This window comes from Anabrus simplex, chromosome 1, assembly GCF_040414725.1.
Source record: "Anabrus simplex isolate iqAnaSimp1 chromosome 1, ASM4041472v1, whole genome shotgun sequence".
NCBI lineage: Eukaryota > Metazoa > Arthropoda > Insecta > Orthoptera > Tettigoniidae > Anabrus > Anabrus simplex.
The window spans coordinates 1,222,832,326-1,222,976,504 of record NC_090265.1 but is presented as its reverse complement, the minus strand read 5'-3'; the positions used below and the strand labels follow the sequence as shown (position 1 = coordinate 1,222,976,504).

Here is a 144,179-nt window from a genome sequence, read left to right as displayed (position 1 = left end):
TTGTTTAAAATTCATTATGTGTAAAATAATAAAATACAGTGATCCCATTCTTCCAATGCATCTTTTACAAGATCTTGCTGAAATGCAGAGCACAGCGACTTCGTGTGATGTGACTTTAGGCGTAATTATGTATACACAGCCGTCGTTAACACACAAACGATGGGTCAACAAGCCGACGGTCACCAATCGAAGATATTCGGTCCAAGCAACAGCTTTCACCTACTATTATCGGTAAAGAAATAGTACAGAATAGCGCTCGCCGAACATAGTCGGAAGGCCGAGTAACCGATATCGAACAATGCCGGTTGGCATGTACGGAATAGCACCCCTGGACTCGAAAGAGTCGAGTACCGCGATTCCAGGCATCATTCGCGCCGTTGCTTACGCTATTATACAAGGCTGGGAAATACAAGGCCTCGCAGGTCGTGAAACTGGTTCCCGATCGCGCTCTTGAAACGCGTCGTTTTGCCGCTAGGTGCGCTCTTCTTAGTCATAAAATTGTGCGGGCGAAGTACTCATTCAAACATTCACGAAGGTGTCAAGATACATTTTTGTGCTTTATGAGCTTTTTTGTGCTTGTGCGGGTGATTATAATTTAGTGACTGAAATTAATGACGTATTTACGTAATGCGAATATCGGATAATTCTTTTAAAAAGCATGGTGTACTGTAGTACTCCTTATTGAAAATCAAACACCTCAAAAATTTTGGCATTTAATTTCACAGATTTCCGAAAGACGAGGAACTTAAAACTAAATGATGATTGGCAAATTTTTGTCAAGGAAATAAACTGGGGTCCCTGAAGAAAGCTAGTGTAAATTCCACTATTTCCAATAGGCATTTTAAAGACTCAGATTATAGTGTAAGCACAGCACTAAAAATCGTACTTCCGAACGTCTTTCCATCCGTATTTCAAGATTTTCCCTGATACAGATAATCACATACATGAAGACCACATAAGAGGAAGGCTACTGAAGTGGGAAATGAAGCTACACTGTGGTTGGTTCCAAATGAAGTTCAATTTTTCTATAGGGTATTTTAAAAAATACTACTTTCCTAGTTATTTTCGCACAGGTTTCACTACCAATCGTTTTTTGCGGGTGGCATGTGTTCGGGGCGTCGACCTATGTGGATCTTTTGCTCCTATGGCACCATATTGTATGAACCTGCGTGCAAATTGAATGGCGGTAGTGTGGAATGTTGTGTGTGAGGAAAGGAAGATTAAGGACGTCACAAACACCCAGTCCCCAGGTCAGGGATATTAATCATTACAATTCAAAACTCTGACCCAGCCGGGAATCGAAGACAGGGCCGCCGGGTGACAGGCGGACGCGTTGCCCCCAACACCGCGGGGCCGGACAGTAAAGTAGTATACCCAACAAATTTGGAAAAGATGAATGTTGCAAGGACTAAAAGAGTATTATCGACATGCACTATTGCTGATGTAAGAAGTTTGGAGAAAGTACGCCCAGAAGAAATTGGTGACAGTAACAGCTTCAATGAAACCATAAATGTTCTTGAAAAGTTTCAAACATCGCATGGGATGCATGATTGTTGGCACTACAACAAAAATGGATCATAACCAATATTCATAACAATTGGTTTCTCCGAAAGCATCATAATTAGCTATAAATCAGCGAATTTGCAAAAAGCACTTGTCACAAGATCCATGCTGAACATAAGAAGACATTCAAAACTTATGTCTAAGAAAGGCGATCCTAGCGGGAGAACTGAAAACTAAATTCGGTGACCCTACTTCTCATTGCCCATTTCCCAGCCTTGTACAATTAGTGTTGGCAAAACTTTTCAGAATATCGATATATCGGATTTTCGATACATCGGTATTAAAATATCGATGCCATTTATATATCGGTCTTCAAAATATCGATATATCGCCAATATATCGGTTTTAAAATATTGGTGCCATTATCCATTATTGTAAGACTGAAGACTCTTCAATGAAATAAACGGGTAATGGAAAACCGACGGCTCTTTAAAAAATAGGTCCACTTTCTGATTAATATGTCTGAAATACGTTAATTATTTATAAAACACAGTAATCTCGTAAATGGTTAAACATGAAATCCAAGTTGCCTAGCTACAATAAAGGGCCACAGTGTTCAGTAAAATAATCTGAAAATTTCTTAATGTCTCCTAACGATTGCCGGATAGATGGCTGGATAGCTGTAGACGTAGTCGGTGACGTGACGTGAACTCAGCGTTGGTTACCGATATCGTGGATGCAGTGAACACCCCAGTAGCAGTTCCTAGTGATGATACAGACGCAGACGCTGCTAAGGATGTTGTAGGAGGGGCTCCAGCCCCACCAGATTTTAAAGAACGATTTACTGCTCCCTACCACTGACTTAGGCATTTAGTTCATGCTTGATAGTATTTCGTGTTTTAATGTATGTATCTTCAAACACTGGCGTAGCCAAGGGGGGGCCCAGTGGGGCCGCCCCCCCCCCCAAATGCTTCCTGAAACTAGAGCGAGGATCAGCCGTTGTTTTACGTACGATACGAACAACTTAAAACTTACACCGAAATGACGAATTAACGTAGCGACAAAGAATCTACTAGCAGGGCTCAATACGGCCATTCATAATTCTCCATATTTGTACTGCTTGAATGAAAGGATATTTCACTGTAGAGGCCTCAGTATTGGGAATGTGTTGACAAATGCCAAAAGATGAGGAAAGGGGCAATTAGCCAGGGATTACTCAGTAGGGGGCCGGAACGTGACCACCGAGATAACGGGGTCCACAGCCAGAGACAGTTGAACAACATCGTGTCACCTTTTGCAGATTCAGTTCCAGGAAACTGGGATTGTACCGTGGTTGAAAGATGTGCTGTGTTTAAGTTCCAGCGTTCGGAAGACTGTGACAGGTTTGTGAGCTCCACGTTAGTTTCTCATTTTGTGCCATATAATAACTTTATTTGTCACTAAGGGCAAAATAATGTGCATCCTCGGTAAGTTATGATTTTTTTTTAAATTCTAATAGGAAGACAGATCGCAGATGCGTACCTTAGTTCTATAGGTAGGTCTATATATTTTGTCAAATGCCCGGGGACTGATTGGAACTTCAAATGGCACCATCAAAAGTGCATGTAACTACCTTGTAATTAGCGGACGTGATAACTCAGTTCCAATGGTTCTATCTTCTCATCAAGACGGCCGAGGCTTGAGTCGCAGTCGATGCATGAAACATTTTTAAAATTGGAAGTCACGTTTTCTTGATACAGATACTACTTAAAACACTAGGTCGCGTGCCTTACCTTTCTTTAGTACTTTTGAGTAATAATAATAATGGTGTATTTTGAGTATCAACCATTCTTCGGGCTTACCTTGTACCTTAAATGGTGAGTGGATGCAGTGGCGTACCCACGAAATAATTTCAGTGGCCAAGTCTAGGCCAGTAGCGTGGATACAACTTTTCCATGGAAGGGGTTGTGAAAATATGTTTTATTTTGTATTTAGAATTTGTTTACGTCGCACCGTAGGTCTTATGGCAACGATGGGAAAGTAAAGGGAGTTGGAAGGAAGCGGCCGTAGTCTTAATTGTATGTTGTATGTTCAGTCTTCAGTCCTAAGGCTGGTTGGATCCTCAACATCTCCGCCATCAGCTGTCATTAAGGTGTGAAAATGGGAAACCGCGGAAAACCACCTTTAGGACTACCGACAGTGGGGTTCGAAGCGGATGCAAGCACACAGCTGTGCGCCCTTAACCGCACGGCCAACTCGCCCGGTGGATATGAAAAGAAAGCCGGTCCTACCGAGTGCGGTGACGGATCTTCTGTAGATATTGATGGTTTTGATTGATACCATGTAATTATATCCAACAATCGAAATCATAGCTTCTGTACTCTAAACCGGCTGCATTATTGAAACTGTTCGTAAAATTGATAATATCGTTCTTCGTTTGTGAGGAAGTAGAATCTTCATTTAATTTTTTTTCTAAAAAAAGAACTACTTTGGTACTACGCCCCGTGAAGGTGACTACCTGCCAGGTCGTAGATATTTCGATCACGGGAGACTCATGGCCAACTCTATTGCACCCACAAACAAGGTTGTATCTTCCCGATCCCATACCTTTCTTAACTCTGTCAGTGGCGGGCATCGAATGCAGGATGCCTTAAGTCTAATTCTAAATAAGGTGACCTAAAAGTTACAAGCCGGCCCCGCGGTATAGGGGTAGCTTGCCTGCCTCTTACCGGAGGCCTCGGGTTCGATTCCCGGCCAGGTCAGGGTTTTTACCTGGATCTAAGGATTGGTTCGAGGTACACTCAGCCCACGAGCTTATAATTGAGAAGCTATCTGACGGTGAGATAACGGCCCCGGTCTAGAAAGCCTAGAATAACGGCGGAGAGGATTCGTCATGCTGACCACAGGACACCTCGTAATTTGCAGGACTTCGGGCTGAACAGCGGTCGCTTGGTAGGCGATGGCCCTTCGGGGCTGTTACGCCATGGAGTTTGGTTTGGAAAAGTGTACACAGAAGGAAGCGACACCACTGCAAGGCTCTTTAGTTTCCAGCTAGTTCTTCCGACCGGTCTCGTGCATTTAGGACAGTTGGAAAACGTACGCCTTAATAAATGCTCTTCATAAAACATACTAACATACTAACTGAATCTATTTATAACAATAATCACAAACGCCTCCTTTTCATGTGGTTCAGTTGGTTGAGTCGCTGGCGCTGTCCTTATGAGTTCGAATTCGCAGGTTCAAATCCCGACTTTGGTCGGTGGCCCTCAAAACGGTGTTGAAATGGCAACAACTCCATGTCGTTGGTTTCTGGCACGTTAATAAAAATTATACATACGAATATTAGCGTCATAAAACTGTAACTTAATGCTACTATATTCTGCACCCCAGGCTTGCGAGGGAAACGAATTAACAATTTGCTTTACGTCGCAACGACACTGTTAGGCCTTATGGTGACGGTGGGATAGGAAAGGCGTAAGAGTGGGAAGGAAGCGACCGTGGCCTTAATTAAGGTACACACCGAGCTCGATAGCTGCAGTCACTTAAGTGCGGTCAGTATCCAGTATTCGGGAGATAGTAGGTTCGAACCCCACTGTCGGCAGCCCTGAAGATGGTTTTCCGTGGTTTCCCATTTTCACACCAGGCAAATGCTGGGGCTGTACCTTAATTAAGGCCACGGCCGCTTCCTTCCCACTCCTAGCCCTTCCCTGTCCCATCGTCGCCATAAGACCTATCTGTGTCGGCGCGACGTAAAGCAACTAGCAAAAAAAAAGAAGGTACAGCCCCAGCATTTGCTGGTGTGAAAATGGGAAACCACGGGCAACCATTTTCAGGACTGCGGACAGAAGTGTTCGAATCCACTGACTCCCGGATGCAAGCTCACAACTGCGCTGCCCTAACCGCTAGGTAAACTAATAGGATAAGGTAAACACTCTCTAGCATATGTTGTGAAATATATTTTTCTTTATCAACTAACAAAATATCTATACCCATACCCCCTTACATTCTATATTTATTTATTTATTAGTGCCTTTTTTTACAGTGGCGAAGTTAGGGTTCGAGGCCCTCTCGTATACTTAACCACATACTAATCAAAATCTTCAATAAAATACTGAGATACGTAAAACAGTTAAAACTGCATAAATTGATAGTTTTAAAAGTAAATTTAAATACATTACTAACTAAATAAATATTAAAACTAATTAATATTGAAAAGTGCGGCTGCATGGCTAAATGCTTAGCGAGTTGGCCTTTGGTCACAGAGGTCCTGGATTCGATTCCCAGCAGGGTCGGGAATTTTAACCATCATTGGTTAATTTCGCTGGCACGGGGCTGGGTGTATGTGTCGTCTTCATCATCATTACATTCTCATCCCAACGCGCAGGTCGCCTACAGGTGTCAAATAAAAATACCTGCACCTGGCGAGCCTAACATGTCCTCGGACACTCTTGGCACTAAAAGCCATACGCCATTTCATTTCAATATTAAAAACTTTTAAAAATGACTAATCCTCAGGCACGCACACATTCACACTTCAACCATTTAGTCAGCTGTCCTCAGCAGAAAGTCTCGGCAGGTTTAATTTAATTTCGTGTGGCTATTTCTAGCTGAGTGCAGCCCTTGTAAGGCAGACCCTCCGATGAGGGTGGGTGGCATCTGCCATGTGTAGGCAACTGTGTGTTATTGTGGTGGAGGATAGTGTTATGTGTGGTGTGTGAGTTGCAGGGATGTTGGGGACAGCACAAACACCCAGCCCCCGGGTCATTGGAATTAACCAATGAAGGTTAAAATCCCCGACCCGGCCGGGAATCGAACCCGGGACCCTCTGAACCGAAGGCCAGTACGCTGACCATTCAGCCAACGAGTCGGACGTCTGGGCAGGTGACCTTAAATCTTAATAAAGAGCTAGTTTCTCTGACCTGAGCTGACAGGGAATTCCATAATCTGGACGCCGATCACCACAAATAATCTATTAATTGTATTTGTGCGGTGCAGTGGAATAGAAAGATAGGATCTAGAACGTGTATTTAAGTTGTAAAATGATGATAAAAAGGTGAATTTAGAAGAAATATACAGTGGCTGTCTTTCAGCTAACACTCTTAAACACCATCGTTAAAGTGTGTAGCTGCCGACGTTTATCAGGCTTCAGCCATGAGGCAGTCTGATAGTATGGGGTGGTATGAACATCGTACCCGATGTTGTAAATAAATCTCAGGCAGGAATTCAGTGCTCGTTGAAGTTTAAGTGTTTCTTCTCTCGTCATATCAACTAATACAACGTAACAGTAATCAAGAATAGGGAGAACGAGTGTCTGTATTAGTTTTGACTTTAGCTCAATCCCTCTGCCGTTTAAGAGGGTGAAGCACTCCAAAAGTCTTTTTTACGTATTTCTTTCGTGTAACCAGAACAATCAAGTGTTTCATTCATAATTAAGCCAAGATTTTTAACCGGCTTACTGTGGGGAATAATGTTCCCATTCAGTAGGATAGGCGGGATTGCGGCATTGTTTGAGCTGCTCAGTAATTTTCGTGGTCCAATTATGATTGCCTGAGATTTTGTGGAGTTTAGTATAAGAGAATTTCGTTGTGCATATATACTGAGTCATCAGAGGTCATTGTTAATATCTTGTCTTGCAGTGTCGATATGTTATTTCCTGTCACGGATGGTATGTCATTGATATAAATACAGAAAAGTAAGGGCCCTAGAATACTGCCCTGCGGAGCACCACTAAGTATCATTTTTCATTTAGAGGCCTTCTCGTTTACTGTTACACGCTGTTGATGGTTACTCAAATAATAACTAAGAAACTTAAGCACAGCCAGGTCGAAATTTAGCAGTTCCATTTACTTTATCATAGTCGGAATTTCTATAGTGTCAAAGGTGCTACTGAAGTCAAGAATGATAAGTTTAGTGAGCAGTCGTTTGTCTACAGCGTTTCTTCTTACCTTCAAAAGTGCTGTCGCGGTACTGTGACCCTTCTTAAATCCAGATTGCAAAGTGTCCAAAGGAGCATTTTTATTTAGGTATTCCAGAACCTGCTCATATACTAAACGTTCAAAGGCTTTAGAAAGCGCAGGAAGTATGAACACAGGACGAATGTCGGAGAGAGATTGTGGGTCTAAACTCTTAGGTACCAGTATAATATTCAATATTGTCTGTTTTCCAGACAGTAGGGAACATTCCGTTTAGTAAACAGTAGTTCAGTATGTGCGTCAGTATAGGCAGGACAGCACCAATAATGTTATGTATAAAAGTAATAGGATTGTCATCTACACGCATGGCCTTTTTTTAATCGAGTACAAAGCCTTTTTTAACCTGATTTTCTGTGACACTGTGAAATGTGAATGGTGGATTGGTTGGAGGGGAGGGCGGTGATTCGGTGCAGTTAATTGGGGTAGGCTGAATATTTATTCTACTAGAGTAATCGTTCAGTTCGTCAAGTAGAATGTCAGGAGTTGTCTGGCTCTGTTGATTTTTTCCTATTCCCAGAGCTCTAAATTGGTCCCATGCGCGATTGGAATTAAAGTTGTTAGCTAAATTCCGGAAATATGCACATTTTTTATTTCTGATTAACTGCTTTGTGCGATTTCTTAAGATGCGGTAAGATTCGAAGTCTGTGTCATCTAAGGTTTGTTTATAATGTCGAAATAACGAGTCACGGTGGGCCATCACTCTCTTGGTTTCAACATCTAGCCATGGAGAAGGGCGAAAAACCTTTATTCGACATGTATGTGTGTGTTTCTTTGCCGCATTAATCGTATAAAATGTCACTTCTTTATAGCTTATCACATGACCATTATTATAATAAAATTACCGTATTTATATTCTGGCTTGGGGACTTGGTGTTTGTCCCAACATTTTCCTCTTCATATTCAGACAACATACTACACTACCAAGCACCAAAGAAACACACAACAGTGATTACCTTCCTCCATATAGGGTTGGCGTCGGGAAGAGCATCCGGCTGTAAAACAGGGCGAAATTCACATGTGCGACACAGTTCGCACCCGAGACCCCACAGATGTAGGAAAAACGGAAGAAGAAGAAGATTATGATGATGATGATGATGATGATGATGATGATGATTACTATTAGCTTCCGGAATCCGCACGAATCCACCACTCTTACTTGGATCCAAGGACACTCATTTCCTTTTTAGGTATTCTATACCACCTAAACTCTGGAAGTTTGGTCACCTATCAAAATAAATGCCCCCCCCCCAAACTGAAATCCTGGCTACGCTACTGTCTTCAAATGAAGCTTCATATTTGTGGTATTGCCGGAACGTCTCAAAATGTTGGCACACGTACTACACTTCACTTCAGTTTTATTGATTTTTGTGAAATATCTCCAGACATCACTTTTATTCGGAGCCATTTATGAAACTATTTGTTGAAAACTATATACAGTACCACTAAAATGTGTAAACGTATGAATCAGTTAAAGCAACACTGTGAAGTACGAACAGCACTAACCACCAACAATACTCCACAACTTTCCTGTACCTCATCGACAACAATGGCTGGGCATGCTGCGGCTGGCGGCTTAACTGACTTACAACATGCACGATGGATGAGTTGTGATATTATCACTGTATTTACCGAAGTGAATTGAGAAATAAAAATTCAAATTTCGTAACTGTAGCATATAAATATCGGCAAATATTGAAATATTTGAATATTTGAAATATTGAAGCCAAAACAAATACAGTAGATACAATACGCGACACTTACGGATTTCGCCTTGCTAAAATGGGAGACAATTCGACGGTGGCGCTCCTAGTGACTTGACCTGAACAAATCGCGCTAAATTCAAATATCAGTGGTAATGTATATACGGAAATGGATAAGCAAATTACGTCTAGAAAGAAAGTGGTTTTGAGATATTAACCCCGAAGTTGCTAAAGCAATTCTGGATAAATGAATGAAGAATTATTTAATAGGTTATTATTCAAAGACTGAAATTAGACACATAAACAAGATATGAAATGGGCTGCTGTTAAATGGCTTGATCTTTCATTTATGCATTGCTTTTTTAGCTTTAGCATTCCTGCCTGAACTTTTACGGTTGGATTTGTCTTTTTTTCTCATTTAAAAAACATTGTATGATCACATTAAGACACTTGTCAATAAAAATATCGGCACATTCCTTACACACATGATGCAATGAATTAACATTTAAAAGCTGGACAATTTTCCTCTTAACATGAAGCCTACTAACAGAAAGAAAATCTATAAAATTCCGGCTTTAATCTGAGAAGAGGGAATAAAGAAAGAAAAGTATGAAAATGTTATCGATAGTGATGCTTTGAGGAATATTTACGTACAATTAGAGTAAAAATGTAACATACCCTTGGCTGTATAGTCGAGGACTTTTAAAGTCGCTGGCCTGGAAATGATCTGAACAGATCTTATAATTCTTATATAAGCGTAACGTCCCTTCTTTCTTGTACACCTTATCCAAACCACTTCTGTGACATTTCAAAACTAACAGATCACACCTACAACAACACATCGGTATTGAGGTTTAACTGCTGCACTATACAATAAAATGTGCGTATTACATTTTATGCCAGTTAAAATATAGGTCCAGCAGGTCAGAAGATTATGAAGTACTTTAAAAATATCTGTCACTGGAAGAATATATATGCAAACACAATATTACTTACATGTTCTTGTCACGAGGGAACCTGAAGAACGACCGCGCATTTTTCTCTACTTCGTAATGGGCGTGTATCTGTCAAAAGTTGTCACCAGAGTGCAGTATAACCACAACAGGTCCCATACGTAATGCGGCTAATGGCGAATGTTAAGTAAATTTTATAGTTTCTGACATTTACAAGCGTGAATAATGCCAAGTACGTGCTGCTGTGTACCACTGTGTAGAAACAGAGGAGGGCATAGGTTTCCAAAGGATCCCACTTTGAGAAAACAATGGATAAAACAAATTCGGCGGATTAAATGGAATCCAAGTGACAGCAGTGTTGTTTGTTTCGAACATTTCGCACCTAAGGATTATATAAGCTCTACTTGCCGAGGTAGGACATGTAATTCAATCATCAGTAACCAGGGGCGAAGCGTCAGGGGAGACAGGGTAGACAGCGTCTACCCTTAACGTTTAGTGATCGAGAAATTGTCTAGTAAATTAAATTATCTATATAGAACATTAATTATTTCCAAATAAAAGACATTATTGTATTCCCCGCTTTATTTATTTTGGACTCACTTCGCCAATGCTCGAGCTCGCATCAGTTACGTGAAGCACGTAGACAAAACTAGACGCTGTCCATTCTGTGTATTTTCCCTTTGATTTTCAAGGCTTTCAGATAGAGCAACACTAACGCTATCTGTAGGTGCTGACTGTGGAACTATTAGATTCCTATAGCGAGATAGCTCCGCCCAGTAGACAGATTTACCAGCGTCTCTTCTTGCTCTCATTGGCTAGTATTTTGGAACTCAGTTATAAAGGTGCTCTTATTGGCTACCATCTCAGGCATGCTTTAAATGTAATTAATTTGAATTTACTTTATTATAAGACACGTCTAAAAATAAAATAATGATATAATAATATTCATATACGAAATATAGCAAACCTACACCTAATACATGAATGATAGCACTAAAACCCTTCAAGCACATGCATTTTCTTGCCCGCCAATATTAGTTACGGTACGGCATTATAACGGGAAGGAACAGTAGACAGTTTCAAAGTTACGAATGTGGTGTGAGACGTGAGAGCAAGGTGGCTAATAGTGTATGCGTGTGCTAGTGTCTTACAATAAAGTGATGGGCCTAAGTGTTAATTTTTCATTTATAAAGGAATAGTGAATAGTTACTGGTGATAACGTATAAAGTGCAATTGTTGTTTTCTCGTGTGGCAGTTTGTGTTTATTGATGATAGGCCTATCATGGCTTCTGAATTTACCAGTCCTGACTTCGATTCAGTTGTGTACTTACTTAACAATGGTATTTCCTCCTTGTCGTTAGAACAAAAGGTAACGATAAAAACTTTACAAAAACGGCCTGACCTAACATTATCACAACAGGACGGAAAATTTGTTCGAAAATTTCAGAAAAGCTGGTATAATAAATATCAGTGGTTGTGTGGAACGGGTAAAGGTCGTGAACAAAAGTTATTGTGTTTTTATTGCTTGATGTTTGGCGTTGACGGGGAAGATTCTTGGCGCAGAACGGGTGTAAATACCATAAAAAATTTCGAGAAAAAAGCTAAAAAGCACGCGGCATCTGAGAATCATATAAAGTGCGCCGAGAAATTTCACATGCTGGGGCGGTGCCGTATCGATCACGCCGTTTCAGAGGGACAGAGACTACAGGCCATTAAACACAATGAATTGGTTTCAAAAAATAGGAAAATTGTCAGCAGATTAGTAGACGTTGTTTGCCACTTAAGTATTCAGGAATTGCCGTTCAGGGGTCATCGAGAAAGTCAATGTTCTTCTTTATGTTCATTTAATAAAGGGAATTACTTGGCTACTCTTGACTTACTGGCTTCGGAGGAATCTTTCATGAAAGACCATTTAGAATCAGAAAATGTCTTCAAAGGTACTTCTAGTGACATACAAAATGACTTGATTAAAGCTGTTACTGTTGCCGTTCAGGAACGTATTCGAAAAGAGATAGAATTAGCTGAATTTGTTTCTGTCCAAGCTGACGAAACTACAGATGTTTCCATTAAATCACAATTAAGTATTATTGTGAGGTATTGTGTTAATGGTAAACTCGAAGAGCGGTTTCTAGGCTTTTATGACGTGTCTGCTGATAAAGCTGCTCGGGGTTTAGCTGATGTCATAATCTCAGTTCTGAAAGAATGGAACATTGATGATACCAGACTCGTATGTCAGACGTATGACGGAGCTACAGTAATGTCTGGTCATAAAGGAGGTGTCCAGGCAATTGTCAGACAGTCTTATCCTCATGCCATCTTCGTACATTGTTACGCCCATCAGCTCAATTTGGTTCTTCTTCATTCTGCGAAAACTATAAAAGAGGTGAAATTGTTCATATGCAATTTATCTATCTTCCACACATTCTTTTCTCGTTCTTCACGTCGTGCAGAATTGCTGAGAGAGCAAGGTTTTCAGCTTCCTCATCCTTCCCCCACCCGATGGAATTACCATTCTCGGGCTGTTATGACCGTGAAAAAATATTATCCCGAGTTGAAAAGAGCAGTGGATCATATCATAAATTCTGACAACTGGGATCCAGAATCAATCCAGACAGCAATAGGAATAGACAATATATTGAACAATCACAAATTTTTGTTCCTCCTGTGTCTCTTTTCTCGAATTTTTGTCTACACCGACTTCTTGTTTAGCATTCTGCAGTCGAAAACGTCTTTTGATGTAAATTTTTGTATTAAAGAGGTGAAGGTTGCTACTACTAACATCAGATCGCTCAGAAGTGATAAAGTAATTAAAGAAATTGAAGAAGAATGTTCTGCTTTGTGTTCAACTGTCGTGAATACTAACCAGGGTCAAAGAAGAGTTGCCTACGAGGTTCTTGATTCAGTGTTGCTTCAGTTAGAAACACGCTTCGGTAATTACGAAAGCCTTCGTTTCGTAGAACTACTTGATGAAACTAAATTTAATATTTATCATTCACAATTTCCCCAACAGCATTTAAACGAACTCGTGGCCATGTACCCTAAGGTTTTCCATGTGGATCAACTTAAGAGCGAACTTATCAACATTTACTCTGATCCTGATAAATATATTCGACCCCAGCAACTATTGGCCTACATTCTTAATAATGAACTCCAGAGTGTGTATACGGAAACAACAAAATTCCTTAACTTGATGCTATGTATTCCGTTAACGTCAGTTTCTAGCGAACGCGCTATGAGTGCCTTGAAACGAATTAAAACCTATTTAAGGAATTCGATGACCAACCAGAGACTGTCCAACTTGGGAACTCTAGCTATAGAGAAGGAACTGCTGTGGCATCTTAGCAAGACGCCTGACTTCAAGACGAGAGTAATAGACATATTTGCTGAAATGAAGGACCGGCGGATTGAACTCATTTACAAGAATATTGTTTAAGGCGAGTTGTACGAAAATCTATTATTAACCTCTAATTAAATTTACACAACAATGACTTATATTGCTATTTTTAATTCTAAAAGTACGTTGTTATTTGACAGTTCGCCGCAGCCAATTTATTTATTTATTTATTTATTTATTTATTTATTTATTTATTTATTATCGTCTTGTTCTCTATGGCGTATCTCAGGTTATAGATCCAGCTATTATGCCCAACCATAATACACTATTTAATTTATGTTAAATTCTACAACATACTAGAACTGTGCAACTTATAGACTAACTGGTAAAGCTCATGGCATAGCCCATAGATCCTACGGTTAGTATTTACAGGAAGAAAGTACATTATCTTAGATATGTTCTATAAATTATGTTCTGATATATAAGTAATGTTTGCAACAACATTCTTTTGAACAGCTGAGTACTAGGAATGTTTCTAATTTCAGCCGGCAGGGAATTCCACAGGTGGATAGTAGCGGGGAAGAATGAATCACTGTAGTGTGGTGAGTAGGAAAACTTATCAAGGAGTTAGCTAATGACCTTGTTTGGCGATTATTTCTGGATGATAGGTACTGAAGGTCATCCCTCAAGTAAACCGGTATATTGCTCCGTAGAACGCTATGAATAACTGTCACAGAAATAAAAGGAGTGCACGTAGGGTTATACAGTAGGTTGTTATAGGACTTGTCTTAGTTTCAGAGTCATTAATATAATATTGATAATATGATTAAATAGCTTTAAAAATATCTGTCTACCCAGTTATTTAGCTCACGCTTCGCCATTGTCAGTAACATAGTTTAGAAACTAAAGGTCTCTTAAATGCCTGATTGGTACTTAATTAATCGCCTCAGGAATTTCCTATTTAATTCTAACCTTTAATCCCGTACATATAACAGGCATGTGTAGTAGGCAGAAAGAGCTGCAGAAGTCATAGCTACTTTTATTTAACATTAAATCTTAATCCCAAAATTCGATCTGCAATTCCATAACATACCACCATGTGTTCATTTTCAGGAGGCAATATACCTCTTAAGAAGACCTTGCAAAAGACAGCTCTGCCTTCGGTATTTGCATGGACAAAAGTAAAGGAGGGCAGTGAAACAGCAAAGAAACGAAAACAGAGACATGACAAGAGACAGTTACTGTTAATCCCAGGAGGCAAAGATAGCAGTGTCTGTGTACCTCCTGCATGTAGCCAGAATGCTTTTGAGGTTATTGATGACAATTGCCCCTTTCCATTTGGTGAAGAATTAGAGGTTTCTACTACTGATCATCCCCATAACCAAAATACAGCAAGGCTACAATCTACAAGTACTGCAACACAGACTGAAGAAATAGGCCTACAGTTAAAAAGTGAAATTTCTAGAGAATCTCACTTCACCCAAACTAAAAGCAAATTTGTCCCATACACTATAAATAATTTTCAAGGAAATGACAACGTGCTGCACTATTACACTGGTTTAGAAAATTATGTGAAATTTATGTTTGTTTTTTATTACCTAGGATCTGCATCATATCATCTTAGCTATATAAATAGCCCACCACCTACACATTTAGAAGTTTTAGATTTATTCTTTTTGACTATGATCATTCTAAGAAGGAATTTACCCTACAAAGAGGTGAGTTTCATGTTTTCTACTTCTGTCTCTCAAGTCTCAAACATTTTTATCACTTGGATAAGATTCTTGTATCTCCAGTGGCAAGAGGTAGATATATGGCCTTCAAAACAGCTGGTGAAGTTTCATATGCCAACTGATTTTAAAATTAAGTATCCAACCACACGCTTGATCATAGACTCAACTGAATGCCCCATCAAAAAACCATCTCTTCCAACAGCTCAACAAGCAACATTCTCCTCTTACAAAAATAGAAACACAATAAAAGTTTTAGTTGGTTCAACACCAGGTGGATTGATTTCATATATTTCACAATGCTATGGAGGTGCAACTAGTGACACAGTTGATGGAAAGAAGTGACATTCTGGAAAAATTTCACTTTGGTGATTCCATTATGGCTGATAAGGGATTTGATATACAAGATATGCTTGTTCCTCATGATGTCACTGTTAACATCCCAAGATTTTTTAAGAAAATGAATAGGCTTCCAAGTGAAACTTTAAGAAGAGACAGGAAAATAGCCAGGAAAAGGGTACATATTGAGAGACTAATAGGCTTGGGTAAAACATATAAAATACTGCAATCTCCACGGAGTCCGTCACATATTTCCTTGTCATCAGAAATCATATTTATTTGTTATATGCTCTGCAATTTTAGAAGAAATATTGTTGGGAAGGATGCTTGATTAGTAACAGTGAAGTCAGTTTTAAGTAACTTTTAAAATACAATACCTATAAAAACAGAACTTCTGGTGATGTGTAGCAATTTCCATTATACTTGTTGATCATTTGTAGTCTTACAGCCTTTTAGGATATGAGCACAGGTGCTTATTATTTTAGGAATTATGTTTTAAGAACAAAAATTATGTAACAAAATAAATTAAATGTATTAAATTGTAATTTCATTTAAGGTAAATGATGTTGCAGCATTAAGATTACACAGTACAAGGATTACATTGTGTTATACAATGTTTATGAACTCATCTCTTATTCACTGCCTAAGTAGAGGAACTTATTTATTATATATGACTTGTGATAGTTATTGTGAAAGAGTTTTAGTGAAGAAATCATATGTTTAATAAATTCTTCATTCCTATGAATAAGGATAACTTTCATGTCCCTGAAGGTGTATATTACAAGTCTACAAAGACTCCTGTCAGCACAGTACAGCTGCCCTTGTATCTGATAGTAGTATGAGTGATCAGTTTTCAAAGCTAGGTTTCCTGATACAACACAAAGATACAAGTATTCCACAGTTTCACAGGAAACCATTTCATCTTTGCATGAGTATGGGCACTTGATTTCAAGAACTTCATTCTCATCCAGAACTCGGTCAGGTGAAGCACATAAGTATGGATGTTCTGTGCTTATGAATAAACCACACTCATGTGCCTTCATACAGTAACGTTTCTCAAAAGCCTTTACTGCCACAGCTTCATACTTTCTTCCATGAACAATAGCAGGTGTAGACAATTCATGACTTGATGTTAGTTGAGCTAAGAATTGTTTTGTGTCAGTCCTCTCGGTAAGGTGACAAACACGTTTAAACAATGAGCTAGGTATTCTGATGGAGCGTTCTGTGAACCAAAGTGGATTTGCACTCTGTCCCCTAGTTTTAAGTTCCACATCAGTACAATCCCCTGGAGAAACATCTTTCAACATTCTAGAAGTTAAAAATTTCTCCTCACCAGATCCAAAATAATCATGATCATTATAAACAACTTTAAGATGTGCAGAGGTATACAACTGTAAGATTGGCATGGGATTTGGAGATGGGTAATTTGCAGTGAAGTTTATGGATAGATTTCTGAAGTACTCATTGTATGAAGAAGTACCGGTATTTCGGAACTGGTGTGGCCTGGGATCATGACTTCTTATATCTTGAACAGATGACTTGACCTGGACTGTCTTTAAAACTAGTGCATTTGCCTTAACTGGGGAGGTTTTAAATTTGTTTGCACATGTGGAAAGATTGTAGCTGGCTGGTACAGGTTTCCTGACAGATGAAGGTCTTGCTGGTATTGAAATCTAACAAAGCATGTAATGTAGTACATACATGTTTGCAGTGAGCAAATGGCCCCATACCAGCACTACATTCACACTGGCACTCCTCAATTAAGAAGTCTGCTATTTTCAAGTCTACATGGTATACCACACTTTTCCTATACTCTGATGCAACTCTGCCTTTTAAAAATGTAAATTCACCTTCCTGTGCCCAACGCAAGCACAACAAATACCTCTCTTTGTACATTTTACTACCCACACCTGAATCACGTTGCTCACAGTTCTTTAAATATCTTGAAAAACACTGGGCAGTCACAGTTGGAAGGTCTGTACTTTCATTTACGTCCTTGTACACTACTACACTTGGTACTTTCATCATGAAAATATCCTCCTCCTCATCCTCCTGCCGATTTTCCACATTAAATGTGGCATCATAATCTTCGAGACTACAAAGGATAAAATACGAAATGTTACGCGGATATTGACGATTAAAGCATCCATAAAATTGACATTGTACTAGGCCTAGGCCTATGTCAGGTTATGAAAATATACAGCAGCTTTAATCCAAACAACAATACCTCTTTATAAGTTCACTCTTCCTTCCATGAACTTTCGCATTTCTTCTTCTGAGTTCCGCCTTCAATTGAAATAAATTCCAGTTACCATAATTCTTTATTTCACTCATTTCGATGCCTGACAGAACAGCTGATTGCATTAGAAAGAATGAAGCATGTCCGCGCATTCGTATGCGCCAGGACCCCTTCGGTCCTTGCTGCGCTCTTGTGGCGGCAACACGAAGTTCGCCTAGAACACTCCCATTACTACAGCCAAATACAGCACATACCTTTCCCCTCATGTTGAGAGGAGATATCAAGGAATGACACACGCTACTATTTAATTATGTCAACTCACTGAAAACGCATAAATAACACCAAAAACTTCACACAAAAATATACGTGCTCTTGTGAGAGAATCAGTACTGTTCAGGTCTATCCGCTAGAGCGAGCTCCAATAGCTGTCCCTCGATATCTCGCTCAGTGTCCCGTATTGTCTCTACTGTATTTGGCCAAAAGTATTAAATTAGACAGAAATATCGATATATTGGGCACAAAATATCGATATCGACAATATATCGAACCTCAAAATATCGATGTCGAAATATCGATATTTTCCAACCGAAATATTGATATTTTCGATAGATCGATATTCGTTTGCCATCTCCATGTATAAACTTGTGTCTAGCGCCTGACAATGTGCAGCCACTCGGCTACGCTCGGATGAGATCTGTCGAATATATTCGGCTGTGCTCGGGTGAAGTCTTTCGGCTGTTCTGCTAGCGCGCCTTCCGATAGTAATGGAATTTGAGTGCCTAAATATTAGCCAGTATTCAAATATTACGTTGTTTTAATGTAATTTAAAATTCAATACCGAATGGGAAGGCAGTATCGAGACTATAGTTAATAAGCAGTAGCCTACAATTTTATGGCTTTTGTAATGTAGAGCTGACCTACTTTGCTCCCTCAAGACATCTCCTAGTAAACATTAAACTTAAACTGCACTTCAACCTATTAAAATAATAAAATAAACTGATCGTGCCTCAGTGCGAATGGCAAGGCAATAGCGTAACTAAAATTGCAATACCGTAACTACAAAAGTATTAACTAGTACACATTTTTATTGCTTTCGTAATATAGAGCTTACCTAATAGCCCTTTTTCGTCCTCCAGACATCTCCACGAATACTTCAGCAGCATTTCAGACATGAAAATAACAGAATAAAGTGATCATGCTCCAGTGCGATAGTTACACACGAGTCTCATGCTCGTCTTCACCTATCACGTACACATGAATATTCTTACTTAAATGATATTTATGTCACCCACTCAGGCATGCAGGCACACACGTACAGTGCGATAACACACACTACGTACACTCACGTATTTACACTAACATACACTATGTACACGCACATATTTACACTAAAATACACTATGTACACTCACGTATTTACACTTTAAACAAATCAGCGTAGCAATAAATTGTCAGCAATAGCTTCTTGCTCGCTATCGGCAGGCCTTGATAAACTCAACGGTGTCTTTTTATGGACCTTCTTCGTGGAGAACAGTCTTCTTTGAAGTTGATACTTGATTGCGCCAGGTGGTGAAGTCGATGAAGTCAGTATTGTCCCTTTATTTTGGGCATGGATAATTGAAATTATAGGCTCAAGCTGATTTTCAACAATGTCTGCATGCTCAGGTGACTGGATTTCGGCGAGTATTGTTTCAAAATGTTCTCGAAGTTGTAACTTTCTCTTTTCCAAGTCACCGTCAAGTTTTCTCTTGAGAGGATTCCGCAGTTCCTTGTAAACAGCTGTACTTTCGTCACAAGAGGGCGATTCTTGAATAGTCAGTTCATCTCCTGGGCTGGCACTTTCATTCCTACCACTTCCGTCTCTGATGCTGATTAATCTGTTTCCAATCAGATGAATGTGTTTGCACATATTAAATCTGATGGACGAGTCAGTGCACGTACAAATGTAAGCATGGAGGCAGAACTTGCATTCGATACACCTTAAACTGCAGTCACAGTTTTCGCCATCCACCTTCCTTACTTCATAAAATTCAGTCTGCTTTTCAGAAGGAATTTTCCTTAAGCCGTCCTCGTAGTTTACTCCCTCGGAAGAGTGTGACAGTGATTTCACGTGCCTTTTTCTCAGCGCCGACAATTTATGCGTAAGCTTTCCTTTAATAAGAAAAATGAGGCGATCGAACAGTTTGTCTCGGACAAATCTCATAAGAGTATGGATAGCTAGGTCAAGTCTCTTGGGATTCTTGCTTTTCAAATAAATGTGCTTAATTACTCCAAGCATACGCTCTAGGTGCATATTAGTGTTGAGCCCTGCATGGAGGCGATGACAATAAGCCCAGCTGGTCACTGTCCGATCGTAGTTAGCCTCGAAGTACTCGCCTATTCCTTGGTGTCGGGATCACCTTTAAGGTCAGCTGTTAAGTTACCAAACATCCTAGAAAATACAACTTCGTCTCTTTCCTCCAGTAGTACTCTAAGCTCTTTGTAGGTCTCAACTTTTTTCTCGCGCCCTTTGATTTTGCAGAGGTTTTTCCTCCATGCACAATCTACATTCCACGAACAAAATAAACGAAACTTGGGGGGGGGGGGGCATCATGACTGCAAGCCATGCATTATAAAATGTTTCAGCCATGTCCGACATGAACACTTTAGGGTTCAACGCGTCTGGAAGAGCATTTCTTATCGCAGTAAATAAAATTTCAAATACTGCTGTGTCGGACCTATTTGGCAGCATGAAAGCGCAAGGGAAACCCTGACATTTATCATCTATCACTAAGAGGGTAGTCAGTTCGAAAGCCTACTTACTTAGACCGAGGGTACCATCAATACAAACAATGTTCCTTCCAAAACGTTCAAGTATTTCTTTCTGCGTTTCATACATAATAATGAGGACAAAATCTTCCTCTTTTAGCTCAGGATTTGCTTCAGAAGGTATTCCCTGACCTTTGTAGAAACGAACTACGCCACCGATTTCCTGCATCTCTTGGATCCACGATTCAACACACGTACAATCGTTACCATGGCCTACAGCTTCGGACTTTAAATTGTACTGCTGCTCAATGTTTAAAAGATCCTTTCTAGTAAGCGCAGGCACTCTACGTCAGTACCACCGACAGAATCCTTAATTTCATCCAATATGTTATCGAATGGAATTTTCATGGCATTTTTTGTTGCCAGCTCCTTTCTGTCTGATTCAGAAAGTCTCAACCGGCCCAACTCGCCCTGGTGACCGACATGAGATTTACAGTACGACACTGATACTTTTCCTGATACTGAAATGTAACATCAATTGACGCTGGGCAGTGCCCACTTATTTTATTGCTACCAAGCATTTTTGATGGCGCAGTTCATTTCCTTTACATTTCAAATTACCTACCGTCTCTGTGGCATCGATAGAAACATTTCGCTGAGCCATCAATCTTTCGAATGTATTTTTACCGCCATGTAACAAATTCACACAAATCATCCTTTTCTATTTTGATTTTCCAGTCTTTAAACTCTTGTTCGTTTGAAGATTCTAAAAGTTTAGTCTTAACGGGAATGTCATGATCACTGATAAAATGTTGAACAATTTCGTCTCTTGTTCCACGATCTTTTACACCAAGGGAGCCTTTCACTTTCGATTGAGTTTCAGAAATCTGGTTCGTATGCTTTAAATTTTTATGGTGAATGAAACTGAATTTATTATTCGTACTAAAGGAGCACAAATCACACTTAAACTCGGGAGAGGAATTTGAATGTTTCGATCTAACGTGACTGTTTAAGTTTTCCCTATAATTAAAGTTCTTATTACACACATCGCACCTGCATTTCTCCATTCTAAGAATGCCGCGGAATTGGTTTGTCACTTCCAGTTACTAATTATAAGACACTAGATCGTTCTCTCTATCTACCGTACCTCACTCACCAATAATTCTTAACACTACACAACAACGCCTCAGCGGGAATCTGTGCCTATAAAACCAGCTGTAGGCGCCAGTTCATGTAAAAAAGACGTGCCAGATAGAATGCCAAAGTTCTCTCTATACACGATCACTCACAAATTCTCAACACTACAGTGACTCTATCCGTCTTACTAATAAACGGTGTATAACTTTTATACAAGGTTTATACACCGATTATGTGAAATTCGTTACTAATAAACCGTGTATAAGCCTCCTGTGTATACATCTGTTATAGTTATTCATTGTATTGCTTATACAGACCAGGACCCTTGTATAAACGTTGTATAGCAGCGAGTAGCGGAAAAAGAAACGAGTGAGCAATTTATTTTCGTGGTATTTATTGTCTACAGTAATATAATCGAGGTGAAATATTGGACTTATCCATTTAACATTGAAAGAATGGACGATAATGATCTTCACGATATTTTAAACATAGAAGACATACACCGTTCAGAGGTTATGGACGCTAGACATCTTCGTAAAGTAAAACACTTTAAAGAGACGAAATGGCAATGAATAACTATAAAATAAATTATGGTTGGGCGTATTTTTGTGTAATAATGTGTTACTGCTTAATAGACTTTTGATATTGCGAGTTTATTATACATTATCTGCCCCTACAAAGATCTTTCTCAAAATTGAGTACCTATAAAATGGGACATATTCCTCGAGATAAAAAATGGCATAACTTGAAAACCATACGTAATATGATTTCCATACTTTGTAGTTGAATACCCAGAAATATGACGTATAAATGCCTAATAGAAACTTTTTTGATCAAACCTTTCTTTTAAGCTACAAAACAGTTTTTCCTTTCTCCTGAAAAGTAAGGATTTTGGAATGTGTACCCTGTTCAACTCGCCGATTCAATTACAATTGCTTACGTTTTCCGTACTACCCCAGTTAGGAACTTTTCCATTTCTTTTTTTGGCGTTCATTACACAAGCAAGCTGAAGAAATTTTGATATCAATATAAGTCAATTTCCAGCTATCTCATGGAATGACAATGAATAACTAAGTTATAAAAGAAATGATGGTTGAGCGTATGTTTGTGTAATAATGTATTACTGCTTAATAGACTTTTGAAATTGCGAGTTTATTATACATTATCTGCCCCTACAAAGATCTTTCTCAAACTTGAGTACCTACCTATAAAATGGGACATATTCCTCGAGATAAAAAATGGCATAACTTGAAAACCATACGTAATATGATTTCCATACTTTGTAGTTGAATACGCAGAAATATGATGTATAAATGCCTAATAGAAACTTTTTTGATCAAACCTTTCGTTTAGCTACAAAACAGGTTTTCCTTTCTCCTGAAAAGTAAGGATTTTGGAATGTGTACGGTACACTTTTCAACTCGCCGATTCAATTGCTTGCGTTTTCCGTACTATCCCAGTTAGGAGCTATTGATCTTTTCTTAAGCCTTTCCATTTCTTTTTTTGGCGTTCATTACACAAGCAAGCTGAAGAAATGTTGATATCAGTATAAGCCAATTTCCTGCTGTCTCAGTGTTGCAACTGCCTTTTCGATATGCCGTGCTACTGTGCGACTCTCCGGTAAGTTTTGCTCGTAGATAACCAGCAGAAGCGATCATAAAGGCGGTGAACGTGCGAAATACGCCAGTGATCTACAGGAAGAGATTCCTACGCCTTGGAACGAGTGTATACGTGCTGTATAGTAATACAATGCGAATACCTCGTTTATTAGTAAGAAAAATGTAAAACGCTTATGGCCAAGTGCACCAACCTCGTTCAAGATTCAGCTAACCAGTGTGTACGTAAACATGGTTTAAATTTAAGGCCTGGTTAGAGGGAAGTGTGGAGCACCATTCTTAATCAATGTTTAGTTAAGCATGTTTAGCTGGCAGTAGAATTAAACACTACCCTGATGTTTAACTTGGTAGCGAAGAATAGTGAACGCGCTTCAACGATTTCGTGTTTCTTTTGTTAGAACCACACCTCTCAGGAAGGAGAAGAAGAAGAAGGAGGAATATTAATTTATTCTTTGCTGGAAGCTGGAAGTACTTATTAGAAACATGGATGAACAAAAGAGGAAAAGGTCGTCCAATTTTTCGGATTTACAGTAAAGCAGAAACATGAAACATGGGAGAAAATCGCAGAAGAATTCAATTCTATTGCAGGTAAGCATTATATTTCTCTGTACTATTGTGAATTAATACAGTATTTCGAGTTAGGTTATGAAAATCTGTCAACAGAATATATGGTATGGCAGATTATTCCCTGTACAATACGAGTACCGGTACTACAAAACTACAACTAAAAGTACTTGGGTTTATTTATTCCCGTAAAATTGTACGAAAAAACAATATTAATACACCCGAATTTTATAATTCTATTTATCTGTGCTAATGCGATTTAAAGCCTTCTAAATTCAGATTATTTTCAAAAGCAATACTTCAAAACTATAATTAAAAGTAGATGCTCCTTAATTTCATAAATAGTGAAAGCAAAATAGTGTTGTCACTCTAGCATGTTATAGTTCTGTTTTTTTTTCAGGTGTCTCTTGCAGGAGTGCAAGTAATTTGAAGACCTGTTATGAGAACTTGAAAAGGAAAACAAGAAAAACATGTGCAGACAATAAAGTGATGATGAACGCAACTGGTTGTGGTAACTTTAAGCCCACATTGTCTAAAACTACTGAAAAGGTTATGGCTCTAATACAACCGACTATCACACCACTTATGAACGCTCATGATTCAGATGCGTTATACCAAGCACATGTGAATGAAGGTAAGTGTATGGACACAGACTACACTAATGCAATTTGTATCAGGCATTTAACAGTTAACCTCCAACTGAACATATTAATTACACGTTTTCTTCTTTTTTCAGTTTTAGTCCTTCCGTTTGATGACGTGGAACTGGAAGAAAGATGTAACGAAACTGAAGCACACGAAACAGGAACACTGCCAGCTGTAGTAGCACCATCTGCTGACGCGGCAGAAAATTGTACTCAAAGTCAAGGTCAAGCGGAAGCACTGAATCCCTTAATCAAACCTCCTATAAATTCATTGACTCAACCACCATGCCTACCGTCTTCACATACAGCAGTACAACCTTCAACGTCAGCTGATACTGTATTATCAAATAGAGCTAAATCTCGTCGGCGTAGACTGTCAACGCCCAGAGACAAAATTACAGATGCCTGTGAAAGAAGAATTTCAGTGTTGGATTATCAGTTAGAAGTAATGAGAAAGGAACATGAGAAAGAAATGGAAATAAAAAGAGTTAAAACTAAACATTATGAAAGAAAAACTGAAATACTGGCAAAATATGAACAAGAACGAAGATAGGCCAAACTAAGTGGGTTTTGTAAAGCAGCAAGTGTTAAGATTAGCATACTTTTATTTTCATTTTCTATAAAAGTCAAGTTCATTTGTGCTAGTAGGTTAGGACGATGAGGAGTGTGACCGGTCGATAGAATACTAATTTGCTAAAGTGTGTGGTTTTTCTAAAAGTTAATAAATTTCACTCCCCTGAAATGACCATTTATTAAAGCCTGGCGCACTGCTGTGCCAGCATTGTCATCATTTCTGTACATTTGGTGTACTGGATTTAATTGTTCGCCATCTTCGATATCAGGACCTCAAGCTTGCTGCAGCTCTTCGATAATGTGCTGAACCATTAAATCATCCGGAGGGTTTTCTTCTCTTGTTGAAATTGCAATATTGTTCAATACTGCTGTAGGAACAATTATACACTGACTGACAGAGCAAATGCAACACCAAAAAGTAGTGGTCAGAACTTTATGCCAATTGCAGGGTAGACTGACGTCACTGAGGTATGCTCATGTTGTGAAATGCGCCGCTGTGCTGCGCACGTAGCGAACGATAAATGGGACACGGCGTTGGCGAATGGCCCACTTCGTACCGTGGTTTCTCAGCCGACAGTCATTGTAGAACGTGTTGTCGTGTGCCACAGGACACGTGTATAGCTAAGAATGCCAGGCCGCCGTCAACGGAGGCATTTCCAGCACACAGACGACTTTACGAGGGGTATGGTGATCGGGCTGAGAAGGGCAGGTTGGTCGCTTCGTCAAATCGCAGCCGATACCCATAGGGATGTGTCCACGGTGCAGCGCCTGTGGCGAAGATGGTTGGCGCAGGGACATGTGGCACGTGCGAGGGGTCCAGGCGCAGCCCGAGTGACGTCAGCACGCGAGGATCGGCGCATCCGCCGCCAAGCGGTGGCAGCCCCGCACGCCACGTCAACCGCCATTCTTCAGCATGTGCAAGAATAAATATAACGTGTATAATTTCCCGTCGATTGGTTGAAGGAGGCCTGCACTCCCGGCGTCCTCTCAGAAGACTACCATTGACTCCACAGCATAGACGTGCACGCCTGGCATGGTGCCGGGCTAGAGCGACTTGGATGAGGGAATGGCGGAACGTCGTGTTCTCCGATGAGTCACGCTTCTGTTCTGTCAGTGATAGTCACCGCAGACGAGTGTGGCGTCGGCGTGGAGAAAGGTCAAATCCGGCAGTAACTGTGGAGCGCCGTACCGCTAGACAACGCGGCATCATGGTTTGGGGCGCTATTGCGTATGATTCCACGTCACCTCTAGTGCGTATTCAAGGCACGTTAAATGCCCACCGCTACGTGCAGCATGTGCTGCGGCCGGTGGCACTCCCGTACCTTCAGGGGCTGCCCAATGCTCTGTTTCAGCAGGATAATGCCCGCCCACACACTGCTCGCATCTCCCAACAGGCTCTACGAGGTGTACAGATGCTTCCGTGGCCAGCGTACTCTCCGGATCTCTCACCAATCGAACACGTGTGGGATCTCATTGGACGCCATTTGCAAACTCTGCCCCAGCCTCGTACGGACGACCATCTGTGGCAAATGGTTGACAGAGAATGGAGAACCATCCCTCAGGACACCATCCGCACTCTTATTGACTCTGTACCTCGACGTGTTTCTGCGTGCATCGCCGCTCGCGGTGGTCCTACATCCTACTGAGTCGATGCCGTGCGCATTGTGTAACCTGCATATCGGTTTGAAATAAACATCAGTTATTCGTCCGTGCCGTCTCTGTTTTTTCCCCAACTTTCATCCCTTTCGAACCACTCCTCCTTGGTGTTGCATTGTCACTGTCAGTCAGTGTATTTAGAGCTTTATGGACTTCACACCTCAAACCAACAGAAAGAGCAGGAAACCTCCGCTTCCATACACCATACTGTCTTTCTACGGTATTTCTTGTCTTAATATGTGCCCTATTGTACATATGCTCTTCTCTGGTTTGCGGGTTCAGCAGAGGTATTAAGAGAAATGGCTTGCACGGATATCCACTATCTCCCAATAAGTAACCATGTTGTATTTCACCTCTCTCGAATTGTGCCCTCTTAGTGCAGTTCTGAAATATTGTACTGTCGTGGACAGAACCAGGCCATCTAGCTACAATATCTCTCATGAGTAAATTACTGTCACTTATTGTCTGACAATTTATGGAAAAATAACCTTTTCTATTCCGAAATATCTCGGCATTTTCTCCACCTGGAGATCTGATGCGAACGTGGGTGCAGTCGATGGTTCCAATTACACCAGGGAATCTAGCAATATTAAAAAAGCTTCCCATTACCTCCCTCTTTTCTGCTTGCGATGTTGGGAAATAAATATAACGTTGACTGAAGGAAGCTATAATATTACTCACGTCGTGTATAATCCGAGCTGCTGTTGTTCTGTGTATATTAGTACATTATTATATTAGTATATTAGTATATTATATCACCTACAATTATGTTAAAGGGTTTATTCACTGTTTAACTAAACAAGAGTTAAACAACTGTATAAGGACTTTTTATTAGTAAGACGGTATATGTACAGTGTGGCCAACGAGTGCTTCATTCTGATTGGTTCCGCCATGTTTTAGCCAAATGACCCGTCAGCACATTTGAACGTACGTATTCCGCACCGGGTAAGCAGTTAGATCGAAGAACAGGCTACTTATTTTAACTTTAATACTACCTAAAATATGTTTTTATTAAACACGGGGGATTATTTAGTGTTGTTAGTTTCGAAATGTGTGTGCATTTACGTATTTCTGAGGTCTGATATTGCAAGAAATTTACGCCGGGCTGTTGTGCATATAGGTGCAAAAACAGATACGGAAAGGGTTTTAAAATGAAGTTGGGCTATTGCTTGTTTACAGCTTTGAAAGTAGTACATTATAAGACGCTCCCAGCAACGATTAGAGATGTCTCATGCATTATAATGGTAAAAATAATAACAAAATGCGTTCGTAATTTTATGGAGGCCAAGGCAGTAAACGTCAGATTTCTCCGTTAATACTCGCCGTATTGAAAACCTGTACACAACGAAAGATGTTTAGAATATAATTTGTTTAGATTATAATAAAATATAATTTCCGATCTTTTACGTTTTTGCGATTTTACCGTGTACGAAATAATAAGATTTTCACGATTATATTATTTTTTCACAAATTTCCAAATATTCCTGAAAATCTCAAACTTGTTCATAAGAAAAGTTACCGATCATTTATGTCTCATTCATTTCCATCGCATGAGCTATCATCGTATTTCTTTCTTAATCTGCTTACCCTCCAGGGTTTTCCCTCGTACTCAGAGAGGGATTTCACCTCTACCGCCTCAAGGGCAGTGTCCTGGGGCGTGAGACTTGGGGCCTTGTGGTGGGATGGGAAGATTGGAAGGGACAGGCAAGGAAGAGGGAAGGAAGGCCGTGGCCTTAAGTTATGTACCAACCCGCCATTTACCTAGAGGAAAGTGGGAGACCACGGAAAACCACTTCGAGGATGAATGAGGTAGGAATCGGACCCACCTCTACTCAGCAGACCTCCCGAGGCTTAGTGGACCCGGTTCCAGCCCTCGTACCACTTTTCAAATTTTGTGGCACAGCGGGAAATCGAATCCGGTCCTCCGGGGGTGGCAGCTAATCACGCTAACCACTACATGAGCTATCATGATGGATATATTCTCGAATTCAAGTTTTTAACGGCTATTCATCACTAAAGGACGTGGTTATAAATGTCACCTAGCATCAACTTGAATTTTCCCTACATTGTAATGATAATAATAGTCCGACTCCGTGGATGGATTGTCAGCGTACTGCCCTTGGGTTCAGAGGGTCCCGGGTTCGATTCCCGGCTGGCGGGGTATTTTAAAACACGGGCTTGGGGACTGGATGCTTGTGTTTGTCCCAACACTCTCCTTTTCATATTCAGACAGCACACCACACTGCAAACCACCACAGAAACTCGCAGTCGTGATTTAATCCCTCCATATAGGATTAACGTCAAGAAGGGCATCCGGCCGTTCGATAGGGCCAAATCCACATGCGTGACGCAGTTCGCTCCCACAACCCCACAGTTATGGGAAGAGCGGTAGAAAAAAACATTAACAGTAATAAAAATATATTAGCAAAACCGATAGTAGAAAATAGAATGTTTAAAATACAGCGGATGTCTACCAGTACTAACCGAACAGGGGCATAGAATTAGTCGCACATCACGGGAATCGAACCGCATGTGATCGGTAACAGAGTCCTGAATATACAAGTACTCCGGGACCAGGATAACTGCTTGATTTCACCGAGCAACAAGTAGTATTTTCTCAAACTATATTGTATAGCGATACCAATATTTAATTGCTCATTGCGGGGATCAAACCGTAGCCGTCATTAACAGAGCTTTGTACGCAACTACCCGGGGACCATGACAGTTACTTGGTTTCACCACTAAAGAGTAGCAGGTTTTCGTCATTATTTATATTAGTACCAGGAGTAGAATGGTGAAATATGGTGTTATATTATGTTAATATAAAACCTGGAATACGGAAATGTTATTTTTTAAATTTAAATGTAGGTTAACTTTACAGTCATTACAAACATTATTCAAAACAATGGCTATACTATTTTATGCCACGTGTACTATAGCATAAATGTTATCATAGGCCTAGCTGCCAACACAGAATTTCGAACAAATAATTGTGACATTTATACGACGTGTAAATCTAAATTCTGAACTCTTACACCAGGTAGTCATATAACAAATACTGATAGGCCTATATACACACAGTATAAGCAAAATAAATAACATCTTAAAATATTGAACTAGTCTATTCGTTATTGAAACAATAATATCACTCTCCTTCATCTATCAGCTGATTGAGTACTTGGCTAAAACATGGCGGCTGGAGTGGCCTTGGCCACACTGTACACACTGTACACTGTACTCAACGCCCAACAAGAACGCTTCAGCGGGAAACTGTACCAATAAAACCAGCTGTAGGCACCAGTTCATGTGAAAATATGCGCCAGACAGAATGCTAAACCTTAGCCTACAAGGAATGCAAAGCCTGCCCAATAGCCACTCATAGCTGTCCGCCCTATGGATACTGTATTTGCCGCTAGAGGCGCTGCAATTCAACCTCACATGAACACCTCGATTGGCGGTATTTCTACACGTTGTATGCTTACTGGTGGCGTCTACTACGAAAGTTGAATGTTAATACTGGTAGAAATAATGAAACTCAATAATGATTTTATTTTGTCCGAATCCTTGGCTGAATCGTCAGTGTTGAGGCCTTCGATTCAGAAGTCCCCGGATTCGATTGCCGACCGAATTGGTGATTATAATCACGTCTACTTAATTCTTCTGGCTCGGGGACTGGTGTTTGTGCTTGTTCCAACACTTTTCCTTTCATATTCAGACAACACACTACACTTCCAACCACCACAGGAACTTGATATAGTGATTACTAGACCTCGGATTTTTAGGTGATAAAATGTTATTTTAGCTGCCTAAAACACTCTCTCAAATAGGCTCTACAATATTTTTAAGAAGCTACAGTTTTACTTATCTTAATATGCATTATTGAAAATACCATACTGATTTTGCTAAATTCATTATAATTCGTTAGGGGGAATATAAAACAAGTTTCACTCACCTCTTTGCTGCAAACGTCACAGAATATAATTTTACCATCACATGTGAAATGGGTAAACTCTTGTAAATTGAGGATGATTTGGAACCTGACACTTTCGGCTTAACTCACACACAGACAAAACGGGAAAACGGTATTGTTAAAATACGTCAATTATATTACACTGGTGTACTGCTGCGTACCGTTTTGTAAACAAGGCTTTAGAAATAAAGTTCCTGGAAGTAGTTTCCATGAATTTCCTTGCCAAGAGTCAACTAGGGAGTTATGGATTAAAGCAATAAGCAGACAAGGTATGGTACAGTAAATACGCAGACCATGTGACGGCAAAAATTAAATTACTTATTATTATTGCTCCTGTTCTGATGATAATACTTTCCTTATTCTGTTGTGTAGGTAGTACCAAATATAAGTTATGGAACCCTAGTGACCGGTCCGTCGAGTGCTGCAATGACATGTATTGGAGGGTATTTGGTAAGAGTTGTCGAAGACCACATGCCATGCCAAGAGTGTGTTGATAAAATTGGTACAGTAGTATCCAGAGTCCATCTCAAATAACGTCATTAATAAAAATCAAAGACAGAGGTGGTCTCACGTCTCAGGTATCCAAAGACAAGTTTTGTTTCACTGCTGATGAAACTGGGGCAAGTAAGGGACGAAATGTTATCGTAATACTGTGCAGTCCAAAAATAGCACAAACATTAACCGAAATACTGTTGCCACGTGTTGCTAAAAATCCTGTTCTACAGTGTGGGAAAAGTGATTATCCTGAGAAACTAAGCGGAATAATAGGCCTACTCCAGAAGTTTCTGCGCCCCTCTGTCACCAACTACGCTAATGGCATGACAGATGAGAATCGCCGAGAATAATTCTCGAGAAGAAAAACAATTTATGAGAAGAAAATATCAAGAAAAATGGTTAAAGTCGTTCCTTTTTACTGAAAATCTACGGTGCGGTAGTAAAAATATCTAGTGCAGACCTTATATCCTTTTAAATGCCAGACTTAAATTTCGACAGTTATGCGTGTTATCTGAAATGAAAATCCACAGCTGAATTGAACTCCTAGGGGTAAAAAGGTGAACATTTATTATTTTCTACTTCATTCTGCTCAGCAACGTATATAATATACAGGAAGTATAGTGTAGAGGTAAATTTGTGTAGGTTTTAACTCCCGTTAGCAATGCTATTGAGTGCTGATGTGAGGTGGTAAACTAGCGCTGCAGTGGTCAAGACGCGCACTGCCAGGCGGACACTGTTTCTGAAGAGAACAATGCGAGTGAACAGGCTTTGTATTCCTTGTAGGCTAAGGCTAAACGAAGCAGGACCGAACGTAGCCGAGCTACTCCGAGTGGCTGCACACTGCAAGCAGGACCGAACTTAGCCGAGTTGTTCCGAGTGGCTGCACATTGTCAGGCGCTAGATACAAGTCTTACAATATGATCCTTGTTATGTATAATACAATAGTGTACACATCACTACGTATTGGTATTCGCTAGTCTCAGACTGTTTTATTACAACGTGTTAATTCCTACCGCCTGTAATGCTGTCTTAATATTTCACATCAGCTGGTATGGTGGAGATGATGTTATCAAATGAAGTTGTGAAGAATCAGCTCAAGTGAAATGAGGACCAGTTTTAAAGTAAGCAGACTAGAAGTTTATTGCTTAAGTTAGACTTCGTTTTAGGGGGTAAGTTAAGCGTTCCTTTGTGTTACTCTTGATCAGTACCTACTGATTTTCTTGTATTTTGAAATAAACGTGAAGTTGGAACGTGTAGTCTTCGCCGGTACTCTTAACCTTTATCTGCAGGGAAGTTGGAAGAACTTTTTTCCGCCCCCTATTTGTAATTGCTTTCTTTTTCCTTTTTCTTTCTTTTTTTTTTTCGTTAGCGCCAACGAGCTGTATGCGGAAGCAAGTTGATGAGGGGCAGCCATGTTAACGGTTGTCAAAACAAAGCTAATTGACGCGAGAACATTATGCTGAGGTGACAGGGAAATTATGCATGCCAATTTAATTTCCTAAGTTTTCGTAAGTTTTAAGAAGTGAAAAGATAGATTCTCGCTTTCAAGAATGCCAGCCGTATGCTCAACGTACGGTTATACTAATCGGAGTAATAAAGCCAAGGATATATTTAAAATATTACTGAATTATAGCCGAGATTCCTTTTTGTAATTTTTGTTTGTAATTAAACGTATTTTATTGTTTACAGCGGAAGTACGGGAAGCTACGGTAATTATTTGTCGGATTATGTTTCAGATGTCCCTTAAAGAACAATGAATTAACGGAACAATGCGTTGTGAGGACAAAAAGAGACAAATGGTATCTCACTCAATACAGTCGCTTATGCTCTGTACATTTCGGAGAAAAGTGCATGTATGAAACAAATGACCAACGGTAATTACTGGCAAATAGAGATGGGCACTATCGACTGATAACTATCGAACTAGTCGATAGTTTAAACTATCGTAACAGTCGACTACTTTAAAAAACAAGTCGACTGAATTCAGTCGCAGTCCGCGTCACGGATCTCTCCACGCTTTGCTCTCCAGTCAGCACAAAATAAGTCGACTGAATTCAGTCGTACTCCCGTCACAGCGACGCGGAAGCGAATGGAACTATCGGTTTATGGTCATTTCGGATATGAAATATATAATATGTTAATTTTATACGTACATATAGTACGCGAACTTTTTCTTGAGCCCTAGTTCCCATTATGCACTATGGAGTTCAGGGCTCAAGAAAAGGTTCGCGTACTATACTTAATGTGGCGATTTTCTCTTGTCGTTTATGTGCTCTTTATTTCGTTGCATATTCGTTTATATACGTTATTCATAAATAAGGCATAACTATAAAATAATCTGCATAAGTATAATAATAATCTAGAAAATACAGTAGTAGTGTGTTTGGCTATTCTCATATATATATCTTGACTAGCTGATGTACCCGTGCTTCGCTACGGAATTCTAAATTTTATACAGAATTCTAGGTTAGGTAGTGAACACGTTATGAGCAAGATTATATTAAGTTGCATGGCTCTTAATGTTGCCCTAGATACACGACGGGGAAGTCACCAACGTCTTTTCTCATATGAAGACCGGGTTAGGGAATTTTCATTGCAATGGTAGGCCAGCTTGCCTACCGTCAGTCACAATCAGGTTGGGGAGTTTTCATTATAATGGCAGACACTCTCAGCCTGCCTTTATAGATTCTCAGAAAGACTCTAATGCACATGGGTCATTACAATGACGTTAGTAGGAATGGCGCGATTAAAAGCAATGCTTTCATATGAAATACTCGATCAAATGAGAAACCACACATTTTCTCACTTTTAACGAACAGTACTATGCTTCAAACTAACAGTCCAAAGCTACTGAGCTGGAATGACCAAGACGCAGACATCCGTGATCCGTGAACAACCTTCATCCTTTTTTCGGCGGGGGGTTCAAATAGTGGACAGTCCCAAGGCAAAAACTATGCCCGTTTACTTATCTGTTTCCTGGGAGTACCCGATGAGTCGGAAAATCTCAATTCACTACACTGGCGGGGGAAAGAACTATCTGACGTGGAGGCAATTTTTCCTCCAAGCCAGAGAAGAAACCACATCTTCGCTGCTAATTTGGAATAAAATTAATGTAGATTTAATAAAAGTGAAGAGAAAGAAGCATTTCTTAAGAAACGGCCCTTTTCAGGGTTGAATTTTCAGTTATTTAGTGAACTGTGGTACTATAATTTGGAATAGGCCTAAATTGTAATTCTAGACCAGTTCATACTACTACTAACTGAGCCTCTGACGTAAGTGCGCACACTGCTCATTCAAAACAGCGCGTCAGGGTAGGTATCGAATAACTGGCATACTATGATGAACCAGTGTGTTACGTACCAGCAGTATCAGAAAATGTATGAACCAGAGGAATGGCATGCTAAAGAAGAAAGTTATCTTAACTCCTCAGCTATTCCCACCAATATTCAGTTAGGCTGTTATACTCGGTACGCAGCAGTAATCCCATCTATCGGAGTTGAATGTCCGCATAAGAGATAAAGAACATTACAACAAACAACGGTCAGTGTAATGTTATTGTTGATCAATGTTACACGCTTTCAATATTGTAGGCCTTCACATTATTAATTGTCTTCCGGTTCTGAAATACCACTCTTATCATAGTCGGTACGGTAAAACTGAATAAAACATAAATGATCGGAAATTGTATTCTCTATAACTTTTGTTATGTAAAACTTTTCCATAGGACCAAGAACATAGGTATTTAAAAATTAAATTTTAGGTGCCTTCCCCTAAACTACCATTTCACCCAGGGTGAATAACATTGTTTATAGCTTAAACTGTAGTTTCTTATTCCCCGACTCTATATACCGATTTTCATTCAATTCTGTTTACCCATTTTGTCGGGGCTCGGCGTTGATATGGACTTAGCAACAAAAATCCAAATTCATGAATATCTGTGTTATCATAGCCGGTACAGTAAAAATGTATAAAACGTAAATGACCAGAAATTTAATTCTATATAACTTTAGTTATGTAGTGTTTATCGATATGACCACTAATAATATAAATATTTGAGAACTGAATTTCAGGCCTTCCCCTAAACTACCATTTCACTCAGTGTGAATAAAATGATTTATAGCATAGATTGTAGCGGCTCACCCCCCGACTTTACATACCGATTTTTATTAAATTCTCTTCAGCCGTTTTCTCGTGATGCGTGTACATACATACATACAGACAGACAGACAGACAGAAATGACGGAAAAGTAAAAACTGCATTTTCTTGTTACTGTGGACATGATCGATACAGAAATACCATTCTTTTCAAATTTTGAGCAATGTACAGACAAAACTCTTATTTTATATATATAGATTGTGTACTACAGCAACAAATTTTACATATTATTATTGCTAGCATTGTTCGGGAATAGAGCCTCATTGTCGTCTTTCTATGTTTAACTGTCCATTTAGCACCAAGAAAGGACATTCCTATGATGCTGATTCGTATTAAGGGCGTCTCCCTATTTATTAGGCCCGTGTACGGACGAGTACGTAAATCGGATTTTAACCTGCGCAACTGTGAATTCCTCGATAGTGTGATTATATAAGTTTGGGATTTGGGTATGCGCCCAAGGTACAGTAATGCTGTGGCAATTGCCAGGAATGAATGTAGAAAACCCCATGGAAAACTGCATTAAGGATATGGTATCCGCTGTCAGTGAATGGAATACGGTCCTGGGATATCCAGCTGGTGCATCTTGTTATTCCTAATGTGGAGTGATGTAATTTGTAAGTCACTCAATATAACATTAATTTTGTTCTAATGGGTGTCTATACAAGTGATTTCTAATTATTGGTAAATTGCATTAAAATCAGCCGAATTCGTAAAAGTACGACTCTCCACTTTTGATACGGAGAGTTTCGACTGGAAACATTCGAATGTTTTTCATGGACTGACTGCTTGCGTTATATGAATACTTTCTTTCGACTGAAATCATTCGACTGTTCAGTCTTCTCAACAGGAAGTAATGAATACTTTTGTTCGACTGAAAACATTCGAATTCAGTCGATAGTTTGAAGGGACTCTCGCCCGACTAGTCGATAGTGGTTTTCAGTCGATAGTGCCCATCTCTACTGGCAAATGTCATTCCAACCCTATTTTATTTTCATTTACAAACAAAGAAAATGGAGCGCCCGCCACTAAGGAAACTTAACTACGAAAAGTCACCTATTTCGCTCAAACGTACACCAAGTATGGTAAATACAGTATTTTACTGCCATTTGTGACATTTATGCGGCCTGTATTGTAGATGTCAGTAGCATTGGTATTTAAAACTAGGCTAGGCCTACACTTCATAATGGACAACTTTCAAGGTTACCTTTCAGCTAGTAATCCCAGTATGATATGGTAATGGGAAAAACAAGATATGCCCCCTATATTATAATAAATAATTACATTAAACAATTATAGTGGTACAGTACTCATGTACTGGGCGAGTTGGCCGTGCGGTTAAGAACGCGAGCTGTGAGCTTGCATCCGGGAGATAGTGGGTTCGAACCCCACTGTCGGCGGCCCTGAAGATGGTTTTCCGTGGTTTTCCATTTTTACACCAGGCAAATACTAGGACTCTACCTTAATGAAGGCCACGGCCGCTTCCTTTCCATTCCCAGGCCCTTCCTATCCCATCGTCACCGTAAGATCTATCTGTGTCGGTGCGACGCAAAAAAAAAAACCAGTACTCATGGGCAACCTCTGTGGTGTAGTGGTTAGCGTGAGTAGCTGCAACCCCCGGAAGCCCGGGTTCGATTCCCGGCTATGTCACGAAATTTGAAAAAGGGTACGAGGGCTGGAGCAGGGTCCACTCAGCCTCGTGAAGTCAGCTGAGTAGAGGTGTGTTCGATTCCCACCTCAGCCATCCTAGAAGTGGTTTTCCGTGGTTTCCCACTTCTCTTCCAAGCAAATGCCGTTATGGTACCTCACTTAAGGCCACGGCCGCTCCTTCCCTCTTCCTTGTCTCTCCCTCCCAATCTTCCCATCCCCCCCACAAGGCCCCTGTTCAGCATAGCAGGTGCAGGCGCCTGGGCGAGGTACTGGCCCTCCTTCCTAGTTGTATCCCCCGACCAAAGGTCTCACGCTCCAGAGCACTGCCCTTGAGGTGTAAGAGGTCGAATCCCTCGCTGAGTCCGTGGGAAAAACCAACTCTGGAGAGTAAATAGATTAAGAAAGACAGTACTCATGGAAATGCAATACTTTTAGGAATACGATCAGAATAAGGTTGTAACCTATTGCAGGTCTGTATTATTTTAAGGCTTTCTGTCATAAATATTTATGTCCACGGTTTTTATTGTAATTTACGCTTAACCACCACAGACAAGCAAGGTAACGCTCTTGTTCCGATTTCGAGGCCTATTCGTATGTCACTGTGCGATGATTTCGAAATACCTTACAATCAACTGATCGTTATGTTGGCCCTCGTGCCGCAATATGATGAAGTGGCGGTATTCGCAGTCTATGATTTTTAATGCTTTCGGCAACGGTCTTTAATTCTTCCCCGGTGACTATAAAATGTGTATTTTCTACACTTTTCTTCATTTAAGGGCCATGCCCCCTTGCTTGTGTGACCACAGGAAACATGGCGGACGTTCGTTCTATTAGCTTCACCCAGGCAGTGCTTCCGCCTCTCTATGTTATTCTAGCTCGTTGGTTAGCGCCCTTGATTGGTCGTGGTTTTTGTCATATTCATTAGCCTCAGCTAATCGTATATTCGTCTTACTGATTGCTTACCTTTAACTAAAGTCTGACATTTCATTCACTTCAGTTTCTTAAATAACTTGTTTATTAGAGTGGACTTAACCTATACCTGCCGTGAAACCCGTATTATTCGTCAAGACGTACGCATTACTGTTGTTTTGCAATATCCGTAATACAATATCGTTATGAAACCACACCCTAATAAAAATTAACCTACTCCTTTAATACTGGTATTCTGACTACAAATGAAGTACCGGTACTTGAAATTTACTGGTATGACTAACCTGACCCCAAACAAGACTTTAGAAGAAAAGTTACCTCACTTCTGTTGCTGAAATTTTCCTGATCAATTCTGAATAAAGGAGTATTTTCTGCCGCTTAAATTATGTGCGGAGGAAGCAAAGTCCTTTTTGGAAACTTCGTTACGTACGAAGTGATAGGCCTATTAAATAAACTACCCTGCTGATGCGGTCTATAAGTGGCCATTTCGTGATAAACCTTCTTGGGTTTTTAACATTCAGGAGAAGTGCTTTTATCTCCTTTATTAGTCTTAGTACTCCTTAATGTAACTAAATTTGACTTCAGTGGGGGTGTAGGGGCCTTGGTAGGTCATGGCCGTTTGGGGCTCTTGCGCCATGCGTGGGGGGGGGGGGAGTTAAGTGCGCATTGCATTCTATATGTTCCAGAAAGTGCAAGCGCCGAACGAGTGAGCCGTGCGGTTAGGAGTGCGCAGCTGAGAGCTTGCATTCGTATTATAGTGGGTTTGAACCCCACTGTTGGCAGCCCTGAAGATTTTCCGTGGTTACCCAGTTTTTCATCAGGCAAATGCTAGGGTTGTACCTTTTTAAGGCCACGGCCGCTTTCTTCCCACTCCTATCCCTTTCCTATCCCATCGTCGTAAAGCAAGTTTAAAAAAAAGGGAAGTGCAACCAAAAAGGAATTTGACAGTTGTAACAGATCGAATCTATCTAAATGTTGCATTGACATAACCTCAGACCAAAGACATTAGGTCTGTTCTTTTGATCCTCAGAATTCTTTCATTGACTTAAGTAGTTATGTTGCAGCAAGAGAAGCGGTTGACATATCGGCAGGGAGAAGAGACCCTCCACATCCCTGCACCTGTAACAGGAGTTTGGGTAGTATTAATTTATGCCAGTTAGGTAGCATTGAGTGAAGGGTAGTTTGATGAAAGGAAACTTTTTTTTATGGAGTGAGTTTTAAGTGGCATGTTCATGTATTGCAGTGCTATGAGAATGTTTGATTTTCTGAGGATTTTGTTTAAACATCTGCTTGTGCATTCATGAAATACTCGTTTATGTAGTGTTGTCATTGTGTTCACTAGTCGGTTATACATAGGGCACTAGGAAAGTTTTGCAATACGCAAAAACAGTTGGCTGGACACCCCTGTTATGGTGAGGGATGAAAAGATGGGTAAAAAGCAGTCTAGAAGGCAGCAAGGTGCGACCTTCACACCAGTTGTTGCCAAGTAGTGGGATTGAAAACAAGTTAAGATGTCAGTGTGGTCTAAAGGTAAATATCGTGCAATTAACTGCTACACTTTTGCTCGTGGATTAACTGTTGACCAGTGCCTGGAGGGAATGACTCCTGTGCTGGGGAAAGACTGTCCACATTGGACAACAATTTTCCGCTGATACAAAGAGTTCCAGAGGGGAAATTTTGGGGTTGAAGACGATCCTCGTTCTGGGCGACCGTCTGAATCAATGACTGAGGAAAACATTGAAGCTGTGAGGAACATGTTACAGCAAGAGAAGCGGTTGACATATCGGCAGGTAGAAGAGACCGCCCACATCCCTGCACCAGCTACTCATTCAGTTCTACACCACCATCTCCATGTTAGAAAGGTTTGTTCCCTTTGGGTACCCGATTCACTTTCAGAGGAATAAAGGGCACATCGAGTGAAACGGTGCCAAAAAATGCTAAAACCGTTTGAAAATGGGACTTCGCGTAACGTCAATAGCATCGTTACAGGTGATGAAACTTGGCTTTATTATTACGATGTCCCAACAAAATCCCAGAACAAGATGTGGCTGTTTGAATGTGAGGGAACTCCTGTGAGTGTGCGAAAGTCAAGGTCAGTGAAGAAAAGGATGATTCCAGTATTCTTCACTAAACAGGCTATCCTGACTCGGGTTATGCTAGAAACACAAAGGACAGTTACTACGAAGTGGCACAGCGAGACTTGTCTGCCTCAGGTCATCCATGCTCTCAAGCAGCTCCGCCCAAGGTCACGGCTCAACACTTGGCTCTTGCATCACGAGAATGCTCCAGCACATCGTGCTAATGTAACACTGGATTTTCTTGCCAGATGAGGGTTGACTGTGCTTGATCACCCTCCATACAGCCCTGATCTTGCCCCATATGACTTCGCACTCTTCCCAGAAGTGACGATGAAGCTGAAAGGGCGGCGTTTTGCATCCAATGAGGAGCTTCTGCCAGCATGGGATCAAGAGTGTGAAAATGTAACTGAAGAAAAGTGGCAAAGTTGGTTCAGTGACTGGTTTCCACGTATGAAGAAGTGTATTGAGTGTGGTGGAAATTATTTTGAAAAAGTCTAAAGCGTTCACTCACATTGCAAAACTTCTCTAGTGCCCTTTGGATTTGGTTTTCTTATCCCTCTATCATTTTCTGTAACAACCGTACATATGTTCGAATTTTGGGGATTTTCATCGTCATATATTTTTGCTTTTGAATGTCCACCCGTTGCTGTAATAATGCTGTACACATGGGCGCCCGCAAGGGGGGGCGCTTGCCCCCCCTGGAATTCTAAAAAGTTGATATTCAATTGTTTAATATCATACCAGATTATTTCATAAACTGAACTTACTGACAGTCATCTAGCATCTGTTATATTCGCAAATTTCTGTAAAAAATTTAATGTTGCTGACGTTATATTGGTATTTATATTCAAGAAAATTGTTAATGTGCCCCCCCCTTGGAAAAGATCCTGCGGGCGCCCATGGCTGTACATATTACTTTCACTTTACTGGAGATGGTTTAAGAGATGCTGACTTGATAGAAGTGTATTCTGAAATAGGTTTTTTAAATATACTTGTTCATCCATTGACTTGGGCCTCATATATTTAAGGAGGTTCAGTATGGAACTGTTCGCTATGCTACTATTGAAGCATACAGTCGTGAACATAGGAGAAAGTTGCTAACTGAATGTGCCAAACTATCGACCTTTATGTTTTGTGTACTGGATCAGAAAATTTGTTGATCCATCCTACGTGTCTTTCCATGTCAATACATCTAAATTTTACGTTTCAATTGGTGCTCCATGGATCAGATAATATATTATCTTGATGAGCAAGTTCATCTACTTCCTTGCCAGCTTGTTTGTTCAAAATGCTGCATCTAGGACTAGATTCTCTTTGTGGTATCCAAAATAATGAAAGTATTTTAGCTTGTTGCTGTATCTTGATGGATGCAGTACTTTTGCATCCGTCCCTTGGCACAGGGCAGAGTTACATATAGTTTCCACCAAAGTCTCTGTTTCATATATGGCTACAACTGTATTGAATCTGCTGAAGTACAAGTGGTGCTGTGTAATGACATTTGGAGCAGTTAAAAGTGTCTGGGTATTATGAAAGGTGCTACTTACTGGGCAGGTTGTGCTGCAATAGCACTTTCTGGCCCATTGAGGAAAGCAGTGGCAAACTACTTTATTACTCATTATGCCTTGTATACCTCGCCATGGCACTGCCATGGGTTTTTGCGGTTTCGCAATAATTGCATTAAAACCTTTGATGGTGCTATTGATCTAACCATCTTCTGGGCTGAAGACTTAGCTGACAACGTGCTCTTCTAGATTGGCTATAATGTATTGTGATGTGTTACCGAACACAGACAGTGGAGGACTGAAGAATTAAAAATGTCACAATACATGCTGATCTAATAGTCTGTTTCAGTTTGCAAAATAAGTAACAAATTAAAAGCTTGTTGCATGAAACAAAAAATAATTTTAAAATGTTTGGCTAATTCTAACCTGGTGCAGCCCTTGTAAGGCAGACCCTCCTATGAGGTTGGGCGGCATCTGCCGTGTATAGGATGCTGTGTGTTATTGTGTTGTGTGTGGTGTGTCAGTTGAAGGGATGTTGAGGATAACACAAACACCCAGTCTCCAAGCCAAGGGAATTAATCATTTAGGTTAAAATCTCTGACCTGGCCAGGAATCAAACCCGAGGCCCTCTGAACCGAAGAGCACTACGCTGACCATTCAGCCAAGGAGACTGACAAAAAATAACGTATTCCATGCATGGTCTTAAAAAGTGAGACACAAAAAGTTCTAATTAACTTTGTGGGGAAAGAATTATAATACCGTAGTACAGCTAATACACTATATTTGTTACAAATATTCTGCAGATTTATTACTTCTGCAAAATATTTCCAGGGGCCAGTGACTTAGATATTAGGCCACCGAGCTCGATAACTGCAGTCGCTTAAGTGGGTCCAGTATTCGGAAGATAGAGGCAGACGTGCCAAATCTCCCGATTTGAGCGGGAGACTCCCGATTTTTCATCGTTCCTTCCGATCTCCCGATTTTTGGAGCAGTATCAGTAATTTTCGTATTATTTTAAACTCCCGCGGAATTCCTCGTTCTATCAATATATGGATGACTATGACCAAATACAGTAGAGACAATACACGACACTTACGGATTTCGCCTTGCTAAAATGGGAGACAATTCGACGGTGGCGCTCCTAGTGACTTGACCTGAACAAATCGCGCTAAATTCAAATATCAATGGAAATGTATATACGGAAATGGATAAATAAATTACGTCTAGAAAGAAAGTGGTATTGAGATATTAACTTCGAAGTTGCTAAAGCAATTCTGGATAAATGAATGAAGAATTATATAAAAGGTTATTATTCAAAGACTGAAATTAGACATATAAACAAGGTGTGAAATGGACTGCTGTGAAATAGCTTGATATTTCATTTATGCATTACTTTTTTAGCTTTAGCATACCTGCCTGAAATCTTATGGTTGGATTTGTCTCTTTTCCTCATTTAAAAACAATGTATCATCACATTAAGACATTTGTCAATAAAAATATCGGCACATTCCTTACACATACGATGCAATGAATTAACATTTAATAGCTGGACAATTTTCCTCTTAACATGAAGCCTATTAACAGAAAGAAAATCTATAAAATCCCGGCTTTAATTTGAGAAGAGGGATAAAAGAAAGAAAAGTTTGGAAATGTTGTCGATAGTGATGCTTTGAGGAATATTTACGTACAATTAGAGTAAAAATGTAACATACCCTTGGCTGTATAGTCGAGGATTTTTAAAGTCGCTGGCCTGGAAATGATCTGAACAGATCTTATAATTCTTATACAAGCGTAACGTCCCTTCTTTCTTGTACACTTTATCCAAATCGCTTCTGTGACATTTCAAAACCCACAGATCACACCTACAACAACACATCGGTATTGAAGGTTAACTGCTGCACTATACAATAAAATATGCGTATTATATTTTAAGCCCGTTAAAACATGGGTCGAGCAGGTCAGAAGATTATGAAGTACTATAAAAATCTCTGTCACTGGAAGAATATATATGCAAACACAATATTACTTCCATGTTCTTGTCACGAGGGAACCTGAAGAACGAGCGCGCATTTTTTTCTACTTCGTAATTACTGCAGCCAAACACAGCACATACCTTTCCCCTCATGTTGAGAGGAGATATCAAGGAATGACACACGCTACTATTTAATTATGTCAACTCACTGAAAACGCATAAATAACACCAAAAACTTCACACAAAAATACACGTGCTCTTATGACAGAATCAGTACCGTTCAGGTCTATCCGCTAGGGTGTGCTCCAATAGCTGTCCCTCGATATCTCGCTCAGTGTCGTGTATTGTCTCTACTGTATTTGCTATGACTGGTCGACAGTAGTTCTAATAATGATACCACATGGCAGTACAGGGCACGGTTGTCAGTCATGTGCTCTTCTTTGGTCAAGCGAGTAACCTAACCTCAGAAGTAGCACGCCATAGTCTACGCGGGCCGGGACCTGCAGAAGTGCTCGTGTTATGTCTTAATATTTGTTTTGGCCAAAATGTTAAAAAAGAAATATGATGCAGTGTTTAAAATTGCTGTTGCTTATATTGTAGAGTTTGAGTGAATCCAGGAAGGAACCAACGTTCACATTCTGTACTATATGTATAGGTGTGATTTTTAATTTGAGCGCGGCGGACAGTGCGATATACTCAAGCATATGCAAACGAAAAAACATGAGAAGAGTGTCCAGTGTGTGGAAAGAAAACAGAAACTGAACTTTTCATGTAAAAACCAAGATGTAAATCCTGTGACGAATGCCGAGGCGTAATTTAAGTCATTTATTGTAGAACATACCGGTAACCTGCCTGTAAAGTGGGTCGATCAGGCGGGACCTTTGTTTCACAAAATGTTTCCAGATTTGGAAAGAGCTAAACGATATGGGTGTGCTAGAACGAAAACAGGGGCCATCATTACAGAAATGTGCATGGAAGAAACGGCAAAATTGCATCACATTTGCAGGTGAATGCATTTTCGGTTGCTGCTGATGGTAGCAATAAAAGCGACTTGAAAATATATCCCATTCTAGTAATATTTTTTAGGCCTGAACTCAATGAAATTCAGAGTTGTCTACTCCCTGTGCCTAATTCAGAAGGGGATGCTACTAGAGCTAACACTGCCAATCTTTTGCTCTCAACTTTTCGGGAATTCCGCATTCCATTAAAAAACTGCCTAGCTCTTGGTGCTGTTAATGCTCCAGTAATGGTAGGATTAAAGAATGGTGTGGCAGGATGTTTGAAGCGGGAAAATAGTAACATTATTATTGCAGGCTGCTCTTGTCACTTGATTAATCATGCTGCAGAGAAGGGTGCGGCGCGCTTGCCCGTAAATGTAGATGAATGTATAATTGATATATTTTATTATCAGAAAAGGAGCGCAATGAGGAAAGAAAAGTTCAGAGAATTTCAGACTTTACACAACACAGAGATCAGGAAAATTCTGGAGCATGTGCCTACTTGATTATTATCACTAAGAAGGTGTTTAGATAGGATTATGCTGCAGTGGAACCCTTTGGTTATACTTTATTCAGGAGCATTTTTTTTTTCAATTTGCTTTACGTCGCACCGACACAGATAAGTCTTATGACGACGATAGGATAGGAAGGGGCTAGGAGTGTGAAGGAAGCGTCCGTGGCCTTCATTAAGGTACAGCCCCAGCATTTGCCTGGTGTGAAAATGGGAAACCACGGAAAACCATCTTCAGGGGTGCGACAGCGGGATTCGAACCAACTATCTGCCGATTACTGGATACTGGTGGCACTTAAGCGACTGCAGCTATCGAGCTCGGTAGGAACGAAATTGTGAGTAAGGATTCTCAGATGGGAAATTTGAAAACTTAACAAAATTCCTAAGCACAGTTTAAGTGCAGGTGTGTCTTGTTCATTGTGAAAAGGTGAAAGATTGTCATAACATTTCACCACACTCCTCAGTTAAAAGGAAAACCCAGTCATCAGTTTCAGTAAAAAATGAAACTACTGATGACACTAAGAGCCATGCATTGTCACGTGAAGAACGACGGTTCATGTTCCTTTCATCAAATTTACATAAATCTTTGTGCCTTTTTCTCTCAACTTTTATAGATATCTGTGTTAATCCAAACGTAGCTCTTCAGTCAAGTAAGCCGCACATCCACTTAATGAGGTCAGTTTTGGAGGAACTATTGAAGAATGTGATGGCAATATTTGTGAAACCACACGTTATTAAAAGCTCCTCCTCTCTCCTTAATGTAGATTATCATACTCCAGCAAATCGAAAGGATGATTGTGATCTGATGATAGGGAACTAGTGAAACGGAACATTTAGATAAAGAAACTGATATTCTACACTCCCAATTCTGTAACTTTTAGCTCGAAGAAACAGACCTGACAAAAGGAAGAATTGATATTCAATGGGCATTGGTAGGTCAGATGAAATCAGCTGATGGCGTACTTAAATATGACAGACTCTCTAAGGCGATGGTTGCTATTTTATCAATTTCACATAGCAATGCAGAATGTAAGAGAAATTTTAGCAGAGTCACAAAAACAAAAACACAGTTCAGATCCTTTCTGTCTGAACAAACTTTGGAGAAACTTTTAACCTTGAAATCTGTCAGCAAGACAAGTGCTTTCAGCAAAAATGTAGTTCCGAGTTTCTGAAGAGGGGCAAGTCAGCTACGGGTGTGTTGAACAACAATTATACGTGACGTGATCTCCATGTTGAAGGATGAGAAGTCACATGTTCCTACAGTTCAGTATTTAGTATTCACATATAAATGATGAAAAATATATATGTAGGCCAAATAGAATTGTTAATGTATTGAATTATTATGAATTAGTACATGTTCTGCCATCAGTGATGTGTCGTAATATGTCGCGATTCGCTGTCAAATTTCTCCTGATTTTTTAGTTTTGAAAGTTGGCATGTCTGTAGAGAGTTCGAACCCTACTGTCGGCAGCCCTGAAGATGGTTTTCCATGGTTTCTCACTTTCACACCAGGCAAATGCTACGGCTGAACCTTAATTAAGAGCATGGCCACCGCCTTCCCATTCCTAGCCCTTTTTCCTGTCCCATCGTCGCTATCTATCTGTGTCGGTGCGACGTAAAGCCGTGTTTGTTAGGTCATTAGCCCAGAGGCTGGTTGGATCCTCAGATAGCACCACCAAAGGTTATGCAGTTATACGGAAACCGCAAAAACCAATGGCAACACCTAAATGAGGCGTACTAGGCAAGACGAGGAGTGAGGTAGTTTGCCATTGCTTTCTTCACTGGGTCAGAAAGTGCTATTGCAGCACGACTGACCCTATGAGCAACACCTTTCATAACACTCAGATGCACTAGTCGTGCTCTGAATGCCATTACTCAGCACCACCCATACCCCAGCAGCTTCCATATTGTCACAGCCATGGATGAGACTGGGCCTTCGGTGAAAGCCACACTTTACTCTAGCCTGTGCCAAGAGATGGATACAAAAGTACTGTATCCATCAAGAAATGGCAGCAGGCAAGACGTAAAGCCACTTGTAAAAAATATGTTAGGCCCCTTTAAACAACAAAACATCATCACAAAATAATTCTTAAGTTTACTAGTGCATAGTCCTTGATGCAACATACTGTAGACGTGATAGCAGGTAGCCAGAATATCAAAGCTATTACACCAAGTTAGTCAGCCAATACAACAGCTTCTTCAGTAACTGTATGTAACTCTTGAATGGTTCCACCTAATCTTAGCTATGTGCAGTGACAGCTGGTGCAGAAAATTAGTTATGTGCTGTAACCCATCCCCCCTCCAAACAATGTAAATATTTAGAAACAAATGCAGTTTTCAAGAGGCTCTCCACTGAGTTTTCAATACTGAACAAATACGCAAACAACCCCAACACATATGCACATTCCTCATACAAAACTAAATAAACACACAATAACACCTGCAATGACAAAACATTCATGAACTCAGAAACACTTGGTGTGAGCACGCAAAAACAGAACTTCTCAATGTTGCCAAAATAATTGAAATAAAACCAGCAACGTTGTAATGCAAAGTTACATGTCATGTTGTTATAGTAAAATTTATATGCTAGACATTTTGTAATTAAAGAAAATCACAATATCTTGTCCTTATTTTGACAACTTAATAGTACAATTTTAGTTTGTCGATTTACAAATGTGACTATGGAATAGGCAAGTTGATAGTATAAAAGGAACTAGCGGGACCAGCTGATGGCTTCCTCTACAGTATTTTGTTTTCCCGTTTGCTTTGAGTGATCCGCTCGTAAATACTACCGCTGAGTAAAGAGGGTGCCACCTGGCACATTCTCATTTTGGTCGAAATGCAAGTGTGACCAGTGCTGCCTCTCTGTGGTTGAACGAAAACTCGCTGTGAAGTGGTATCCTTGGCTGTTGCTTCCACAGCACATCGGAAAAGTTGGGCACGCATGTGAAAAAGGCAGAGCCCCTGCTTTCTGTCAAAAGGCTTAGAAATTCTCGCTGAGCTATGATATGCACAGCACCCGGTGTGGAACGGATGACTAGTTACCTGGTTGTGAGGGGAGTTGAATGACTTCCTATTTTTTGGTTGACGTCTTTTTCAATGCACTGTATATGATGGTCGATAATATTATTAACGTAATTTATTTTTCAAATAGACAATATGCTGCAGCACTTCAGCACAAAATATATGGCCGCCCCTGGCTATGTGATGGATTGTTTGAGGTGTATCACTGCAATCACAATAATGACTTGACTTTTGCCCATTTATGCTGTCAGAACTAGCACCTCGCATGGTGGTTGGTGACTTTTGTTTAACAAGCAGGATTCAGGCAGAGGTGAAGTTGTGATCAGGCAATGGAATAATCCATCCATTCTGAGACAGGATTTCAAGACAGAAATAAGACTGTTGTAGTATTTGTGGATCTAACATCAGCATACGCCCAATCTGGCAACTGAAATTATATGTAGTAGTAGCAGCAGCAGCAACAACAAAAATGTCTAATAAATATTTGTCTTCTCTGTAAGGCCTTTGGAATCCACAGAATAAAGTAAGTGGAACTGTTATCAATGCAAGCCATGAAGTTTAGGGAGGAATCTACACAAGTTTTAAAACCATGTGATCAACCCTCTGTAGTTGGTGGCAACATTGCACATTGTTGTGGAGATGCATACATTCATATCTAGACATCTGTCCTTACTTTTTCTTCCTGATTAAGTATTCACTCCAGCAAGAGTTCTGTTTCTCCCATGTGTAAACTGTCCAAGGTTTGAAGGTAATGGGATTATCAGAAAGATATTGGGGGTATACCAAGTAGCCTCACAGTCAACACAGACTGAAGTGTTTACACATATTTAAATAAAAAAGTGAAGGGTGAAAGACTGGTTCTCAAAGTACAACCTGAAATGTCTGAAATTTACTGTGGCTCTTGAACTTTTTATTCATATCAGAAATTCTCTCGTAACATTTGGACTCCCTTCTTTGCAAGTTGATAGAAGATACCTGTAAAATGAGAAAGATTTGGATGGAAAGGAAAGAGATATCTCTTGTTGCTAGATGGTATCAAAACATCAGAAGAGGAGCAGAAAGCGGTACAGTACTTCATAGAATACATTGCATTAAGATAACGGCATTTTCTCTTTAACAAATATTACAGTACAGGAAGAAAGAGCAAATATATATGAAAGAAATAACTGTTGTTGTTCTTTGCCGGACTGACTAGCCCTACTTGGCAGGTACGATTCTGGCTCAGTCTGGTGGTATTTTAAGGTGCTCAAATAGACCAGCCTTATGTTGCTGGATTTCTGGCACTTGAAAGATTTCCTGCGGAACAAAATTCCGGCACCTGTGCGTCTCTGAAAGCTGCAAAAGTAATTAGTTGGACATAAATCCAAGAACATTATTATTATTATTTGCTAAGAAAAGAACAATGAAAAGAATATATAAACTCTTAACTGATTTTTTACGTGTAAACATTAAACTGCAACAGATATTTGCATATCGGGAGTTTATTTTGAAATTTGATTAAAACTGGAATTGGAATATCAAACCTTGTGATGATAATTATATTTATGGAAAGGTATTTAAACTGAGTATGTACATAAATACTTTACAATATTTCTCTTATTTATACTGGAATAGACAGTACTTGTGAATTACATTATGTTGCTATTGATGACCAGATACTGGCTTAACTGGAGCTACTATGGTGTCAGTATCACATAGATCTGCCCGTCACTGCTATCACATTCTCAATCCTTCTTGGAAGACTTCCCAGAAAATTTCAGTGGACATCTGCTTATATTTTCTCCCATTCCCTTTGCAATATGGCAAACAGTTCTGTAGGAATTTTGGGGTGGTCTGGTCTGGCTGTCTACTGGTGCTGTAACTCATCCCAGAGATGCCCAGTTGGATTTAGATCAGGGCTTTGGGCTGGCTATTTGATTTCATTCACTCCCATTTCAACAAACTACTTTATGAACGGGTGCACTGTCTTGTTGCAAATGAAAAGGGCCAGTTTCAAATTGTTGCTACAGGGCGAGTAGCATAGAATTGTCCAATATTGCCCTACGTGTTTTGGCATTCGTGGTTTGATAAACTAAAACCACTAGTCCAAGACCAAAACACGAAAAATAGGCCCACACCATAATATCTCCTCATGGTGGGAACAGTGCACTCCGATAAATAACACTCGCTCGACATTCACCCGAATACCACAACGTGTAACATAAGTCACTTCACATGAAGCTCTTCCATTCTTCTAGAGTCCAAAGGTCATGTGTTTTACACCACTCTAATCTGCAGCAAGCTTTCACTTTAGTGATCCTTGGTTTCTGTTGCAGCTCGCCCATGGAATCCAAGTGAAAACCCCTCTCGACGAATGGTACGAGTACTGGCATCACTTCAAGATGCCCATCACATGTCTGTAGTCAATATTTCAAATGAAACTTGCCAGTTTGACTTCTCCACACATCAAAGTCAACGATGACCCCTACTTGTTAAATGTTTTGGCTGCCTCGGTTGAGATGGGCGTTTTAAAACTCCTTGGTGTTTCCATTTCACCATTAAGTCACTCACTGTTGAACTTACTAGAAATCTCTCGGATGAATGACCGAATCGGTGGGGACCGATAATCATAGTCATTTCAGCCTCGCTGAGCTCTCACTATATTTCTTTCAACAGCTGTAGCTATTAAACATTTATACTGCGCACTCGCAACTGTATATAGTCTCATGACATACTTGAGCGAGGTATGAAATCAGTCTATTTTCATTTCACTGGATGTCCGGTCCTTAATGGAAATGTAGTGTATCTCCAGCTATGTTATTTGACTTGCCAATGCTTGAACTTTTCAACACCATAGCTTCCTCCTCTTCTGTACCTTTCAGAGTCTTTTTCATTCGACTCTCCCTCAAGCGCTGTTGGGATACAAGTTCAATTCTGTTTTCTCTTCCGATACATTTGGTATTCTCAAATACCAGTATGTTGGCTGGAGATACACTACCTTGCCATTAATGACTGGACACCCACTGAAAGGAAAGTAGAATGATCTCGCACATCGCTCAAGCATGTCGTGAGCCTATATACGGCAAGGTTGTGAGCGCTTCAGTAGCTAGGAGCTTTGTTTAAAAGGATTATAGGGAGGTAGATTTGGGGAAACAAGGTTGGCTATGGAGTGGTAATAATCAGTACTGGAAGTCAAGTAAGGATGACATAAAATTGTTAGTGTTAAACTGTGGAAGTGCCATATAATCCTGAATACCACCAGCCACCGAATAAGACCCGCACCCTAAATTTGAGACGGCAAAATAAGGAAAAAAATAACTTGCATACCTATTTAATTTTCTTCAAATATACCACAAATATAAATTCAAACAGCTTACGATTAATAAAATTATCACAAAAATCTTAAATAAAATCGGTCCCATACTCGGATCATTCACAATACACTGTCGTCACCTGAAGTTTCACCATAGGAACTTTCGTCGCTGGCACCTTTCCACAAATAGTCGTCCTCACTACCGTCCACTGAATTTGAAATTCCACATTTCTTAAAGATTTTGGACACTATATCGTTGGGAATGCGCGCCCATGCGGTCTACTTCCAACAGCATATTAGTTCCACTTCAGGCCTCTTCACTCGTCCGGTTGGTGTTAACGCATGATCACAATCAGACATCCATTCGGTGTATAACTGTTTCATTGCAGTTTTGAAAGGCCAGTTCACGCACACATCCAACGGCTGTAGAATAGAAGTGAGTCCTCCGGGAATTATCACAAGATCAGTTTTTCCTTTCCTCATCATATCTTTTACGGCTTCAGTTGTATGTCCTCGGTAACTGTCCAACACAAACATGTTTCGTTTTTGTAACAAAGCTCCCAGGCGACGTTGCCAAACGTACTTCACCTAGTCCTCAACTAACACACTGTTCATCCAGCCGGACTCGTGTTCTAACAACAACACCGGATGGCAAGTTTCCTTTCGGAAGTGTTTTCCTTTTCAGAACCACATATGGAGGGAGTTTGGTTCCATCCGCTAATACGCACAACATTACCGTGCATTGTATCTTTTCGTTACCACCTGTTCTGATGGTTACACTTTTAGAACCCTTCGTATCCTCTGTATTTTTCAACGTCATTTCAAAATAGACAGGTGTCTGGTCAGCATTCCCAATTTGCGACAGCAAATAAGAATTTTGCTTCCTCAAATGAATAATATGATGCTGAAAGGCCGTTAATTTTTCTTCATACGCCCCAGGGAGACGTTGTGAAATAGACGCACGTCTACGAATGCACAATCTCTTTCTCCGATAAAAGTTTAGGATCCATCCGCTGCTTGCAGTAAAACCCTGTGTTTTGAGTTCTTTTGAGATCTCTAGTGCTTTCAGTTGACACATTTCACTAGAAACACCATATTCTAACTCACATTAAAATATCACAAATTTGTGGAGTCGTTCTTCAATTACTGGAAACATTGCACTCCGCCCACGGAACGCTCTGCGATCGCCATTACTTTTTAGTTTTTCCTTCTTCCGCCAATCACGAATACACGATTCATCAATATCATACTTTCTGCCAATGACACGATTTCCGTATATTTGAGCTTCGCTTACAATTTTAAGTTTCTCACGCACAGTAAATGACCGCAAACGCTGTTTTGAATCCATCTCTTACTATCAAGACAGCACTTTCACGGGACAGATATGGAACTCAAATGTGAGCGAGGTGGACTTCCGTAACCAACAGTCTTGACTCTCGCAAAGTAAGATATCCCGTGAGATCAGCCATTCGTGCACCCAGCATGCCAGCAACACTTGTGAAGCAAATTACTATCGAGCATCCGCAGCAGCAGCTTTCATATTTACCGCATATTTACCCATATTCTTTGATTTACCGTATTTAATTACCTTACATTTCGTATTTACATGCCACTGTAACTGTACTGAGAAAAATATCAATCTTGTTTTCTAGAAAGTAATTAAAACACAATAAGACCTGAATGCTCGTTTACATGTGGTCTATTGAGTATAGTAACTGTATTCAAATCTATTTCAATATTCCATGTAAACGTAGTTAAATATTTACGAGAATGAACAGCTTGAATACAAACCGCACCCAAGATTTAGAACCAATATTTTGGGGAAAAAAGTGCGGGCGGTATTCGGGATTATATGGTATTGTAAGGAAAGGAATAGAATTAATTTAATATATGGCCCATGTCCTGGTATCGTACCCGTATAGTGACATACTGAGAAATCATTGGCACCATCGAGAAAGACTTTTTATTGCAGATGAACTTCGGAAGAAAGTTTATACCGTTTATGAATAAGTTCATGGCATATCATCAGATGGTAGCACTAGACGCGTAGGCATGATTGCTCTTGAAAATAGCAAGAAAAAGGGCTATATAATAGACCCAACCATCAGGCCAACCAGAGGAAGTGGATCCTGAGAAAAAGAATATTTACATTTCAACAGTCCCCTTCTACAAAAATAAATACCATCTACCAGATATTGAAGTGATTGGGCTGATGCTTGGAGCACGTGATACGGTACCATCATTCTTCATGCAGTTCTGGAAGAAGTTTGGCATGCCAAAAACTGGAATACAAGACATTGTGCTTAATGTCATCCGTAGTACATTGGAATCATAGAAATATAAATAACCAGTGCTATACAATGTATTTACACAGACTATGAACTTACAGCAATGTAGGCCTATATTGTATTAGTTCACTTCATCCACAGTGACAACCTGTAAATTCAGAAAGTTGACGGTTCCACAATAAATCATCTTTCTGTCTCTGATAGGAACTGAATCATGGCTGAGAAGTGATGGTATGGATGTGAAAATCTTCTCATGGAACTGGAGTGTTTATTGTAGAGACAGGATAGGAACAGAAGAGGAGGGAGTATTCATACCGGTGAAAGAAGAATTTGTAAGCTACGAAACAGTTAAGGGTGAGAAACATGAAATTCTAGGTGTAAGACTTGTTTCTAAAGATAATCACCTATATGGAGAACGACACAGAAAGTAACATTATTTTAGCAGGTGATGTCAATTAGAAAGGTAGTGTGAATGACAGGAAGTAAATGGTAAATTAGGGAAGGAGAGCTGAATCAGAAGTGGCAGAACCAACTAGAGGGGAAAATATTCTAGATGTGGTGCTGATACAACCAGAAGAGAAACTGAAGTGTTAGATGGTATAAGTGATCACGAAGCTGTTCTTACCGTAGTTAAAAATAAATGCAGTACAAAGAAAGGTTGTAAAAGTAGGATTATTAGGCAGTAGCATATGGTTGATAAGATAGGCATAAGGGAGTTCTTGAAAACTAATTACGAGTAGTGGAAAATGGTAGATCAAAATGTAAACCATCTATGGGATGGGTTTGAAGCAATAGTTATGGAATGTGAAAATATGTATGTACCTTTAAAGGTGGTAAGGAATGCAGACGTGCCAAGTCTCCCGATTTGAGCGGGAGACTCCCGATTTTTCATCGTTCCTCCCGATCTTCCGATTTTCAGAGAAATATCCGTAATTTTCGTATTATTTTAAACTCCCGCGGATTTCCTCGTTCTTTCGATATATGGCTGAGTATGGCTGGTCGATAGTAGTTCTAATAATGATACCAGATGGCAGTATGGGGCACGGTGGCCAGTCATGTGCTGCTCTTTGGTCTATAATACAGTCATTCTCTTTGCAAGAGAGTCAAGCAAGTAACATTCTCTTTGGAGTAACCTAACCTCAGAAACATAGTCGTTCTACCCGGGGCAAGACCTGCAGAAGTGCTCGTGTTGTGCCTTAATATTTGTTTTGGCCAAAATGTCAAAAAAAAAAAAAAAAATATGAAGCAGTGTTTAAAAGTGCTTATAGGGAAGAGTTTCCGTGTTTGAGTGAATCCAGAAAGGGACCAATGTTCACATTCTGTACTATATGTAGGTTTGATTTTGCAGTTGTACATGGCGAGAAATGCGATATACTCGAGCACATGCAAACGAAAAAACATAAGGAGAGTGTTCAGTGTGAAGAAAGAAACCAGAAACTGAACTTTTCATGTAAAAACCAAGATGTAAATCCTGTGACGAATGCCGAGGCTTTATTTACATCATTTATACCAGAAAATAACCTGCCTGTAAATTGTGCCGATCTCGCACGACCTTTGTTTCGCAAAATGTTTCCTGATTCGGAAATTGCTAAACGATATGGCTGTGCTAGAACGAAAACAGCTATCATTACAGAAATGTGCATGGAAGAAAGGGCGAAAATTGTATCACATTTGCAAGTGAATGCATTTTCTGTTGCTACTAATGGTAGCAATAAAAGCGACTTAAAGATATAGGCCTATCCCATTCTAGTAATATTTTTTAGGCCTGAACTCAATGAAATTCAGAGTTGTCTACTCCCTGTGCCTAATTCAGAAGGGGATGCTACTGGAGCTAACACTGCTAATCTTTTGCTCTCAATTTTTCGGGAATTCTGCATTCCATTTAAAAACTGCCTAGCTCTTGGTGCTGATAATGCTCCAGTAATGGTAGGATTAAAGAATGGTGTGGCAAGATGTTTGAAGCGGGAAAATAGTAACATAATCATCGTAGGCTGCTCTTGTCACCTAATTAATCTTGCTGCCGAGAAGGGTGCGGCATGCTTGCCCGTAAATGTAGATGAAAGTATAATTTATATATTTTATTATCTGGAAAGGTGTGCAAAGAGGAAAGAAAAGTTCAGAGAATTTCAGACTTTAAACAACACAGAAATCAGGAAAATTCTGAAGTATTTGCCTACTCGATTGTTATCACTAAGAAGGTGTTTAGATAGGATTTTGCTTCAGTCGGACCCTTTGGTTACATTATTCAAGAGCGAAATTGTGAGTAAGGATTCTCAGATGGGAACTTTGAAGACTTACAAAATTCCTAAGCACAGTTTAAGTGCAGATGTGTCTTGTTTGTCTGAAAACGTTAAGGATTATCATAACATTTCACCTCACTCCTCAGTTAATAGGAAAAGACAGTCATCATTTTCACTAAAAAAAATGAAACTACTTATGACACGTGAAGAACGACTTTTCATGTTCCTTTCATCAAATTTACATAAATCTTTTTGCCTTATTCTCTCAAGTTATATCGATATCTTTGAGAATCCAAACGTAGCTCTTCAGTCAAGTATGCTGCACATCCACTTATTGGGTCAGTTTTGGAGGAACTATTGAAGAATGTGATGGCAAGTTTTGTGAAACCAGACGTTATTAAAATATCCTCCTCTCTCCTTGATATAGATTATCAGACTCCAGCAAATTAAAAGGATGATTGTGATCTGATGATAGGGAACTCTGCGTTTGTTTTAGTGAACACCTTGAAGTCTGAGGAAAAGTGCATATTCTTTAAGTCCGTTAGAAAGTGTTTCTCTTCATCGTGTGACTACATGGTACACTAATTTCCATTCAAAGATGAAGTTTTAATTAATGCAGAAGTTGCAAATATTTCTGCTATATGTAAGGCATCATTTTCTAGCCTTAGATTTTTCATAAACAATTGTCCGAACATTTTGACTAGTGAAACGGAACATTTGGATAAAGAAACTGATATTCTGCACTCCCAGTTCTGTAACTTTCAGCTCGAAGAAACAGACCTGGCAAAAGGAAGAATTGATGTTCAATGGGCATTGGTAGGTCAGATGAAATCAGCTGATGGTGTACTTAAATATGACAGACTCTCTAAGGTGATGCTTGCTATTTTATCAATTCCACATGGCAATGCAGAATGTGAAAGGAATTTTAGCAGAGCCACAAAGACAAAAACACAGTTCAGATCCTTGCTGTCTGAACAAACTTTGGAGAAACTTTTAACCTTGAAATCAGTTCAGCAAGGCAAGTGCTTTGAGCAAAAATTTAGTTCCGAGTTTCTGAAGAAGGCTAATACTGGACATACCTGAACTGTAGGAATATGTGACTTCTCATCCTTCAACATGGTGATCACATTACGACTAACTGTTGTTCAACGCACCAGTAGCTGACTTAGTATTCACATGTAAATGATGGAAAATATATATATGAGCAAACAGAATTGTTAATGTATTGAATTATTATGAATTAGTACATGTTCTGCCATCAGTGATGTGTCGTAATACGTCGCTATTCGCTGCGAAATTTCTCCTGATTTTTCACTTTTGAAAGTTGGCATGTCTGGGAATGGTAACGAATTGCTATATTATAACTAGACCTGGGATTTTAGGCTCTAAAAAAATTAGTTTTAGGTGCCTAAAATAGGCTTTTAAAAGAAGTAAATAGGGTTCTAAAAGAGACAATAGGCACTTAAAATATGTTTTAAAAATGTGTGGATAGGCAGGAAATAGTCTTCAAAATATTACAATATACACTTAAACTGTAACGTGATAATTTTTTCTTTAACAAATGTGGTATCCCTATTGTTAACCGAAATAACTGCAAAATTAAAACAGAATAAAAAAGACATTTATCAAAAACAATATTTAAAAAGTCATGTGTCAAAAAAGTTATGGTTTATATATCAGTATCAGTACTGATCTAAAACCTTAATACTAAAATCACTGTACACAATTACAGCACTGTAGGCATCCAGTAATGGTGTAAACGCAAATGGAGTATGTGTTTATTATTTGTGAGGAACATTCCTACAGTACTTTCATTCGTAGTTTGCTTTACAGTACATAATAATCTTCTCCAAATTTTCCACAGTCAGGCTGTGTCTTTTGTCTGTTGAAATCATTTTGAAAGCAGAAAAAGGAACGCTCCACACTCACAGATGTTAGTGGGGCATAGGAAAATTTACCTACATTTTTCAATTCAATTTCACTTGATAATGAATAATGATAATGAATTTCACTTGGTAAGTCTAACTTTTTCCCATCCATTACCTGATGTACCCTTTTCAGTACTGAATAACCTGGGTTCTTCTGCAGTACACTAGACCACCTGTCTCTTATTTTATCCCCTACCTTACCCCTAGCACTTTTTATGTTATCCTCAGCTTCCTCAATTACAGAAAATTGCTGTTTCCTGTTTCCTCCATTTTTTGTAATGGTGACTGGAAGAAATGAAAAATTTGCCTGAATATACACAATGTCCCTCTGAACACTGGAACAATCATTTAACAGCTTTTTGACAGACGACACACATGCAAAGTTGTCCGTTAAAGGCAAATTGTCTATCACAGTCATGATTTCCTCAAGATGTTCTGCATAATACAGGGCAGCTTCCATCCAGGAATCCCAGCGGGTGATGATTGGCTGGTTCTCTCGAAAGATGGCTATTTTGATGGAGCCTTACAGAACACTTTCTTCATTGTTGAAATGAGAGTATTTACTGCAGGAAACTCGACCCTAACTGTTTCTGCGAGTCTATGCAAGGCATGGGCCATGCAAGTAACATGAATTAAAGAAGGATAGAAAGTTTTGAGGAGATGCATAGGAAGCAGCATCGGAGACAAGAAGGACATTAGAATCATCAACACTCCCAGGATACAACAATTGCAACCCCTTGTTGATGAAGTATGCAATGCTTTGAGTATTGACTTTCTCAAGCTGTTTAGAGCAAAGAAGGTAAGTGGTAGATGCATGATTGGGTTCCAGCTTTCCTACCATACGGTTGGCAATGTACCTGCCCACAGAGTCAGTGGTTTCGTCCACACACAACCATATGCAAGACTCTCCAATATCCTCCCTGATTGACAAAATGACCTCATTGTAACAAATATCTAAGTAGTTTTTCTTTAATGTAGATGCTGATGGGATGTGCTGCTTGGTGTATTTCTGTAAAAAATCTCTGAAAACCGGATTATGCACAGCATTCCAGGGGATATTTACTGCAACTAGGGCTCTACACATATCAGCATAGAAACCATTATGGGTTGTAGGAGATATAGTTTGTGTGAGCAGAGTCTGTCTAATGTTACTTTTCATGGCTGCTTTTGCTTTGTGACTGGCAGTATCTGCATGCTGCTGAAGGTGGCATTTTTTCTCATGTGAAATCTAAAACACAATAAAGTGATGTCAATTAGAGACTAAGATGAGGAATAGAAAAGGTGAGCTATTGAATAAAATTTGTAATTTTGAACTATTTAAATTAAGCCATTATTACTCTAAAGTTAATTAAGAACAAGAACACTAGTCTCCGAAGGGCCTTGGCTTTCAATAACGGATGCGGCCCAGCTCATGACCTGCAGATATTGGGTGGCGTGTGGTCAGCATGATACATCCCTCAGCCGTATTGCCTTGCCTTCGTCACGTCTGCCCACTGTAGCTTCTCAATTTTCCTCACAGTGCTGGGTCAACACCGTTCCAGACCGCATAGATTTCTAAATTACTGCCGGTACTGGAAATCGAACCCAGGTCGCCTGGACTGGGTCTCTACAATTAATTAGAGTAGCCAATATCAAAACCTTAGTTTTAGATTAATATGAAATTTAAGATATATGTACATACCTGTTTATTGCAGTACTGGCAGAAAATAATCTTGCCATCAAAAGTCATCCCTGGAAATTGTACAAGCCATTGCTGTATAAGAGCACTCTTAGATGATTTCGTTTTAGGCATGATGAACTATATTCACTTAAACAGATGCTCCTTCACTGGCGACTTGACACAGTATGTCCCTTCTTACTACCTGCTCCTTGTTCTTCCTAGATAATCCTCCCCGTCACTCGACACAGCACGTCCTTTACTACCCGCTCGTTGTTCTTCTGAGCTATCCTCCACCTCTACCCTTCACTCAGCATTCCTTTGGTGACAGCTGTCTGGGAAGAGCACATTTCTGTGAAAAACCCATCCTCTGCTGTTCTGCTCGTTCCAGGGATGTCCATTGTGTGATTGTAAAAATTACAGTTGAATTTTATTTTAAATGTAGAAAATAGGCATTTTAGGCAATAAAATAGTAAAATAGGCTCTAAAGGTCCAAATAGGCATTTTAGGGCACTATAAAACTCTATTAATGTAAGGGATTTATCATGAAAAGTCAACATATTTAAAAAAAAATCATTTTATTCCGTAAGGAACGAAATAGGCATTTGCCTTAAAATCCCAGGTCTAATTATAACAGAGAAATTAGAGATTAAGGAGGTGGTGTCGGTTGGAAAGAAATAGTCAGGAATGGTTTTGGCAGTAAGAAGAAATTGAAGGAACCTACTAGGAAATTGAATCTAGCGAAAAAGGATAACATCATGGCAAGCATAATTAGCAGTCATATGAATTTTTTAAAAAAGAAATAAAAATGGAAGGGTATATATGGGTACTCTGTATATAAAGCATTGCGTAACCCCACCTCCTCACTTAACGCATTGCTGCAGACCGCTACGAGACTTTGCTGTGATTGGAATGGGCACAGTGACGGATATACAGCAATACACACACTGTACCTTCAGCACTACCCCTTCACTCCCTTCCCCTATTTTTGGCACTGGTTAGGCCTTCAACACTACCCCTTCACTCCCTCCCCTCCTTTACAGAACTGGAGTGGGGTAGTGTTGATTGTTTATATCGGGACACCATTTCTGTGCATATATTGTACCAGGAAGGCCTAGGTCCTGGGACATATCAATTGAACAACTTTATTTCAGCATACAATTTCCGTCCGACATACGAACAGCCGAGCGAAGGAACATTCCAGTACGTACCAGACTCCACGACCGACCAGGCGAGGCCAAGTGACGTCACCTACCGCTTGAAACTTGCCTCCCCTAGAGATATTTCTCGAAATAATTTTTCTTTCGTGAACTTTTTAACGCCTCAAACAATTTGAACAGGACCAACGCCAATTTGTAGCAGACATCGTAAAAGTAAAATCCTGTAAATTTCAAAGCAATCTGTCCAGTAGTTTTTAAGTTATAACAATATGAAAAGTTTAAGAAGATTGAGCACTCTTGGTCACATGACTCAGAACACCACCCCTCCTGGCGCAGATATATATGCCACTAGGTCAAGGCTAACAAGCAGTTCAGTTCAGCAGTAGTACAGTGTGGAGTACCGTACAGTCTGGCAGTGCAGCAGTACAGAGCAGTGCAGTATGTGTGTGTGAGTGAGACAGAGAGGAGACTGACCCTCGTACAGTATGTCAGTGCAGTCTCGAAGATAGTACTTCCCGTCGCGTTTCTCGGAGACGAAATTATGGGATAATCAATCGCCGTCGCACTTGTAAAAGACGTCGCACCGTAATTAGTTTATCGTGCCGCAACTTCGATATAATTCACAGACATTTCGAAGTATAACACGTGTGAAATCATTGAAGTACGAAGTTAAATATTTGACATTCACAAACTAGAACATGACGCGTGGACTTAATTAATTTCACATAATATTAAATTAATACAATAAACAGAAACTGTCGTGTACAATAACTCTAACTACTCTAGAACTCATTTCTTCTAATACAGTACATCCTTGAACTGTGTCTCTTTATTTACGTAATGTTCATGCCATATTAGGACACGACTTACTACAGTGATAAAGGTGAATATTAAGAACTTTTTCTGAAGTGAAATGAAATGTCGTATGGCTTTTAGTGCCGGGATATCCCAGGACGGGTTCGGCTCGCCAGGTGCAGGTCTTTCTAGTTGACTCCCGTAGGCGACCTGCGCGTCATGATGATGAAGACAACACATACACCCAGCCCCCGTGCCATTGGAATTAACCAATTAAGGTTAAAATCCCCGACCCGGCCGGGAGTCGAACCCGGGACCCTCTGAACCGAAGGCCAGTACGCTGACCGTTCAGCCAACGAGTCGGACTTTTCTGAAGTAATATAATAGTATCACCACCAGAAAGTCAGTGATATCTGCTAGGATAACGTTTCAAAGACTGTGATCAGAGACTGTAATGAGAAATATTACACGTAACTTTTTCAAGTGTTTGAACTGTGTATTTATGGACGTTCTCAGTGACGATTTTAAATAGTGTTTTATGCAGCAAGGGCTGTAATCACTCATTTAACGTCATAAAATGAACATACGAACTGAACTGTGTTTAACAGTGAATGATAGCATCTTTAAATACTATTTGCGCCAAATGAACTTTCTATGTGCTAAAATCACTTCCACGAGCACCGGAAATCTTGGTGAAATTCTACAAGATCCAGCAACCTTCAACATCATCTCATCTATGGTACCCATCGAGGGACGTCAACGTGGTTTCTTCGTGGAACATCGAGTTCGAGTCTTCGTCCGCACCCCGCGGAATGTTCCAGACTCCCATTCTCCACATCAACATTTGTAAGCCAAATTTCCTTTATTAAGTGAGTAGTCACAAACTGACTGATTTTTTCTTATCAATCTTGAACAGTAATTTACTCAGTGCTGCGTGTGACGATATTTCGTAGTTTTCATCATTTCTCAAAAATTCATCTTTAATGATAAATTTATTGTTCAAAATTTAATATTCATATTACATAGAAGAACTCTAGGATTTTCAAGTGTTCTATATTTCAAGGCTAACAAACTGAGAAACTTTCAACAGAAATTTAAATTCTTATTTCAATTTTCAATTATAAGTGTGTGTTCATTTCATGAATTAATACTTAGAAAGACTTTAAGTGAAGAACTGACACTTCGTGTTTTCACAAAAGACTATAGGATCTGTTATATTTATTTTCACGAACTGAATTCAAGAAGATTTACGTTAACATTTTTGATTTCAACAAAATATCTGAGTCCTATATTGATATTGCAGGGTGATAAATCATTTAACATTATTAATAAATTGTTTGGAAAAAGTATAACCATCTATTATTCGCCCTGCGATTCTATCCTGCTCTGTATCGGCTCCAAAATCAACTTCCACTACCTGAGATCCTTCTCATGCCCTAAACCCACGAAATTTTCCTGGTACAATATGTATTTTAAGGCAGAAACAGATTCCAAGGAGAACATTCCAGGAATCATTAATGAACAAGGGGAGTGTATTTTTGAGGATTTACATAAGGCAGAAGTATTCATTTAGTAGGATGTAAAGATTATTGTTCACAAGGATAATGTCCAGGTAGAGGAGGTGACTAATATTAACAAAGTATTGATATTTACCTAGTGATAACAAGGACATTTACAATAAGATACAAAAGTTGAGCTACAAGACCTATCTGTGTCAGTGCAGCATAAAGCAGATTGTAAAACAAAAACAAAAGTTGAAAACTAGGAAAGCAGTTGATACTGATAAGATTTTTGGGGAGATACTAAAGGCAAATGTGTTGGGCTATAGTATGATATATGAAGTACTTATTTGATCACTGTTTGCATGAAGTAGCTATAACAAATGAATGGATAGTTGCTCGTGTGTACAAAGGAAACTGTGATAAACATTAACACCTAGCGAGTTGGCCGTGCAGTTATGGTCGCACAGTTGTGAGCGTTCATTCGGGAGATAATGGGCTCGAACCCCACTGTCGGCAGCTCTGAAGATGGTTTTGTGTAGTTTCCCATTTTTATATCAGGCAAATGCCGGGGCTACATCTTAATAGGCCACGGCCACTTCCTTCCCATTCCCAGCCCTTTCCTATCCCCCTATCCCATCGTCGCCGTAAGACCTATATGTGCCGGTACATCATAAAGCAGATTAAAAAGAAAAGATAAACATAAAGCTGATAATTACACGCCAGTCAACCTATGTGTTGCATGTAAGCTTTGGGAAAATATTATTTCAGATTAGGCCTATATTAGACATGTTACACTAAAGGTGAATGGCTATTAGATCATGTATTTATGGATAAACTGGCAAGATACCCGTGCTTCGATACGGTATTATAATGAAATTTATAATTGAATGCTTAACGTTTTATATAATAATCTGCCAAAATTTACGATCTAACTCGTTTTCTGAGAGAATCCGCCAAAATTCGTGATCTGAATAGTTTTCTGAGAGATTACGGCAAAGTTCTCCCATTTTTCAATCTTTCTTTCCAGCAATCAGTTTCGTACTTTCTGGGCTAGGTCCAGGTATTCCACCCGGTCAGTTGGGACCCTAAATCTTTGCCATCTTTTCTCATAAGCATTTTTAATATGGATCAAATCCTTGAGGAGATCCGGCGTGGTGTCGTCTTGAGTGCCTTGGCAGTACTGAACGCGCGGCCAGACTGCAATCATAGTCATTACCCGGCCAGGACCCGTTTCCAGCGCGGTCCGCGCATTTTGACGATGACGGTCCAGAACGTTATTATTATTATTATTATTATATATTAGTTTACGGCCATTAGAGACCTCGTTAGATAACAATTACATGTTTCTGGAAGCCTTCCTCACAGCCCAGAACTTTAGCATCCTCTCTCTGGCAGCCTGTCTTCTTTCTTCCGTCCACCCACGGTTAAGTTTTGGTTCGTCATGGAATCCCTGAAATTTGTCGATCACTGACCTAAACTTTGTTCGGTTTGAGATGTCTTCTGAACTTAGTCCCACCTGTCTGAGATACTTTCTCACCTCCCTGAACCATTTGTCCGACACTTTAGGTCTGCTGTCTAGTATTGTGAAAATCCTTTTCGTTAGTATATTATTATTATTATTATTATTATTATAATTGATGGTCTGGAACCCACAGCAAAATGCAAGACTGCTACTTGGTGGTAAATTACATCTGCTGCCATTGTAATTGCTGATAATGTGACCAGCACCATCGTCGCGCGTAGGCAAGTGCGCGAGATTTCTGGCGACCCAAATTATATACTTCCGTACATTACTGATCTTATTATAGAGGTGAACAATTGCAAGATCACTATCATTCCTATCATTTATTTCAAATGTGTTTAAATTTTTATTTATATGCCAGGAGAATCTACTGTAATCTAACTTTATATTCTCCAAAGGAAAAGATGGTTCTTGAAAACGAACCCAGGAAAGATTAAAAATGATCAGTTTATGATCAGAATAAGTACATTATGAACAGTAAAATCAATTGGTCTCAACTTCTTTTTCACCTCACCATCGTTAAGTTGATTTACCCCCCCCCCCCCTTGGGCCGATGGCCTAGATGTTAGGCCCCTCTAAGCAACAAGCAAGATTTACCCCCCCCCCCAAAAAAAGGCGTGTTTCCTTATGTTTAAAGGAGATTCCATACATCAATGTTCACGTCTGTTATCTTCAGTTCTGAGATATAAGTATCCCCATAAAAAGAATTCACTTTTTCCACTTCCTTTCACCCCCCGCCTTCCTTAAGTGAATTTCCCGTTAAAAATACTTGTTTGCTTAATAGTAAAGGATCTTCTAAATACCAATTATCACGACTCAAACATCTTCAGTTTTTGAGATATGTGTCCTCATAAAAGGAATTCATCTTCTTCTCCCCCCCTCCCCCCCCCCGGATGATGTCCCTCCTTCTTTGTTATTAAGGGAGATCCAAATACCAATTTTCACATCTGTAATATCTTTGGTTTTTATTAGATGAAAGTATCCTCGTACAATTCAATTAATTTTTCAATTCTTTCACCTCCCCCACCCCCCTTCATTGCATTTTCCGAGAATACATGTTTCTTTATTTTTTTTATTAAAAAAATTGTTTTTGCTAATTGCTTTATGTCGCACCGACACAGATAGGTCTTATGGCGACGATGGGACAGGAAAGGGCTAGCAGTGGGAAGGAAGCGGCTGTGGCCTTAATTAAGGTACAGCCCCAGCATTTGCTTGGTGTGAAAATGGGAAACCACGGAAAAACCATTTTCAGGGATGCCGACAGTTGGTTTTGAACCTACTATCTCCCGAATAGTAGATACTGGCCGCACTTCAGCGACAGCAGCTATCGAGCTCAGTTATTTAATTTTAAACCAAATTCCAAATACCAATTTTCACGTCTGCAAAATCTTTCATTTTTGAGATAACAGTATCATCATACAAATAATTCAACTAATTTCTCAATTCCACCCCGCTTTAGGTGGATTTCCAAAAACAAAGAATACGTATTCCTTTATTTTTAAAGGAGATTCCAAATACCAAATTTCACGTCTGTAACATTTTCAGCTTTTGAGATATCAGGATCCTAATTAAAAGAATTGAACCCCATTTTCAGTCACTTTTACCTCTCCACCCAAGTAGTTTTTCAGAAAACAAAAAATACATGTCGCTTTATTTTTAATACAGATAAAAAAATACTATTTTTCACTTTGGAAACATGTTAAGTTTTTGAGATATACTGTATAAATGCTCATTTTAAAATTTCACCCACTTTTTAGTTCCCCTTAAGTGGAGTTTCCAAAAACAAATTCACCTATGTTTCTTTACTTTTACAGGAGATTTCAAATACCAATTTCTATGTCTGTAACATTTTAAGTTTCTGATATATACTGTAGATATAGTCTTTCTAAAAATTCACCCCAAGTTGTCACTCCTGTTTAACCCCCATTAATTGGATTTTCCAAAAACAAATATGTGTTTCTTATTTTCTAAGGAGATCCAAATACCAATTTTCAGGTCAGTATTATCTTCTGTTTCTGAGATGTTTATATCCCCATTTAGGGCATTCAACCCCTTTATCACCCTTTTTCATCCCTCCTGTTTGGATTTTCTGAAAACGAAAAAATATATGTTTCTTTATTTTTAAAGGAGATTCTAAAAACCAATTTTTACATCTGTACACTTTCAAAGTTTTGAGATATAGATACATTCATTTTAAAAATTCCCCCCCACTTTTAACCCTCCCATTAATAGGATTTTCCAACAACAACAAAATATGTGTTTCTTTATTTTTAAAGAAGATCCCAAATGCCAATTTTCAGGTCTGTAATATCTTCAGTTTATGAGATATAAGTATCCTCGTTAAAGGCATTCAACCCCTTTTTTCACCCTTTTCCACCTCTCCTATTGGGATTTTCGGAAAATAAAAAATACGAGTTTCCTTATTTTTAAAGAAGATTCTAAATACCAATTTTTAAATCTGTAAACTTTTAAAGATTTGAGATACAGATACACTCATGTAAAAATGTCACCCCCCTTTTCACCCCCTTAGCAATGGAATATTCAAAAATACTCTCTTAGCGAGCATCTACATGTTAATATGAATGTATCCCCAAAATTTCATTTCTTTATGTCCAGTAGTTTTGGCTCGGTGATGATGAATCAGTCAGTCAGGACAAGTTATTTTATATAAGCGGCTTCGCTCGCATGGATTTCGTTATTTGATCAAAGTAATCGTTCCTCGGCATTGTACTAAGAGACTATCTGAAAATTCCTAAAGTATAAAAACACACCCAAAAACTGAGTTTCATTTACCCCAGAAATTCTTTGTAAACCAAGTTTGTGGTATTACCTTTTGGGGCTAGAACTTTACATGCGAGAAACTGTCTTCTCTCAAGTCAAAAAATTAATACACGTTTCTATATTTTTAAAGGAGATTACAAATACCTACTCCCACATCTGTAACATATCCAGTTTTTGAGATATACATAAGTATCCCCATAAAAAGAATTCAACCCCTTGATCAGTCCTTCCCCTACCCTCATCTAAGTGTATTTTCCAAAAACAAAAGTACATGTTTCCTTATTTTTAAAGGAGATTCCAAATATCAATTTTCACATCTGTAAAATTTTCAGTTTTTAAGATATGAGTATCCTCATTAAAAATATTCCAACTATTTTTCACTACCTTTCACCCCCTGTTAAGTGCCCTCTCCAAAAACAAAAATTTGCAGGTTCCTGTATTTTTAAAGGACTTTCCAAATACCAAGTTTCTTGTCTCTAACATGTTAAGTTTTTGACATATAATGTAAAATGAAATGGCGTATGGCTTTTAGTGCCGGGTGATCCCAGGAGGGGTTCGGCTGGCCATGTGCAGGTCTTCTGATTTGGCGCCCGTAGGAGACCTGCAAAAGTATCCTCACAAACGTATTTCAACTCTTTATTTGCTTATTTTCAATCCCACATCCCTTACGTCATTTTCCGAAAAAAAATGCGTGTTTCTTTATTTTTAAAGGAGATTCCAAATACTAATTTTCACGTCTGTAACATCTTCAGTTTTTGAGATATAATTATACTCATGAACGTAATTCAACTCCTTTTTCACCCCCCTTCCTACCCGTTAAGTTGATTCCCCCTCCCCAAAAGTGTGTGTGTCTTTATTTTTAAATGAGATTCCAAATACCAATGTTCACGTCTTTAACATTTTTATTTGAAATGAAATAGCGTATGGCTTTTAGTGCCAGGAGATCCCAGGACGGGTTCGGCTCGCCAGGTGCAGGTCTTTATATTTTGACGCCGGTAGGCGACCTGCGCGTTGTGATGAGGATGAAATGGTGATGAGGACAACACATACACCCAGCCCCCGTGCCATGGAAATTAACCAATGATGGTTAAAATTCCCGACCCTGCCAGGAATTAAACCCTTGTCCCCTGTGATCAGAGGCCAGCACGCTAACCATTTAGCCACGGAGCTGGACAACATTTTTTATTTTTTGAGATATAAGTATCCTCACACAAAGAAATCAACTAATTTTTCAATTCATTTACCCCCTTAAGTGTATTTTCCATAGACGAAAGAACACGTGTTTCTTTACTTTGAAAGAAGATTCCAAACATAAATGTTCATGCGTCTAACATCTTCAGTTTTTGAGATATAAGTTGTTGTTGTTTGTCCAACACTTTCCCCGTTTCCCTACAGGGTCGGGTATGAGGTGAGATGAATCTGTCGTGGCGCGTTTTTAAGACCGGATGCCCTACCTGACGTCAACCTCATCAGAGGAGTTAACGAGATGAAATGAATGACGTGATATATGATAGTAGGGAGAGGGTGAAACCCGGTGCCGGCATATAGCCTACTCCCGTCAAATAGCACCAAGGGGTCTGCTCAAGGCTAAACGTCACCATCCGACGGACGAATCACCATAAACAGCGTCATGTCCACACTCCATATGAGCACTGCAGAGAGGTTTGGAATTTAATCCTGGTTATTAGCACGCAATCTAGTGATTAGAAATTGTATACCACCACCTCCCCTACCGTGCCGGCCAACATTCTGAAGGTGAACATTTTCTCGACCAGTGGGACTCGAACCGGCTAACCTCGGTGTCAGACCGTTTAGACTTCAGCGCCTTAACGATCATGGCCACCAGTTGAGCTAAAGGTTTTGAGATATAAGTATCCTCATAAAAAGAATTCAACTCCTTCATCACTCAACCCCCGTCCGTTAAGTTGATTCCCCCCACCAAAAAATGCGTGTTTCTTTATTTTTAAAGGAGATTCGAAATACCTATTTCCACGCCTGTAACCTTCAGTTTTGAGATATAAGTTTCTCCAGAAAAAGTATTCAATTTTTTACTTCCTTTCACACTCCCCACTCAAGTGAATTTTCCAAAAACAAACAGTACTCGTTTCTTTAAGAGAGCTTCCAAATACCAATTATCACTTCTGTAACCTTCAGTTTTGATATATATGTATCCTCGTAAAAAGGAACTCGCCTCCTTTTAATCCCCCCTACCAAGTTGATTCCCCCACCACCAGAAAAAATGCGTGTTTTTTTATTTTTAAAGGAGATTCCAAATACCAGTTTTCACGTTTGTAACATATTTAGATTTTTGGTATATCTATTCATACAAATAATTCAAGTAATTTTTCAATTATTTCACCCCCTTCCCCCCGTTAAGTTTTTTTTTTCTGAAAACAAAAGAATACATGTTTCCTTAGTTTTAAAGGAGATTCCAAATACCAATTTTCACGTCTGCAACATGTTAGGTTTTTGAGATATACTGTAGATACGCTAATTTTAAAAATACGCGCTCTTTTTTCAGTTCTTAACTGGATTTTCCGAAAAAATATTTAGGTTTTTACAGGAAATTGCAAATACCAGTTTTCAAATCTGTAATGTGTTACGCAGATATGGTCTTTTTAAAAATTCACCTCGTTTGTCACTCCTGTTCACCCCCTATTCATTGGATTATCCCAAAACACAAAAATATGTGTTTCTTTATTTTCAAAGGAGATTCCAAATTTCAATTTTCATGTCTGTAACATCTTCACATTTTGAGATATAAGTCTCCTCATAAAAGTTGTTCAACCACTTTTCCCCCATTTTTCACCCCACTTAATGGGATTTTTCGAAAACAAAAATACATATTTCTTTATTTTTAAAGGAGATTCCAAATACCTATTTTCATGTCTGTTACATCTTCAGTTTTTAAGATATAAGTATCCTCATAAAAAATAATTCAACTACTTTTTACTTCTTTTCACCCCCCATTAAGTGTCTTCTCTGAAAACAAAAAGGTGCATGTTCCTGTATTTTTAAAGGACTTTTCAAATACCAAGTTTCTTGTCTATAATATGTTAAGTTTTTGACATATAATGTAGATATAACAGTACTCATTTTAAAAATTCACCCACTTTTCCAATTCTTTTCCCCCCTTAACTGGATTTTTCAAAAACAAAAAAAATATGTTTCATTATTTTTAAGGGAGATTCCAAATACCAGTTTTCATGTCTGTACATCTGTAACACCTTCAGTTTTTGAGATAAATTTGTACTCATAAGAAAAATTCAACTTCTTCCTGACTTCTTTCCACCCCTCCCTCGACTTAAGTGGACTTTCCGAAAACAAAAAATACAAGTTTCTTTATTTTGAAAGGAAATTCAAAATACCAACTTTCACGTCAGTAAAAGCTTCAGTTTTTAAGATAAAGTATCCTCATAAACATATTTCAACTCCTTATTTACTTATTTTCAACCCCATACACCTGACGTCGATTTTCCGAAGAAAACAAATGCGTGTTTTTTTAATCTTAAAGGAGATTCCAAATACTAATTTTCACGTCTGTAACACCTTCAGTTTTTGAGATATAGGTATCCTCATAAAAGTAATTTAACTCCTTTTTCACCCCCACCCCCCCTTTCCCTATCCATTAAGTTGATTCCCCCCTCCCCAAAAGTGCATGTTCTTTTATTTTTAAAGGAGATTCCAAATAACAATTTCCACATCTTTAGTTTTTGAGATACAAGTATCCTCATACAAATAATTAAACTAATTTTTCAATTCATTCACCCCCCCTTAAGTGGATTTTCCGAAGACACAAGAACATGTGTTTGTTTACTTTGAAAGAAGATTCCAAATACAAATGTTCACCCTCTAACATCTTCCGTTTTTGAGATATAAGTATCCTCATAAAAAGAATTCAACTCCTTTTTCACCCCAGCCCGTTAAGTTGATCCCCCCCCGCCTCCAAAATTGCGTGTTTCTTTTTTAAAGGAGATTCCAAATACAAATTTTCATGCCTATAACCTTAAGTTTTTGAGATCTAAGTTTCTCCATAAAATTAATTAAAATTTTTCTTTCACCCTCCTCCTTAAGTGAATTTTCCAAAAACCAAAACTTCTTGTTTTTTATGTATAAAGGAGCTTCCAAATGACAATTATCACGACTGTAAAATCTTCAGTTTTGAGATACCGGTATATGTATCCTAATAAAAAGGAATTAAACTCCCTTTTCACCGCCCCTGCCCCAAGTAGATTTCCCCCAGAAAATGCATGTTTCTTTATTATTAAAGGAGATTCCAAAACTAATTTTCCATGTCTATAACATCTTTAGTTTTTGAGGTATGAGTATCCTCATAAAGAATTCAAATAATTTTTCAATTAAGTGGATTTTCCAAAGTCAAAAGATTACGTCTTTCTTTACTTTGAAGGAAAATTCCAAATACAAATTTTCATGTCTGTAACATCTTCAGTTTTTGAGATAAAAGTGTCCTCATGAAAAGAATTCATTTTTTTTACTTCCTTTCACACTCCCCACTCAAGTGAATTTTCTATAAACAAACAGTACCCGTTTCTTTAAAAGAGCTTCCTAAGACCAATTATCACAACTGTAACTTCTTCAGTTTTTTATTTAAATGTATCCTCGTAAATGGTATTCTTCTCAGTTTTCATCCATCCCCCTACCAAGTTGATTCCCCCCTCCAAATGCGTGTTCCTTTATTTTTAAAGGAGATTCCAAATACCAGTTTTCACGTTTGTAACATCGTTAGATTTTTTGGTATATATACATACATACATTCTCATACAAATAATTCAACTAATTTTCCAATTCATTCAACCCTCCCCCCCCCCCCATTTTTTAAAGGAGTTTCCAAATACCAATTTTCACGTCTGCAACATGTTAAGTTTTTGAAATATACTGTAGGTAGACAAATTTTCAAAATTCACCCTCGTTTTCAGTTCCCCTTAAGTGGAATTTCCCAAAAAATATTTATGTTTCTTTAATTTTACGGGTAATTCTAAATATCAGTTTTCAAATCTGCAATATGTTACATGTCTGAGATAATTTGCAGATATAGTCTTTTTAAAATTTCACCCCGATTGTCACTCCTGTTCACCCGTATTTATCAGATTATCGAAAAACACAACAATACGCATTTCCTTATTTTCAAAGGAGATTCCAAATACCAATTTTCATGTCTGTAACATCTTCAGTTTTTTATATATAAGTCTCCTCATAATAGGTGTTCAACCCATTTTCCCCCTTTTTTCATTCCCCTAAAGAGATTTTTGTGAAATAAAAAAATAGGGGTTTCTTTATTTTTAAAGGAGATTCCAAATACCAGATTTTACATCTGTAAACTTTTAAGTTTTTGAGATATAAATATCCTCATTTTAAAAATTCACCCCCCCCTTTAACCCCCTTAGCGACGGGATATCCAAAAATCCTCCCTTAGTGAGCAGCTACACCCTAACATAAATGTACCCCCAAAATTTCATTTCTTTATGTCCAGTAGTTTTGGCTCGGCGATGATGAATCAGTCAGTCAGTCAGGACATGTTATTTTATATAGACTAGCAAGATACCCGTGCTTCGCTACGGTATTATAATGAAATTTATAATTGAATGGTTAACGTTTTATATATATTCCGCCGAAATTCGCGATGTGACTCATTTTCTGAGAGATTACGGCAAAGTTCCACTCATTTTTTCAATCTTTCTTTCCAGCAATCGATTTCGTTCTTCCCGGGCTAATTCCAGGAATTCCACTCGGTCAGTTGGGTCCCTATATCTTTGCCATCTTTTCATATAAGCATTTTTAACATGGTTCAAATCCTTGAGGAGATCCGGCGTGGTGTCGTCTTGGGTGCCTTGACGGTACTGAACCCGCGGCCGGACTGCATTCGTAGTCTCTACCCGGCCAGTACCCGTTTCTAGCGCGGTCCGCACATTTGGACGACGGTCCAGAACATTAACATTATTATTATTATTATTATTCATGTTCTGGACCCCAAAGATGCAAGACCGCTATTTGGCGGTAAATTACATCTGCTGCCATTGTCATTGCTGAAAATGTGACCAGCACCATCGTCGCGCGTAGACAAGTGCGCGAGATTTCTGGCGACACGAATGACATACTTCCGTGCATTATTGACCTTATTATAGAGGTGAACAGTTGCACGGTCAATATCATTCCTATCGTTTATTTCAAATATGTTTAAGTTTTTATTTATATGCCAGGAGAATCCACTGTAATGTAACTTTATGTTCTCCAAAGGAAGAATGGCTCTTGAAAACGAACCCAGGAAAGATTTAAAATGATCAGTTTATGATCAGAATAAATACATTATGAACAGTAAAATCAATTGGTCTCAACCGCATTTTTCACCCCACCGCCGTTAAGTTGATTTAACTCCCGCCCCTTCCCCGCCCCAAAGAGGCGCGTTTCTTTTTGTTTAATGGAGATTCCAAATACCAATGTTCACGTCTGTTACTTTCAATTTTGAGATATAAGTATCCCCATAAACATAATTACCTTTTTTTCATTTCCTTTCACACTACCCCCCTTAAGTGAAATTTCCGGCAAAAATATTTGTTTCTTTAATAGTAAAGGATATTCTAAATACCAATTATCACGACTGTTAACATCTTCAGTTTTTGAGATATGTGTCTTCATGAAAGGAGTTTAACTCCTTTTCACCCCTGCCCCTCAAGATGATTCTCCCCCACCCCTCCCCCCCCAAAAGCGTTTTCTCTTTGTTTTTGAAGGAGAACCAAATTTCAATTTTCACGTCTGTAACAACTTTAGTTTTTATTAGATGTATGTATTCTCATACAATTTATTTTTCAAATCTTCACCCCCCCCCCCCCCACTTCATTGGATTTTCCGAGAATACGTGTTTCTTTACTTTTTAAGCAGATTCCAAATATCAAATTTTACGCCCTTAACGTCTTCATTTTTCAGATATCAGTAGCTTAATTAAAAGAAATCAACACCATTTTCAGTCACTTTTACCCCCGTTCCTCCACCCAAGTGGTATTTCCGAAAACTAAAAATACACGTTTCTTTATTTTTAATAGAGATAAAAATACCATTTTTCACTTCTGTAACATGTTATGTTTTTTTTAGATATACTGTAGAAATTCTCATTTTAAAATTTCACCCCTTTTTATTTCCCCTTAAGTGGACTTTCCAAAAACAAATCACCTATGTTTCTTTACACTTACAGGAGATTCCACCTGCCCACATTTTACGTCTGTAACATTTTACGTTTCTCAGATATTCTGTAGATATAGTCTTTCAAAAAATTCACCCCATTTGTCACTCCTGTTTAACTGCCATTAATTGGATTTTCCAAAAACAAAAAAATACGTGTTGCTTTATATTTAAAGGAGATCCCATATACAAATTTTCAGTTCTGTAATCTCTTCAGTTTCCGAGATATAAGTATCCTCATTAAAGGCATTCAACCCATTATTCGCTTTTACACCCCTCCTGTGGGAATTTACAGAATACAAAAAAATACGTGTTCCTTTATTTTTAAAGGAGATTCTAAATACCAATTTTTACATCTGTAACTTATAGTTTTAAGATGTAGACACACACATTTTAAAAATTCACCCCATTTTCAACCCCCATTATTTGGATTTTCCAAAAACGAAAAAACACCTGTTTCTTTATTTTTAAAGTAGATCCCAGATACCAATTTTCAGGTCTGTAATATCTTCAGGTTCTGAAATATAAGTAGCCTCATTAAAGGCATTCAACCCCTTTTTCACCCTTTTCCACCCTTCCTATTGGGATTTTCCGAAAACAAAAAATACATGTTTCTTTATATTTAAAGGAGATTCTAAATACTAATTTTTACATCTATAAACTTTAAAAGTTTTGAAATTTTAAAAATTCGTCCCCTTTTCACCCCCCCATTATTTGGATTTTCCAAAAACTAAAAATATGTGTTGCTTTATTTTTAAAGGAGATCCCAAACAGCAATTTTCAGGTCCGTCATATCTTCAGGTTCTGAAATATAAGTAGCCACATTAAAGGCATTCAACCACTTTTTCACCCTTTTCTACCCCTCCTATTGCGATTTTCCAAAAACAGAAAAATGTGTGTTTCTTTATTTTAAAGGAGATTCTAAATACCAATTTTTACATCTATAAAGTTTAAAAGTTTTGAGATATAGATACACTCATTTAAAAAATTCACTCCCTTTCACCCCCCCCCCCCCCCATTAATTGGATTTTCCAAAAACTAAAAATACATGTTTCTTTATTTTAAAGGGAATCCCAAACACCAATTTTCAGGTCTGTAATATCTTCAGTTTCTGAGATATCAGTATTCACTTTAAAGGCATTCAACCCGTTTTTCACCCCTCCTATTGGGATTTTCTGAAAACAAAAATACGTGTTTCCTTATTTTTAAGAAGATTCTAAATACCAATTTTTACATGAGTAAACTTTAAAAGTTTTGAGATATAGATGCACTCATTTTAAAAATTCACCCCCCCCCCTTTTTACCCTCCAATTAATTGGATTTTCTAAAAACAAAAAATACGTGTTTCTTTATTTTTAAAAGCGGTCAAAAGTACCAATTTTCAGGTCTGTAATATCTTCAATTTCTGAGATATAAGTACCGGTATCCTGATAAAAGGCATTCGACCCCTTTTCGCCCTTTTTCACCCCTCCTATTGGGATTTTCTGAAAACAAAAAAATTTGTGTTTCCTTATTTTTAAAGAAGATTCTAAATACCAATTTTCACATCTATAAACGTTTTAAGTTTTGAGATATAGATACACTCATTTTAAAATTTCACCCCCCTTTTCACCCCCTTACCGAAGGAATATCCAAAAATCCTCTCTTAGCGAGCACCTACATAATAATATGAATATATCCCCAAAATTTCATTTCTTTATGTCCAGTAGTTTTGGCTCGGCAATGATGAATCAGTCAGTCAGGCAGTCAGGACAAGCTATTTTATATATATAGATTATATCACCAAAAAATTTTTAATGTCAGGGTTCTTCAAGGAATAGACACAGGCTCAGATCATTAAGTGATTCAAATTAAAATCAAATTAACTTCCCAAAAGAGACTACAACAACAAGCCTATAAACCAAAAAGGAAAACGATCCTACACTGCTAATTAAAAATGAAAATTATCAAAAAGCAACAGAAAATTAAAATCACAGATAACATAGATGACCTAGTTAGTAACCTTCAGCAAATTGCAGAAGAACTGGCCCCAATATACTCTCATAAAAAACATCAGTGGCGGAATAATGAATGTAATGATTTGATTGAGAAAAGACACAAAGCGTGGTTATTGCACCAGTCCCAAAAATTTGAAGCATCTTTCCAAAATTTAGTTAAACAGCAGAAAGATACAAGTAAAACCTTAAGAAGAATAAAAAGACAGAAACTCTGAACTCAACTGAAGAAGAAATCAAAATATCACATTCAGGGAATTATTACAAAATTTTTAAAAAACATTTGGCTAAGTATGAAGCCCCAACCTTATTAATACAAGATGGAAGTGGTGAATTAGCCCACAACAATCATAACAATGCACAAATACTGGCTAAATACTTCAAAACGCTCCTAAATTGTGAAGAGCCAACAGAATTCCTTCACTTAGATGTCAATCCACTGATAACAACCTCAACACGGAATATAAACCCTCCTACAATAAAGGAAGTTTACACAGCATTGAATGATGTAGAATTTTAGAGCACCTGGAGAAGATCAGACTTTTGCAGAAATTTGGAAATATGCTGGAAGTTCAGCAATAATTGCCCTTCATCAACAACGAGTCAACATCTGGATTACAGAAAAATTCCCAGAACATTGGACAACAGCCATCATTCATCCACTACATAAAAAGGGTACAAAACAGGCCCTAATAACTACGGAGGGATTTTACTCCTGGACGTTACATATAAAATTTTCTCTACCGGGCGAGTTGGCCGTGCGGTTAGGGGCGCACAGCTGTGAGCTCGCATCCGGGAGATAGTGGATTCGAATCCCACTGTCGGCAGCCCTCAAGATGGTTTTCCATGGTTTCCCATTTACACACCAGGAAAATTCTGGGGCTGTACCTTAAGTAAGGCCACGGCCGCTTCCTTCCCGTTCCTAGGCTGTTCCTGTCCCATCATCGCCATAAGACCTATCTGTGTCAGTGCAACGTAAAGCAAATAGAAAAAAATCTCTAGAATTATTCTCAATAGAATTAAATTACAGCTTGAATATCAAGCAGGTTTCAGGCCTTAGGACAAACAGTTGAAGTAATTTGAACAATTCCGCCTGCTGTAACACTTTTTTTTTTAATTGCCTTACCATACAAACTGAAAACAAAATCAAGTCGAATATAACGTGTATTATCTATTATAGGACAGATTCCTCTGAAAAGATTAAAACACCGCCAAATTCTTTGAGTTTCAAGAACTTATTGTTACTACTCAAGGAAACTTTTTACATCTGAAATAATAGGGTATCTAACCCTGGTTTATAATTCAAATTTCAAAGCTTCATATACCACTATTCAGACGAATAAAGGGGGTTTGATCTAATGATATTCCTGGGGCTCATATATTAATAGTTGTAGTAATAAAATTAACGGCACCTAAAATAGAAGAGACCCCCACCAAATGAAGTAAGAAAAATGCCAAATCTACAGAAGCCCCGGAGTGAGCAATCCCTGAGGAGAGTGGGGGGTACACGGTTCAACCAGTACGTGCACTGCTTTCCACCAAACTTCTTCTAGGAGGAATTGCCCTGACCAAATTATGAACCTCAAACTGATAATGGATTACAACAGAGAAATAGAGATATGATGATAACTTTTATCGACTTCCAGAAGGCCTGTGATTGTATTTGCAGGAAATCATTATTAAACATTTTACGACACATGGGATTATATCGTAAGTTAGTAAATATGATCACCGGGCGAGTTGGCCGTGCGCGTAGAGGCGCGCGGCTGTGAGCTTGCATCCGGGAGATAGTAGGTTCGAATCCCACTGTCGGCAGCCCTGAAGATGGTTTTCCGTGGTTTCCCATTTTCACACCAGGCAAATGCTGGGGCTGTACCTTAATTAAGGCCACGGCCGCTTCCTTCCAACTCCTAGGCCTTTCCCATCCCATCGTCGCCATAAGACCTATCTGTGTCGGTGCGACGTAAAGCCCCTAGCAAAAAAAAAGTAAATATGATCAAATTAATTCTTACAGAGACCAAATCGAAAGTGAAGTTCAGAGGCGAATTATCAGACCCATTCAAAGTAACTACTGGGTTACGGCAGGGTGATGGCTTATCACCATTACTATTTAATTGTGCACTAGAAATGGTAATGCGAGAATCGTATAGGAAATGCCCTCCAAATATTAAAATAAGTAGGAAAATCCAAGCAAATTGCCTTGGTTTCTGCAGATGACATGACATTACTAGCCAAAGATTTAGATGAAGCAAAAACTCAAATATCGGAGCTTCACACTGATGCAAATAGAATTGGCCTTAAAATATCATTTGAAAAAACAGAAATTATGCTTCAAAAACAAACACCATTAAAAGCAATACATATTGACGGTACTAAAATTAAAATTGTAACAGAATTCAAATATCTAGGTGAGTTAGTAACAAATAATTTAAACAAAAAACCTTCAATTCATATAAGAACAAACAAATTATCAAAGGCACAAAAATTAACATGGGAAACTTACAAAAAGAAATGCTTATCCATTAATATGAAAGTCAAACATTACAATACAGTCATAAAGCCAGAAGCCACATATGCCACAGAAACATTATTCCATCTAAACAAACAATCCAGAACTAACAGATTACAGAAGATTGAAAGATGAATTGGAAGAACTTGTATCAATAAAAGCTATCAAAAAGATGGGCAATGGTGAATAGTACCCAACAATGTTGTATATCAGAAATTAGAACCCATTACTGACACCATGCACAAGAAAGGACTAGCGTACTTTGGCCACATCCTGAGAATGCCAGATTTGCGACCTCTGAAACAGCTAGTGCAGTACAATCTTGCTTCAAAAAATACTACAACTGGATGCAGATGGATAAAAGAAATTAGAGAGGATTTGAAAGAAATTGGCCTTACACCTGATGACACTATGGATAAAAGAAAAGTAAACACAACAGTTAAAAATATGACTCCACTTTATACTCACAAAGAAGAAAATTCCAACTAGAATATTCTCTACACAAGAAAGAGCAAGAATATCAACACGTATGTAGAAGTACTGGAAGGACTGCAAGGCTTGGACAGTTCCAACCAAGAAATTGACAAACCAAGGGGTTGATTAAAGTGATCCAATGTGGTCTCAAAAGAAGAAGACATGTTTGCAAAATTACTGATTTGATAGACGGCAGTTCAAGTTGGTTTATGAAAAGTTATTCCACTAACGCTCAACTTATAGGATTCCAGCAAGATATTTTAGATTCAGGTCAAATGGACTGTATCACTATTGACCTGCCTAAGGCTTCTGATAGGGTTGATCATGGAAGAATACTGACAAAAATGAGGGCAGTCGGATTACACAAAATAAGTGACAAATGAGTGGTTACATTTCTAGAAAAAGAACTCTGTGAATTAGAGTAGGTGAACCATTATCTGATCCACTTAAAAGGACTGAAGGAATTGAACCATTAATTGAATTATTTGCATGAGGATACTTACATCAAAAAAAAAAAACTGGCCGGGCTGAGTAACTCAGACGGTTGAGGCGCTGACCTTCTGACCCCAACTTGGCAGTTTCGATCCTGGCTCAGTCCAGTGGTATTTGAAGGTGCTCAAATACGTCAGTCTCTTATTGGTAGATTTACTGGCATGTGAAAGAACTCCTTCTGGACTAAATTCCGGCACCTTGGTGTATCCGAAAACAAAGTAAAAGTTGTTAGTGGAATGTAAAGCCAATAACATTATTATTATCATTATTAAATAACTGAAGATGTTACAGACGTGAAAACTGGTATTTGGAATCTCCTTCAAGTATAAAGAACATGTATTTTTTGTTTTTGGAAAATCCACTTAAGGGGCTGAAAAGAATTGATAAAGCAGGTGAATTTTTAAAATGATTATCTACAGTACATGTAAAAAACTTAACATGTTACAGACATGAAACCTGGTATTTGAAAAGTCCTTTAAAAGTACAGGTAAGGTAAGGGTTATTCTGCCCGAAGGCAGGTCCAAACCTCCGCAGAGGTGTTCCTGAGCCGGAGTTTACGTGTGGTAGAGTGGCCACTTCCTTTCCACTCCTCCATTCCCTTACCCCCCACCTACAGCGCGTGGCAACCCATCCAACTCCTGACCATGCCCAATGTTGCTTAACTTCGGGGACCTCACGGGATCTGGTGTTTCAACACGGCTATGGCCATTGGCAAAAGTACAGGAAATTTATTTTTTTTCGGAAATGAAACGGCGTATGGCTTTAGTGCCCGGAGTGTCCGAGAACATGTTCGGCTCACCAGGTGCAGGTCTTCTGATTTGACCCCCGGAGGCGACCTGCGCGTCGTGATGAGGATGAAATGATGATGAAGAAGACATACACACCCAACCCCCCGTGCCAGCAAAATTATCCAATGGTAGTTAAAATTCCTGACCCTGCAGGGAATCGAATCCGGGACCCCTGTGACCAAAGGCCAGCACACAAACCATTTAGCCATGGAGCCAGACTTTGTTTTCAGAAAAAGCACTCAACGGGCGGTGAAAAGAAGTGATAAAAAAAGAGCTGATTTTTTTTAATGAGGATACTTAAATCTCAAAAACTGAAGATGTTACAGACGTAGAAATAGGTATTTGAAATCTCCTTTAAAAGTAAAGAAACTTTTTTTTTTATCAACTTGAGAGAAGACTCACGTGTACAGTTCTATGTCGCATGGTCATCTTGGCCACAAAAGGCAATACGACTTACGTTGTTTACAAAGAGTTTTTCGGGTAAATGAAACACAATTTTTCGATGAGGTTTTGTACTTTAGGGATTTTCAGATAACATCTTAGTTCAGTACCAAGGAACGATAACTTTGATCAAATTACGAAATCCACGTGAGCAAAGCCATGGTTAACTGCTAGTAAGTAGATATTTAGATGGAAGTCTTATGTATAGAGTTATCAAAAATAACCACAAGTAAACGGAAAAGGTAGAATGTGCTTCACAAATACATTTTCTGAATAAATGTCCTATTACTGTGTATTGTTCATTTCATGATATGAAATGTGAAAAGCTCTATCACCAGATGTACCGCTTTAACAATCTCCATTACCAAATATAGTTCTCTGAAGGAATGTCTGCTTCCTAATCTCATTTCTTGATATAAAATCATCTGCCAACTTCTCCAGATCTAACACGTTAGCAGTCTCCTTGTGTATATGCTGAACTCCACATTTCATTGTAAGGGAGCTTAACATCTAGGAGGAGAATATTTTGGGGAGAGCAAAAGGACACACTGCCCACCTAAGATCATTTTTGTTCTTCATTTCGAAATGAAAAAACTTGCAGTTTTGGTCATGTCGGGTAATTTCCTTTACACCTGGTCACACAACGTCTGTAGGGCATTTTATCTGTTACTAATACAAATTTGAACTGTGCATCGCATAAATAATGTTAAAAACAACTCAATAACACTCAGTTTCCATCTTTATTCTTCTAAAACAGTCACACTGTAAAACATTAATGTATTTTCAACCTCAGCATGATGCTACACAACACTAGTCACTTGCTGTTGTTATGACTACTCTTGGTATACACATCATGCTGTTTGCAGAGAACGCACATGGCTTCTTAATCTAGGCGATGCTGGTGAAACCTGGTGTCGGCACGTAGCGTACTGATAACAACAAGGGATCTGCTCAAGGCTTAATGGCTCCATCTGACAGACAAATTGCCGTCAACAGCGTCATATGCCCTCACTCCATATGAACCCTGCAGAGAGGTTTGTAATTGAATCCAGGCTTTTGGCATGCAATCTGGTGATTAGAAATTTTATACCACCCACCTCTCCTACCTTGCCAGCCAACATTCTGATGGTGAAATTTTTTTTCCACTAACAGCACTTGAACCAGTTAACCAGGGTAGCGGGGTAACAGAACACTTCTCTCCCTGATTTGTCTCCTGTTATATTCTCTTCTTCTCTATATCTTTCAGAACCCAGCACAGCTTAGTAGGCCTATAACTGCTAACATTGTTGAGTGCATGTTATTTATATGTTGGAGGCCTGGTCCAAAAAAAAATATTCTTCAAGATTACTTTGTTCTGTTAAAGAAAATAAACTGGTATCTACTACACAATCTTGCATAAACTTGAAATCTGCATCACTGGATTGTGAAGCAGTAACTCATATGGATACATCATTATTATAAAACAAAAATAAAATCAGTTTAATATCATATGTATAGGTTCCAGGTGATGAAATGTGGGGTGGGGGGGTGCAGGAAAATCTGTTTCTTTTGGCTTTCAAATTCATAAGCAGCAGATGGGGCTTTGTGAATTTTTTTAAATTTGCAATGAAAGAAGTTTGAATGAACACATTGCTTGAAAAATGTTGCTTTTAAGCATCAGAAATCATAAACATTCCTTTATTCCAACTCATCCCAGTGGATTCCTTGTGTGATTGCATATGATCTGTAGCAGTTAAGACATCTTATCATAGCCCTCCCCGGGTAAAAGTCCTGGCTGTGCCACTAGTGCCATATCCATGTCTTTATTACATAAAGTGCATGACGGATTTTGCCTTATTTCCAATTGGGACTTTATTCTAGTATATCTCCATTATCCACTTATTTAAATTCAATTAATATTTTGAGCTTTTTTTTTTTGGTTTAATTTCATTTTATAGTATTCTGTTTGTTTTCGCTTGCTATTACATCCTTCCTTGATCACTTTTTGATATCCTTCACTCTCTGGACCACTTTCTTGCACAGTCTTTTATTTAAATCTCTTTCCCAATAATGTGCTATTCCCGTGCTATCTAGTATTTTTGTGTAACTGTCCGCTCAGTTTCTCTTCTTTCAGTGTTTCATTTGATATTGATACTCTGTCGGTAGAATTTCACCTTTTCACTTTTAGTCTTGGCTTGTGCTGTAATATTCTTTTAACAATATCTGCCTTTATATCCATATATTCAATTTATTCTCACTCCATTTTTTGCAGTACAGTATGATGATCTCACAATTACTTTGGAGCCATTATTTATGACTACAGTAATACAATTCCTTCATCTTCTTGCCAAATTTCTACTCCATATACAGAAATTACTTTGCTTGTACTATGTACTGAATTGAATTGCTTGTTGTTAAAAGGCACTAAGTTCAGTTTTTTTAAGTTTTGAGATAAACACCCAAAAAATTGTTTTACCACTCTTGTAATGTAGTATGAGCTGTAATTGTTCGTACATGCAAAGTGCATGTCCACGCCGTTATATTAAAACTAAAGAAGTGTTGTTTTGTTGTTACTAAGACTTTTACGGACAAAATATGTAAATGGGCTTAGTTCCTTTCAACATGGAATGAATGGAACAACCTGTAAGCGAGAATATCATTCACGCTCTTGGTTTATCACCTTTCTTCTGAAATGAATAGATGTATATGAAAGTATCATGCATGGAATAGCTGTTATTTTCTTCAAAGACAACTTTTCAATGACCCCAATATTAATAAATGGCTGCACTGAACTCAGAGATATTCAATAACAAAACTATAGTAGTCAAACAAGTCATAAGCCGCCTGTTAGAAGAGACATGTAATGCGTTTTCACTGACATAGCCATTGTAATACTTCATCAAAGAATGCTTTACTTGCCTCAGATGATCTGATATAACGATACACCATGAGATTTAAAGTTAAAAATGTCATTGTTCCGTATTGAAAAATATTACAGTTAAAATTGAAATAACTGATAAAGAGATTCAACCTATTCAATACAAAAGAATAAGAAATGTAGTGAATTACATTCCCATTTAATAATAAGTAGAAATGGTACCGGTTTCGACCCTAGTCCAGGTCATCATCAGCCGATTAAAACATGAAAAACAATGCATAGGAAAAGGAAATGAAAGATCAAGTACACTCCGGATCAGTAGAAGAGGCGATATAAAAATGAACGGGGGTAGACACTGTAAAACTCAGAAGAAGTAAAATGCAAGTCACTCAAAAGAAAACAGTGCGCAATTCTCTGAGCGGCAGGATGGCACACGCAGCGCTAGGCAAAGTCTCACAATGTTTACGAATAGTGGAGAACGGTTAAATGAGCCAGTTTTTGAACACTGTCAGGCACAAAGTCACATCACAATTGAACACATACGAAGATCCATAATCATGCAGGAGTTGAAGACGAGTAGATCCACTGAAGCAACTTGCCAGCTCCCGGTGATCAGCGTAACACATTCAACATTAGGCACTGTGGTTTCAAACGCCAAAGTAAAATGGAGAATAGCTTGAAGATCCAGTAATTTTCCTCGGTTGCGGGAAAGTAATTATATACATATATAATACAATTCAATATAATTGAATAAGTAATTGTGCTCCTATAGAATACTTAGAACAGTTGACGTGAAGTTCTAAGTATTCTATAGGACCACAATTACTTATTCAATTATATTGAATTGTATTATATTTATCTATATAATTACTTTCCTGCGACCGAGGAAAATTACTGGATCTTCAAGCTATTCTCCATTTTACTTTGGCGTTTGAAACCACAGTGCCTAATGTTGAATGTGTCACGCTGATCACCGGGAGCTGGGAAGTTGCTTCAATGGATCTACTCGTCTTCAGCTCCTGCACAATTATGGATCTTCCTATGTGTTCGATTGTGATGTGACTTTGTGCCTGACAGTGTTTAAAAACTGGCTCATTTAACCCTTCTCCGCTATTCGTAAACATTGTGGGACTTTGCCTAGCGCTGCGTGTGCCATGCTGCCACTCAGAGAATTGCACACTGTTTTCTTTTGAGTGACTTGCATTTTACTTCTTCTGAGTTTTATAGTGTCTACCCCCGTTCATTTTCATACTGCCTCTTCTACTGATCCGGAGTGTCCTTGATCTTTCATTTCCTTTTCCTATGCATTGTTTTTCATATTTTAATCGGCTGATGATGACCTGGACTAGGGTCGAAACCGGTACCATTTCTACTTATTATTAAATGGGAATGTAATTCACTACATTTCTTATTCTTTGTATTGAATAGGTTGAATCTCTTTATCTATTATTTCAATTTTAACACCTTCATGAGATCATTCTGTTTTGTAGATTTGATTTGCTACTCATCCTTTCTCAACTGATTCATAAGAGGACCATTTCTTGGTCCTGGCTGAGACAAATGAAATGTGTGATGGACTAGGCTCCCAATGAAGGGATGAGCAGCCACTCTGCCAGGATGATCTGCAGAACACTGGAACTCAGAGAATGATGCAGGAGCAAATGCCACCTTCGTTTCTAGGAACATTTTTCCCTGTTAATTCATCACTCACAGTTGCTTTCCTGTAATGCATAGGCCACCACACATCCACATAAGTGATGTCAGTTCCTTCCGCCATTTTTATTGTAACATCCTTTTTTGCGTTACCAGCGATTGTAAAATATTATTTTGGAGTGTAGATTCAGTCGCAGCACTTAATTTGTTTCTTGCAAAATATCAAAATCCATATTGGTAGGCAAGAAGGAATGACCTCTAATAGGGCAACTGTGAATAATTTCCTTGAATCATTTATATTCAACCAAATCCATGCAGAGACGAATAAATGAATAGTTCCTATTTTGGCCAGGACATCCGTCTGAGTACACTTGTGCCTAGTTTAATCTGATTGGTGAGATAGTTCAGTATGAAGGTGCATACTTCATTGGCCTTCCCCTCATTATACATGCATATTTTTCAGCTATTTTCTTGGAGGTTGTGTGTAGTAAATATATGTACCCATAGCTGCATTAGATAGAATATTTCCTGAACATGAGGTAGAGGTAAATTTTGCATGTAGTCAAAGGCAACACAAACTGTTTCACCTCACCAGATTGGCAGGATTCTGAGCGTGATTTCATAGAAATAAAATCAGTTATTTCTGTGCTTGTGAATATTTAGCTCACATGCTGCTACTAATATAACATTTTGCGATAAGCATGGAGACTTCATTTTGACTTGAAGTATTTTGCAGATACTGCACACATCTATTTGTGGTCTACTGAATCTATAGCTTAACTTTTTATTGTAATAATGAACAGAAAATGTGTATTTTACTTCAAGATTAGGATGTTCCTCACAAAATAAATCATGTATATATTTTTAGATTAAGCCTTACATCCAAGTAATCTACTTCTTTACCACCATAATGAGATGTTTTGACAGGAAACTTGAGAATGTAGTCCTGAATTTCTATGCAGAATTCATGTGATACAGCATGTGTCTTCTTATTGTATCCTCTCTTGGCCAATAGACTTCGCCTTTCAACGACAGCTTAGCAATCCTGAATATATGCTTATGTGTTACTCCATCTAAACAAATGACTGAATTCCTACATAACTTGCAGATGCTCCTGATTTCTCATTACAAAATATGTATATTCTTATTTATTTATTTATTTATTTATTTATTTATTCACAAAGCACAAGATACAGCTACACTGAGCAAATTTCACTTGCACTGTCAACAGACTATTTAACAAACGTAAACTTTCATAATAAAATATAACAAACATAACAAAATATAACAAGATCAGGCACACAGCCTGCTAATAACAAATGTCCAAATCGAAAACCACGAGAATGTCCATGTTCATAGCCAAGTCGTCATGGGTCAAGATGACGGTATAATCCCTTCACATCAACTTATCTTTAAGAGACTATTTACTCCCCTCTCGAATATGCTTTTATTTGATGCTATATCAAGCTCTTGTCTCCTATTAATATTGAAGAGTGTTGGGAGGCGGATTAGGAAAGATCATTGAAGTATTGAATGCTGAGTGTGGGGAATGTGGAGAAGATCTTTGGTTCTGGTGGAGCGGGAAAGAACACGGAGAGAGAAGAGTGAGACAAGATGTTCCGAGCAGTAATGCCCATTTAAGATCCTGTGGAGGAAACTCAGGTCAGCTACCTGTCGCCTGATGTGCAGCGGTGACATATTAATTGCCATTAATACCTGCTGCGTAGACAGATTTCTGAGCTTGGAGTTTCTGTTCCTTACAATTGCAGCAAAGAAGGACACTGCTCTGTCTAACTGCTTGGTAGTGGAGGGGGAGGCTGTTGTCCAAATCGAAGAGCAGTAGGTTAAGAGAGGTTGAATGATCATGAGGAAGAAGTGACGAAGAGCAATGGGGTCAGAAATTTCTGTGAAGCTATAGAGAATGCCTAGTAATTTCGTAGCCTTGGTTGTATATGTTTCTATGTGGGTCTTAAATTGTAATTTTGTATCGAATGTTACACCTAGGTCACGCTGTTGCATAACTACGGTGATGGGCTTGTCGAGTAGGCAATATAATGTCGGTAGAGGAGATTTACGTAGTGTTATGGTCATGTGGCTGCATTTTTGTGGATTGGGGATAAGTTTCCAAGTACGACACCAGTTCGAGAGAGCATTAAGTGAGGACTGTAGCAGAACTTCATGTGATGGATTGCTGATCTCCCTAAATATCTTGCAGTCGTCAGCAAAGAGTAGGGTATTCGCTGTTTCGTTGAGTTTGGATGGCAGACCGTTCATAAACAAAGAAAACAGTAAGGGGCCAAGAGTACTGCCTTGTGGGACACCGGAAGTGACTGGTAATCATGAGGATGAAGTGCCTGATATCACCACTCTGTGCCAACGGTTATGTAGAAAGCCAGCAAGAAGGGTCAGAAGACTGCCATGTATATTAAATCGTTCAGAGAGTTTATGGAGCAACAGAGTATGGTCTACAGAATCGAAAGCTTTCGAAATGTCTACGTAGCAGATATCCAGGTGTGATTTAGCTGCAATGGCATGTGATGCAAAGCTATGCAGAGTGGCCAGGTTTGTTAGACAAGAGCCACCTGGTTAGAAAACCATGCTGCTTAGTTGAGATATACAGCAAAGTGAATGCGAGGAGACGCTGGTGTATAATTTTTTCAAAGATAAAGGATAGTGTGGGGAGAATAGAAATTGGTCGGTAAGATGAAACATTAAATTTGTTGCCTGATTTGAGAAGTGGAACAATATTTGGCTGTTTCCAGGTAATAGGAAAATAGCCCATGGCAAAACATCTGTTAAATAATTTAGAGAGAGGGACGCAAAGAGTGCTGGCAGTATTTTTTAAGAAAAGAGGACCTATAGTGAGGGCACCGGTAGCTTTGTTGGTGCAAAGAGTTTGAAGAAAGTTATGAACTTCACTTGGTGTGGTAGTTATGCTTGATAGGGTTCTGTTTGAAGCTGTACCTACGGGAGGGAGCGGTTGGTTTTGTAAGGGAGGGGAAAAGTTGGAGAAGAAATATCTGTTGAACAGTTCATTGCACTCGGCGCCGTCTGCTGTTGCATCATTGTGGTTCACGCTGACAGGAATCCACTTCGTCCTTCGTGTGTTGATTGCTGCGGACGTTTTCAGCGACTGTGTCTACATGTGTATTGTAGTCTCTTCTCACCATAAACCTCACGTGGCGGCGGATTTTAATGAAGGTATTGTGAGTGTGTGGGTTAAGGAAGTCTTTCCACAGGCGCCAAGCTCTCTTCTTATTAAATAGACCGAGCTCGATAGCTGCAGTCGCTTAAGTGCGGCCAGTATCCAGTATTCGGGAGATAGTAGGTTCGAACCCCATTGTCGGCAGCCCTGAAAATGGTTTTCCGTGGTTTCTCATTTTCACACCAGGCAAATGCTGGGGCTGTACCTTAATTAAGGCCACGGCCGCTTCCTTCCCACTCCTAGCCCTTTCCTGTCCCATCGTCGCCATAAGACCTATCTGTGTCGGTGCGACGTAAAGCAACTAGCAAAAAAAAAAAAAAAAACTTATTAAATAGTATCAGTCTGGTCTCTTGTGATATCCAGTGTTGATATTTGCTGGTAGTAGCCCGTTGTGCAGGTACAAAGTCTTTAATTGCAGCTTGCAGCCAGTCGTACAGCAGGTCAAGAGCCAATTCAATATCAGCTATTTCGAGCAGACTCCAGAGAAGGCATTCCAGGGCACGACACATTGCAGGCCAGTCGGCACGGAGCCAGATGTAGGTAGGGCGGTAAGATGTCCTGTTGTGAGGCTTTGAGGAGGGGTGGGGAAGGAGGAATATAGCATCGAGAGACTGGTGGTCACACAGGAAAAGGTTTCTGCCTGGGGTTATTGTTTTAAGTTCTAGTGAGGAGAGTATGAGGTCCAGGGTGTTGGGTCCACGGGTTGGGTACATATTAAACTGTTTCAGTCCGAGGCCATTAATAAAACTGTCTATAAAGTATGTGTCCCAGTTGTTAACTGACAGTCCGGTAGTTGGAGAAGACCACTTTATAGACAAGTCAAAGTCGCCCATTAAAATTACTTTACCATGAGGGAGAGCTGCAATGAGTGAGTCCAGGCACTGTTCAAAGGTCACAGAATGGGCTGTTTGGTGGTCTGTAGTAACATCCCACAAGTACAGGGCATCGATGAAAGAGTAGCTCTACCCACACTAACTCACAGTTCCGTTCGAGGTCTGTCCTTCGTTTACACGGTAATGCACTGTTCACTGCTAGCATCACTCCACCACCTAGAGTAGCGCGATCACGACGAAATATACTGTAATTAGCATTGAGTGGTAGTTCACTGTCACTAGCCCATGAGAGCCATGTTTCAGTGTAAGTCCAATCATGTCAACTTCTCAAGTCTGGCAGGGATAGTTCACAATCAGACAGCTTATTGTTTAGGCTTTGCACATTCTGACAATAGATGTTTGTCTCTTTTCATTTCACAAGTGGTGGGACCAGGGTTTGAGTGGACATCTCCAGCCAGTAGTAGGAGGCAAAGCAAGCCCATAATCGCTGAGCGACCAGGCCTAGGCTCGTTCAGCTCAGAGCTAGTTGGGAGGCACTTATAAGTCTGGAAAATGGCGCATCCAGTCAAAGAGAACGCCGGAATGTAGTAGTTTCTCTCTGCTAGTAGCCATGCAAAAGGAGAACTCGCTTTTTCACTTGCACACGTCGATTCCTTAACTCGAATAGACCCGTGCAGAGAACCGTAAAGTGCAACAACTCTGATTAATACCACACAAACAACACAAACTGCAGCAGCAGCGCTAAGCTTGCGTGTCTACTCTAGCCGCCATCTTGACTTTCTGTTGTTCTCCGTCTTGATGAACCGTCCTAGGTCTCCGCCATTTTATAGGATGCCATTCAATGAGTCTCTGTAAGTGGATATCCTGTTCATTTCTGGCTTCATAATTGTAAAAAGCATCTGTGGCCTCTCTTGTTCTTGCAATCTATTGAAACAGAGATGATTGCATCTAAAACACACAACTAACCTTGGTAAAATATTTGTCAGACATTCATTAAGCAATCATAACTTCATTCACAATAATAATTTATGAAAGTGAAATAGTTGAACAGGTAATATTTAAGTAAATAGATTCATTTCCACCATACCTGCAGGGAGGTTCAATACTTTTATGAGGGACTGCTTTACCTGCATAGCTTTATACGTGCAGTACCTTTTACACTTGATCGCTGTGTTTTATTAATGGCGTAATTTTCTTCTTTGCATTTGCATTCCTTTCCTTTCATAACTTCATTGTCCATTATTAAAATTAGTTTATAAATACAGAAAGAAAGAAAATTAATAATGTGCACAGCACAACGGCTACATAGGATGTATCCCCGCCGACAATCACTTAACACCCACTTATGAAACACAGCAGTGCCCTCTGCATAGGTTTGTTGGCAAACTAATGCAATGAAAGACATTCTGTGTTGAAACACACCAACTGCAGGACTAAGTACATTTCAACATGGAATAACTACACCCAACTGCTGTGGTAATGGCACAGGAGCTGCTAGGACATTGTTCATTTCAACATTAAAACATGCATTAAAACATACCTCTTAGAACAAAAGCATGGTAAAAGGAATTTGTCATCGTTGACTTTGTGCCTGCTGTTATATCCTGAATTGACACAACTGATAAAATTTTAGCCTACCAGCTCATTGAATCAAATTAATTTTCTTGATCGATTTTAGTGATGGATAGAAGTTTTAATTTTGGTGTGTGATTGAACATGAATACATGTAATAGACTTCATCAAATCTTAAAACTTAAAACATTTGATCATCAACATGTTGAGGAATTGCTTGTTGCCAACAACACACACACATTATGCCGACTCGGAAAGTTTGGGAAAAATAAAGAAAATGTCATTCTTTTCAATCAGTATATTTTTATTTGATCTTATCAAAAAAATAAGTTCCATCAACTTTTTAAAGTGTCATATTGAATCTGAAACTTATGGTAAAAATTACATCTATATATATAAAATAACATGGACTGACTGACTGACCGATGGACCGACCGACTGATCGATCGTTGAGCCAAAACTACTGGACATAAAGAAATTAAATTTTGACGATGCATTTATATTATAATGTATGTGCTCACTAAGGGAGAATTGCTTAATATTCCGTCGTTATGGGGGTGAAAATGAGGGTGAATTTTTAAAATGAGAGTATCTATATCTAAAACACTTTAACAGTTTAAAGATGTGAAAATCGGTATTTGGAATCTTCCTTAAAAGTAACGAAACACATATTTTTTTGTTTTTGGAAAATCTTAAGGGGAGTGGAAAAAGGTGAAAAAGGGGTTGAATACCTTTTATGAGAATAGTTATGGTAATTAAAATTGGTATTTGGAATCTGGTTTAAAAATAAAGAAACACGTATTTTTTTGTTTTCGGAAAATCTACGTAAGTGCGGTTAAACAGGAGTGACAAAGGGGGTGAATTTTTCAAATAGATATATCTACAATATATCTCAAAAACATAACATGTTACAGACGTGAAAATTGGTATTTGGAATCTCCTTTTAAAGTTTTTTTTTTTTTTTTTTTTTTTTTTCGGAGAATTCACTTAAGGACTGAAAAATGTGTTGAATATTTCTTATTAAGATACTTACATCTGAAAAACTGAAGATGTTACAGAACTGAAAATTTGTATTTGGAATCTTCTTTAAAAATAAAGAAAAACATTTTTGTTTTTTTGTTTTTGGAAAATCCACTTAAGGGGGTCAGGTGGGTGAAAAGAAGTGCAGAAAGTGATGAATTCCTTTTATGAGGATACTTATATATATCAAATACTGAAGATGTTACAGACGAGAAAATTGGTATTTGGTATCTCCTGTAAAGGTAAGGAACACACATAATTCATTTTCTGAAAATCCACTTGAAGGGAAATGTTTAAGGGGGAGAATTTTTAAAATGAGCATATGTACAGTATTTAAAAACGTAACATATTACACTTTACAAAGGTGAAAACCGTCAATACGGAATGATTCTAATATCTTGTAATAACATATTACAGACGTGAAAATTGGTATTTTTAATCTCTTTTAAAAATAAAGTAACACGTATTTATTGTCCCGGAAAAAACACCCAAATGTTGGGGGTTGTAGAAAGGACTGAGAAAGGGGTTGAATTATTTTTTTGAGGATACTTATATCTCAAAAACTGAAGATGTTACAGACATGAAAATTTGTATTTGGAATCTCCTTTTAAAATATACATGCATCCTTTTTATTTTTGGAAAGTCCAATTAAGGGGGGGATAAATGTATTGAAAAATTAGTTGAATTCTTTGTTTGAGGTTACTTATATCTCAGAAATGAAGGTTGTAATACCAACATAAATGATCCGTTATTGGACATTATAAATTTTCCAGCTAACTCATTCCTGGTTTCAGGGTTTCGCCCCCGTGTGCTAGGCTGGGCTCATCAGTTGGTACCTAGCACACCTACCAAGACACATAGCTAGTGCATACCGTGGAGGCCACTGCATAGGCTAATTGTAGCCACCAGCAGTGCCCATGCACTTTGAGAGACTTTGTCTCATTACCAAAAATTGATGCCTGCTTGGCCATCACATTACCTATGGGAATCAACATCTATATCAACGAAGGATGTTACTGACAAGAAAATTGGTATTTGAAATCTCCTTTAAAAATAAAGACGCATATTTTGTGGCGGGGGAGGGGGTGGAATCAACTTAAGGGGGAGGGTGTAAAAAAAGTTGAATTCTTTTTATGAGGATAAAAATAAAAAGTGGACTTAAAACAATACTCCTTTAAGGGGGTTCTGACTGGGGGTTGAGGAATGATGCCAAAAATATGCAATTATATGAAAACTTTTGAGTTATGATGTTCAAATTTCAAATGATATCCAAGGTGTTAAATAACAGAAGGTTTGAAACCAATTTAATCGCTCCGAGAGTCAAACGGGGATTAAGATCCGGAAACAAATATATTCATTTCTTCCTCCAAAACGGTTTAACATACGAAGACAAAATTCCAAATAGTGGTAATATTTTAAATCCTAGGTGTGAAGTAGGAAATATTGTTTTAACATTCCACCCCTAAAGTGTTAAATGAGGTTAGCTCCATAAAAAAATTATTCATACCTCCAAAAACGTTTGACGTACAAGTTGTAATTTTACGAGAAGAATCTTCTTTTATGTCCTGAGTGTAAAATATCATATCATATACTGTACTTCAAAATATTTCTCCCCTAAGGGGTTTAGATTACCAGGCGAGTTGGCCGTGAGGTTAGGGACGCGCGGCTGTGAGCTTGCATCCGGGAGATAGTGGGTTCGAATCCCACTGTCGGCAGCCCTGAAAATGTTTTTCCGTGGTTTCCCATTTTCACACCGGGCAAATGCTGGGGCTGTACCTTAATTAAGGCCATGGCCGCTTCCTTCCCACTCTTAGGCCTTTCCTATCCCATCGTCGCCAAAAGACCTATCTGTGTCAGTACGGTGTAAAGCCACTAGCAAAAAGAAAAAAAAGGGGGGGGTTAAGATTGTGATTGACTGTCGAAAACACAAACCGAAACCGTTTTGGGCACAAACTTAATTTTTTTTATGAAGGTTGGTCTTCTCTATCCTAGATGTTAACAAGTATTTAAAAGCATTCACTCCATAAAAAGTATTCATTCATCCATTACTGTTGGACATTACAAAATTAAAATTTCATAGGTTGGCTGCTTTTACATCAATATAGGGTTTAAAACATTCAATTTCTTCTGTATGGGATTCGAATGAGTGTTATATTAGAAAATAAATAATCACTTCCCCAAAACCGTTTGACGTACAAATTGAGGGCATATTTTACAGGCTTGGCTGACAGTGGACTCTCCAAAATGTAAAACTTTGAATAATAACTTTCGGTATAAAACCGTAACGAAGCATGTGTACCTTGCTAGTTGTATATAAAAATCATTAGCTGTGGGGAAGCAATAGTAGACTATACAGAATTAATTAAAACTGTTTTAGTAACAGTTAAAAGTATTTAGACTGAAAAAAATTAGTTGATGTACTGAGAGAGGCCAGCACAAAATTTACTTACTTAAAAGGAGCAGGGGAAAGAAGTGAAGAAAGACTTCAACAACAAAGTAAGATTAACATAAACATTTCATTTTACTCTGGTCTACACTTCGGTGTTTTGGAACACGTTTTCTTCAGATGTTGCCTGCAATTAGGCTTAGCACAAACCAGACAGTAAATATTTGTCATCCACCTCTAGGTAGATAGTAGTTGCATAAGTGACAGTGCTTCCGTTCTGCTGGGCTTGAGCTGCTTCTCACTCCATTTCCTCATCACAACCAATGACCTGTCCTAACATGGCATGACAAGCATTTCCCAGCAATTTTCTGTTTCTGCTAAGGCTCAACAAGTTACTTGTCGAGCTTTAGTATGAAATTCATTCAAGATATCACTTTACTGCCCGGATTTTGTCTCGCGTACTGATGGGTGAAAATTACATGTGAGGCAAATGCTGGGGCTGTACCTTAATTAAGGCCATGGCCGCTTCCTTCCCACTCTTAGGCCTTTCCTATCTAGCACATATGCCATCCCCTAGTTTCCATCTCAAAGTTTATATTCTGGCACATTTGATCAAATATGTCAACATCCCTTTTAGTATGGTTGTATGTAAGAACAATATCTGATTTTCTTGTGTCTCATAACTTTCCCTCTGTGCTTTTTGAAAGTAGAATTACAAGCTTGTAAGATACCAATGTGGCTTGCTCCATTTAATCATACAAGAACATTGACATTCCAGGAGCATTAACTGGGTCTACCAACAACATGTTATTCTTACGTTTTCTACAAATGTCCATAACACACAAAATTTACATAGCAACTTACCTTTTGAAGATAACCTTGGTAGACAGAACAGCACAGGAGGGCCCTCACACAAGCAGCCATTTTTGCTATGAAATGGCAAACCTGGATATGATGTGGGGAATCGCTCCTCCCTATGGGTGAGGAGCAGTTACCATTTTAGAACACATATATATACATGTCATTCTTACACTTAGTTGGTGTTGTAGAGTTAATGCCATGTTACATCAAATAAACCAAATTTTTATAGAAAGTACCCCACCCCCTAAAAAAAAAACATTAATATTTAAGATTATTTTTGTCATGAAGATAAAATTTATCACGAGAATAAAATGGAGTTACTAACAACCATTCTTTTGTTTTATTTATAAAACTGGATAATGAACACTGATGTACTTCTATTGGTAGTTATTAAAGAATCACTACAATTTATACCCTATCGCTAGAGTTCGTGGTTTATAGCATTTAAAAATCAGAGATTTAGCGTTTTGATTTTCAAATTTAGCGTTTTGTAGCATCTAAATTTCTCAAATTTAGCGTTTTGTAGCAAATTGGTTAAAAATAGGCATAATTTGCTAAAGTGCACACACAACAGTTGGGAGTAAAATCATACTGTTTAATCACACATTGCTCGTCTTGCAGTTTTGAATTCACTATGGAAAATAAGACAAACATCAACATAAGACTGCAAGTATTAACTCACATACAGGAATATGCTTCACAAACACAATTTCAAAGTGAAAAATATTATTCTGAACGTATTTATTTATCACAGTACAACACACCTACAAGGAAGAGGAATTCCAATGATGATTAAAGTACAACATGCCAATTGCTTAAAAGGTGTCCTCCTTCATTTGAGACCGCTCATCAGTTACAATTATGTTGTAGTTGCTAAAAACAACTCTACATCGACACTGTTCGTAGAGGCCCAAATGGACAGAAGTGCTGCCAAGGCAAAGGAAGGACTGCAAAACATTTTTTTTTCTACATGTCTTTGATTGCAGAGTCGGCACATCAATATAGGCCATCTGTATCGCTTACACAAAAATGTCCCGATTTGTGACTTTTGGCATGCTGTTTGATCGTCACTTCGCTTCTACCCATGGCTACCAGACAATAAAATAAATCGCTACCGTACCTTTAAATGGAACTACTACTCAACACCAATGTCAAGAATAACCGACTATGATCAAGGGTCAACACAAAGAGAATAAACGTGGTGCTTGAAAGTGTATTTGCTGTTTGATTGATTGTTCCTTGCAGTGCTCTTTACCCAGTGAAAGAAATTCCGCACATTGAATTATTTAACTCTTTGGCCTACCATTATTTGTGAAAGGAAATATTCCCTTACATACCATTTATTTTTTCGTCACTTTAACATAAATTTGATTAATCACATAAGAATACACAAAGCAAAGTGAGCTTTTAGCTCGTCTATAGTAACAGGAAACAAATGTTTTTGTTCGTAAGTATTACTGGTTTCAAGGGAAACAGATAAATTAGCAAGAAATGTAGAGGCATAGGCATTGGTTTGCTTAGTAACGTGATCCCAGAACTGTGGGGTTAGAAATTCATTCCCTACGTCAATTTTTTCGTATTATTACCCAACCCCCTCCCCACTATAGAGTGAATTTCAAAAACTGGTTTACATGTAACAGAAAGAGGCTTATTGTCAACAAGATCACATTTCTAAGTATCATTTTACTATACTTCTCACCGGCCGAGTTGGCCGTGCGGTTAGGAGCGCGCAGCTGTGAGCTCGCATCCGGGAGATAGTGGGTTCGAACCCCACTGTCGATAGCCCTGAAGATGGTTTTCCGCGGTTTCCCATTTTCACACTAGGCAAGTGCTGGGACTGTACCTTCATTAAGGCCACTTCCTTCCTATTCCTAGGCCTTTGCTGTCCCATCGTCGTCGTAAGACCTATCTGTGTCGGTGCGATGTAAAGCAACTAGCAAACAAATCTAGACTTCTCACTCGTTCTTGTTACATTCTGGTTTTGTCACGTAGTTTCAATTGGCACTATCATCTCAGAACTAAAATCGGAATCACTTTCATCACTGTCAGTTGAAGAAGAAGAAGTATTTTCACTCTCCAGAGAATCATTTCCACTTTCAACATCACTACTACTTTCAAACCAGTTACGGCAATAAACTCATCCATGCCGCGCTTGGATGCCGCCATGATTGTTTATGTTGTTGTTGTTGTTGTCGGAGAGGTTATGGGCTCTATTATTTCACCCAGCCACTACACTTATTATTGTGATATTACACTTATAATGCGAAATCACACGCAATTAGTCCACTACGAAGATCACACGCAATGAATTTCACTACGAAGGTCTCAAGAATAGTTGAGCATCGGGTCTATGTACACACCTTAAGTAACGCGAAACATAACAAAGGAAGTGCGTAGAAGCAAAAAACAGTGGAAGCAGGAGTATGTAACGGTGCGAACAATAAACAGACAGTAAATTACAAATGAAGATGAGAGTCATCCAAATATTGATTGATAGCATATATTAGAGCAGGAGACATATCGGTAAGCAAGCAGGAGACATTGGTGGGGAGAGCTTTCTGAAGACTGAGAAGACGAGAAATAAAAGCCGGACGAAAAGAATCATACACAGGGCATTGGAATAATAAATGATTTACATCAGCACTCAGAGTACCACATATACAAGAGGAGTGGGGGGAGAGGTTAAAACGATGTTTATACAGAGGAGTAAGAGCATGGTTAAAGCGAAGACGAATAATGTTGGTAATGTGACGGCGAGAATAGTGACCCTTCAAATACCAAGGATAGGGAGGAATACAAGGCTGAATATTGTAATAATAGCGACCTTTATAAGAAGCTGATCTAGTCCAATCTTCTTGCCACTGACCATAAGCATAATGTTTAAGAACTGGATAAAAATCGGGTAGAGGAACTGCAAGGTTAAGTAGGGATTTGCCATCACGAACAGCTCGCTTCGCGAATAAATCCGCCTGTTCATTCCCATAGATACCTATATGACTAGGGACCCAGACAAAAGTGAGAACCATCCCAGATTGATGCAAAGTATAAATGAGACTTTTAACATGATACAAATACCAGTTAAAAGAAAGATGAGATGACTTGAGCGACTGAACTGCACTGAGGGAATCCGTATAAATAGCTGCGTTAGGTATAGAATGATGCTTAATATACATAAGAGCTTGACGAATAGCAAAAATTTCCGCAGTGTAGATAGAAAAGTCACTGGGTAAACGATAGAGTTCAGCAACATTGGTATTGACAATATAGAACGCTGCTCCAACGCCAGAAGAGTTTTTTGAGCCGTCTGTATATATCTGGACGCCAGAATCACTTAGAGCAAAACGTAGCTTCTTAAAAGGTGGGCCAGTCAACAAAGAACCAGGAATAGAAGAAAAAGAAGATGTAGGGGAAATAATGATAGAAGGGACAAAAAATAAACAATCAAAATTTACTGAATAAACTGGGGAAGAAGCAGTGCGTAAGATAGTGTTTTTATAGGAAAGAAGAAATTGATATGCATACAACAAAGCAGGCATCTTACGACGGCGGGCCTGTGAAAGAAGAGAATATTCATCTAATAACTGCAATTTAGGAAGCAATGGGTGTTGAGCCAGAGCAAATCTTTTAAGTAGATATTTAGATGTTATCATTTTACGGCGAATGGGAAGAGGGAACTCACCGGTCTCGACAAGGAGAGCATTAGTAGGGGTAGACAACAATGCTCCAACACAAGTTCTCAGGGCTTTAAATTGTAAAGTATTTAAGTGGTTAAGAACAGAATCCGACGCAGTATCTATAACATGCGCACAGTAGTCGAGTCTAGAGCGAATAGTAGCGGAATATAACAACTGAGCTGTGCCAGGGTCAGCACCCCATGCTCGTCTAGTTACCACTTGGAGAATTTTAATATACATATCAGAAGAATTACGTAACTGAGTAATATGATGTTTCCAAGATAACGAGCGATCTAGCATAACACCAAGGTATTTATGGGAGGAACAAAAAGGAATGACATGAGAATCGAAAACAAGTGGCTCAGAGTTAAACCTACGCTTAGAGGTAAAAAACATTGCACAGCATTTGGAGGTAGAAAGTTGAAGACCATGGAAAGTAAGCCATGTAATGACTTGCTCCATTAACTGATATATATGGTGACGACACACATCGACATTACTATGAGAGTAATAAAGAACTATATCATCAGCATAAAAAAGAATGCGAGCTTTTTGGGTGACCAATTGTTCAAGATTACTCATATACAGGGCGAAAAGCAGACCACTTAAAATGTCTCCCTGAGGAACTCCGACAGATGACAGACGACAAGGAAGAGAAGAATAAGCGGATTTAAGTAAAAGTTTCCGATACGTAAACAAATTACGCAAGATGTGGAGAAAATGAGCAGGAAAACCTTTCTGTGCAAGATTAGTCCAGAGAAGATGCAGTGGTATGGAGTCAAAAGCTCCTCGTATGTCCAAAAAAATAGCAATAAGACAATCCTTACGAATCTGCGCTAATAAAATATCGATAAGTAAAATATTAATAGCATCTTGAGCACAACGACCTTTAAAGTAGGCGAATTGATATTTGGGAACCAAATTATAATATTCAAGAGACCACAGGAGTCGTTGAAGGAGAATTTTTAAAAACGTCTTGCGGATACACGAACCAAGGACAATCCCTCGAAAGCCAGTAGCGTCAGTTTGAAGTTGACCAGGTTTGGGGATAGGTACTAAAAAAAAATCATTCCAAGAGGTAGGAACAGAAGTAGTGAGAAGTATATTGTTATAGAGAGCTAATAAAGCTTGTTTAGCACGGAGAGGGAGAATCCGGAGCATATCGTATGATATATAATCAGGGCCCGGAGACGAACTCTTTGCATTACACAAGGTGGCCTCAAGTTCAGAAAGGTGTATAGGTTGGAGTAATACAGAAAAGCGGGAAGAGCATGGAGACAGGGGGATAGTAAAGTCGGGCACGACATAATCAGGAGTGAGGGAGTTGAGAAAGATAGATAGAATCTGTGGAGGGGTGACAGAGGGTGGAATGTATTGAGAAGCTCGGGTAAGGGAACGAATTGCACTCCATAAGTGAGAAGACGAAGTATGAGCGTTTAGGGAAGAAATAAAGGATCGCCATGCAGCACGGCGTTTAGAAAGAAAAATTCGTCTAGTATAAGCAATATGCTGTTTAAGACGGAAATAATGGTGGGGGGCTAATGTTTTCCTATATATCCGGAATAAACGGCGTCGTTTAAGAACCAGATTATGGCACTCTGAGTCCCACCATCGTATAAAGGAAGAGGGGCGAGCAGAGTGGGACGAAATAGGTTTATAGGGATGATAAAGATCGAGATAATCTTGTATAAATTGAAAGAGAGTAGAAAAGGGCAAAATATTATCCGAAATAAGCTCAATACGATGGGTAACATAAGTAATAAAAGAGACTCTATCAAAGTGACGGAGGGAGCGAACATTACTGGTACATGTAAGAGCAGAAGAAGAACTAGGAAACCTACCAAGACCATACGTAAGAATAATAGGGAAATGGTCGCTAGAATGTGTATCAGTAAGACGGTGCCAAGTTACAATCGAAGCCATTGCAGGACGACATAATGATAAATCCACAGCACTGGGAGGAGAGCCGGGGGGAGTGAGGCGCGTGGGAGAACCATCGTTTAAAATGACAAAGTCATGCGATTGGGAGGCAGTGAGGAAATAAGAACCCAGAGAAGTATCACTACTGCTTCCCCACATAGAATGATGAAGATTAAAGTCCCCTAAGAGGAGAAGCTCGTTATGAGAAGAAAATTGCTGCAAGAATCGACACCATTGAATGTGAGAAATAGAAAGATCTGGAGGGCAATAAAGGTTAATAATGGAAAGGCGATTATATGAGATACCAAGAGCAAATGTATGGGGTAGACAATACGAGATATCAAGACGTTGATAGGATAAACTATGGTGAATAAATAAAGCAACACCACCGTAACCAACACCATCACAGCGTTCAACATTAAAGCCATTTAAATAAAAATCAGAGGATGGGGAAAACCAAGTCTCCTGTAATGCTATAATGAATGGGGAAATTTCATTTATCAAAAATTGTAACTCATACCGTTTAGAAGGAATACTCCTAGCATTCCACTGCAGGATACGTAGCATCTAAAGAGAACATAGTGTGCACACAGTCACGAAGCTTATAAAGTGTATGTGCGACATGTGGCTGGTCCCCTAATAATTGAATAAGTTGCAGAAATAGTTGATGAATACCACTTTGGAGATACGCCTTTTGGCGTAGTACAGGGGAACTAGATGATTGAGAAGGAGCTGAAGGTAAACACTGAGAATTACGGGACGTAGACGGAATCGGGGACGGGGAGGATGAAGATGAAGTGGATGGAAGGACCGAGGTATGTGAAGACACTGGAGGGGGTCGGATGAGATTAAGATACCCAGACTTATCAAAACCAGGTGTTGGAATGGGACGGGGCTCATTCATAACCACCGGAGTAAATTTACGTTTCCTCGGGGTTTCCACAGGTGAAGTGGAACTAGTAGAAGGAAGAGGTGGAAAAAGATGGGTATTATTGGACGTGTCAAATTGGGTCGAGGGTATTCTAGCAGACGCCTCGGAAAAGGATAGATTTTCTGTACACATAAGCTTTTTAAGGGCAGTTTGCTGTTGATGAGTAGGGCAGTTTGATGAGCCAGTATAATGTGCCTGATGACAGTGAACACAGCGGCGAATATTTTCCTGACACTCTGATGTAAGGTGATGTAACGCACAATGCCCACATCGGGGTGACTTAGCTTGACAGTTTTTAATCGTGTGTCCATATCGCTGACATTTTGAACAGATAATCGGGGAAAAAATGAAAGGGGAAACTTCTAAATGCACTTGAAACAAAGAGACATATTGAGGAAGAGTTTGAGAGCGAAAAACAATCTTAACTGTGCCAGTTGGAACGTAGGTCACTCCACTGGGCTCCACAACCTTACGGTTAAGCCGCTTGACCGATTTGACCCGAACATCAGATTTAAGGTATTTAAGAATGTCAGAATCAGAAACATTCTTTTCCACACCGCGTATAAGTCCAACACGAAAGATATTGGAACTGGGAATATATGCTTTCAATGAGTGAGTTGCAAGTATTGAATGACGTAGAAAGGAATTAGCTTGGATCGCGGAACTAAATTCCACCAGTAATCTATTGCGTCCTTTGGGCGTTATACCTTTCACAAAAATGTCATTATCGTAAAACAAGCGCCCAAGCGCCATAGGATGTAGCCCACCAATATTTTTCGACTTAGTTGATTCAACAAATACAATAAATGGACCAAAATGAGCCTGTTGATAAACCTCCAACTCTTCAGGAGGTGGGGGAGGTGGAGGAGGCGGCTGAGCGGCATTAGACTGTTGAGGTTGTAAAGGCTGCTGTAATGAATTCATATTTGAAGTGATATTAATCAAATCGGTTTGCATCGGCACAGTTTCTTCACGACCAACATTGGCATTAGATGAGGGATCCGGTGCCTCATCTCCTCCACTATCAGTATCCATCACCAAAGCGTACACAGACACACACTCGCCAAACAGTCACACACTACTTGTCACCGCAGGCAAACACCAGACTGCAACCAAAGAACGATCCACACCGTACGAGACACACGAACGGACTACAGATTGTTTATGGATTGTTTACAACGGGCGGCAAAATGAGGTGCTTTTTTATTTTCCGTATTTCAGCTCAGTTACTATTTACACAGAGAAAATAGCTTCAGGTATCATCTGACATCAATCGGGTAGGCTTCAAAGCAAAGAGAATAAATCTCTCCGACCAGCTAATTGCGATAATGAACTTATAAACGTTCCGTGCAGCAGGACGGAAGTGTCCGTTAAAGCAAGACCAACTACAACCTACCGTTAAAGCATGTTACCGCTTTACGATCGCAATGGGCGCCGTAATAATCATTTCTCCTGAAATAAATAACAACATATATCTCATTTTTAAGAAAAATGCATCGTTTTTACAAAGATATGTTTTTATTTCGTATAAAACTGCGAATTTCGCATCTATTTCGCATAAATTGTAGAATTTCGCATTTTATCGCTAATTCGAAATCGCTAAAAACCACTCGTACGGGTCATATAAGACGAAGGCACATACACTGACAAAGTTTCGACATATTTCCATTTATCGCAAATGCTAAAAATCACAAACTCTACCTATCGCCCATATAAAGAGCCTCTACAACTGAGCTACTACATCCCACTGTCAGAACAGTTTGCATAAACTCCACTTAACAATGAAGTATGTTATTACCAGATCTATTGGAAAGAAGCTGCTCCTTTACTTTTTAGAAGCAATTTCCTATGCTATTTGCTGTGTACGTGTTATACATCGATCTAGAAATCTGATGTCTGTGATGCATACTTACTATGTATGCTTCTCTTTCATGGCCAGTGCTGTACAGGTTTATCTTGATTGGTGGGTCTCAAATGTGGCAAATTCTTCAATTTTATCTAGTTGCCTAATTTTGTGCGATTGATTGAACATACACTATTAATATAGTATCAAATGCTTTACTCAAATCTATTAAAGTAGCTCCTGTTAAAACTTAATTTTCATATCCTCTGAGGATTGTTTCTACAACAGATTTCATTGTCTTAACTGTGGATAAACTATGTGTAAATCCAAATTAGGATGGTGGCAGTAGATTATTCTCATTGAAGTATTAATTTAGCTACTTCAACATTCATGCATTGACAATTTTTGTCACAGTAGGTATTAATGAAACTGGCCTGTAGTTAGAAGGGCCATATTAATCATCTTTCTTATAAATTGGTATTGTTTTACAGTAGTTATATTTACACTAGGAAAAAATCTTCCCTGAGAATCATATTAATTAAATATGCTAATGGTCTGGCAATAACATCAATGGTTGTTCTATTAATATTATTACAAAAGCCAAAATAATCCTCACTTCTGGAGTGATCTACTGTAATTTACTAACATTTGTAATACCCTCCCCTATGGTGAGACACTTCTCTGCTTAAATTTTCCTCCCATGTCTCTGATAGCTTTACTGTTAGCAATTTCCTTTCCTCTTTCCTTATCAGAAGCAATGTCAATTTAAAAGAACATTCACAACACTTGTCTTTTTCATTGGTAACTACCTCTTTGTTGTTAATTTAATCCCATTTTTTCTATTATTTGCCAGGTTGCTTTCCTTTTATTAAATGCCTCTTCTGTATAGGACTCATTAGCTTCAATTTTAGCTTGTGCAAATTGCAGCTGCTCATTGTGGGATTGATTCCACAAGTTGACAAAACACCTATCAAGAAATGTTGACCCATGTTGTCTAGATAGCTACCCACAGTTCCCTGCTATTTGTAGGTGCAGGATCTTGAGTGTGAATGAACCTCACCACCATGTCCCACAAATGCTCGATGGGGTTTATATCGGGTGGTGAATGAGGTGGTGATATCGATAATGGAAACGCTCCAGAATGCTCCTGGAACCAATATTTGAACCCAGTAACACAATGCATTACGGTATCCTGCTGGAATATTCCATCGTTGTGAGTATACTTGAATGCTGTGAATGGCTGCAAGAGGTCACCTAGCAGTTCAGCGTAGCTGTGAACGACCTGTTCCGGTGGACCAGTGGACCCAGCTCGTCCCATAAACACACCCCACACCATTACAAAGTCACCAGCAACCTGTATGATGCCTTGTTGACCGCTGGGGTCTATAGCTTTATGGGGCCTGTGCCACACCTGAAAACTTCCATCAGCCCAAAACAACTGAAACTATGACTCATCGGACCATGCCCCATGTTACTAGTCCTCCAAGGTTAAATTAGCAACTTCACACAGCCAGTTGAGATCTTGTACCTGGTAATGTGGTGTTACCTAGGGGACTGTGGTGACTGCTCCCATATCTTATGGATGCTAAAGAACACTGCGCTGACCTGATGGACATGCTTCTGGTACCTCCTGCATTGAATGCAGATGTAATTTGAGACAGTGTAGCTTGTCTGTTACCACAGAAAGTTCTTGCCACATGTCACTGATCATAGTAATTAAGCATCTGTGGTCGGCCACTGCATTGTCCATAGTAGGTGGTAATGCCTTCAGTGAGGTATTCCCGATACATGAATGTTGTACGTCCACACAATTTCAGCAGTGGAATGTACTATCTGTCTAGCCCCCAATATCATCCCCATTTGAAAACTGCCTTGCCATGACCAGCACAGGCGATGTTTACAGTCGCTTTCAAGATGTTGGATCACAGCTGATACAGGTCTGAGCACTTCCAAGATGTCACAGAATTTTGATGCCATAAGCCTTTTGCATACTGCTATCCCAACACTTTTGGCACAACAGTATGTGTTGAGCTATTGACCCAGCCCCTTAAAATAAAATAAATTTAATGTTAGTTCTTGTTTTGAATGAAAAGTTCAAGACTGAACAGAGTGAGTCTCTTTGCCATAATGAAAAATTGGGTGTTCTCGAAATCTCTTCGGTAGATGTTGGGAAATATTTTCTGACATACTACTACTTCTACTATTACTACTCAGTAGCTTTATATGCAAAAAACACACCACATTACAAATCACCACAGAAACAATCAGTAGTGAATACATCCCTCCACATTGTGTTGGCATCAGGAAGGGCATCTGGTTGTAAAACAAGGTCAAGTCTGCATGTGCAGTACAGCAATTTGCACCCAGGACCCCACAAGAGTGTGTGGGAAAAGTGTCAAAAGAAGGGTTTTTTCCTTTTTCTACTAGTTGCTTTACATCATACCGACCAACATAGGTCTTATGACAATGGGATAGGAAAGGGCTAGGAATGAAAAGGAAGCAGCTGTGGCCTTAAGGTAAAGCCCCAACATTTGCCTGGTGTGAAAATGGGAAACCAGAATACCATCTTCAGGGTTGTTGTGGACAGTGGCGAATATAGAATATATTTTTGGGGGGGGCCAAGATTGACGTAAGGTTAGATTAAGTAATTTTTAAGAGGTCAGACGATTTAAAACACTTTAGAACGGAAAAAGGAAACATTGATTTGGGTTGATACATACATACATACATACATACATACATACATACATACATACATATATACATACATACATACATACATACATACATACATACATACATACATACATACATACATACATACATACATACAGTACACCAATGGTTACAAAACGAAGTCCAGGTTTCTTGGGACACTTGCAAACTTATCAAGAACTTCTTCATCACTAACTATAATGTCTCTGTGGATAGAGAGTAAAGCAAGCCCGTTAAGCCTACTTTCAGATGTGCTGTTCCTTAAGTAAGTCTTCAGTCTCCTTAGGCTAGAGAAAGTTCTTTCTACGGTTGCGATAGAAACAGGAAGAACGGCGAGTAATTTGAGAAGGGTATAAATGTTGGGGAAGAAAGTCTTGTCACATTTTTCTAGAGAACTTACAGCAATTTTGGGAAGATTTGAAGGATTTTCCTGACTCCACTTTTCTTTCCACAACATAAACTCACTTTGCACAATCTCTTTATGTGACAGATCTTCTTCGTAGAAGCTAAAAGCAGCCTCCAGTGAACCGAAATCTGTTATGATACACAATTGTGGAAGGATGTTTTGTAAGGATGCAACTATTTCCTTGTGAGATTCAAAGCATTATTTTAGTGAGTTACAAAAATCGTCCAGGTATGGCACATAAACTGCTAACTGTTGGCTCGGAATCTCAACAACGATCGAAAATTCCCATCATTTTGGTCCGGTTCTTCAAGGCTTATACACTTTTTCGGGGGGGGCCCAGGCCCCCTGGGCCCCCCCCTTATATACGCCCCTGGTTGTGGAAACAGTGGACCCTGTGGGCTCACACTCTCTTGGAAAGTCTCTTTTCTATGGTCATAGTGCAAACTGTCCACATGACAAAAAATGTAACAGCACTAAAGTTAATCAAGGAATAAATGAGGATACTGGAACACCTGGCAATGAAGATCAAAATTCAAACAGATCCAGTAGTTTCACCTTCAGCATCAAAACAAGAGATCATTAGTTACAAATCAGCTATCCACTGAGAGACCATCTCTGAAAATTAAGCAAAGTCATCTTAGTCCCTTTGTTGTCCAAACTAGTGAAAATCAGAAAGAGGACTTAGATAAACAGGTTGCAAAATTCTGAGATAAACAGGTTGCAAAACTCTGTTATGCTACAAACTGTTCCTTCTGCTACATTAATAATTCAGAACTCAGAAGACTAGCAAGTATGTTGTAACCTCTCCATTTGCTGCACATTAAATGGACCCCTTCTTGATTCTTGAAGAAATTTATCACTGAGAGAGTGATAAGTGTTTGAAGTATTTATGTGAGAATACAGTTTTTATGATCTTAGATAGGTGATCAAATTCACATGAAGCCCACTGTGTGCAGTACAGTGACCAGTGAAAACAGGGGCGAACATATATTCAACACAGTTTATGCATCTGGGCATCCCCACATGCATACTACCTAATTGAACTTGCTACAAATTCTGTGAAAAGTTGAGCAAATTAATGTGTAATGTGAGAAGCTCTGTTACAGATAATGCAAGCGATACGGCAAATATGAGGAGTGATCTCAAAGAAAGGGAAGATATTGGTGTAATTACATAAGGCTACTCTACTCTTACTTTGAATCTTCTGTCCTAGGATCTTACCAAGGACACCTCAAACATACAGGAACATGTAGTAGAAATTGTGAAATACTTCCACAATAATCATTTTGCCAATGCAAAATTTAAGAGTGAAGGTGGGCAACGAGTAATCCTCCCTCAAGAAGTTGCTGGAATATGCTGTCTGAATGCCTTCAATTTTACATTAAAAATTAGACACTAGTTATGAAGATTTGTGAAGAAAAGAGACAAAGCTTCAAGATTCCATTAATATAAAGGTTAGTGACCTTTTAATAAAATGCAATGCTGAAGACCTTTTGAATGCATTAAAACCAATAGCACTGCCTCTTGATGTAACCCAGAGAAATAACTGTACCACGGGACAAGCAGTGAAAGTGTAGAAGAAACTAAAGTATGATTGGAGAAATTACAAGTGTTAAAGAAATCTTGAACTAATGATACAAAATCTAAGATGTTTGAAAATGTTATCATCATGCATTGACTACACCACTTTATTTTGCTTTCATTGTTCATCCAGTGTTAAACAGCAAATTAGAATATGTTGACTATTTTACCTGATAACTAGAGCCCTGCGCGGATATACAAAATATCATCCGTTCCGTATCCGCACTTCCTTCATCTGCATCTGCGAATGTTTGTCCACGGATATTATGAATATTTAATTATAATATGTTATGTGCCTTTGCTGGCAGGACCTAGTGTTTACAGTGCACTATGTCTTCTGGTATGGGCTAGAGCAATTTTGTTACTTTCATTGACCTGTCTCAGCTTTATCCTTAGCTTTGACAAAATGAAAGTGACTGAGGTATGAGTAATGCTAGTAATGCCATTCCTTCTGCAGCCAGTCCCTGCTATGAATGGTGTGAAAATATTGCTCATAGGGTCAGTTGGTGCATGCATTTCAGTGGGCTTGGCAGACTGATGTGTAATAGCAACCTGTGGCTCGGTGAGGAAAGCAACAGGAAACTACCTCACTCCTCATTTCCCTAGTACGCCTCTTCAGTGATGCCTAGGCCATCTATGACAGCTGATGGCGGAACTGTTGAGGATCCAACCAGCCTTCGGGCTGAGGACTAAACATACACATACACCCTAAGTATTGAAATGGATAGATATGATATAGATGTTGATTCCCATAGGGAATCTGAAATATTTGTCTCGAATGAGTAAATTTATAACACCAATATAAATGGTCCATTATTGAACATTATAAATTTTCCAGCTAACTCATTCCTGGTTGACCAATCTCAATAGCTGCAGTCGCTTAAATGCAGCCAGTATCCAGTAATCGTTAGATAGTGGGTTCGAGCCCCACTGTCGGCAGCCCTGAAGATGGTTTTCCATGGTTTCCCATTTCCACACCAGGCAAATGCCGGGGCTGTACCTTAATTAAGGCCACGGCCGCTTCCTTCCACTTCCTAGGCCTTTCCTATCCCATCATTTCCATAAGACATATCTGTGTCGGTGCAACGTAAAGCAAAAAAAAACATTCCTGGTTGCCAGCGTTTCACCCCTGTGTGCTAGGTTGGGCTCATCAGTTGGTACCTAGCACACCTACCAAGACGCATGGCTAGTGCATACCATGGAGGCTACTGCGTAGGCTACTTGAAGCCACCGGCAGTGCCAATGCACTATGAGAGACTTTGTCTCACTACCAAAAATTGATGCCTGCTTGGCCATCAGATGATATAGATGTTGAGTCTCATAGGGAATCTGAAATATTTGTCCCGAATGAGTAAATTTATAATACCAATATAAATGGTCTGTTTTTGGAAATTATAAATTTTCCACCTAACTCATTCCTGGTTGCCAGCGTTTCGCCCCCATGTGCTAGGTTGGGCTCATCAGTTGGTACCTAGCACACCTACCAAGACACATGGCTAGTGCATATCGTGGAGGCCATTGCATAGGCTATATGAAGCCACCGGCAGTGCCATTGCACTTCCGATAGCATATTTTCACTTGTTTGCATAAATTTATTTTTTACACCTGTACCCAGTCAGCAATACATGACTGGAACTTAGACATTATCTCTGCAAAATTTTGTGTTTGTCCGAGCGTATCTTACTGAAATCATATATTAATTAGTTTACTCTAGAAAGCCTACTGTGCCTTTATACTTCACTGTTAGTGGCTTTACTTCATCCTCTAATGCTGATTTATATAATACTGCAGTTAATATGTCTTTTTCTCCTCAACTATGATTCTACTCCCGTCGTGGTTCTCATCTCTCTGAATTCTACAATTGAAAACATTTCCATAAAAAGATATCTCTTTACTTCGAGGTGGTTTGAAAAGATTCGTTCTCTGTCAACACTTCCCTAGGATTTACAATGAGTTTGCCTGTTTGACCAAACCTCTTTTTATTTCACATCTATTTTACTCTATTATATTTCCTCTTTATACTACTCCCATCTGCCACATTTCTTGTATGGAGCCATTCTTAATACATGATATTACATTTATATGCTGCCCTAACCTTGTTATTCCACTAGAATAATTAATCTTAAGCTTGAAGAATGAATTTGCAACAGCTTAACACTATACTGGCACTTAAAGCTGGTAAACTCTTTCCATTGCTGTTGATTTGCTTTTCTTCAGCATCTCATGATATACATCTGCTTCTTTCTTAAATGCTCCTTCACTTGGTGTATACACAGACCTAGTCACAATTCCTTCAGTCACAAAATCTATCCACATCACTTGTCCTTTCATTCACTTCAAGTGTTTTATCCTGATGAAAAATCATATTCTGTGCACTCTTCCCTACCCCTTTCAATGCCTGCTAAGAACACTTATACTTCCTCCTCCTCTCCCCTTCAATTTCTTACTCATCTAATCTCATTCTGCTTGGTGAGTTAGCCAATTTTACTTTATTCTCCCATTAGAGCATTCGAGGCCTAGGGAGTCTTTCATTTTCACGCCCTTAGTGGCCCTTGCCTTTCTTCGTCCGTTACTTCATTTTTCAAAGTGACGGATCCCTATTTTTTTCTTCTTTTTTCTCATTTTCTACCCCCTGTGGGTGGGGGACGCAGACGAAGAATACACCCACGTACCCCCTGCCTGTCATAAGAAGTGACTAAAAGGGGGCGACCAAAGGATGATTGCATCAGAACCATGAAACTACTTGTGATTAGTACCATCAATAGTTTTATGATCCGTAGCAGTAGAGCGGGGTTCATTGTGGGTTTCCAGTACCTGTGATAGTACCACTAAATGCAGAACACCACGGTCTTACGTTGCCTGTAATTAGTACCATTAAGTGAAAAACACCACGGGTCTGGGCATTGCCTTTGGTTAATAACACATTATGAGCAACACCGTGGGTCTTTGTTGCCTATGATTAGTACCCACTATATGCGGAACACCACGGGAATACCAGCGCCCGCGATTAGTACACCTAGGTGAGGAACACTATGGGACTGCTTTGCCTATGAGATTCGCCATTATGTGAGAAACACCAGAGGTCTGCGTTACCTATACGACGTACAATACTTGTGAGTAGTACCATAATGTTTGGAACACCATGAGTTTACACTACCTTTGATTAGTACCGCAACCTGAGAAATACCATGGTTCTCCTTTACTAGCGATAAGTGCCATTATGAGGGACTGTTTACATGGATATTGAACTCCTTTAGACAACAAGCATCATTGATTCCGGATTGTGCTTCGGAAACAGTCCCTTGTTCCATAATATTGTTTCTGGTCAGGTGAGGCATTGTGCGTCAGATACACTGATTGTTTTAAATTCATATTCATTCCTTCATTATTCATCATCACGTTTTGAATTCTGGTCAGTGGATGAATTTTGTACTTTTAAATTGTCATTGCATTTCATCTCATTTCGTACCATTAGGGGCCGATGACCTAGATGTTAGGCCCCTCTAAACACCAAGCATCATCATCATCATCATCATCTTTCCAATCTTCAGCTTTGTTCTATTCTATCCTGGGTGTCTTTCGTTGCATTTATTTCTTTTACCACTTTCATGCACGATTCGTCTATGACCTCTGTGTTACATCTCATGCACGCACGGTGTGTTGGAACATCTTAACTGAAGCTTAACTTTGTTGTTAGCTCCCGCTTGGAACGCTAGTGCTATGCCAGGATACAGCGAGCCATCTGGTGACGAATGAGCGAACCACTACAGCAAACAATGGTAAAGCATTCTTAAATTCAAATCCTTATCATTGTAGAAGTCATCCTCGTGAACAGTGGAGATTTTCTTCTGAAGATGTGGAGCAAAGTTCTCTGTGAAACGTAAAGAGTTTGATCTTGTTTTCTTGACACGGCATAAGCACAAAAACCTGTATCAAGTATATAAGTATGGGCTGTGGAAGCATCAGTGTTATTATTAATATTTGTTACTATTTGCATCTCAAATAATAACAGGAAGTTATTTATAAATGTTGTATACATTACTCTAGCATCATCTTTAACAGTTTATCAGGACTACTTTGGTTATTTAGAAAGCACTGATAATCTTATGATTTCGGATTGCATTATCGTGGGTGATTTCATTCTTCCTGAAATTAATGGTACTGATTATTCATTTACAGAAGGAACTGTGACTAGTAAAAGATTGGGTTAATTGATATCATATTTAGGTTTAACGTTGTACAATAATATTCTTAATTACAATTTTAGGACGCTGGATCTTGTACTGGCCAATTTCATAGTTGACGTGAAACGTGAGGAATTTTCTCTTGTGTCTGAAGATTTACCTCATCCCCCACTCTGTTTATCATTACCTCCAGTAAAGAGGTGTTCATTACCAAAAAATATAAATCGAGAATACTATGATTTCAAGAAAGCGGATTTTCTACAACTGTATTATGAGTTAAGAGATATTGATTGGAACCCATTGTATATGTATCAGAATGTGGATGGGGCTGTGGATTTCCTTTACTCGTCAATATATAGATGCTTTGATAATTGCATACCTAAGGGTCAAGTCATTAAAAAAATCAAAATTTCCAGTCTGGTTTAATCACGATATCATTCAGATAATCAAAAAGAAAAGGAAGTGTGCCAAAAAGAGGAAATTCTCCAGGTACTATGACGAACGATTCAAACAACTCAGATCTGAATTGAATGTAAAAATAAATACTGCATATCGAGATTACATCAGTGAATTAGAGGTTACTTTAAAATGTGATAAACACATTTCTGGAGGCACATTAAAAATAAGCGACTCACGAGATCAGGAGGAACTACATTTGAGTATAATGGTGAGAGCTACGAGGGCGGTAATGTTGTTCATGGCTTTGCATGATATTTTTCGTCAGTTTACGTCAAATCAGATTTTAATTATATATTGGATGATTTGCTTTGGATGACATTCCTCTATTTCCCTCTGTTGATATATTATATGTCAGCGAGATATCTGTTGAAGAGGTAAAAAAACTATTAATTGTAAACTAAAGCCTAAAAGATCGAGTGGTCCTGATGGCATACCTCCATATATAATTAGGGCTTGTACCGATTTATTGGCTAATCAATTAACTTTCATTTTTAACCTTTCTATTCGCACTTCATCCTTTCCTGAAAAAATGGAAAGTCGCTAAAGTTATGCCCATTTTTAAGACAGGCAGTTTTGTAACGATATCTAATTATCGTCCAGTGTGTATTATCAATGCCATAGCCAAGGTATACGAACATGTATTGCACCATAAGATTTATAACCATGTTAAGATTGCTCTGTCAGAATTTCAACATGGATTTGTACCCAACAGATCAGTTATCACCAATCTTTTGGGCTATACTCAAAGTTTGTATGATACCATAAATACCAACGGAAGGACTGATGTTGTTTATATGGATTTGGAAAAAGCATTCGATAAAGTCGACCATAGAATTTTAATTACAAAAATGTATAAAGTTTGTTTTTATAAACAGTTGTTGCAGTTAATGTGTTCATATTTAAAAAACTGACAGCAGTTTGTTTATTTTAACAATGGAATTTCAGATAATTTTATCAGTCCTTCTGGTGTTCTGCAAGGTTCAAATCTTGGACCTCTCTTGTTTTTAATTCTAATTAATGATTTACCAGACAATATTTGCCACTCTAACTGTTTACTTTTTGCAGATGATTTGAAACTTTACAAATACATTAGCGACCACCACGACCAAGACGAGTTGCAAATGGACATTAATAATGTCATTTCTTGGTGTGAAATTAATAATTTGTCTTTGAATGTTAGTAAATGTAAATAAATGACATTTACCAGGAGGAAGAAACTTGAAGTCTCAGCCTATCATATACGGGGGGAAAAATTGGATAGGGTTTTAACGTTTAAGGATCTTGGTATAATTTTTGACGGTAAGCTAACGTTCAACAATCATATCAATACAATAACAAAGAATGCTAACCGAATGCTAGGAATTTTTTATAAGAACATAGAGACCATTTACTCAGCCCTCTGTACTGAATAAATTATATATTACCTTGGTACGGAGCATACTGGAATATTCTGTAATAATCTGGAGCCCGTATACAAAACAACAAGTGAATGCTATTGAAATTGTACAAAACAAATTCCTACGTTACCTTTATTTCAAAACTTTTAATACTTTTTGCCCTTTCGACACATAACCCAGTTATTAAGGAATATTTTTCAATTTACTTCGTTGAAAACCAGACGGTCCCTAGTTTTTATACAAATACTAAGAAAAATTGTAATAGGACGATTTGATTCCTTGGACCTGTTAAGACTCATTTCATTCCATGTTCCGCAGACAAGATCACGTCAGCACCAATTATTTCACGTTCAAACGTCAAGAACATTGCATCAGTCAAATTCACCTTTCGTAAAAATGACAACGCTTTATAACACTGTAACAAAAGAAGTCGACATATTCACCAAATCGGATAAAGAATTCGCTAAGAAACTAGAAGCCTGAATTTACAATTTGTAAATTTTTGATAATTCCTTCTTTCTGGTATTCTTCATATTTCCCAGTGTACTCATTCATGTTTTAAGTTTCTTTGTTTTTGCATTGTCTTTTGCTTTGTATTACCGTGTGATTTCTTAGTGAATTTTTCATTTATTATCAACTGTAAATGGTATCATATATAATGTTCATTTTGTTCTATTTTGTTTTTTGTTCATTTTTAACTTTGTTTTTGTTAAACTTTAACTTCATAGATACAGATTGTTACTGAATGTCAAGAAGGTACTTAATTGGGTGTAAAACCTGTGTACTTTCAGATAAATAAATAAATTATTATTATATCAAAATAATTAGTCACTAGACAATGTAGACTTTACAATTTGATATACAATGATATGGAACGCAGTACAGTATGTTAATTTATTTTGGATATTTTATGAAACGTATTATCTGTTTATTATTCTCTAAAGGAAGCAGTAAGAACTGTTTTGTACCAGGTAATTCAGTTTTGTAGTTTCCAAATGGGCGTGTTTTTTTTCCTTTCTTCAGCATAATTTATTCCATACTACTCTAGTTGTGTGCTCGGCCTGTTGGTCCTTGAACCATCAAAGGTAATACTAGGAACTTGGCTTCATGTATTTTTTCTCCAGACCTGCTTACCATGTTTTGAACTATCCTTGGACGTTTGAAAAATGAACTGATACCATTGACATTAGGAAGTAGAATGAATGTTATAGCAAGAAGCATGGATTTGGATGTATTGGGTATTAGTGATGTTAAAGTTAGTGGAAAAGTGAAGATAAATGCGATATAAGGCACTTTTATGAGATGCCATAAGCTGTTGGTGAGGAAATTCATGAATTGCATCATAGATGCCATTAGGTGTATGGATGAATAATTGAAATGAATTGATTTCTACACTCATGATCACTAGCAACTAATGGACATAAATATTCATTTCACGCAAGGAAATCTGTACAGCACTCAGAACTGCCCATTACCATCTCTCTCTCTCTCTCTCTCTCTCTCTCTCTCTCTCTCTCTCTCTCTTTCTGTCACACATAGAGAGAGAGAGAGAGAGAAAGATGTCAGAATAGAACCATGGATACTACTGAAGAACAAAGATAAATACGTCAACTCATTGAGGATCAAATACTCGTGCTTCTTTGTAATCCTTGTGTAACAGGATATGATAAGGCAATTTTAGAGGACATTCTTATAATATAGCCACCAATAAAAATGTAGCTTATGAACACTTTTCACACACAAAATCACTATGCCACAATGCACATTTTTGTTTTTGGATGGGGTTTAATTTTGCTTTCTTCTTCCTGTAAAATGTTGTGGAGAAGCATTCTCTATCAATGCAACAAGACTCTTGTGTGTATTGTATTTCCTTGGTATAGAAGACAGGGGACACATTCCATTGTCTACATAGTGTAGTCCATGGAATATCATAGGACTTCGATGTTTTTGAAAGTTTCAGTCAACCGGATCTTGCCGTATCTATTGCTTCCCACCTTCTTTCTATTTCCCAGCTGTAGCACTGCATTGTTCTGACTTTCATTTTAGACGTCTACAAATATTGTGCAGTAACTTAAATTAATTCTTTCAAAATGTATTCGAAAAGTTTAGAATTTTGCAGTGCATTTCAGTCTGATCAGAAAGTATGTATAAGCCTACAGAAGAAAAGCAAGAATAGAGGAATAATGAAAACATTTCAATTTTTACTATTTTACAAAATAAATTTTAAACTGCATGAAAGTATAACCATGTTCATAGGTCAGTGCAAATCAAACAGAAACACATTCGCCACCCTTAAAGGCCATGCTTTCACTAATGATATCCGTCTTTTGTAATATAAACATAGTAGTGATGTAATAAATTATGTTTCCCATGCTTTAAAAGAGAAAATGGCATCATCAGACTGACCTTTCAACATGGACTGTGTTATATTCCCTTATAAAAATACCCAAAACAAACAGAGATTGCTAGCACACAACTCAATGCACATAAAATAAATATAGCATTGAATTTTAAATAACTGTTGAGGTTATTTCCCAAATGGTGTATCATCATCATCATCATCATGGACCTCACCATCAGGAAGCACAAACACTGAACAAAAAGTTTATTATTTATCATCAAAAACCAAAGTAAAAATAACCTGGCATTAAATATTTATCATCATCAGTGATGTAAGGGTGTTCGAAAAATCGTTCCAGTACTGATCAAATACTTAAGTGCCGTATGTATTGGGGCAGGACTGCATCGTGCACATTTCTTCACAATGAAATTACAGTTAATTATTTGTTTTCCTTCATTAGGAAAAGCTAGCATAGCCAGAATATTTAATCATAGATACATCTTAATCAGTTCCTGTAAAAATCCCATTCTAGTAGGAGTAACTTGTAAGCATCTTGCGAGCGTGCGTTGTCATGAGCCACACCTCTTGGAAGATAATCACATGTGACATTGCCCTGCTTGTCTTTTGTCCATGCTCTGGGTTGGCCAAAATCTACACCCAAACTTTAACCTGATTCCCTCCTCGCCCAAAATCCTAATGATCATGAGTATACATAGCTGGAATCAAGCTTAAGGTATGTATAATGTGATGATATGGACCAGGATGAGAAATTTCAAAAGTCAATCATTCACTCACTACTGATCTGCATTTAGGGCAGTCATCCAGGTGGCAGATTCCCCATCTGTTGTTTTCTTAGCCTTTTCTCAAATGTTTTCAAAGAAATGGGAAATTTATTGAACATCTCCCTTGGTAAGTTATTCCAATCTTTAACTCCCCAAATTTGTCCTCTTGAATTCTAACTTTATCTTCATATTGTGATCTTTCTTACTTTTAAATACACCACTCAAACTTATTTGTCTACTAATATCATTCCATGCCATCTATCCACTGACAGCTCTGAACATACCACTTAGATGAGCAGCTCGTCTTCTTCCTGTCAAGTTTTCTCAGCCCAAACTTTGCAACATTTTTGTAACGCTACTCTTTTGTCGGAAATCACCCAGAACAAATTGAGCTGCTTTTCTTTGGATTCTCCAGTTCTTCAATCAAGTAATCCTGGTGAGGGTTTCATACACTGGAACCATACTGTATTTGGGATCTTACCATAGACTTATATTCCCCTCTCTCCTACATCCTTACTACAACCCCTAAACACCCTCATAACCATGTGGAGAGATCTGTACCTTTTATTTACAATCACATTTATGTGATTACTCCAAATGAATATCTTTCCTTATATTAACACCTAGGTACTTACAATAATTCCCATAAGAAACTTTCACCCCATCAACGCAGTAATTAAAACTGAGAGCTGAGAGGACTTTTCCTGTTTGTGACCCATTTTTACACCAGGCAAATGCTGTGGCTGTACCTTAATAAGGCCATGGCCACATTCTTCCCACTCCTAGCCCTTTACTGTCCCATCGTCGCCATAAGACCTATCTGTGTCAGTGCGACGTAAAGCAACTTGTAAAAAAATCCTATTTATGAAACTCACAACCTGATTTTTAACCCTGTTTATCATCATACTGCTGTCAATCTCACAACATTATTGAGGTCATTTTGCAGTTGCTCACAATCTTGTAACTTATTTATTACTTTATACTCTATACAGAATAACGTCGTCTGCAAAATGCCTTGATTTCACTTCTTTACTCATTTACACTGACTGACAGAGCAAATGCAACACCAAGAAGGAGTGGTCAGAACTTTATGCCAATTGCAGGGTAGACTGACGTCACTGAGGTATGCTCATGATGTGAAATGCACCGCTGTGCTGCGCACGTAGCGAACGATAAATGGGACACGGCGTTGGCGAATGGCCCACTTCGTACCGTGATTTCTCGGCCGACAGTCATTGTAGAACGTGTTGTCGTGTGCCACAGGACACGTGTATAGCTAAGAATGCCAGGCCGCCGTCAACGGAGGCATTTCCAGCAGACAGACGACTTTACGAGGGGTATGGTGATCGGGCTAAGAAGGGCAGGTTGGTCGCTTCGTCAGATCGCAGCCGATACCCATAGGGATGTGTCCACGGTGCAGCGCCTGTGGCGAAGATGGTTGGCGCAGGGACATGTGGCACGTGCGAGGGGTCCAGGCGCAGCCCGAGTGACGTCAGCATGCGAGGATCGGCGCATCCACCGCCAAGCGGTGGCAGCCCCGCACGCCACGTCAACCGCCATTCTTCAGCATGTGCAAGACACCCTGGCTGTTCCAATATCGACCAGAACAATTTCCCGTCGATTGGTTGAAGGAGGTCTGCACTCCTGGCGTCCGCTCAGAAGACTACCATTGACTCCACAGCATAGACGTGCACGCCTGGCATGGTGCCGGGCTAGAGCGACTTGGATGAGGGAATGGCGGAACGTCGTGTTCTCCGATGAGTCACGCTTCTGTTCTGTCAGTGATAGTCACCGCAGACGAGTGTGGCGTCGGCGTGGAGAAAGGTCAAATCCGGCAGTAACTGTGGAGCGCCCTACCGCTAGACAACGCGGCATCATGGTTTGGGGCGCTATTGCGTATGATTCCAAGTCACCTCTAGTGCGTATTCAAGGCACGTTAAATGCCCACCGCTACGTGCAGCATGTGCTGCGGCCGGTGGCACTCCCGTACCTTCAGGGGCTGCCCAATGCTCTGTTTCAGCAGGATAATGCCCGCCCACACACTGCTCGCATCTCCCAACAGGCCCTACGAGGTGTACAGATGCTTCCGTGGCCAGCGTACTCTCCGGATCTCTCACCAATCGAACACGTGTGGGATCTCATTGGACGCCATTTGCAAACTCTGCCCCAGCCTCGTACGGACGATCAACTGTGGCAAATGGTTGACAGAGAATGGAGAACCATCCCTCAGGACACCATCCACACTCTTATTGACTCTGTACCTCGACGTGTTTCTGCGTGCATCGCCGCTCGCGGTGGTCCTACATCCTACTGAGTCGATGCCGTGCGCATTGTGTAACTTGTATATCGGTTTGAAATAAACATCAATTATTCGTCCGTGCCTTCTCTGTTTTTTCCCCAACTTTCATCCCTTTCAAACCACTCCTTTTTGGTGTTGCATTTGCTCTGTCAGTCAGTATATATACAGGGTTATTCACCTTACATGGAAATAACATCTAAACCATATCTGTATTATGTTTTCATATTCGTAAATGATACCCAGGGGCTTGTAAAATAATGTGGTACTTATTCTCATAGGGTGATTAATAACCAAAACATTGATACCAACCCCATATTTCTAAATGGAACGGGATGAATAGATACAGCTGGCCTAAAAGTTCAACTGCGTACAAGTTCAAATATGTAAGTACAGTAGAGTCTCGCTCATCTGACCTTCGCTTATCTGACATTCCATGTTATCCGACACTGGTAGACTTAATTTGAACTTTTGGTGGAGACTAAATTCAGGGACACTCGGTGTGGAGGGTGCGACCGTGGGAGAAGCACTGGCCTGACCGCTGGCGGTAGGACCGTTTTTTTTTCTCAAGGACAGGTGCAGTGAGTCTTCAGTCATTGTTCATTGTAGTATTGGTTGGGTGCGGATGTTATAGTTTTCATATCCTCTGTGAGTATGGTGAGTAAACGGAAGAAAGTGATTGTTTCTATGGAGGACAAATTGACTGCATTAAAGGGACTGGACAAAGGGGAAACTCTTAAAAAAGTGGCTTCAGATTATGGTGTTGGACGTGTTACAGTGGGAGACTGGAAAAAAAAAAGAGGGAAGAAATTGAAAAGTGGTGATCTACCAGAGCAACAAGCGATGCACTGAAAATTAGAAAAACAGTGAAAAAATATGAGTACGAAAACGTAACTGAAGCACTATTTCCTTGGTTCACTCAAAACCGGGAAAAGGGCCTGCCAATATCTGGCCCCATTCTGCAAGAAAAGGCGGCGTATTTCCAGGAGGAGTTATTCAAGGGGACCCTAATTTTGCTGCCAGTGCTGGTTGTCTTGATCGGTGGAAAAAACAGTACGGCATTAGGCAGCTTAATATCTGTGGAGAAAAACTGTCAGCTAAATCCAATGAGGTTGTGAAATTTAAAAAGGAATTTCAAGAAATAATTCTTGCTGAAGGATTAACCGGTGATCAGATTTTTAATTGTGATGAGACTGGGCTAAATTTCAAGATGGTGCCATCAAAAACTCTTGCAGCCCAAGCTGAGACGTCTGAACCTGGCTACAAGCGTAGTAAGGAAAGAGTTACTCTTCTTGCATGTAGTAATGTCACTGAGAACTTAAAAGCAAAATTGCTTATGATCCATAAAGCAAAGAAGCCTGGGGCATTTTAAAACATTTCTGTTAATGCTCTTCCAGTCCATTACACGACTCAGAAGGCTGCCTGGATGTCTGCTGACATCTTTAAAGACTGTTTTTTCTTTGTTTTTTTTTACACAGTTTGTTCCAGATGTAGAAACATTTCTAGCTTTGAACAATCTCTCTAGAAAAGCTCTTCTACTAGACAATGCTTCATCACACCCAAATGAAGAGCAACTTAGAAGTGGTGACATCAAAGTCATGTTCCTCCCTCCTTTGCGACGTCATTATGCCAGCCAATGGACCATCGCATGCTGGAAACATTGAAGAGGAAATATTGGCGGAAACTCCTTTCATCCCTAGTGTGCACAAGATCAGCTGTTTGAACTAACTGACACTGATATTATTGATTTTGTGACTGCTAATCAAATTTTAGGATGATGAAGAATAAGAACGAAGAATTGCAGAACAAAAGGAGAAAACGATGACTCACAGTGAAGGATTAAGTGCATTGGAAATGGTATTAAACTACAGTACGTTAAGCAACAGCCGGAAGCAAGCGCAATGGAGGTGTTGATCTTTCGTCGATGGCAGCATCTCACAGCAAGAAAACGTGGATCAGCAGGCAAGCAGACATTGTTGACAAGTTTCTTTTCGTAAGACATTTGGAATGTTTTCATTCAATACTGCATATACTGTACAATTGAATTGATAATTGTCTAAATAAAGTACCATAAAACAATTGTTTTAGTAATACAGTGTAGCCTTCCTGTTTGTTTCAGTTCATTTTCAAAGTTATCCTGTATTATCCAACATTTTTGGTGATCCGACATACTCCAGGTCCCGTTTAGGTCGGATAATCGAGACTCTACTGTATTTTCAAAATAGGACAGTAACTTTTTGAGATATCGCGATACTGTCCATTTGATCTCCTGAATCCAAGATATCTGCTATATCTTGCTGGAATCCTACAAGTTCAGCTTCAGTGGAATAACCTTTCCTAAACCTGAACTGCCTTCTACTGAACCAGTTATTAATTTTGCAAACATGTTGAATCAGAAAGAATGCTTTCCCAAAGCTTACATGCAATGCATGACAAACTGACTGGCCTGTAATTTTCAGCTTTATGTCTATCACCCTTTCCTTTGTACATAGGGGGTATTATAGCAATTCTCCATTGATTTGGTATAGCTCTTTCATGCAAACAACAATCAGATAAGTACTTCAGATATGGTACTATATCCCAACTCATTGTCTTTAGTATATTCCAGAAATCTTATCAATTCCAGCCACTTTTCTAGTTTTCAATGTTCGTACCTTATTGTAAATATCATTATCATAGGTAAATTTTAATACTTCTCTAGTTTTAGCCACCTCCTCGGAGCATATCACTTAGTCAAGCACCCCCTGTGGGTGGAGCCGAAGATGAAGAATACAACCACGGTATGCCTTGCCTGTTTTAAGAGGCGACTAAAAGTGGTGACCTAGATGTGGAAATGTATTGTGGCTTTGGAACCATGGGAAGATTTGAATACATCTGCCTGTTGCTGCCTGTTGTAGAAGGTGATTAAAAAGGTCATGTGGCCATCAGTACCGTCTCGAGAGTTGTAGGCCAATTAAAATTTATGTGCGTGCTGCTTGGGGAAGGGCCTCTTACATGTGCGACTATGCTCAAAAGTCCAGAGAGTATCCCCAAACAACTGGGTGGGAGATTTATGAACCCTGCAGTAGTATCTGCCTGACAACACAGGTCCCTGCATAGCCAAATGCCAGAGCATTACTTTTTCAGTTTATTTCTATTTATTTTCATTTAATTTTAATTGATATCATGCTCTGTTATGGATGATATGGAGGATGGAACCCTGGTGCTCATTACCTCAGTCAGCCCATACTAGGAATTGTTCAACATTGGACCATGGGCAGTACCTGCTATGACCAGGTAGGTATTGCCTTGGCTGCTTGGTTCATCTACAGAGGTCACTGATCAGAGTGGGTGGCATTTCAGTGAGGATGTTTTGCAGACATGACAAATAAACATAAAAAGCCTAACCAGGGTGGTCCACCACCCAAATCTTTAACCTTTGATACCCTCAGGGGGGCAATCCCCTAGGAACAAGCGCAGAGTGAAAGCGTGAGATCCAGCTTCTCTAGGTTCCTGGTTGCTACCAGAACTGATGGGCCAGATTTCAAGCTGGTGAAGTCTATTTTGTTTAGTAGACACATTAGTGGTGTCAACAGTGAACATGAAGTCTTAAAGAAAATGCGCAGCAGTAGTTTGTTGTTGAAGACACACACTGCAGTTTAGACTGATCGGTTGCTTAAGTGTGACCACCTTGGTGAAATCCCCACCAAAGTGGAAGAACACAAATCCTTCAATCTGGTTTGTGTAATCATCTTCCACCGTGACCTCATTTTCAGCACTGACAAGGAGTTGATGGGAGACATGAAAAACCATGGCATGACATGTCCAGAACATTACTTGCAAAGTCAATGGTGAAAATGTTGCTATTGGTGCCTTGTCTCTTTCAGTGTTACTAGAAAAAGTCAGGGTAATAATGTATCATTGCAATGCGAGGCTGTACATCCCACCTCCCATGCGGTGTTATTAATGTCAAAGGTTCAGACATATGGTACTCGTTCAAATTAGCCTGTGTGTAGTACATGTGGAAGAACCTCATAACGCGGGAGAGTGTACACCTCCAGATAGGTGTACTAAGAGTCCTGGTCTTCATTCTCCTCGAAATATAAACTGTTCTGTCTATCTCAGCGAGAAGATGATCTAGGAGATCGAGACACTGGATGGTCTTTCCTACCAGGAAGCACCCCATAAGTTTAATTCCTTGAATGCACCAACAAAGCCACTAGCCTTAATGTGATAACACAGTCTACCAGGTCCGTTCGTTTCTTCCAGAAACACTTGTAAGAATCACTCTGCCTTATGTGGCAGTTGCTCCTATGAGCAACGCTGCAAAAAAAGTAAAAGCTCGAAGGTGGGGACCACCCAACCTTCCACCACAAAGAGCCTGTACCGGCTAGGAATCCTAATCTCATGTTTGTTCTGTATTGAAGATAATAATAAGTAAGATTCTATTAGATTAAAATAGGGTCAATAATAGTAATGTTTACTAAAGAGTTTATAGATTAATGTGCACACAATGTGTGTTCACGTATCTGGGTCATACTGGGAGAAGCTTTTATACAAGGTATTCAGACCACTACAATGCTTCCAAACACAAGTATTCAGCCATGAGCCAGCATATGAAACAAATGGGACACAAATTCACTTCAATTGAGAAAGATCTAACCATCGTTAGATAAGGGGAAATTATTGAATGAAATGGAGAACTTATAAGTTTTTTCGACCAAACCTATAATAAAGAAATGAATCTTAACAACGTCATTAACAACAAAAATCTGTTATATGAGATAACTCCAAAACTGATTCATACTGTAAATCATAATAAGGTCCCTATTATTTTTCAGCCACAGCACTCAAATGTTCCAATTACCATGCCTAATCTTAGACCCGCCCACACCAGTTCGGGCAACACCTCCTTAGCAATAACACATCCACACAAACCACAACCCACTCCCTTTCCCCCTCTATGCTCCATGCATCCGCTACCGCATCAGTATTTCACTAGAAGCAGAAAGGTTAGTCGTTCAGATGCAACCGGAACAAGTGGATCCAGCTAACATCAGACTGAAAGTGTAAGTTCAACCACAATCATGGGAATACATTATTATTATTAATGCGGGTTATAACATTCATAATTCGAAATTTATTTTTCTTCTATTTATTTACAGACAATATACATTAACAATCCCATGGCAGAATAATGAAACACTGATAACATTAGTCTAAAAAGCATCCAAGTAACACTTCATTGAGGAACACTTAACTACTGAATGACATTGGATAACGTACTCCAATATATACAAAGTTTAATCCACAAAAATTGCTTACCGGTAATTCCTTATAATAGTAACAACCTACTATGCTTCTTTCCTCATGGGATATTTCAAGCTTTGCAAGAAGGACAACAAACTATGGTTCCTATTATGCTGCTGCCAAACAAATGGCATAGGTGTACAAAAAGAACCTTCGATGAACATACTTTCTACAAACTACCAACCTAACGTTTCATCCAATGATGAAGAGATCCAACTGTTGCTTTGTACAGTTTGTAAATTGTTAGATAATTTTAAATGTATTCATGCAACACATTTTGTTTTAATTGAAGTTGCACATTTTTATAATTTTTGTACATATCATCTAAAGTAAGGCCCCTTTTTTTATTTTATAAAAACAGGAAGATTGTTAGTATAAGGTCATATTTGTATATAATAGTTCCAAATGTTTAACTTGGACAAGACCTGGGTCTTGACCTTAAGACTGACAATAGGCTGAAGATGCCCAAAAACAGGGTGAAACATGTAGTGTATACAAATCACTTAGAATTTAATCACCACAAACGGTGAATTGTATTGAATAGGTGGCTACAATAAATTTTATTCTAATAGAATCTTACTTATAGAAATCCTAAGCCGAAGTCTCCTTCCTCCCCCTCCAAGATGTCAGCAAAGCCGTGCCCAAGCTGGTGAAGGCGACATCATCGACCAGGGCTGGGAATTCACCTCCCAGCTCATCTAAACAAGAAAAAAAAGTAGGTAAGAAGGAAGACCTTACCAGGCACTTCTCCACCTATTCTGCAAATAGGGAAACATGCCCTCCATCCGGAGGGTACATGTCAGCACCAGCAGGTACACCTGCTGTAAAACCTGCGCACTTTCCTTGTAGGAGGAAACCCCGCCACCGAAAAGCATCGAAGAAGCACTCGGTGTACATCACCTCATTCATTGACAAGGGGATGGACGTTGAGCATTCATCTCCATCCTCGGATGGAGATGTTGAAGTGGATGTTTAGGTTCATAAGCATTTCACCGCTTACAATCTAAAACTCTTTTTTTAAAAGTCCACACTACGGCACTGTTACAGTGAAATTGTAATAGTTATGATAGGCATCTTACTGAGCTGTGCCAGCTAATTAGTCCATTCGCGGTGAGTATGGTTTGTATTCAAGAAACTAATCTCAGACCAGGTCATCATATGTATTGAGAAATTTTGGACAATACTCGACAGAACAGGATTATGCTAACCGGGCATCCCGTGGCATTGGTATTTTCACTTGTTCTGACACCTACAGCAAAGCAGTTTCACTACGAACCCAGCTGGAGGCAGTAGCGATACATGTCTCTTTGTTTGTCATATCTACAGTTTTTAATGTTTGTTTCTCTCCAAGCCAGCCTCTTAATATCAATGATGTGTTTTGTGTTCAAGTGTCGGTGATTGCAGAATCCGACATGAGTACAATTTCCAATAATACAGCTGGTGTTGGAGAATGGCATGCTCACTGCCTTTTGAGATGCCCATCTCCTGTGCAGTGTCTGTAATATGTACTCTGCTATTGCTGCAAACTATTGCATTGATTTCCAGAAAATTGTCTTCTATGATGGATGTTGATGGCCTTTCTGTCTAATCAGCATCACCTAGGTCTGTACATCCTTATTCAAATTGTTGACACCATTTCAAAATGTCTGACATTGCATTTGATTCACACACCGCCACAATTTCACTGCGAATCTCAGTGCAAGTATGATGTTCTGCCCACAAAAAGCATACTGTTCTGCATACTTCAACTTCAAAGTGCACTTTCCAGTTGGTACTCAATTTCACTTGCGCACTATGATGTTCCTCTTACCGGTACTACAGCACAAGTATTGCTCCAGCCAGCTGTGGACTTGTACTCTATTTGGACAATGTTTAATGCTTTCTGATTCAGATAACCTGTGAAACATATATTTAATGCCCCTCATATTACAAACACAGTTTCTGTTAAAGTGGTAGTGTCTCATGTGTGCTGAACATCGTTATTTATGAAGAAAGTGGCATTTAAATTTTATTCTGCTTAAATAAAGCTAATGTACACCATAAAAATAAAAGTTTCCACTCATTGTTTCAAATTAATAGTACATAGTGAAAGCTGTGTGCCCTAGCATATTCATCTGCACAGTGAAGTTGGCCTTTCTACCTCACTACGTGCGCTAGTAATTCGTAATGGCTGCTACTGGTAAATAAAACATGAGGTTGTCTGCTAGCATGATGGAATTCAAATATAAAGCATTCGTAAACAAAACCATGCTATATACTCTTTAGATAAGACTTTGGTGAATGCAGGACATACAGTATTGAAAGGGTGTCAGGACTGCACAGTAGTAAGCAAAGAGCTGTCAAGTGACATGAGATAAGTGGGGTGGGAGAAAAGTACAGCCTGAGTGCAGAAGATATTTTTCTCAGTTCTTGGTTTGATTTGCAGTGTATCACAGGTTCTTTTCTTTTCTGCATTAGAAAAAACCATAGCATGAAACATAGTTCCTCTAAGGCAGTGGTATTCAAAGTGTGGTACGCATACCACTAGGAGTACACATTGTTGTCTCAAGGGGTATCGTAGCTTCTAACGGTTTTCAGTGAGCAATTCAGGAAAAAAGTTGTCTCTCTTCTTTTTCAATCAAAACTTGCTTTTAGTGTTTTTTTCTATGACTACATAGAGTCCCCTTTCTGAACTATTCATTCTAAAGAATGTGTCACTTTGTACCTCTCATTGACTAGGTATGTAAAAATGATTGCTTCTGCTGCATTGCTCTGTATTTTTTTTTTTTTTTGAACTTTTTGTTTCAAAATCCACTAATTTTCTTCAATTTTTCCTACTAGCAGTGTGTATAGTACAAAAGTAATTATTGTTGAATTAATTACACGCGTGTACTGGGCGAGTTGGCCATGCGGTTAGGGCACACAGCTGTGAGCTTGCATCTGGGAGATATTGTGTGTGTGTGCGTGCATGCGTGCGTGCCATTCTTATGCAATGAAAACCTCGTAATTCCACTCATGATCAAACCACGTTTCTCCATCTGTCTTGTGAAGGCTTGCTGTGTTGCCTTAAAAGGGAACAGAAGACTTCAATGGTCGAATAACTGGGTTATCATTCAGTAATGATAATGCTAGGAACCATTCTCCCGCAATTGCTGACCGCTCAGTTTTGGACTTCTTCTGTAAACTTTACTCCAAAGGAGTTACGAGGTTTTCTTTGCCAAGCGATGATCATATCCAATACATTATTGTTATTGTTAGGGAACAGGGTGGTGTAGCAGCTTAGCTGTTCACCTGTCATCCCAGCAATCATGCTTTGATTTCTGGTGTTGCTGGGGTGGGATTTTCATTTGAAAATTCTGTGGTGTCAGGAAGGGCATGTGACCTTAAATCTGCGGCCACAACTCTTTCATGCATCAGTGCGTTCAGGGACCCTGAGCAAGCGGAGTAAGCTGCAGAAGGTGATGTTGATGATGATTATTACAGCTAATATTATTTGGCATCCAGCAACAATCATTTCTTATTTCTGGTATAATTGCAATGCTCATACTTTGGGGGTACGAAGGTAAAACAATTGGATTTTAGGGGTATGCCAACCAAAAAGTTTGAATACCATTGCTCTAAGGCATATAAATCAACCTGAAGTTGTTCAGGGGTTTCTTCATATGAAACATTTACGGAAAGATATAAAACGACAGTAGCAGGGATGAATTCAGTTGGGTGGGCATTTAGTTTATGCTGATGACATTGATGGCAGACTGTACTGAAAACTTGGAGCTTAATGAAAAATGCAGCAAGTATTACTGTATATGGAAATTAGCATTTCCAAAAGTAAAGTGATGTTGGTTGCAAGGAAATATAGGGAACTGAATGTCAAGTTAGATATACAAAACTGGAACAAGTGGATCATTTCAAGTACTATGGATGTGTGTTTCCCCAAGATAGTAGTTTAGCAAGTGAAATTCAGTCAATGTGTTGCGAAGGCACTGTAGTGAGTTCACAAATGAAATCAATGGTATTTGATAAGAAAGATGTGCTTTAGCAGACAAGGCTATCATTACTGTACCGTGCTCTGCTATCAGATCGACTTTGTGGATTGAAAAGGAAAACTGGGTGAATTAGGATATCTTAATTCTTTTGCTAAAGGTAACAGGCATGAAAGTATAAAGAATGATTGCTGTTCCAAACAATTGAGAACAATAACAGAAAGAAACTTGCAATGAAAAGATAATGTTAAGTTAGGGATGAATTCTTATGGTATTCATTTCTGGGGCTGCTACAGATCAAATCTTGATGTTACTTTTTGAATACAGAAACAATCTATCAGAATTATATCAGAGAGATTAGACCATCGCAGACAGTTATTTAAGAGACTAGGAATACTCCCAGTACCAAGCATTTTACATGTGAAACAAAATACTGATCACTTCAGAAAGATTAATTGTGACAGTCACAATTATGAAATGTGAACAAGAAATACAGTAACATCTTTATGAAGCACATGAGTAAATCCATTGCCTTGAGACTCTGTTCAAATCATATTATATAATAAGCTTCCAAATAAGGTTAAAGATATAGGTTCCATCAGCTCATTCATCCAGAATTTAAAAATCTCCTGTCGAGTAACTGCTTCTGTAGTACTGAAGAATACATGAGGAAATGCTGGTAATGATGCTGTTATTAACTTATAAATGTTCTTAATATCTTATAGGCCTAAATAGCTTATATGTATTTTTAATACTTTATTTACAGATTTTTGTGTTTATTATTATTATTATTATTATTATTATTATTATTATTATTATTATTATTATTATTATTATTATTATTATTATTATTATTACATGTTTTGAAAATGCAATCATACCTACATTGTTTCAAGTTTCTGTTGTTTGATTTTTTCTCAACTAAACGGCAGTCTCGTAAATATTACTCCTCAATATAGAAAACACCTTGTGCTCTCTCCTGTTTGAATGGTTGTCTATATTTGCTCTCCTGCTGGTGTCAATGGGCAACACGATATGCAGATTATATGGATGACTTGGTTAATTAGGAAATATGGTATCAAGTTTTTATTTCATGCTTTGCACAATTAAGAGTTTTGTGTTCAAGTATTTTAATGATAGTCTGTTTATTACACTTGCATGGACAGCACCTTTTATGTCAATCTTGGCAGACATTCATTCTTAATAATATTATTGCTGAATTGTTTGTAATCCTTATATGTTATTCAAGTTGTCATTATGGAATGTTGATTATATTTTTGTGGTTTATCTTTCAGGGCCAGTGGGTATTCTTCCCATTGTCTGCTAGTAGAAGACATTACCGACAGAAATGTTAGTCTGTGTAACCTGTTTATTGACAAAGGAAACTAGTTTTGTCATTGTCTGTTGACAAATGACAAAGCTTGCATAAATATTGACCACTGACATCCTATTTAGAGACGATGAAAACTTTCTGCAGAAAAGAATGGACTTCTAATTTGTCATTTACTCTACTGATTGTAGCGAAGATGTGTGTGAAACTACGGATTATGCTTTTTTCAAGCTGCAATATTTTCAAAATATTACTGACCCTCATTTTATTAAGATTTCTCTTGCACTGTCTCAATCCTGGTCGTTTTTCTTCATCATACCCATTCATTAATGAGGATGACATTTTAAATGAGCTGGAGCCATCTCCATTTGCTGTGGTATTGGCTGAAAAAACTAATAAGCCTTTGTGTGTATTAAAATTGAATAACCTGAGCAACTCTCTCCAATATCCTAGTAAAAGTGTGAGTGATTCTGATGTAACTGATTTGAGCTCTAAACTTGACATTAAAGCTGGTGGAAGTTGGGAACCCTCCCAGTGTGTATCCCAGTATCACATTGCTGTTGTTGTGCCCTTTCGAAATCGCTCATCTCAATTGCAGATATTTCTTTCATATATGCATCCATTTCTTCAGAATCAGTTGTTAAGTTACCGTATATTTGTTGTTGAGCAAAGTATGAAAAAACCTTTCAATCGTGCTAAACTTTTTAATATTGGGTATGTTGAAGCTTTGAAAATTTTACCTTTCCATTGCTTTATTTTTCATGATGTAGACCTAATACCTCAAAGATTACGTAATGTATATGCTTGTACTCATCACCCCCGCCACATGTCGTCTAGTCTGAACACATTTCGATATAACTTACCTTATCAAGGTCTATTTGGTGGTGGTGTAGCAATTTTACAAAAGCACTTTGATCTAGTCAATGGGTTCTCTAATATATTCTTTGGATGGGGTGGAGAGGATGATGACTTTTACAATCGTGTTCGTAACAGGGGCTTACAAATATGTCGATTTCCCCCACATATCGCAAGGTACATTATGCTGTCACATACCAAAGAATCTCCTAATAAGAGCCGTTTCATTAACCTTTATTCTGGAATGGATCGTTTTGACACAGATGGACTGAATAACTTAAAATATAATCTACGCAGTATTTCCTATCAACCTCTTTACACTTGGATTCTTGTTGACATATAATAAATCATCTGTAGAGATATAGAGATTTAACTCAGGGTTCTGATACCATTGATAATCATTGAAGTTAACAAAGTTCTAATACTCTTTTTTTTTATTCTAGTACATTAAATAGATTATTAATGAAATATGACGAATGAAATTATTTTCATACTTATAATGAAAGAACACTGCCATTGACTTGGGGAGCACGGTCCAACCTTGTCCTTCCAAAGGAACACACAGAATTATGTTTGCATGCAAACTGTTGTTGCCAACACACAATGTTGTTGTCTGGTATTTTTGGTATTTTGTACTGCTCAAATGGTGGACCTTGGTCCTGAGAGTCATTGCCCAAATTTGAAGGATAATGAATCATCTTGTGCAGTGTTCTGTTATCTTGCAGCATGAACTGCAGCATTTTCAAATAAGAACATTGATATATGACACTGTTCCATTTGTTTCACAATTCAGATGTAAAAATCACAAGCTAGTTAGAAAGTATGTAACTGGGCAATCAGACGATAATCAAGACAAATTATTTTTCACATTGGGCACTCAATTAAAAAAAAAATAATAATAATAATGCCAGTGTAGAATAGGATTCATCTTCACATGTTTCAGAAAAATAGTGTTCTGTGCAGTATTGTATCATGTGATACAGGTCATTTGGCAATACTCACTTTTATCAGATACCAAATCAGATTTTGGAATGATGGCACCAAAAACTTCAAGTGATCAAAGGATTGGACTGTGCTCTCTAAGTCAATGGCAGTGTTCTTTCATTATAGGCTAAGTATGAAAAAAATTTCATTCATCATATTTCATTAATAATCTATTTAATGTACTAGAATAAAAAAAAGAGTATTAGAACTTTGTTAACTTCAATGATTATCAATGGTATCAGAACCCTGAGTTAAATCTCTATATCTCTACAGATGATTTATTATATGTCAACAAGAATCCAATAATCTCAACATCAAAGGTAGATGTCTGATCCAAACATAACTGCATCCATAATAGAAGTCACCATATTTATGTCAGATGAAAAGAAAAAATCATCTGCAGGTTAAACAAGGCCAGTAGAGTTTAATGTCTGTTTGAATTTTTGAATTGAATAATTCATCATCCATTTTTAGTTTCCAAGAATTTAACAGAAGAAAGTCTTCAGTCCCTGCACATTTGACTATAGGACCTCATTCAGAAATATTTTCAGATCTGTCCTGGACATATTGGCTGACATACTGACAAATATCTTAAGTCAGAAACTGACCAGTGGGTTCTTCTACCAGAATGTACTTCAAAGTTAACACAGTTCCAGCCATATTTATAAAGCTTATTTCCAAAAGGTACCAACTCCAAAAAAACCAAAATTGAGATTATGATGAAAAACGTACGTTGGTAGGTAGCTCCATCGTATGAAAGAAGAAGAAATAGCCAAAACGACCTAAATCCATATCAAACAGGGCATTAAAAATCTCGTTTGATGCCAATAAGTACCAAATCCTGTGGCTTGAGTATGCCAATACGTACCGTATCCATGCAGCCAATGAGAGGCCATTTCTGGGTCACGTGAACAGCAGCAAAATGGCCGCGCTATATTTAAATGAATGAAGTGACAGTTTTCTTACGAAGTTAGTTTTGTTACTGTGTGCTATTTGTTTTTCAAAAGTATGGAATCAGATATCTCAGATGAGTACTGTGATACTCCTGAAGAAGTAAATAGAGCAAGGAAGAGGGTATTAGCTCCAGATAAATGGAAGAAGACGCGTGCTAAAGTGCAAAAATACGAGAGTAAAGCGAGTGTTAAACCAAAAATTGCTTGTTTCCACAATGTCGGTGAGTTTTGTAGAGCCCGTGATTTAACAGAACAAGAAATAGTAGAGTTTCATGGTGCCTTCTGGGAGAATAAAGACTCTGTTTCTCAAAAAAAAAAAAAAATATATATATAGCTTCATATATTGATGTTGTATTACCAGAAAGGCACAGGCCTAATCAAAAGACATAATGTACGTGTGTTTTGAAAAAAATGACGATTAAATATAAAGCTAGAAGTGATGGTGGTGTTGCCAGTGTGTGTAGGGATACATTTTTAAGCCTCCCGAATGTCAGTCGAAGGAAAATTGAGAATGCTGCTAAGGAGAAGAAGAGAATTCCTTTAGTTCAGTACTGGTACTTTGCATTATTTTCATTGTTTTGTTCAATTTTATTTAATATTATTTAAATAATCTATGCCTTCACTGTAAATACCTTAAATCTTACTATTTTATAACTAAATACAGTCAGTTTTGTCAAATATTCTGATGACTGCAGTGAAATTTATGTCTTTCAGGTGAAGATATCTAGAGTTTCAGTGCCAAAAGTACCAAATCCATCATTTTCTTTGAATATTTCCTAAACCGCAAAAGCTTCAACAGAAATAATTTGTATAACAATGCATTTATTCTATCTGAACATAATAAAAGTGCTCAAATGAATTTTCAGTTGAAATTTTACACTCTGAGCGTTTTGCCTCTCTCCTGTAAAATATTACTTTTTGGATTTGGTACCTTTTGGAAATAAGCTTCTCATTTATGAGTGGCAAGATAGTGTAAGAATGTGTCATTGCGGACATTGCAGCATGAACTCTCTTTGTTCGGCACCATTCCAGATACTTTCCAAATTGCATTCCTTTATCCAATTGTGATTGACCCAAGTTAATTATTTCTGCAAGGCTTAAATCACATTTGTCAATTAACTATCATATTTCCCTCCCCCCAAAAAAACGTGATTGCTTGTTGTTGAAAATATGTCTCTTCTTGGGAAGCCCTCTTCAGTAATTCGTGCATTACTTTCTGAGACACGATCTTATATCGAGTTTTGAATTTCTTCACACACAATGTTGTTGTCTGGTATTTTGTACTGTTCAAAGGGTGGACCTTGGTCCTGAGAGTCATTGCTCAAATTTGAAGGATACAGTCCTGAATCATCTTGTGCAGTGTTCTGTTATCTTTTAATTACAAAAATACACCAAGATTTATTTGTTATTGCCGTTCCATCACATTTCCTTTATGAGAAACCATAAGACATATTTCATTTTTGTACAGGTATTGTTGACTCTTGATCAATAATTCATTCTTCATAACCATTCTAATATTGAATAAACATAATTGATTGTCAATAGTGAACACCCTCTTAACTGGCAGGCTCGGGACTGGACTCTTGGTCAGATAACAAAATAGCCTGTTAAACCATCAATATTAAAATTAAGGGTCTACCTAGCAATTTATAGTAGATATTTTAAACAATATTTCAGAACATAATAGGCTCATAAACAGACTAAAAAACGGCATCCGCTATTGTAAGCAATAAGCAACAGGAAACAAGTTGCATCTTGTCCACAAGTGAGGTGAGGTGGGAGGCAGCGCAGACGTCTAGATCATGGGAAACCGGAAGTGACATTATACACCGGGTCAGCCAGTTAGTCTGAATGCTGCTTAACACGAGGCCAGAAGAGTGACCATAATTTATTTTCCTGGGGCACGAAGAATCGGAGGATTAGAATGCAGTATATTTTTCATATCGTTTTCTTTTCCATAACTTAAATGCATCTGCAAAATTACCTTCCAAAATTTTGATAGGAGCCTTTTTTTGACAATGATGGAGCATTTGCCAAACTATGGTATTACTTTGTACACCCACTTGATAATGCACAATCTACTGTGTTATCTTGAAATATAACTCATCCATTGTCATCAAATTCATTGCCTCCATCACTGTCACTAGCAGATGTGTTCTCTTCCATAAGGGTACCAATTTCATCAACAAAACTTCTTTCCTTAATAACTGTTCTTTGATTTATTCTGCAGTCAGATATTCATCAGTAATGTTTGTGTATCATCTACTCTCCTGAAATAATCTGCCAGCAGTTTAACAATGACTGCTTCCTTGGCTTCTTCACTCTACACAAACTATGAGAATGCTGTCACCATTCTAATACCGGTACCATATACCATAGTCACACTTTGCACCTCACAAATATGCCACGTTCCTCTTACAAAGGGTTTTTAAGAAAAACTAACCTTACATTCAAATACAAATCTGCTGTGTACCTGAAGTGCTTGTACTATAGTCTTTCTTATCAAATAAGGAATATTAGTGATCTGTAAAACAGTCAGACGAAACCTGTTATGGGGTTTATAGAAAAATGGCTGTAATGTAGCAAGTGTTGAACATTGCACCTTATGTTGTGTGAATCAATGTATATTTTTCAGGTTATTCTGATCAACCCTGTTTAATTGTGCTTCCTATCCCAATAAACTGTTTTTTTTTCTTATAACAGTTTTTTGTTGTTCTTTCTTTATATTCTTTACTTTTGTAAGTAACAATTTTAAGTATAGGTGCTAATTAACCTGAAACACAGAACTGCACAATTTTAGAAAGGCAGAGTTGTTTCTGCAATTGGAAGGAGAAGACAAATGCCTCAATGTTGTCTGCCGAGGAGCAATCTGAAAGTTTAACGTTTAGATTATAGCCTCTTGAAATAATACGGTACCGGTAATTGAATTCTGGGCTCAGTTATTTTAAGAGGGGGTTATTCTTTACAATAACTGTGGTCATCATCACATAGTATACATGGAGAGGTTTTTAAACATCTGAAATACAAAGTCACGACTAATGTAGAGTCATAAGTTATGAATTTCATTACGGTCCGTATTGATAATTGATCACTATCAAAGGATAGAGAAAGGTCCACATATTCAATACCATTAGATTAATGTTGTTTCTTATATTAATATTGGTGCCATGATCATGGCTGAAGATGACCTAATATAGCAAGGTCTATCCTTTGATAGTAATGTACAGTCACTCAGAAAAATAATTAGCACCTGGTATTGTATAGTGGTGAAAATATTTATTGCATCACCTTCTACAATGAACAATTTTTGTTCTAATCATTGATAACTGAGCTGAATTGGCCTGATTTCTCCCGTAATTGAATATATGCAATAATTTTTGTCAATTTTATTTTATTCTTAATGTTTGTTTCTATAAAAATGTTTGTGTTTTATAATTTAACACTTTCTTGAAAAATGGATGTTAGTGGATATGTGAGCTATTCTGTTTGCTCTTCTGTAATATTTTGAAAGAAACACTGCATATTAATGTTGTAACATAACAATGATCGATTTTAGTGTTTGTAATTGCTCTGTTCACTCATATGAATGCACTGTTGCCATTTAATACTTTATTGTTCCACCACGTACCTTAACCACCGCTTGGCATCGTCAAGGCATTGAAAAAATTAACTTTATAATGTAATCCCCCTCCACTGCGAACCATGTGACCTTGCTGCGGTGGGGAGGCTTGCTTGTCCCAATGAAGTAGATAGCCGAGCCGCAGGTGCAACCATATCGGATGGGTATCTGTTGAGAGACCAGACTAATGAATAGTTCTTCGAAATCGTAATCTATAATCTTCACATCCGTATTGACGAAATACACTATTATAAATAGGAAAGGAATTCCACCATATCAATACTTGTTTATTATAATTATTATACTACAGTACCGGTTTCATCCCCCCAATTTTGGGTCATCCTCAGCTGAACAATACACTCACATATAATACATCAAGCAGTGATTGATATTACTTTGTCTGGGGAATGCCATATGATAACAAATGTTTGAATACATCCAAGTGGGGCATGTCAAATCGGGAACCGACGTGTGTCACCATGTGTGATACTGTAAGTATATGTCTATAATAGCATACTTTTAACTTAGAATTGGTTTGTACAACACTACCTTAACTTAAAGTTCATTTTATAAGTATATATGGATTTTAAAAAATATATAAGAACACTTCATGCACATAAACGTTTGTTTCTTGCGAATATCCAGTTCATCAGTTGACTTCTGCGTTTGAGTCTTTTGTCATGGTTGTGCATTTGGTTGATGCTTTGAGCTTAAATAATATGATTTGCTTGTAAAATTGTCCTATTATTTATATAAAAGGTTTTTATCTTCATATTGAGCCGTATCCTGCCGGCCCATAATAATAATTAGAGTATTATTTGACACAATATGTAAAATTTATTCATAAAAGTTACAGTCTAACATGTTAAAGCATCGTATCCCAAGATAGTTGATACCGGATGTTGAGCAAGACAGTAAGTCGCTGGACATTGCTTCATATTTCCGTATGACCGTGAGAAAGGGTGGCGTAACCAAGCGTTGGCAAGGATCGACACGTATATTAGATGCTGACCAAGCAAGATATTTCAGCCAATGGGAACTTAAGGACTTGGCAAACATGGAGGCTACACCGCGCCAAATCTTAATTCCAGAATGACCAACGTGCTCAGTTGCTAAAGTCAGTTTCTGTCGGTAATCGGTTTTCCACAGTTTCAGAAGTCAGATATATTTGGAAATGTAATATAAAAATTGGTGGAAGAGATTTGCTAGTGTTTGAGCTGTGTTTTGTAAATATATCACAATAAATATTGTGTCATCATATACGACGAATTTTCTGATTGGTGGTTGGTTCAGACACCCGGGAACCCCAGTATTGTAATGGCGTCACCGAAGCCTCCTCAGTGACCCAAGCTCTGGAGAGCGTCACTCTGTGTTAAATGCTTGGATAGTGCGGAAGCACAAACTCTGAATTGGTGATCGTGATTAACGTAGTGTTATTCCAGTAACAGTAACTGGTTCTAAATGATATTTTAAATTGTGCAGTTGGAAGATTTTACTGTTCTTGAGTGAATGGAAGAGTATATTTTGGCAGAGTTTACTTTCAATATATAAAGACGATGTTTAGTGACCGCTGTATAGCAAGTGTAGAGGAGACGTGCTATTGTTTCACTACTTCACGACGGGTGCGTTTCGCGAGGAACTTTCGTAACGAACCGTGTGCTGCTTTTAAAACTGTATTTTCACCCTTAAGTGTGTATTATAAATGTATCAGTGTGTTTAGCTGATCTTGTAAAGAGAAAGGGTATTTCGGCTCGTAGCATTAAGCAGCGAAGATATTGTCAACCAAAGTCTTCTGTGTTCCAGTGAATTATTTTCCAGCAAGATGATGGCTATGCATGCAGAAGAAGGAAGTGCATTCCCACATGTTAATGATGTGATTAACATGGAGTAAATCCCTCAATTAGCGGGGATGTAAGCTGCTATCCTGGTATCTCGAGAGTCGTCGGATGGAATTCAGTTAAGACGCATGTGTTATTTATGGGATGATATGTAAAATATGTTAAGGTATTAGGGCAGTGTAGATAGGATTTTTAATTTTATGTAAAGTAAGCCTGTCGGCATGTGTTTGTTTAATTTTGTTACTATGATAGATTCGGATACGAGAATAATGCATGTTTATTTTATTTTCATTTTGCTTTATGATTAGATGATTGGGAAAATGAGGGATTGATAGGATTAGTTGTTGTTTATTTATGCATGTTACTTAGTGTAGGATATTCCGAGTTTTCCTTATATATACAGTATGCTAGAAGGGCTAGATTGACAAGTTCATCTTAATACAACGTTAAATACGTATGATTTCATTTTATTTCGGTTATTCAGAGAGACAGGTATAGTTATTTTGTATGATGCATGATTTTACGGAAGCTGACTGAAGGAGCTGCAGAACGTCGTTGTTAGAATAAGATCCTTGAAGTTAAGTTGGATTCTGTTTAGCCTGATGGTCTGCAAAGGACACGAACTGAGTCTCATAATGTGGAAGGCCAATGGGATTTATGAGAAATAAGAGATAAAGTTTGCATGCTGAAGTATAATGTATTGGTGCAGGCTGATTGTATGCCTGACAGAGAAAGAATATTGTGCAGATGTGTGTGCCTGCCAAGTGTCTTCTGAGTGTATATTGTGATCAGAATGGACAGTATTAATTCCAGACTACTGAGTCTGATGTTGTTAAATGGCACAAGCATGCTAAGAAGGAATGAATATACGTGAGTTTCCGTGTAGCCGGCGAAAGGCGTTATCTCATGGCAAGCTGATTTCTGGCCTGTGTTTATCTGTAGGCGAGAATGAGACGGTATTTCCTTGTGGCAGCCTTGGGAGACAGAATCCAAACTTTAGCATAGTGTTGAGTTCAACATTTCTTTTCAGCTCGTAATCTACCCGGAAGTAGATGACGGATGACCGCGCTGTTGAGCGCTCAAATGCAGCAGAAGGAGGCAATGTTGCCCATTGCTTTCTTCATGATATCAAGGGTTATTTATATGTTTTTCCCTTACAGGATGATGTTTTACATTGTTATTTGTGATTGTATACCTTGTCTCGTTGTTTTAAAGGGAACAGCCCGAGTGCTGAAGTATTGGTGGTTTATCTAGTTCTGTCTAGATCTTTTGCAGTGAACCGGGATTCACATTAGAATCTGTGTAGCATTTAAGATTTTACTCGATATCCGATGTATATATATGTGTTTAGTTTGATTATCTTAATTGTTGTAAATATAGTATAGGATATGCCCCTAGTATTTTGCATAACTTACATAGCGTCCATTGCGTCTTAATTATTTTTCTTTTCGTCGTAACTTTTCTTTATAATGTAACTTTTATTTAACGGTAACATTGCGGCGACTCTCGATTTAACTTAACTTTGGAAACCGTTTCGTTGTGATGCGATAGTGTGTAACCTGTTTGCGTACACTTGTTGCCATACAATATAAACAATGGACTATAAGAAGAAGCTCAGTCTTGATGTATTTAAGTGTTCTTTGTTGAACTTGATTTTTGATTCCAAATGTTGTTTTATCATTCAAGTAACGTTTTAATTTCCATTTATTTTCTATATTTTGAGTTCATTCGGACATATTATTATTCCTTGATTTAATTGTTTTCTCGTTATCTGATTGGGGATATTTATCAATAAATCCATCTTACCCCCTATGATTGTTTCTCATTCGTGTTATACCTCCATTTCCTGTCATTGACTGATATTTTAGTGCAGTGTAGAACTTCGACTTTTTATCCTGACCAAACCGACAACCAACCCACACTCTGCCCAACCCTGAGTTAGTCGGATGTTCCTACAGGAATGGAGCCATAGTCCTAGAGGGTATTTACCCTTGGGTACAGTACAATATATGTGCATAAAATAAAACACTTTTTGAAATTTAAAAATGAGTTCCAGGCGTGTTGTTACAATGTATACAGCTCTGCTGTGTGTTCAATCTAGTTGTTTATGTTAAAATCGAATCATATTGTGCTGTGAGATTTATAAAATTTGGGTGGCATTAGACCAAGGTGGTAGCTCCTTGTTGGCGTGGTTGAGGTGCGTTTTGTTTGAGAGGTCGCTGTGTACTGCTTCTTGTTCGTCTTGGGCTCACAATTATTGATAAGGTGGAATTCCTTTCCTATTTATAATTGGTTCATCGAAAGGCGGGTAGCAGCCTTTCGGAAGTTGCAAGGGCAGCAGTCTAGATGATTGACTGATATGGCCTTGTAATACCATATTTACGCGAATAATCCCCGCCACAGAATAATCCCTGCACCCTAACTTTAGGAAGGCTGATTTTGAAAAAAAAAGTGCCAAAATTGACTCAAATAAAACCTGCACCCCAATTTTTTAAAAAATATGCGGGTATTATTCACGTAAATACGGTAATACTCAACATGGTTTAGCTGTGTTGATATTGCTACACAGTTGAAAGCAACGGGAAACTACAGCCGTAACTAACTCCCGAGGACATGCAGCTCTCTGTGTATGAATGATGTACTGATGATGGCTTCCTCCCGGGTAAAATATTTCGGAAGTAAACTAGTCCCCCATTCGGATTACCGGGTGGGGACTACACGAGAGGGGGCGATCATCAGGAAGATGGATACTGACGTTCTGCGAGTCGGAGCGTGGAATGTTAGAAGTTTGAATCAATGTTGTAGGTTAGAGAATCTGAAAAAGAAGATGGATAGACTAAAGTTAGATGCAGTTGGTATAACTGAAGTACGTTGGCAGGGAGAGCAGGATTTTGGCCAGGCAACTATCGAATTATCAAGACAAAATCAAACAGGGGAAATGCAGGAGTTGGTTTAATAATGAGTAAGAAAATAGGGCAGCAGGTTAGCTACTACGACCAGGATAGTGAAAGAATACTGTCGTCAAGATAAGATACCAAACCAATGCCCACCACAATAGTGCAGGTCTATATGCCTACTAGTTCAGCGGATGATGAGGAAATCAAAAGAATATATGAAGAGAGAGAAGATTAATACAATATGTAAAAGGTGACGAGAATCTAATTGTGATGGGAGACTGGAAATGCAGTGGTAGGCCAAGGAAGAGAAGGTAATACAGTAGGAGAATTCGGATTGGGACAAAGGGATGAAAGAGGAAGTCGGCTCGTTGAATTCTGCATTGATCATAATTTAGTCCTTGCCAATACTTGGTTCACACACCATACACGACGGCTGTATACATGGACGAGACCTGGAGACACTGGAAGGTATCAAATAGACTTCATTAAGATTAGGCAGAGATTCAGAAACCAGGTGTTGGATTGCAAAACTTTCCCAGGAGCAGACGTGGACTCTGACCACAACTTGTTGGTCATGAAATGCCATCTGAAGTTGAAGAAATTGAAGGAAGGAAGGAATGCAAGGAGGTGGGATCTAGTCAAGATGAAAGAAAAGAGTGTGAGGGATTGTTTCAAGGAACATGTTGCATAAGGACTAAATGAAAAGGCTGAAGGAAACACAGTACAGGAACAGTGGATAGTCATGAAAAATGAAGTCAGTAGGGCTGCTGAAGAAACGTTAGGAAGGAAGAAAAGATCAACTAAGTATCAATGGATAACTCAGGAGCTACTAGAACTGATTGATGAATGCCGAAAATACAAGAATGCTATAAATGAAGAGGGCAGAAAAGAATACAGGCGATTAAAGAATGAAGTGGACGGAAAGTGCAAGGTAACTAAGGAAGAATGGCTGAAGGAGAAGTGTAAGGATGTTGAAGGTTGTATGGTCCTAGGAAAGGTAGGTGCTGCATACAAAAAAATCAAGGAAACCTTTGGAGAAAGGAAATCTAGGTGTATGAATATTAAGAGCTCAGATGGACAGCCACTTCTAGGAAAAGAAGACAAAGCAGAAAGATGGCAGGAGCATATCCAACAGTTGTATCAAGGTAAAGATGTAGATGATTTGGTTCTGGAACAAGAAGAGGATGTTGATGCTGATGAAATGGGAGACCCAATTTTGAGGTCAGAGTTTGACAGAGCTGTGAAAGACCTAAACAGGAACAAGGCACCTGGAATTGATGACATTCCCTCTGAATTACTGATTGCCTTAGGAGAAACCAGCACGGCAAGATTATTCCACTTAGTGTGTAAGATGTATGAGACAGGAGAAGTGCCATCCAATTCTTGGCAGAATGTTGTTATACCTATTCCCAAGAAAGCCGGCGCTGACAAGTATGAAAACTACCACACCATTAGTTTAGTATCTCATGCATGCAAAATTTTAATATGTATTCTTTACAAAAGAATGGACAGACAAGTTGAAGCTGAGTTGGGAGAAGATCAATTTGGCTTCAAAAGAAATGTAGGAACACGTGAAGCAATACTGACTTTACGTCTGATCCTAGAGGATCGAATTAAGAAGGACAAGCCCACGTACATGGCGTCCGTAGATCTAGAAAAGGCATTTGATAATGTTGATTGGACAGATTCTGAAGGTGATTGGGATCAGATACTGATAACGAAGAATTATCTACAATTTGTATAAAAATCAGGCTGCAGTGATAAGAATCAAGGGCTTTGAAAAAGAAGCGGCAATCCAGAAAGGATGAGGTAAGGCTGCAGTTTGTCCCCCTCCTTTTCATTGTTTACATAGAACAGGCAGTAATGGAAATCAAAGAGGAATTTGGAAAGGGAATCACAATCCAAGGCGAGGAAATCAAGACCTTGAGATTTGCCGATGAAATTATTTTATCTGAGACTACAGAAGATCTCGAGAAGCTGCTGAATGGTATGGACGAAGTCTTGGGTAAGGAGTACAAGACCATAATAAATAAATCTAAAACAAAAGTAATGGAGTGCAGTCGAACGAAGGCAGGTGATGCAGGAAATATTAGATTAGGAAATGAAGTCTTAAAGGAAGTAGATGAATAATGTTACTTGTATAGTAAAATAACTAACAATGGCAGAAGTAAGGAGGACATAAAATGCAGACTAGCACAAGCAAGGAAGAGCTTTCTTAAGAAAAGAAATTTGCTCACGTCAAACATTGAAATAGGCACAGAAAGATGTTTCTCAAGACTTTAATCTGGAGCGTGGCATTGTATGGAAGTGAAACATGAACGATAACTAGCTCAGAAAGAATGAGAATAGAAGCTCTTCAAATGGGGTGTGACAGAAGAATGCTGAAGGTGAGATGGATAGATCAAATCACGAATGAAGAGACACTGAATCGAATCGGTGAGAGGAGATCGATTTGGCTACATTTATATCTCAAATATTATTATATTTATAGGTCCACCTGTTCAAT

At 38.7% G+C, this 144,179-nt stretch overlaps 1 protein-coding gene and 1 long non-coding RNA gene across 3 annotated transcripts; one reads left to right on the top strand and one right to left on the bottom strand.

The window, feature by feature from the left end:
- Positions 1–48,881: 48,881 nt before the first annotated feature.
- LOC136858210 (uncharacterized) lies at positions 48,882–133,230 on the bottom strand. Of its 2 annotated transcripts, none has more exons than XR_010858616.2 (4): positions 133,099–133,230; positions 125,816–125,933; positions 95,421–95,530; positions 48,882–49,308 (listed from the first exon to the last, which is right to left on the bottom strand). It is a non-coding gene; the product is annotated as an uncharacterized lncRNA (long non-coding RNA). The 2 variants fall into 2 exon arrangements; XR_010858615.2 differs by lacking the exon at positions 48,882–49,308 and adding an exon at positions 79,817–79,998.
- Positions 130,643–131,725, top strand: LOC136858209 (beta-1,4-N-acetylgalactosaminyltransferase bre-4-like). The gene has a single exon (XM_067137589.2). The coding sequence runs from the start codon at positions 130,658–130,660 to the stop codon at positions 131,723–131,725; it is 1,068 nt and encodes a 355-aa protein (XP_066993690.2). The 5' UTR covers positions 130,643–130,657.
- Positions 133,231–144,179: the final 10,949 nt, after the last annotated feature.

Bases quoted from the DNA above. Each gene is read 5' to 3' on its own strand.
- LOC136858209 (XM_067137589.2), top strand. From the start codon at position 130,658: ATGAAAACTTTCTGCAGAAAAGAATGGACTTCTAATTTGTCATTTACT.